The following is a 144,179-nucleotide window of genomic DNA, read 5'->3' as shown; positions in this document are numbered from 1 at the left end:
TCACTATGCACTTGGTTGTACATAAAGCAAGGCTTTAATCGACTTGTAACAAAACATGGAGGTCTAGTTAGTAGTCACTAGCTTCCTGTTTCCAGATTGTCTCTGGCCAAGTTGGGCCCATGCCCGAGTATTTATACTCCTTGGACGGCGCCCTCAGCTGGCTGTTCAGTAGTACATCCTGAGTTACTTCTTGTGGAAGTTGCGATTTATGACATTCTTCCTCCCTAAAAGGTTTGGAAGTCCAGTCTTCCTTTAATGGACTAGGCGGACCAAAAATAGCTGTAGTCATTTAGCTTTCTGTTTGTGACCGGAAGGCATGTCTCCCCGGATCGTGTCCTTGTCCCTGGGTCGCTTGACCTGTACCGGTAAGTCGGTAGAGTACGCGTCGTCTTGATCGTCCTGTGGAGGCCTGGGAATATCATGACTCTGGGTGTGGGTCTCCACTGGCGCAGAGCTGGCCTCATCCTGGGTCATAGCCAGAGATTGTCCGGCGCCCTGATTTCGGGTGGCCATCCTACGGGGAGCGATCGGCTCACTGAGTTGATCCGGTTGCACTGCCGGCAGATCCCTCGATGTTCCAGGTAGGGCGTCATCTTCATAGGGGTGCGGAGTGTTGACATCATCGTCGTGGGATCCTTCATCATTCAGGCCCGTGTGACTGGTTGGGCAGGGAGCCAGATCTCTGAGTGAGACGGTGGACTCCCAGCCATCGGGGTACTGCACGTGCGCATACGTGGGGTTTACCTCCGTTAACTCCACCTTGTCAATGAGAGGGTCGTTCTTGGCAGACCGGACGAACCTCCAGAGTAGCACAGGGCCTGGATCCACCAACCATGATGGTAGAGATGTCCCATGTGTAGAGCGACGCCGCAACTTGAAGAATCGCTCATGAGGTGTGACATTAGTGGATGTGGAGAGAAGAGACCTGATAGAGTGTAACACATTGTGGAGCACAGTTTCCCACTGCTGGTCTGGCAGGTTGCCTGACCTCAGTGCCAGACGGACAGCATTCTAAATGATGGCATTGTATCGTTCAACCTGCCCGTTGCCAATTGGGTGATATGGTGTCGTCTTACTCGAGGCGATTATCCATTGGGAGAGATAACTTTTAAGTTCACTCAACATAAAGGAGGGACCCCAATCCATGTGGATAAAATTGGCTGTCCCGCAAAGGGAAAGACCTGATCGAGGCATTTAATTACCGTAGAGGTAAGCATATTAGGACAGGGGAAGGCAAAGGGAAAGTGTGAATGCTCGTCTATCATCGTAACTAGGTAGGTGTTCCGCGTCGATGAAGGCAATGGCTCTTTAAAGTCTATGCTGAGCTTCTGCATAGGCTGCATTGCATGTATGAGTATGTCATCTGATGAGCGGAAGAATTGTGGTTTCAGTTCTGCACAAATCCTACAGGAGGAGCATGTTTTCTTTATGTCCTCCGTTGAGAATGGTAGATTTTTGGAGCGCACAAATTGCAACAGGATGGCATAAGTCCATATGCTGATCCGCCAGAGTCGACATTGACATTGAAGAGCAAAATGCCCGTGTGAAGGTATCTGGGGCCACATTCTGTTTGCCGGGTCGGTAACGGATAGTATATCCAAAGGCGGCCAGCTCCATCCTCCAGAGTTGAATTTTATTATTTTTGATTTTTGTGCGCTTCCGGTTATCCAACATGAAGGCCACGGAGCGCTGGTCAGTTATGAGCATAAAATGACGCCGAGCAAGAAAATGACTCCATTGGCGTACAGACTCGATGATGGCTGTAGCCTCCTTCTCGACGGGGGGGTAATGGAGCTCGCTACCCTGCAAGGTTCTGGATAGGAATGCCACGGGTCGACCACCTTGATTCAAGGTAGCCGAGATCGCCACCTCCGATGCATCGCATTCTAGCACAAAAGGAAGGTTTTCGTCAATGGAGCGAAGCGTGGCTTTTTCCAGCTGTCTTTTGAGGAAGTTGAAGGCAGAAATAGCCGTTGCTTCCAATGGAAAAGACTTCGCATGAAGCAGGGGCTGTATTTCATCAGACAAGTGAGGTATCCACTTTGCGTAATAAGCAAACATGCCAAGTGCCCGACGAAGAGAGCCGAGATTTGTAGGGGGAGGGAGCTCCTGAAGTGGACGAAGTCGCTCTGGGTCCAATTTAATAACACCTTTGCCCACCCAGTAGCCGAGAATGTTCACTGATGGCACCGATTTCATCGATTTGGATTCATTTAATGTTAAGTGGCGACGACGGAGAACGTCAAAAAATCTCTGAAGATTGGCGTCATGCTCCTTTTGATCATGGCTGTCAATAGTGATATTGTCTAAATACGGAAAGTTATCCGTCAAGTTCTCTTGCCGGACTAAGCCATCCATTGCCCGTTGGAAGATGGCCACCCCATTGGTGACCCCAAATGGAAGGCGACGAAACTGATAAAGCCGACAATTGGCCTCAAAGGCCGTATACTTTTTGTCAGAGCCTTTCAGCAGTACCTGATGGTACGTGCTCTTTAAATCGAAGGTTGAAAATACCTTGTATTTGGCAAGGTTGTTGACCATGTCATCTATGCGTGGTAGCGGGTAGGCATTCAGATCGGTATATTGATTAATAGTCTGCGAATAATCAATACACAGACGTTTCTTATGTTGTTTTAAAGGGTTTTTCACAATGACGACTTGAGCCCGCCAGGGAGATGAACACGGCTCGATAATACCGTCAGCTAAAAGGCGAGAGATTTCTGCCTCGATAAATGCTCAGTCGTCTTGGCTAAAGCGCCGCGATTTCGTGGCTATGGGTTTACATCGGGGGGAGAGATTGGCAAACAGGGAGGGCTCACCGAGTAAGGCCACCGAGAGCGCACAAAACGGCACCTTAGAAATGGTAAGCTCCGGCTTCGACCCTCCAAACTCAAAAGTGAGTCTTTTGTGCTGCTTCTGGAAGTCCTGCCCCAGAAGCACATCACAACATAAGTTTTCGAGTACTCCGAGTCGGGTGGAGGGATACGTGCGACCATTGAGGATGAGATTGACAAGACAGAAGCCAGAAGAATTGGTGGTCAGAGTCGTCAGAGCCATTGCAATCTCCCTGTCCGAGGGGAAAATGAGCAGTTTTAACCTGCTGACAGCCCACTTACTAATGAAGCTGTCAGAGCTGCAGGAGTCGATTAGTGCGCTTAGAGTGTGCCCATTTACTGAAACCTTCGTGGCTGCATGGGACAAACTCTGGGGAAAAACAGCTGTGATGGGAGGAGGGGTAATTTTTCCTTCGGCAGCTGTAGCCTTAGTAGTGGTTCTTAGTGGAGGAGCAGCTCCATAGATAGCAGCTGTGAAGCTAACAGGAGCTCTTGACTGGTATACTTTAGAGGAGCGGCCTTTCTTGTTAGCAGAGGCCCGTGACTGGCATACCTTGGAAAAGTGTCCTTTCTTGCTGCAATGATTGCAGGTTGCATTACGAGCCTGGCAAAATTTTCTCTAATGGAACGTACCTCCACAAAAGAAACACTTTCTTCCTGATTGCCAGGATGGTGCTAGGGCGGGGTCGTCATCAGCAAAGGCCTCTAGGGTAGGGTCGTCATCCGTTAGAGTAGAGTCATCATCAGTGGAGGCATCCACCCAAGACCTATCGAAAGACTTATTAAAAGTGATAGCTGCCGCCCGTGCACGTGGTGGGAGATAAGTGTCTGCATTCTTCTTGGCCAAGTCCAGGGAACACGCCTGGTCATAAGCAGCCCGTAAATTGAGGGTTTTATTTTCCAGCAGGCGCTGACGTATAAAAGGGGACGCAATCCCATTAATAGAGGAATCGCGGATTCGTTCCTCTTGATACTGTTCAGCTGTAACCGCTTTAAGGTTACAATCTTTGCTGAGCCTGCGAAGTTTCTGGAGGAATTCATCGAGTGATTCCCCAGGCTGCTGCCGAATTGTGGCCAGTAGGTGTCGAGCAAAGATTTCATTCGGGGGCTTGACATATAGCTGCTGTAAAATTTGGATAGCAGCGTCGTAGTCTATACAGTCCTCAATATAATCATACACATGAGGGGATACGTAGTTAATAAGCATTCGTAACTTATTAGGGGCATCCGCCCTACATTCTTCAAGAAAGTTGCTAAAGGTACGAAACCAATGCTTCCATACCTTTGCTGCTGCAGGTGCATTCGGGTTCAGGTCGAGACGAGCGGGTCTAAGGAGTTTTTCCATGATGGATCAGTTTCTTGCCCAAGTCGCTTTCTGTGGTTCGAGTTGCAGCTGGTTGTTCCGAATCACCCAAGGCGTGGAGACGATAACAAGTCGATTAAATTGACGTAATAAAGACTCACTACGCACTTGGTTGTACATAAAGCAAGGCTTTAATCGACTTGTAACAAAACATGGAGGTCTAGTTAGTAGTCACTAGCTTCCTGTTTCCAGATTATCTCTGGCCAAGTTGGGCCCACGCCCGAGTACTTAAACTCCTCAGACGGCGCCCTCAGCTGGCCGTTCAGTAGTACTTCCTAAGTTACTTCTTGTAGAAGTTGCGATTTATGACAGAGACGAACTGAGGAGATGAACTCAGGGTAGGCTTCAAATCATCGGGCCTTCAGTCTCAGCCAACCTGCGACTATCTTTATGCAAACACTAACTGTCAGCCGAGGAAGAGGAACCATCATCCCTGCAAGGTAAAGTACCCAAACAGAGACTTTAGCTTTGGGGTACTTGAACCTGGACAACACCCTTGCAGCACCCGGAGACCACGTGATGACGGCAGGCTCCAGAGTGCACCAAGAGTGAACCCCGAACCCCACCGCTGTTTGAGTCCAGCAGACCCTTTTGATTGGTGAGCATAAATTCTGGCCCCTCATAGCTTAATCTAGTTAGGTATAGGGGGTGGGATAAGGATAAGGGGATTGTTAAGATAGTTGTTTTCCCTCGATGTGCCATGTGTTCCCCATTCCCTGTATAAGTATATAGTTATTTGTATTTGCCTGTAATTTTTATATACTGGTAACTTCTCATAAGACTGTTAATTTTCTGTTTAATAAAACCTTGAGTTTTGCTTACATCCAAACCACCTGTCTACTCGAGTCTTTTCTGTACCGCCGCCTGTAACTAAGTCCGGTGTCTAGAACCCAGGGGTGTGGGAGCGATTCGAACTGCTCATCAACAGTCAGTGGCATAACTGACTGGGCGTACGCGCCAAACAACACCACCACATGTCACCCCCTACAGAAATGGCGAGGGCGGCAGGACACCGGCAACAGGGTTGCGATACAGTAGACAGTGGTTCGGATGTCTAAACCATGATGGAGGATGTAAGATTTGCAAAATCTCTATATTTCCCCGAAGGTTGTTATTAATAAACGGGACCCTGCGTGGACATTTTAAATCAAAAAGGGTGCCCAAGATGGCGTCCGTGCCTTGTGGCAGAAAGCCTGTGAGATTTTAAAACTGGACTCTGCAACGCAGACAGTTTGTGGATCGAAACCAAAGCTGCAGTTTCTGTGAAGAGAGACTTTGTATTTTGAAACCAGACAGAACTTTGAATTATATATTAGACCGAATTGGAGACAGATCTAAATTCAGTTAGGCCTATAGTTAAGGCCATCAAGCAGTTTACATATATAATCGGAAACAGATTAAGAAAGCCATCGAGGCTGGACAGGCCCATCAAGGAACATTCATGACAAAACAAGTCAATTATCGGGCCGGTAGATCCGATTACCGGCCATCTAAAAAACTGTTAGTATAGATTGCTACCAATATTTAAAATAGCGCACCAAGATTAAGACAAAGAAATAACCTGATTTGGCGCGCAGATAAGGGTTTTCGAAAAGAGTATAATTGAAGGCCCCAGGTAGCAATCTCTCTCTTCTCTCTCTGCTCTGCTCGGCTCTTCTGCCCCTCGCCCTCATGGCTATCGCTCTTTTCCCGTCCCGCGCTTACCCCCTGGCCTTTGCCCGTGCCTTTTGCCACTCCATCTGGAAATCGCCCAGGCACTGCATCGGGCGGACATGGACAATTCAGGCCAGGCGAGGCGGGATGTGACGAGGGGAGGAGGGAAGATCAACTGAGGAAGACCAATGGAGGAAGACCAACTGAGGAAGACCAGCTGAGGAAGACCAACTGAGGAGACCAACTGAGGGTAGGCTTCGAATCATCGGGCCTTCAGTCTCAGCCAACCTGTGACTATCTGTCTCAACTGTCGGCCGAAGAAGAGGAATCATTCCTGCAAGGTAAAGTACCCAAACAGAGACTTTAACTTTGGGGTACTCGAACCTGGACAACGCCCTTGCAATGCCTGGAGACCACGTGACAATGGCAGGCTCCAGGGAGCACCAAGAGCGAACCCCGAACCCCACCGCCATTTTGAGTCCAACAAACCCTTTTGATTGGTGAGCATAAATTCTGGCCCCTCATAACTTAATCTAGTTAGGTATAGGGGTGGGATAAGGATAAGGGGATTGTTAAGATAGTTGTTTTCCCTCGATGTGCCGTGTGTTCACCATTCCCTGTATAAGTATAGTTATCTGTAACTGCCTGTAATTTTATATACTGGTAACTTCTCTTAAGACTATTAACTTTTCCTGTTTAATAAAATCCTGAGTTTTGCTTACATCCAAACCACCTGTCTACTCGAGTCTTTTCTGTATCGCTACTTGTACCTAAGTCCGGTGTTGAGAACCTCAGGGGTGTGGGAGCGATTCGAACCACTCACGGGCAATCAGAGGCATAACTGACTGGGCTCACGCGCCACCCCTTACAGAATGGTGACCGTGGCAGGACACCGGCAACAGGGTTGCGATACAGTAGACAATGGTTCGGATGAGCGAACCGTGATGGAGGAAAGGATTTCTGATTATGTGTTTAGCAAGGTGAATATCACTAAGAAGTGGATCACCACTCTGTTAAAGGCTGGGCATCCGGTAGATGCAGCAGCTAAGTGGACAGAGGGAAAGGAACACAAGAAGTCCTTAGAGAAGGCAGTTTGGCTGATGTGCTTTAAAAAGCAGGTCCAGCTTTTGGACAGGCTCGTTGCAGCACAGGCAGTCGAGTTAAGGGAGTCAGCCCTGGAGATCCAGGATAAGGCTCTCGCAGGGGAGAAGTTATTAGCAGCTTTGCAGGCTTTGAACCAAGAAAGAGTGCATTTATTGGGAGAACACAAGGCCCAGTTGGAATACCTACAGTGGCAAGTCACTGAGGCCAAGGGAAATGAGTTAAGGTTGCGGGAGAAAAACGCCTGCTTGGCAAGGCAGATTAGGGATCAGGAAGAGAAAGTACAGGAGGTAAAAGCCGCTTACAAGCTAGCGAGTGAACAGGGGTTTGAGGAGGCAGACCACGGCCCCTGTAGAGAGAGGATAGAAAATCTGAGCCAGGCCCTCCGGAAGGCAAAGGGCATGGTATGCCTCATAAGCCCAAAGGCAGGCCAGGCAGATTTTATGGGAAACGAGGGGAGGACAGTTCCAACATCACCGGTGGAGCCCAGGGATGACACGGTTGAGAGAGAGGAGATCTCACGGCCACCACCCGTAGCACCAAGTTTCAGTGAGGTTTGGCAGCAAGGGGGTGGTGGAACCGGGGGTGGAACCCAAAGTTGAGCCAGAGGTGGAGGCGGAGGTAGAGCAACCCCCGCCCGAGAGGCCGGAGTAGGACTGATGTGCCCAGCGCAGCATCGGAGGTTTGGCCCACCCGCTAATGGCGACATTGAGGGACCCCTCCAAAACCAGTTCGTGTTACCCTTTAACACACAACAGCTCAGGGTTATGGTCAACCATATCCCGAAGCTTTCCGCAAAGGGAGACCCTTCGATCAACTTCAGGGAAATAGAGCAGACCGCCAGCGTCAACGACTGCGATGACGCAGAGAAGGCCAAGATGCTGTTATTCTCCCTGGAGAGTAATCTCCTCCAATCCCTCTCTGACGAGTGTAAAAGGGGGCAGAGCGGGTACGACGAGCTTAGAGATGCGGTTCTAGAGACCATGGGGACGGATGAGGGAAGTCCTTTCTCCTGCGTGGCGAAGATGATCCAGTTTTCTGGGGAAACCCCGCAGGCTTTTGCGGACCGGCTGTGGCCGGTGTACCGGAAGGCTTGCCCGGGGACGCCGGGCCGGGCGTTCCTGAATGGGGATTCCCTGATGCATTGGCTCCATTGCCTGGTGGCGAACAGCCTGCCACAGGTCCGGGTCAAGGCAGAAGCCTGATTCAACCCAAAAGATCCCCAGACCACAGAACTCACGGTAATTAGGCAGCTCACTCTGGCTTACAAAAACGGTAGGGGAGCCGATGCACACCCACCCAAGGGGAAGGTGCATGAGATAAAACCCGGACCAGGTAGGAAAGAGTGGCACCAGGAAGGGAGTAACCCCCCAACACAAAGACGAATTGTTACGGGTGTGGAAAGGATGATCACTGGCGGAAGGAGTGCAAAAACCCTTGGAAGGATAACAAGGGAAAGCATCCCAAAGCCCCAGCCCAAAAGGCGGGGGTAGGGACCCCTTCCGCAGAGGTCGAGTCACTTTTGGACGCCATGAGGTCCTTACTGGCCAGGGGAGAGTAGCAGCCGCCACCAGTGCTCTCACCCCATCAGCCCCATCCAACCCACAGCCGTGACTAGAGCCAGCGCAGCCTGTTTATCTGTGTTCGCTCCGATATGATGAATGGAAAAGACCTCTTTTGGCGATGGAGGTGGAGAAGGTGACGAGGACCTATCTGTTAGACACGGGGGCATCATGCACCGTGGTCTACTCAGCTAACCCCATCGCCTCACCTCTCTCCAGCGGGGTCCCATACAGTCTATCGGGGTTCACGGGTAGGGAACAGGCGGGCTCGTTTTCCATGCCGCTCGCCATTCGGTTAGGACCACTCCGCTCCAAGTGGACGTGTGTCCTGATGAAATGGGATGTGGAGGGTGGAAGAGGGGTCCTTTATCGTATGTCATGGGATCCTAGTGGATTTGAGGAATCACTGCCTTTGGCGGGCAGGTAGAGTAAAGAACGGAGAAGTCGTAGTAATCCCGGGAAAAGAAGGGAAGGGGACCCTCTGCACCATGAAGCCCAAAGAGGATTATAAACTCGGGCTCATGGTCAGCAACACCCCACCAGAGTTCCAGGCATTTGTGCAGGCCCACCTGGCCACATTTGCCACTCACAAACACGACTGCGGGAGGGTCACAGGGTTTGAGGTCAGCGTTAGACGGGGACCCCATGGCCCGACCACAGAAACAGTATAAGTTCCCCAGGGAAGCAGAACCAGACATGGAAGCAGCCATGTCCTCATTAGTGCAGCAGGGAGTTCTGAGACCGATAGCTACCCACGTGAATTCTCCATTATGGCCAGTCAGAAAGCTGGACAATTCCTGGAGGGCCACGGTGGACTATCGGGTGCTCAATAGCAACATCCCAACCTGCGCACCCACAGTAGCAGCAGTTGCCGACCTCATCGGGAGTATTCCAGCATCTGCGACCACTTTCACGGTGCTGGATATTTCAAATGGGTTTTGGTCCATCCCTGTAAGGAGGGAGGATCAGTACAAGCTTGCCTTTACGTTTAAAAGGCAACAGTACACGTGGAACTGTTTGCCACAGGGCTTCCACAACAGTCCCAGCATTTTCCATCAGTGCATGGCTGACAGTTTGTAGGATTTTAGCCAGCCCAGACAGTTGGTTCAATATGTGGATGACCTGCTCCTGTTCACTGATTTGAAAGAGGAGCATGGCCCGCTATTGGCCGAACTGGTGGAGCTTTTAGGACAGAACGGTTTCAAGGTAAATCCCAAGAAAGCGCAGATCAGCCAGCAGGAGGTGAAATTCCTCGGTCTGACCGTGGGCGCTGGAGAAAGGGCCATAGATAAGGCTAGGAGGGAGGCGGTACAAGAACTACTGGTCCCTAACACAGTAACAGGTGTGAGGTCGTTCCTAGGGCTGACCAGTTACTGTAGAGACTTCATTGAGGACTATGCAGCCACCACAGCCCCTCTGCTCCAACTCCTACACAAGGGAGTGGAGTGGCTTTGGGATGAGGGCTGCCAGGCAGCATTTGTCAGGCTCAAGAAGGACTTGCAGACCGCGCCAGCTTTAGGGCCATAAATGGGGGGAAAGAGTTTTTCCTGGAGGTAGCAGCCAGCGCAGACAGACTCAGTGCTGTGCTGCTCCAAGAGCGGCACGGCCAGCTGCTGCCGGTGGCCTACTCCTCCAGGATACTCACAGATGTGGAAAGGAGCTATTCCAATTATGAGCGGCATCTTTTGGCCACTCATTGGGCTGTGAAAAGATCATTGATCTTCACAGGCACCTCTCCCATCACCCTCCTCACCCATCACACACCCACCCAGATGCTTCTGGATGGGAGGATCAAGGATGGGACAGTGAGCAGTGCCCGCATTGCCCTCTGGACCTTGCTCCTCTCACAGATGGATCTGAAGGTGAAGGGTCTCTGTGAGCCAAAGCTTGCAGCCAACATGGTATATCCTGGACAGCCCATCGGTATTCCATTGAAGGGGTTTGGGAAGTAAACATAGGTTTAGGGGCCAGGATACATCCTACAGGCCGCAAAATCTATGTAGACGGTTCCAGCACACTATTTGCTGGCGAGCGTCTCACGGGGTGTGGAGTTTATGACCCAGTGGCAAACGTTGCCCTGGTGATTAAGCTCCCCAGCACCATGAGCGCCCAGCAGGCTGAACTGTCCATGGTGGTGTACGTTGTTACACACCCCAAAATCTTCCCCGCCCCCTACACAATTTGCTCGGACAGCATGTTTACATGCAATTCATGTACGGAGTACCTGGCCATCTGGTCCCGCTGCGGATATACCTCCGCTGACTGGAGACCCCTCACAGTAAAGCCCCTGCTGGAAAAAATCCTGGCAGCAGTGAGGGAGGAATGGGAGGTTTTCATCCACAAGGTGAAGGCCCATTCCTCCACAGAACCCCGTGGCCAAGGCAACCAGCAGGCTGACTTGCTCGCCAAGGAGGGTGCCCGCACAGGCACTTTCTGGGACCCATTTGGGTCCAGACCCATGGTGGCTGTCAGAGGTAGGGACGGGACCTAAGGGAGTGTAGAGGTAGCGTTAGCCCTGGACCTTAAGACGGTCCAAGCCCAAGATCCCGTCCTCAAAGCAGTCCTCAGCGCTGTAGCTGAGCGAAAGGGTGTAGAAGGTCCGTACGGCACAGCGACCCTCTCCATTAAAGAGGGCATGCTGTTCCGGGAGGAACAGTGGGTTGTGCCACAGCAGCACCGGAGGGAATTCCTTCAACTGGCCCATGAGGGTCCAGGAGCGGGACACCCCGGGCCTGAGACCACCTGGCAACGGGTGGAACAGGCGGGATGGTGGCCGGGACTCAGGGACGATGTCCGCGAGTTCTGCGCAGGCTCTCTTGTGTGCGTTGCGAACAACCCTGACCCCCACAAAAGGTAGGTCCCTATGGGACAAGTCAGGAGGGTAGAGGGCCCACCGCCCAGGAAGGCTATAAGTACTGCCTAGTCCTGGTGGACGTGTTTACCAAGTGGGTAGAGGCTTTTCCCTGCAGAACTGCCACAGCTCTGGGTACTGCCAGGATCCTAGTCCGGGAAGTGGTCTCGAGGTGGGGACTGTCACAATTCGTGGAGCCCGACCAAGGGAGCCACTTCACCGGACAGGTGATGCAGAACACCCTGATGCTGCTAGGCATTGAGGGGAAATGGCACGTAGCCCACAACCCCCAGTTATCGGGGATTGTAGAACGCATGAATCGGACCCTGAAAGAAAGGATAAGAAAGGAAACGGTGGACTCGCCCCGTAAATGGGCCGAAGTCCTACCATTGGTTTTGATGGGGTTCCGGGCCAGCCAGTCTAAAAGCACGAGGTATTCCCCGTACGAGCTAATGACTGGCAGGGTTATGCGGATCCCCACCCATGTACTAGCCCTGGTGCTCACGGAGGGTCAGCTCAGGGAGGTAAATCGGGACAGGTGGGCCCGAAACCTCTTTGAGCACCTGAAGCAGGTCCATGAACAGACGGCTGGGAACATGGGAAGGCAGCATCAGAGTAACCGATTGCTGCTCGAACCGAGAAAGCACCATGAGTCGGAAATAGGAGATCAGGTTATGGTGAGGAATTATGCCCGAGTAGGTAGTTTGGAGCCATTATACATGGGGCCCTACAGTATTGTAGATAAAGCTAGCCCCATGGTATACGCCGTGAAGATGCCCCAGCGTACAAAATGGCTCCATATCAACCAGTGTAAGCTGTTTACTCCTGAAAGGGGAAAACAGCCAGTTGGGGAAAGGTCTGAGGGTAAAGATCCTCAGCCTGCAGCAGGCACGAGTTCACAGACTTCACAGGCAGGCGCTGTGGCTTGCTTGAAGGGAGGGACCATCCCGCCCATCGATTCGGACACTCCCCCACTCTTCTGGGATCCAGACGAGGGGGAGGGACCTGAGGGCGAAAACCCCGCCCCTAACCCAGGTGTAGAGAGGGAGGGACCTGAGGTCAAAAACCCCGCCCCGGACCCAGCCATGGGACCAGGGGGCGGAGACTCTCAGTTCGCAGCAGCAGGCTGTGAAAAGTTACCTGCCCTCAGCACAGGTTCGGGAGGGGTCAAGCCTGGGGGAGCAGCGGTTCGGGTTAAAGGCCCATCGCCCAATAAAGCCCCACCCACCAACGTACCAGAAGGTCCCCACGGACACCCCAGCCGAGAAAGCCATGGTCACCAGCCCTCCAGTTACCAAGGGCTGCCCCTCGAGTCAGGGAGAGGTCCAAGGACAAAGGTCCTCAGCCAGCAGCCACGGGCTGCGAGGGACCAACACTGAAGTATGGTGCAGTCACGCCGGGGGTAGCGGCGAGCCGCAGTCTGACCAGGGATTAACCTGGCCGACGGGCGGCGGATGTATATAGTTTTAGTTTAAGTTTTAGGTTAAGTAAAGTGTAATTATTTAGCTTAAGTTTGGGTGTTTTTGCTTTAAGTTAAATAAGGTGATGGGTAGTTTTAAGTTAAATAATCTGTTAAGAGTGTATATTTGGGTCGAGGTCGCGGGACCCGACCATGCTTCAGCAAGCCAGAGAATCTCTTGGGGATCGGGCTGCATGTTTTTACATCTTTTTGCAGAAAGACTTTCGGGATGGAAGGGATCGTGATCCTATTCGCCCTGATTGGGATGAGCACAGGGAGATGGGGTGACGTCCAAGACTCCCACATCTACGGGTGTTCGGGAGACAGAGCGTCCCTGGCGATCGATGGGAGCGGTGAACGGCATGCGGAGGAAACCGCCGTTTACTTCCACGAGGGAAGGTGGCCAGGATGGCTGGGGTCCAATTCGTCTCAGTACGCCAGCCAAACCGGATTCACGTACGGGGAGGCCTCCCTCCTGTGCTCCAGGTTACGAGTCGTTACCACGAGGGTCAGCATCACCGTTGGAAAGCGAATATGTTTGATGTGTAAAGGACACATTCCACTGGATAGGTGGTGGTGACTCAGAAAGTTGAGCAAGGACATGAGGAACCCTGAAGTCGAGTGGGAACGGTTGGGAAACAACACCCATCGGACGATTACCAGGACTCATGGAGGACTAAGCGTGTGTTGGGACAAGTGGTGGGAACCGGATCAAGGGATTTACATCTGTATGTGGGGATCAGAGAAGGTCTGCCCCGCAGGCATATCCATTGTTTTCCACCGGCAGTGGCAAGACGCCGGGGATGGGATGACGTGGGATAGCAGCCTGAAGGTGTGTGCAGTCCATACACCCAGATCCCGGTCAATGCCACTGAACTTGTGCCCCGCCCATGGCGCAGGTGGCGATGTTATCCAAGGAAGGTTGCCCCACCACCACCAAGGGACCAGGGAATGGGTTGGTACTAGTCCCCACCGATCAGATGCTGTACCAGGGGGTACACTACGTGGTAGCCTCCGTGATTTTAAATCTCACCGAGGTACATTTACCAGAGTGGTGCCCCAAAGAAACAGAGCAGTTATACCAGGCTCTATCAAAGGACATGTTCAAAAAAAATTTCGATTTTGATTTTGCCCACGTGGACAAGACCGAACTGTACACCACACACCGAGAATTTTTGGGTAATGCAGGGAGACAAAGAAGGGGAGTATGGAATGATGGTTTTACTGCGTTTAATACTGGGTCCTCTGTCATCAACAGCTTGGATGACATAGAGCTGCAGGCCCAGATAAACGGTTTAAAAACACAGTTAAAAAGGATATCACTGGATGAGAACAAGGTAGTGGGCTCAGAGTTGCATGAGGACCAGGCCATGACTGTCCATTTAAAAGATATCATAGCCGAGTTGGAAAAGCACGCAAAGACGGTAAATGCTCTCATAAGGGAGGACAGAAATGCTTCTGACCAGGCTGCGCAGAATGAGGTGTGCGTGTTATACGAGGCTTGGTTCTGGGCGAGGGCCGCAGAAATCTGGAGGATTTAAAACAGGGTTTCGTCCCTTCCTGGATTAGCAATAAGCAACTCGCAGCCCTCCACCCTTTTGAGAATGCATTGAGCCCGTGCCAACTCCGGCTAGCCTCCGAAGCCTATCCAGTCCCCGTGGATTGTGGGCGGTCCAACCACACGATCGTGGGAGTAGTAGTTAGAATGCCAGTCATGGGTAGGACAGCCCGACCCGCGCCAGTATACAGGGTGGAGAATATTGGAGTCATTCAAGGGGGTGCACACATTTGTTTCACTGCGGTCCCACGTTACGTCATTAAGTGGGAGCACGCTATGACAGGTACTGACCTCTCAGGGTGCCAGAGCCGGGGAGCACACATAATCCTGTGCCCCCAGCACTTGAATGCTTTTTCGAAACCGCAGTGTGGGTTCAGAGCTGCTGGCGCGAAGTCTATAAATTGCACCATGGAGGCAATGGCACAAGGCCATCTTCCCCCGCAGGTAGCATATATAGGAGGTGGGACATATTGGAGGAGAAATTGGGTGAGTAGCGCTGCCTGTTAGCGCCTAAAGAGGCAGTCAGTGGCTATAGCACCACTGGCTGCGTCTCCCGCGATATTCAGTAGGGGCGCTAATGGTGGCATTAGGCTTTTGCGCTGCGCCACCACCGATGACGTCATCGGTGTGCGCCGTGCCCCATTCATGCCCCGTTCGCGATATTTGGTAGCGAAAGCCGCAGTTGCGCCGCTCGCTACCCGTGCCCGGTTCACGGGGCCTTACTCTGCCGGCAGCAGCGCAAGTTAAGGTGGAGGTGCGGTGCGGCCGCTTTTTCAGCAGCCGCCTGCCAGCACCTCCGTCCCCGGCCTCCTAACGCCCCACCCCCCCCCCCCCGCGGCATTGCCGGCTGTTTCCCGAGAGCCCAGCACTTCTCCTTGGTGCCGGGCTCATTTGCCGGCACTCGCGATCGGGGATTGCGCTGTTGCAGGCACCTCCCCCTTAACAGTGGGAAGAAGGCCTGCAGTACCGCAGCGTGCCGTGCCGCAGCGTGTGGCGCTGCGGCACGTTGTGCTGCGATAATCAGTTTCAGTGCCCGAAGAGGGACGTGGAGCGCCTTGAGCCTCGCCCCTTGTCCCTCGAGCGGCACTGAAACTGAATTTCTGGCGATCGGAATTACTCCGATCGCTGCGCTAAATCCTGCACTCAGGCGACTTTTGCGCCACTTTGGCGCCCCAACCCAATTTCTAGGCCATTGTGTCACCACCGGTGAGTCCCACTACCAGCATGGACAGCATAGCTGGTGTCCGGTTAGTGACAGCAGTTTCTGTTTCAACCCCAAGGCAGAAGTTCAAGTGGCGCAGGAGCGAATTGACCCCATTCCTGAACCCTCCACTGTTCACCTCACTGTGAAGGAGAATTTTACAAATTTGCAAAAGTACGTAGCGCACTTTGGCTACGAAATTCCCCCTCTCCCTGAACACCTTACCAAAATACTCAAAGCCGTTATAGTTTCGCAGAAACATTTTTACACGCTCAAACAGAAAACAGTAGAGATAGGGACTAAGATATTGGATATTGTGACTCCACCATGGTGGGGCATTTTCAAAAACATAGAGGCCCCTTCGTGGATCAGACTGGCTTCCCACATTCTCATGGTTTGCCAGTTAGGGATAGTGTTGTATTTAGTTTGTATTCAGTGTAAGGGAAAAGGTCGGTAGTCAGAATTCCGAAACCAGAGGATCTGGAAGGAACACTATGTAAAGGTGGAGGGAGATACGCCGGTTTAAGTCTTTTTCTCTGTATTTTTGATTAAAGGATTGTTTCTTTGTGTTTGTTATTTTTAATAAAGGATTTCTTTTGTTCTTTTTGTGACGCGGTTTAATAAAAATATGTGTACCAAGTGGTGCAGGGGTGTTGGACCCCTCCATGCTTGGATGTGTGTGTAAAGTCTGTAATTTTACTCTCTGTATGCTGATGTACACTACATTTTCGCAGAATGGGAGGTGCATGTGTCGTGGGTATATTAGATAGCTAATTACAGGGGAAGTTTGACTATGGAGGGTCAGAAAAATTTTGCTCACCTTAAAAGTATGATACTCCAAGCAGGTTTAATATCACAGGGGGGAGTGTAAGATTTGCAAAATTTCTACATTTCCCCGAAGGTTGTTATTAATAAACGGGACACTGCGTGGACATTTTAAATCAAAAAGGGTACCCAAGTTCGCATCCGTGCCTCGTGGCAGAAAGCCTGTGAGAGGTGAATATCACTAAGAAGTGGATCACCACTCTGTTAAAGGCTGGGCATCGGGCAGATGCAGTAGCTAAGTGGACAGAGGGAAAGGAACACAAGAAGTCCTTAGAGAAGGCAGTTTGGCTGATGTGCTTTAAAAAGCAGGTCCAGCTTTTGGACAGGCTCATTGCAGCACAGGCAGTCGAGTTAAGGGAGTCAGCCCTGGAGATCCAGGATAAGGCTCTCGCAGGGGAGAAGTTATTAGTAGCTTTGCAGGCTTTGAACCAGGAAAGAGTGCATTTAGTGGGAGAACACAAGGCCCAGTTGGAATACCTACGGTGGCAAGTCACCGAGGCCAAGGGAAATGAGTTAAGGTTGTGGGAGAAGAATGCCTGCTTGGCAAGGCAGATTAGGGAACAGGAAGAGAAAGTACAGGAGGTAAAAGCCGCTTACAAGCTGGCGAGTGAACAGGGGTTTGAGGAGGCAGACCACGGCCCCTGTAGAGAGAGGATAGATAATCTGAACCGGGCCCTCCGGAAGGCAAAAGGCATGGTATGCCTCATAAGCCCAAAGGCAGGCCAGGCAGATTTTCTGGGGAACGAGGGGAGGACAGTTCCAACATCATCGGTAGTGCTTAGGGATGACCTGGTTGAGAGAGAGGCGACCTCACGGCCACCACCCATAGCGCCAGATTTCAGCGAGGTTTGGCAGCAAGGTGGGTGGAACCGGGGTTGGAACCCAAAGTGGAGCCAGAGGTGGAGGTGGAGGCGGAGGTGGAGCTAACCCGGCCCGAGAGGTCGGAGCCGGGACCGATGTGCCCAGCGCGGCATCGGAGTTTCGGCCCACCTGCCAATGGCGACAATGAGGGACCCTTCCAAAACCAGTTCGTGTTACCCTTTAACACCCAACAGCTCAGGGTTATGGTCAATCATATCCCGAAGCTTTCCGCAAAGGTAGACCCGTCGATCCACTTCAGGGAATTAGAGCAGACCGCCAGCGTCAACGACTGCGATGACGCTGATGTAAGGATTTTGCAATAATTTCAAAATTTCCTACAGTTCCGAAGATTGATTTTTGATTAAAGAATACCTGGCTAATATACCTTTAAAAATCCAGGGATCAAAATGGCCGTCAGACCTCGTGGCAGAAGACAAAAAGGACTTGAAAAGACAGCCTGTTGTGTCTGTGAAAAAGGAGAATCAAAGATGGCTGCCCAACCTCGTGGCCGAACACCGGCTGTGGACATATGAAAAAGGAGAATCAAAGATGGCTGACAAAGGATTTAGAAAAAATCCCAGCCCTGAAGCAATGGAGCAGTTAAACTGCCAATTAAGGCAGCAGTTCAGGGAGTTTCCCTCCCTGCAGGACAATCGATGTTTATTTACAAAAACTGCTGCTATGTTTACACAAAGGATTAACCACTTGAGACTGCAGTTTCAGTTTGACCACAGGACAATGACTTTTGTTTACACTAACTTTCAAAGCTGTTTACTCAGCAATTATAGAAAGACATGTTTTTTTTTTCAAACCAAGACAGCTCCATTCAAACTCAGTACGATGAATGGGAATACATTCACAAACCTATCACGATAAATGGGTAATTCATCCAAACCCACCACAGGCAATGGGGACAGTTTGGATCCCTTTTGTTCAGCCCAGATGCACCTGGGTTTGGGCGGAGAGGTTTCGGCCCCAATTGGGGTATAAGATAGCTTCTCAAGAAGCCATCTCTCTCTCTCTCTCTGCCGCCTCGCCTCCGTGCTCTGCCTACAGAAGCCTGCCTAAAGGAGTGGAATACCAGCAGTTTACTTTTAAATACTGGGGTATTTTCTACTTCGAGGCAGTGAAGATCATAGACCATAGGGGGCACGGAGCAGGCGTTTTCATTGGTGAGCATACCTTTTCTGGCCCATTACAAGGCAACTTTGAATAGGTATAGGGGTGGGAATTAAGGGGAATTTTGTTAGAACTGTAATTTTAGTCGATTTTCCCTCATTGTGTCCGTTCTCTCCTCCCCTATTTAAGTAACAGTGTTGCACTAGCAGAGAAGTGCTGTAGTGAACACTGAGTTCTGTATTATAAGTGCTGTATTTGAATAAAAGTGTTGCACTAAGCAGGGAAGTGCTGTAGTGAACATTAAGGCCTAGAAATTGGGTATAGCCCCGCTTGGGGCATTTGAATTGGTGCAGCGCAAAGTTTATAGCCAGACGCAACTTATCGCCACCTGGCGCGATATTGGGTTGCATCGCCCCTAAAGGTGATTGAGGCGCGAATTCAGGCATTACACGGGACTCCTAAGGTGCTAAACTTCCGGCACAACCCAATATCGGAGCGGACGGGTGCAGCACAGGTGCTCTCAATTACCGATGACCACGAGACTTCCAGGCGCCGGCCAGCTCTTAAAGGGGTGGGTCAGTCAGCTTCAGCATCCACACTCTGCACCTTACAGGCCTCAGAATCGGCGCAGGCCCTTCTCTGGCGCTAAAAACTTGGACCAGATGGAGAAGGTGAGACAGAGAGCAGACGCTTCACCAATGAGGCTCTGGAGCAATTGGTGGCTGCAGTGGAGCGCCGGCGAGATGTTCTCTACCCAGACAATGGCAGGAGGGCGAATCATAAGGACTACCAACGAGCTTGGAAGAATGTATGCCAGAGGGTCAACTCCAGCAGCATGGTGACCAGGAGCCCTGTCCAATGCAGAAAGAAATTCAACAACCTCACTCGGGTCGTGAGGGTGGGTGTTGTTTCTGCAAACTTCTGCATCCCTTCATTTGCACCTGACTTTATGGCTACAGGGTGGCCTGTGCCCCATTGGCCATCTGCCAGCAAGCACCCATGGCCCTTTCTGGGCACACACATGCACATTTGACTCAAGGCATCATGTAAGGGCTCTTGCACCATGGGGGGCATGAGATGATCACTCAGGGCATCATGTAAGGGCTCTTCCACCATGCGGGGCATGAGATGATCACTCAGGGCATCAGGTAACATAACTTCCCCTCCTTTCCCCTGCAGCCCAAGCTGGCGAGGGTTGGCAAAGACCAGCTTCGCACCGGTGGAGGACCTCCACAAGTGGTCACTCTCACGGATCTCGAGGAGAGAGTCCACCAGATTCTTGGAGGACGTCTGCGTGGTCCTGTAACCACTGCAGCTGCCGACCCCATTGTCAACAGCGATGGTAAGGTTATCACCTTTTACAACTGCCTCCTTCCACTTGTTCCCCCCGCCAGCATGCTTTCTCACTGTGGACCCATGTCATAGCCTTGCCGCAATCTGGCATCCCTTGCTGCCAAGCTGTCCTTTTGCTAAAGCCACTCTTCCACCTCCTTGCTTTCAGATGCTGCATCACCAGCTCGGGAGCCGGGCCCTCAAGCTGGCAGTGCCAGTGCCTCCAAAGGCTCAATGAGAGAAGTACTGTCCAACAGAAGGTCAGCAACTCTCTCCAGCAACGATCAGAATGGCCAGCCCAAATGGCTGCAGCTTTTATACTAGTGCTGTCCCCTTTAAATAGCGCCCCCAGAGTCCGAGAAGGGCCTGGGAACGCTCCATCCAACTGTCACTAATAGAGCCAGGCGGAAAGGTTGCGGGCGCTACCGAATATCCGGTCCGGGGCGCCAAAAAGGCGTTGCACACTGAAATGATGTCATGATCTGCCTGCGCCCGCGGGCGCGCGCAAAGAGTTACCGCCGGCGCTAAAAGGATACTCAATATGGGAGGTGGCGCTATATTCACTGCGCCCGTCTGAAAATTGGGTAACGCCCCAATTCTCGGGCTCTTGAGGTGCTAATCGCTGGCGCTACCAACCGAATTTCTAGGCCTAAGTGATTTGTAAGAAGTAAAGGCCTAGAAATTCAGTATAGCCATGTTTGGGGCGCCATAGCCGGGCGGCCGTTAAAGTTTGCGCCCAGCGCAACTTAGCGCCACCTTCGCCGATATTCAGTTGCATTGCCCCAAGAGGTTGCTGCTGCGCTAAAACAGGCGATGCACGACTATCATTAGGCGCCAAGCCGGCGGTCCGGGGCGATACCCCCGAGGGCGGGCGCAGCGCAGGTGCGGCGAGTTGCTGATTGAAGGCAGACACTCTGGCGCCGGTCAGCTCTTAAAGGGGGAGGGTGGATTTGTTTGGCTGCCACGCCCTGCATACTGCAGCCCTGAAGCAAGGCCTGACCACTGCTGCTTGATCTGTTCAACGCCCAGGAAAATGGAGAAGGCCAGGGAGAGAGCGCAGCGCTTCAGCGAGGGTGACCTCAGGGTGCTGGTTGGTGCAGTGGAGCGCAGGCACCATGTTCTGTTCCCTGAAGGTGGCAGGAGGCCGCTGCCCAGCGCCTATCGGAAAGCCTGGAGGGAGGTGTCAAACAGGGTGACCTCCAACAGCGTGGTTGCCAGGACTCCTGTACAATGCCGAAAAAAGTTCAACGACCTCACTCGGGTTGTCAGGGTGAGTACACTTTCCAGTGTCCTCCTCATCCCTGCATGTGCACCTCAGTTTATGGGCAAAGGGACCTGAAAGCCCTAATGCCCAGCCCTCATCCAGCAGCTATGGGACTGTCATGAAAATCACTTGCACATTCAGGACTTTACACACTGTCAGGGCTATTCCACCATGGGAGGCAGTGCAGACAAGATCAGGGCTTCACACTGTCAGGGCTAGTCCACCATGGGAGGCAGTGCAGACAAGATCAGGGCTTCACACTGTCAGGGCTAGTCCACCATGGGAGGCAGTGCAGACAAGATCAGGGCTTCACACTGTCAGGGCTAGCCCATCATGGGAGGCAGTGCAGACAAGATCAGGGCTTCACACTGTCAGGGCTAGTCCACCATGGGAGGCAGTGCAGACAAGATCAGGGCTTCACACTGTCAGGGCTAGTCCACCATGGGAAGCAGTGCAGACAAGATCAGGGCTTCACACTGTACTTAGAGGCCGTCCTTTCTCTTGCAGGGCAAGCTGGCGCACAACCGAAGGCAGCAGCGTCAGACCGGGGGAGGCCATCCTGACCTCAAACAGCTCTGCGACCTGGAGCAGCGTGTGAAGCGCATTATGTCAGGCCGGCTGATTGGCCCCGTCGCCAGTGGAGATGCCGACCCTGTTGTGGGCCCCAATGGTAAGGGCATCACCTTTTTGACCTCTCTCTTTCCACTTGCGCCTCAGAACAGCATCCTTTACCACTGTCGGACCAATGCAGTGCATAGCAGCACTCATGCCTCCCTCGCTGCCACCCTGTCCTCACTCTAAAGCAACTCTTGTGCCTCCCTGCTTTCAGATGGTGACTCGCCAGGTGAGGAGGCGGCCCCTCAAGCTGGCACTGTGTCCGAGTCAGACATAGAGGAGGAGGAAGAGGAAGCCAGACCATCAGGGACACCCTCAGCCGAGGCAGCCCATGGCCATGATGGTGACACGTCTTCCCTGGAGGGGAGCAGGGGGGAAGGTTCGGAGGATAGTGAAGCTCCGGGGACCAGCGGGCTGCAGCAACGCGGGAGGGGTGGGGAAGCTCGGCGGCCTTCTCGCTGGAGGGTGAGTGCGGCCTCCAGTCCTGCTACGGTGAGCGCAGAGGAGGTGCGGATCCTAGCGGAAATGGGCACCCAGGCTGAGCGCAGGCACACTGAGCTCATGGCTGCAGTGGCAAGGATACCTGACTCCATAGAGTCACTGCCAAGGAGTGTGCAGGAATTCGGGGCAGCACAGGCCAGGAGTCTGCAACAATTCAGTGCAGCACAGGCCAGGAGTCTGCAGGACTTTGTGGCAGCACAGGCTAGGAGTCAGCAGGACTTCGCTGCATCACAGGCCAGGAGTCAGCAGGACTTCGCTGCTTCACAGACGGCTTCTAGCCAAGTGCTCAGTCGTGCCGTGCATTCACTGGCTGGTGTCATGCAGACACAGACCAGGGCCACACGGGCACTAACTGCTGCCACCCTCGCTGGATCGGCCAGGCATCGCCAGGGCACTCGCCGTGCTGCAGCAGGCCAGCAGTCTGTGCTTCAGCAGATTGCTGCGCATGCTGCAGTGCTGGCCCGTGCGAGTGCCAATGTATCAGCCGACCAGGGAGTACCTGTGATCTGTCAGGTTGGCAGCATTCCTGCAGCCAAAACTGTCACTCCTCCATTGCAGCTGCCACCAGCCGCTGGACAGACTGCTGCCGCCCAAGCAGAGTTGGAGCAGTCAGCAGCCGGCCCCTCCAGGCCCAGAGCTGATCCAGGCCGACCCCCAAGGGCATCTGCCGTCTCACCATCTGACCCTCAGCAGCCTTCCCCCAGCCTTGCTGCAGCCACTGGGGTCCCATTGAGGAGGAGCTGCAGGGCGGGTAGGGGCCAGTCACGGATGCAAAACGCATCACCCTCGCAGGGGAAAAAGTAGAAGGTGTGGCCAAATGTTTTGTTTTACTTGTAAAGGCCGATACTGGTGTATTTGTTTTACTTGCAAAGGCCGAGACTGGTGTATTTGTTTTACTTGTAAAGGCCGAGACTGGTCTATTTGTGTTTTTGGAAAGGCCGAGACTGGTCTATTTGTTTTACTTGTAAAGGCCGAGACTGGTCTATTTGTGTTTTTGGAAAGGCCGAGACTGGTCTATTTGTGTTTTTGGAAAGGCCGAGACTGGTCTATTTGTGTTTTTGGAAAGGCCGAGACTGGTCTATTTGTGTTTTTGGAAAGGCCGAGACTGGTCTATTTGTTTTACTTGTAAAGGCCGAGACTGGTCTATTTGTGTTTTTGGAAAGGCCGAGACTGGTCTATTTGTGTTTTTGGAAAGGCCGAGACTGGTCTATTTGTGTTTTTGGAAAGGCCGAGACTGGTCTATTTGTGTTTTTGGAAAGGCCGAGACTGGTCTATTGGTTTTACATGTAAAGGCCGAGACTGGTCTATTTGTGTTTTTGGAAAGGCCGAGACTGGTCTATTTGTGTTTTTGGAAAGGCTGAGACTGGTCTATTTGTTTTACTTGTAAAGGCCGAGACTGGTCTATTTGTGTTTTTGGGGGGGGTTTCTCTCCATTAGTTTGTTATGTGGGAAGGGCACAGAGGTATCATAGTAATACATTTTCTTAAATCGCACTGTCCATGCTTTCTTTTGGAAGTCCTGGTTGCCCTGCTCGGCTGAGGGCTTGTGGAGCGGCTACATTCATCTTCTGCCATTGGCACAAGCCATTCCCTGAGAGGGGGCCTAGAACTGACGTGCAATAAGCCGCCGACGGGCGGCCCTTGCACATTCTGCCTCCCTCCTGTGCTGGTCCTCCTCCTCCTCCTCCTCCTCCTCCTCCTCCTCCTCTGGTGGTCCTCCAATGTCTGGTGGCAGTGGCTGAGTCCTGCGGATAGCCAGGTTGTGCAGCATGCAGCACACGACAACGAAATGGGAGACTCGCTCAGGCGAGTACTGTAGGGCTCCTCCGGAACGATCCAGACAGCGGAACCATTGCTTCAGGATGCCGATTGTTTGCTCAATGATGTTCCTGGTTGCTTGATGGCTGTCATTGTATCCCTCTTCAGCAGGGGTGCTGGGCGCACGGAGCGGGGTCATCAACCAGGTGTACAAAGGATAGCCTTTGTCCCCGAGAAGCCATCCTTGTGGGTGAGGCTGGGCCTCGAACATGTCTGCCACAGAAGTCTGGCGCAGGATGAAGGCATCGTGGCTGCTGCCTGGAAAGCGGGCATTGACAGCTAGGATGAGCTGCCTGTGGTCACACACCAACTGCACGTTGAGCAAATGGTAGCCCTTCCGGTTGCGGTAATCCTCGGCATTCTCTAGAGGTGCCCGCAAAGCCACATGCGTGCAGTCAATGGCGCCCTGCACCATGGGGAAGCCCGCTAATGCTGCAAAGCCCGTTGCACGCTGTTGCTGCTTGTCAACGGTCATGGAGAAGGAGATGAACTGTCGTCTCCTTCTGAAAAGGGCATTGGTCACCTGGCGGATGCAGCAATGTACCGCAAACTGGGAGATGTTGGAAATGTCCCCAGTAGCGGATTGGAAGGAGCCGGTGGCATAGAAGTTGAGAGACACCGTCACCTTCACTGCCACCAACAGAGACATCCTGCTCCTCAGCTGTGGCTGCAGATCTCCGCAAAGCAGGTGGCAGATCTCAGTGACCACCGCCCTTCTGAATCGCAGCCTCCGAACACACTGCTCCTCAGACATGTTCAGATATGAGAACTGCTGGCGGTATACCCTGGGTGGGTAAGGCCTCCTTTGCCGACGCCTGTTGCCCCTTCTCCGTCTGGCCATGACTGGCACTCTCTCACGGCGTCTCTGAGCCCTTTGAATGCAATGGAGAAGCCCAACGTTTCCACCCATTGCAGCCCCCATTATATGTTTCCAATCAATGCTATGGCTCTGAAGTTAAAGACAAGTGCAAAGCTGTGGCCTGAAGCCACAAGTACCTGTGTGAGTGTTGAGCCAAACCAGAAACCTCTCTACCTTTGTCTCTCTCCAAAGATCCATCTCTCACAAAGAAGGAGTGGTGCAAAATGGCTGCCATTTATACTGCAGGAGGAGTGCCCTTTAATTAGCGCCCCCCGCACCCCGCAGCGACTGGGAACCGTTCCCCTCTACCAGTCGCTAGGGGCGCCAGGCGCACAATAGGCCGGCGCCACTGAATTTCCGGTTTGGGGCGCACAAAGGGCGTTGCACCATGAAATGACGTCAGGATATGCGCGCGCAGCTGAGCGCGCGCAAAGGCTTTGCGCCGCCGCTAAATCTTAACTGAAGTTCGCGAGAGGTGCAGATCGCGCTGCGCCCGGGTGCTAGCCGCTTAGCACCCCACATCTCCTCCTCCTAAGGCGCTAGCGGCTGGCGCAAACCACTGAATTTCTAGGCCAAAGTGTTGTATTTGTGTAACAGTGTTGCGCTAAGCAGAAAGGTGCTTCAGTGGACACTAAGCAGCTATATTAAAGTGCTGTATTTAAGTAAAAGCCACTAAGCAGAGGTGCTGTAGTGAGCAAAGTGTACTGTATTAAAGGTGTGTTGCACTAGTTAAAGGTGCTGTATTTAAGTAAAGCCACAAAGCAAAAGAGTGCTGCAGTAAACGATAAGTGAACTGTGTTAAGCAAAAGTGCTGTACCAGGCATAGGTGTGTTGAATCGATTATTTTTAAGTTGTTTCTTTCTTTTGTTTCAATAAATACTGGTCTGTTTTGCACCCGAACCCCGAGTCACGTTTTTCTGTCTACATCGCTAGCGAATAAGTCCGGCGGTCAGGACCAGGAATTGGGGAGTGCTTCGAAACCGCACGGTGGTCCCTGGAGCAGCTCAGAGGCTTCTGACTGGCCAGAGACAATAACCATAACCCCTACCCCGCTTGTTTAATTCCTACAAAATGATGACCGTGGCAGGACCGTCGGCAACGGTGTGCGATGCGGCAGACAGTGGTTTGGGTCTGGAAAGAGCAGCAGTTATTGGGTTTCTTTTTATCCCACTGGTTTGTTTGTGGTTAGGTTCCCCCAGGCTTGGGGAAGTCACCCGCTGGCTTAGGGAAGCCAGAGCAGAGAGTTGGGATAGGGAAAGGGAGGCTGAAGAATACCAGGCCAGGGTAAAGCGCCTGGTGGTTCAGTTTAGTGAGGGCAAAAGCCACACAAGGCACGAGTCAGAGTACCTGAAGTGCCTAGTTGCAAAGGCCAAGAACAATGAGATGAGGGTGTGGGAGGAGAACACTCGCCTCATATACAAGAAATAAAAGAGCAGGAGGAAAAGGTTAGGAAGGTAAAGGCAGCATATAAGCTGGCCTGCGAGCAAGGGTTTGAGGAAGCAGATCATGGCCCCTGTAGAGCAGAGATAGAAAGCTTGAATATGGCTTTAAAAAGAGCAAAGGGGATGATATGTCTGATCAGCCCGAAGGCAGGTCAGTCGGATTTTACTGGCAGCCCAAGTAAAACCGTCCCACAGGCAACACCCAGGGAAAGGTTGGTCAGGGAATCAGAGGTCCCACGACCGCCACCCACAGCTCTGAGAAACAGGAGGGGTATCGAGATGCCCCAACCCAAGGGAAAAGTCCATGAGGTTAAACCTGGGAGCCAGAGTAAGAAAGAGTGGCACCAGGAGGGGAACCGTCCCTCCCAGGCTAGGTTAAATTGCTATGGGTGTGGGAAAGACAGTCACTGGAGAAAAGATTGTAAGAATCCCTGGAAGGATAGCAAGGGAAAGAATCTCACAGCCCCAGTCCAAAGGGTAGAGACAGGAATTTGCCCCACCTCAGTCGAGTCACTGCTGGAGGCAGTGCGGTCTCTTCTGACCAACCAGGGAAAAATAACAGCTACCACCGGTGCTGTAGTTCCCTCACCCCCTCTGCCGCCCCACTATGACTAGAGCCTGCACAGCCTGTCTACCTGTGTGATCTCCGGTATGACGGATGGAAGAGACCGCTTGTACAGATGGAGGTAGAGAGGGTTAAAGGGATCTATCTACTGGATACGGGAGCATCATGCACCGTGATCCATGCGGCTAATCCCACCACCTCACCTCTGTCTAGCAGGGTTCCATACGCCTTTTCGGGGTTCACCGGTAAGGAACAGGCGGGAGTATTTTCCAAGCCACTCTCAATCTGCCTGGGCATGATCCGAACCAAATGGACGTGCATCCTGGCAAGGTGGGAGGCGGAGGGAGGGAAAGGGATCCTAGGAGCCGACTTCCTGGTGGGCCGCGGGATCCTCGTGGATCTCCGCAATCATTGCCTGTGGGGAGCCAACACAGGGGAAGAGGGAAGCATAGTAATCATCCCCAGCAAGGAAGGGAAGGGGACCCTGTGTACGGTGAAGCCTAAAGAAGGTTACGACCTCGGGCTCATGGTCGATGGTGTCCCGGGGGAATTTCAGACAGTCGTGCAGGCTAATCTAGCTGCGTTTGCCACGCATAAACATGACTGTGGGAGGGTCACAGGGTTTGAGGTCAGAGTGGATGGGGACCCCATGGCCCAGCCCCAGAAGCAGTATAATTTCCCCAACGAAGCAGAACCCGACATGGAGGCAGCCATGTCCTCTTTGGTGCAGCAGGTAGTGTTGAGGCCCATAGCCACCCATGTTAACTCTCCGCTTTGGCCGGTCAGGAAACCGGACAATACCTGGAGAGCCATGGTGGACTATCGGGTGCTTAACAGCAATATCCCAGCCTGTGCATCCATGGTGGCAGCAGTTGCCGACCTGATAGGAAGTATTCCAGCATCCGCAACCATTTTCACGGTGCTGGATATTTCTAACGGGTTTTGGTCCATCCATTTAAGGAGGGAGGATCAGTACAAGTTTGCTTTTACCTTTAAGGGGAAACAATACACATGGAACTGCCTGCCACAAGGTTTTCATAACAACCCCAGCATCTTCCACCAGTGTATGGCAGATAGTTTAAAAGATTTCAACCAGCCCACACAGTTGGTTCAATACGTGGATTACCTGCTCCTGTTCACTGATTCAGGAGAGGAGCACGGACCACTATTAGCCGAACTGCTGGAGCTGCTTCGGAAAAGGGGTTTTAAGGTAAATCCCAAGAAAGTGCAGATCGGCCAGCAAATTCCTGGGTCTGTGTCCACGCTGGAGAAAGGGCCATAGATAAGGCTAGGAGGGAAGCGGTACAAGAGTTACCAGTCCCTAACACAGTCAGGGGTGTGAGGTCATTTCTAGGGCTAATGGGGTACTGCAGAGACTTCATTGAGGACTATGCAGCCACAGCAGCCCCTCTGCTCCGACTCCTACATAAGGGAATGGAGTAGCTGTGGGATGAGGGTTGCCAGGCAGTGTTTGTTAAACTCAAGGGAGACTTGCAGACTGCACCAGCTCTAGGGGCCATAGATGGGGGGAAAGAGTTCTTCTTGGAGGTAGCAGCCAGCGGGGATAGTCTCAGTGCTGTGCTGCTCCAGGAGCGGCACGGCAGGCTAAGGCCCGTGGTCTACTCCTCCAGAGTCCTCACGGATGTGGAGAGGAGCTACTCCAACTGTGAATGGCACCTTTGGGCCACACATTGGGCTGTGAAAAGATCTTTGATTTTCACAGGCACCTCTCCCATCACCCTCCTCACACACCACACATCCACTCAGATGCTTCTGGATGGGAGGATTAAAGATGGGACGGTGAGCAGTGCCCACATTGCACGTTGGACCCTCCTCCTCTCGCAGATGGATCTGAGGGTGAGGGGCCTTTGCGAGCCAAAGCTCGCGGCCAAAATGGTATATCCTGGAACAGCCCATCGGTGTTCCATAGAAAGGGTATGGGAGGTGAACATAGGTTTACGGGCCGGGATATATCCCTCAGGCCGTGAGATCTATGTAGACGGTTCCAGCATGGTGTCTGCTGGCAAACGACTCATGGGTTGTGTAGTCTATGACCCAACAGCAAACATTGCCTTGGCAATCAAGCTCCCCAACACCATGAGCGCCCAACAGGCTGAACTGTCTGCGGTGATGTACGTGGTTACCCACCCCGTAACCTTCCCTATTCCATACACGATTTGCTCTGACAGCATGTTCCCTTGCAACTCGTGTACGGAATACCTGGCCATCTGGTCCCGTCACGGATATACCTCCGCCGACGGGAAGCCCTTAACAGTAAAGCCCCTGCTGGAGAAAATCCTGGCAGCTGTGGGGGAGGGAGGCGAGGTCTTCATCCACAAAGTGAAGGCCCATTCCTCCACAGAACCCCGCAGCCAGGGTAACCAGCAAGCCGACATGCTGGCCAAGGAGGGTGCGCACACAGGCACTTTCTGGGACCCGTATGAGTCCGGGCCCGTGGCGGCAGTTAGAGACAGGGATGGGACCCAAGGGAGTTTAGGGGTAGCATTAGCCCCGGACCTTAAGACGACCCAAGCCCAGGACCCAGTCCTGAAAGTCGTCATGAGTGCAGTAATGGAGGGCGGGAAGTTAGAAGGCCTTTACAGCGCAGCCCCCCTCTCCATAAGGGAAGGCATGCTGTTCAGAGAGGAACAGTGGGTAGTACCTCAGCAACACCGGAGGGAGTTCCTTCAGCTGGCCCATGAGGGGCTGGGAGCGGGACACCCCGGGCCTGAGACCACCTGGCAACGGGTGGAACAGGCGGGATGGTGGCCAGGACTCCGGGAGGACGTCCGCGAGTTCTGTGCTAGCTGTCTCGTGTGTGCTGCAAATAACCCCGATCCCCACAGAAGGAAGGTGCCCATGGGACACGTTAGGAGGGTAGAAGGACCATGGCAGTCGGTCCAGTTCGACTACATCAGGCCCCTGCCCACTGCCCAGGGAGGCTACAAATACTGCCTCGTCCTGGTTGACATGTTTTCCAAATGGGTGGAAGCCTTCCCCTGTAAAACAGCCACAGCACTGGGGACTGCAAAGATCTTGGTACAGGAGGTGTTCTAGCGGTGGGGACTCCCCCAGTTTGTGGAGTCCGACCAGGGATGCCACTTCACCGGCCAGGTCATGCAGGACACCCTCATGCTGCTTGGTATTTAGGGAAGTGGCATGTAGCTCACAATCCTCAGTCCTCAGGGATTGTGCAGCACATGAACTGCACCATTAAGGAAAGGCTGAGGAAAGAGACAGTGGGGTCACCCCCAAAAATGGGCAGAAGCCCTGCCTCTAGTCCTCATGGGGATCCGGGCCAGCCAGTCCAAGAGTATAGGGTATTCCCCGCACGAACTCATGACCGGTAGGGTTATGAGGACCCCCACCCATGTCCTAGCCCCAGTCCTTACGGAAGGGCAGCTTCGAGAAATAGATCGGGATAAGTTCACCCGAGAACTCCTCCAGCACCTAAAACAAATTTATGGGCAGGCAGCAGGTAGTATGGGGAAGCAGCATCAGAATAACTTGTTGCTGCTTGAGCCCAACAAGAGCAATCAGTGGGAGATAGGGGACCAGGTCATGGTTAGGAACTACGCCCGGGTGGGGAATTTAGAGCCACTGTAAATGGGACCCTATAGTATAGTCGATAGTGCCAGCCCCATGGTCTATGTGATAAAATTGCCCCGGTGCACAAAATGGTTCCATGTGAATCAGTGCAAGTTGTTTAAGCCGGAGGCAAGGAAACAGGCAGCTGGGATTGTACCTGAGGTTAGAAATCCCCAGCCTGCAGTGAGTATGCACACACAGACTGCACACGCAGGCGCAGTCGGGTGTATAAAAGGAGAAGTCCGCCAGCACTTGGCCCGAGCGATTCCCCCTCTTTTGTGGGACTCCGGGGAGGAGCCTGAACCAGGTTTTAGACCTGAAGGGGAAGGCTCTCAGCCACCGGCAGCCGGTGGCAAGGGATTGCCTGTCCCCAGCCCAGGTTTGGGAAGGGAGGGACCCAAAGGAGGAGGTCCCCAGCCAGCAGGGAGTGTGACCCGAGCCAAGGGTCTGGTCACTGGGGTAGCCCCACCAGTAACACTCCCTAGGAGATCTCTTCGGGTACCCCAGCCCAAGAAAGTATGGTCACCCACTTTCCAGTGGAGCAGGGCGGTCTCCCGAGTCAGGGAGAGGCCAAAAGGCAGAGGTCCCCAACCAGCAGCCATAAGCTGCGAGGGACGTGAAGCTAGAATCAGTCCAGCCATGCCGCAGGGAGCTGCCTGTGGCAGCCCAACCAGGGATTAGGCTGGCTGCCCGGAGACGGGCGGCACTTGTATATAGCTTTGTTCAAGTGGTATGTATAAGGATTAAGGTAGAACGTGTTAATTTAAATTTTTATATTGCAATTCGGTAGTAATATTATTAGTGTATAAGTTTTAAGTATGGTACTGTTCTGGAATTGAATTGTGAATCGAGGTCACAGGACCTGATCACACCCCACCCACCCCCCCCCCCCACCCGCCGAGGCAGGGGACCTGGCGAGATTTTTTTTTAGTCTTTTTCAGAGTTCCGGAAGGCATAGAGGACCAGCGTGTCGATGAGTGCTCAAGGAAGGAGCACTCCCAGCCCGCGAAGGAAGGGGTCTGCAGGAGGTGGATGCCCACAACATTTAAACTGTCACTGGAAATTCAATTTAAGATTAAGACTGGAAATTCAATTTAAGACTGAATTTACAAAACTTGTTAAATATTTTACTGCTTGTTTGGAGTTAAGGGAACAAATTGCATATGCCTATGAATTGTTATGTTTGCATTGTGAAAATTTAAAATACATTTATGGCTGAAGAATAGTGCCATTTAATAAAGTACCAGGCAATTGCATTGTAATAAAAAAAAAGGGAAGCTCATTGTCTTCCATGTGTATTTTTAGCAGATATGTTGGCTGGGTGACAATCCCATTAAAGATGTTGTAACATGTTAAAATTATGTTACAAGTGCTGCAGGGGCATTGGACCCCCTCGATGCTTGACTTATTGTGAATATAAGTGGTGCAGGGGCATTGGGCCCCCTCCGTGTATTGATTATTTAATTAATCTTGTTTTCTGTCAATAGATGCCTACCGTACTGCGATTCTCCCTGGGCAGGGGAGATGGAGATGTCGGGGGATCGTAGATAGATTTAGATAAGAATAAGGGAAGGTTGTTTGTGCGGAGTCAGAAATTATTGCTCACCTTTGGCCAGGATACTACAAGCAAGTTTTAGTATCCAATGGGGGAATTTAAGGATTTTGCAATAATTTTGAAATTTCCTACAGTTCCGAAGATTGATTTTTGATTAAAGAATACTTGGGTAATATACCTTTAAAAATCCAGGGATCAAAATGGCCATCAGACCTCGTGGCAGAAGACAAAAAGGACTTGAAAAGACAGCCTGTTGTGTCTGTGAAAAAGGAGAATCAAAGATGGCTGCCCGACCTCGTGGCAGTACACAGGCTGTGGCCATATGAAAAAGGAGAATTAAAGATGGCTGACAAAGGATTTAGAAAAAATCCCAGCCCTGAAGCAATGGAGCAGTTAAACTGCCAATCAAGGCAGCAGTTCAGGGAGTTTCCCTCCCTGCAGGACAATCGATGTTTGTTTACAGACACTGCTACTATGTTTACACAAAGGATTAACCACTTGAGACTGCGGTTTCAGTTTGACCACAGGACAATGACTTTTGTTTACACTAACTTTCAAAGCTGCTTACACAGCAATTATATAAAGACATGTTTTTTTTTCAAACCAAGACAGCTCCATTCAAACTCAGTACGATGAATGGGAATACATTCACAAACCCATCACGATAAATGAGTAATTCATCCAAACCCATCACAGACAATGGGGACAGTTTGGATCCCTTTTGTTCAGCCCAGATGCACCTGGATTTGGGCGGGAAGGTTTCGGCCCCAATTGGGGTATAAGATAGCTTCTCAAGAAGCCATCTCTCTCTCTCTCTCTCTGCCGCCTCGCCTCCGTGCTCTGCCTACAGAAGAACCGCTCAGAGGCCTGCTTAAAGGAATGGAATACCAGCAGTTTACTTTTAAATACAGGGGTATTTTCTACTTCGGGGCAGTGAAGATCATAGACCACAGGGGGCACGGAGCAGGCATTTTCATTGGTGAGCATACCTTTTCTGGCCCATTTCAAGGCAACTTAGAATAGGTATAGGGGTGGGAATTAAGGGGAATTTTGTTAGCACTGTAATTTTAGTCGATTTTCCCTCATTGTGTCCATTCTCTCCTCCCCTATTTAAGAAACAGTGTTGCACTAGCAGAGAAGTGCTGTAGTGAATACTGAGTTCTGTATTAAAAGTACTGTAATTGAATAAAAGTGTTGCACTAAGCAGGGAAGTGCTGTAGTGAACATTAAGTGATTTGTAAGAAGTAAAGTGCTGTATTTGAGTAACAGTGTTGCGCTAAGCAGAAAGGTGCTTCAGTGGACACTAAGCAGCTGTATTAAAGTGCTGTATTTAAGTAAAAGCCACTGAGCAGAGGTGCTGTAGTGAGCAAAGTGTACTGTATTAAAGGTGTGTTGCACTAGTTAAAGGTGCTGTATTTAAGTAAAGCCACTAAGCATTAGAGTGCTGCAGTAAACGATAAGTGAACTGTGTTAAGCAAAAGTGCTGTACCAGGCATAGGTGTGTTGTATCGATTACTTTTAAGTTGTTTCTTTCTTTTGTTTCAATAAATACTGGTCTGTTTTGCACCCGAACCCCGAGTCACGTTTTTCTGTCTACATCGCTAACGAATAAGTCCGGCTTTCAAGACCAGAAATAGGGGAGTGCTTCGAAACCACACGGCGGTCCCTGGAGCAACTCAGAGGCTTATGACTGGCCAGAGACAATAACCATAACCCCAACCCTGCTTGTTTAATTCCTACACTGAGAAGGCCAAGATGCTGCTATTCTCCCTGGAGAGTAATCTCCTCCAATCCCTCTCTGACAAGTGTAAGAGGGGGCAGAGATGGTACGAGGAGTTTAGAGATGCGGTTCTGGAGGCCATGGGGATGGATGAGGGATGTCCTTTCTCCAACGTGGAGAAGACAATCCAGCTCCCTGGGGAAACCCCGCAGGCTTTTGCGGACCGGCTGTGGCCGGTATACCGGAAGGTTTGCCCGGGGACGCCAGACCGAGCGTTCCTGAACAGGGATTCCCTGGCCCATTGGCTCCGTTGCCTGGTGGCAAACAGCTTGCCACAGGTCCGGGCCAAGGCAGAAGCCTGGTTCGACCCCAAAGATCCTCAGACCACAGAACTCACGGTAATTAGGCAGCTCACTCTGGCTTACAAAAACGGCAGGGGAGCCGATGCACACCCACCCAAGGGGAAGGTGCATGAGGTAAAACCTGGACTGGGTAGGAAAGAGTGGCACCAGGAAGGGAGTAACCCCCCAACACAAAGACGAATTGTTACGGGTGTGGGAAGGATGGTCACTGGCGGAAGGAGTGCAAAAACCATTGGAAGGATAACAAGGGAAAGCATCCCACAGCCCCAGCCCAAATGGCGGAGCCAGGGGCCCTTCCGCAGAGGTCGAGTCACTTTTGGACGCCATGTGGTCCTTACTGACTGGCCAGGGGAGAGTAGCAGCCGCCACCGGTGCTCTCACCCCGTCAGCCCCATCCAGCCCACAGCCGTGACTAGAGCCAGCGCAGCCTGTTTATCTGTGTTCTCTCCGGTAGGATGAGTGGAAAAGAGCCCTTTTGGAGATGGAGGTGGAGAAGGTGACGAGGACCTATCTGTTAGACATGGGGGCATCATGCACCGTGGTCTACTCAGCTAACCCCATCGCCTCACCTCTCTCCAGCGGGCTCCCATACAGTCTATCGGGGTTCACGGGTAGGGAACAGGCCGGCTCATCTTCCATCCCGCTCGCCATTCGGATAGGACCGCTCCGCTCCAACTGGACGTGTGTCCTAATGAAATGGGGTGTGGAGGGTGGAAGAGGGGTCCTGGGGGCCAACTTTATCGTGGGTCATGGGATCCTAGTGGATTTGAGGAATCACTGCCTTTGGGGGGCAGGTAGAGTAAAGAACGGTGAGACCGTAGTAATCCCAGGAAAGGAAGGGAAGGGGACCCTCTGCACCATGAAGCCCAAAGAGGGTTATAACCTTGGGCTCATGGTCAGCAACACCCCACCAGAGTTCCAGGCATTTGTGCAGGCCCACCTGGCCACATTTGCCACTCACAAACACGACTGCGCGAGGGTCACAGGGTTTGATGTCAGCGTAGACGGGGACCCCATGGCCCGACCACAGAAACAGTATAACTTCCCCAGGGAAGCAGAGCTGGACATGGGCGCAGCCATGTCCTCATTAGTGCAGCAGGGAGTTCTGAGACCGATAGCTACCCATGTGAATTCTCCGTTATGGCCGGGCAGAAAGCCGGACAATTCCTGGAGAGCCACGGTGGACTATCGGGTGCTCAATATTAACATCCCAACCTGCGCACGCACAGTAGCAGCAGTTGCCGACCTCATCGGGAGTATTCCAGCATCCGCGACCACATTCACGGTGCTGGATATTTCAAATGGGTTTTGGTCCATCCCTGTAAGGAGGGAGGATCAGTGCAAGTTTGCCTTTACGTTTAAAGGGCAACAGTACACGTGGAAATGTTTGTCACAGGGCTTCCACAACAGCCCCAGTATTTTCCATCAGTGCATGGCCGACAGTTTGAAGGATTTTAGCCAGCCCAGACAGTTGGTTCAATATGTGGATGACCTGCTCCTGTTCACTGATTTGAAAGAGGAGCATGGCCCGCTATTGGCCGAACTGGTGGAGCTGCTAGGGCAGAAGAGTTTTAAGGTGAATCCCAAGAAGGCGCAGATCGGCCAGCAGGAGGTGAAATTCCTCGGTCTGACCGTGCACGCTGGAGAAAGGGTCATAGATAAGGCTAGGAGGGAGGCGGTACAAGAACTACCGGTCCCTAACAAAGTAACGGGTGTGAGGTCATTCCTAGGGCTAACCGGGTACTGTAGAGACTTTATTGAGGACTATGCAGCCGCCGCAGCCCCTCTGCTCTGACTCCTACACAAGGGAGTGGAGTGGCTTTGGGATGAGGGTTGCCAAGCAGCATTTGTCAGGCTCAAGAAGGACTTGCAGACCGCGCCAGCTTTAGGGCCATAGATGGGGGGAAAGAGTTTTTCCTGGAGGTAGCGGCCAGCGGCGACAGCCTGAGTGCTGTGCTGCTTCAAGAGCGGCACGGCCGGCTTCGGCCGGTGGTCTACTCCTCCACGATACTCACAGATGTGGAAAGGTGCTATTCCAATTATGAGCGGCATCTTTTGGCCACACATTGGGCTGTGAAAAGATCGCACAGGCGCAGCCAACATGGTATGTCCTGGAACAGCACATCGGTGTTCCATTGAAGGGGTTTGGGAAGTAAACATAGGTTTATGGGCCTGGAAAACATCCCACAGGCCGCGAAATCTACGTAGACGGTTCCAGCACGGTATCTGCAAGCGAGCGTCTCACGGGGTGTGGAGTTTACGACCCAGCGGCAAACATTGCCCTGGCGATTAAGCTCCCCAGCACCATGAGCGCCCAGCAGGCTGAACTGTCCGCGGTGGTGTACGTTGTTACACACCCCAAAATCTTCCCCTCCCCCTAAACGATTTGATTGGACAGCATGTTCACATGCAATTCCTGTACGGAGTACCTAGCCATCTGGTCCCGCCGCGGATACAACTCCGCTGACGGGAGACCACTCACAGTAAAACCCCTGCTGGAAAAGATCCTGGCAGCAGTGGGGGAGGAAGGGGAGGTTTTCATCCACAAGATGAAGGCCCATTCCTCCACAGAACCCCGCGGCCAAGGCAACCAGCAGGCTGAATTGCTCGCCAAGGAGGGTGCCCGCACAGGCACTTTCTGGGACCCATTTGGGTCCAGACCCATGGCGGCGGTCAGAGGTAGGGGCAGGGCCCAAGGGAGTGTAGGGGTAGCGTTAGCCCCGGACCTTAAGACGGTCCAAGCCCAAGACCCCGTCCTCAAAGCAATCATCAGCTTTGTAGCTGAGGGAAAGGGAGTAGAAGGTCCATACGGCACAGCGACCCTCTCCGTTAAAGAGGGCATGCTGTTCCAGGAGGAACAGTGGGTTCTGCCGCAGCAGCACTGGAGGGAATTCCTTCAACTGGCCCATGAGGGTTCAGGAGCGGGACACCCCGGGCCTGAGAGCACCTGGCAATGGCTGGAACAGGCGGGATGATGGCCAGGACTCAGGGACGATGTCCGCGAGTTTTGCGCAGGCTGTCTCGTGTGCGCTGCGAACAACCCTGACCCCCACAAAAGGAAGGGCCCTATGGGACACATCAGGAGGGTAGAGGGACCATGGCAGTCGATACAAGTCGACTACATCGGGCCCCTGCCCACCGCCCAGGGAGGCTATAAGTACTGCCTAGTCCTGGTGGACGTGTTTATCAAGTGGGTAGAGGTTTTTCCCTGCAGAACTGCCACGGCTCTGGGTACTGCCAGGATCCTGGTCCGGGAAGTGTTCTCGAGGTGGGGACTACCACAGTATGTGGAGTCCGACCAAGGGAGCCACTTCACCGGACAGGTGATGCAGAACACCCTGATGCTGCAAGGCATCGAAGGGAAATAGCACGTGGCCCACAACCCCCAGTCATCGGGGATTGTAGAATGCATGAATCGGACCCTCAAAGAAAGGTTAAGAAAGGAAACGGTGGACTCGCTCCGTAAGTGGGCCGAGGTCCTACCGTTGCTTTAGATGGGGATCCATGCCAGCCAGTCTAAAAGCACGGGGTATTCCCCATACAAGCTAATGACTGGCAGGGTTATGCGGACCTCCAGCCATGTACTAGCCCCGGTGCTCATGGAGGGTCAGCTCAGGGAGGTAAACTGGAACAGGTTTGCCCGAAACCTCTTTGAGCACTTGAAGCAGGTCCATGAGCAGGCGGCTGGGAACATGGGAAGGCAGCATCGGAGTAACCGATTGCTGCTCGAACCGAGAAAGCACCACGAATGGGAGGTAGGAGATCAGGTTATGGTAAGGAATTATGCCCGAATAGGTAATTTGGAGCCATTGTTCATGGGGCCCTACAGTATTGTAGATAAAGCCAGCCCCATGGTATACGCCATGAAGATGCCCCAGCGTACAAAATGGTTCCATATCAACCAGTGTAAGCTGTTTACACCTGAAAGGGGAAAACAGCCAGTTGGAGAAAGGTCTGAGGATAAAGATTCTCAGCCTGCAGCAGGAGCGAGTTCACAGACTTCACAGGCAGGCACTGTGGCTTGCTTGAAGGGAGGGACCATCCCGCCCATCGGTTGGGACACTCACCCACTCTTCTGGGATCCAGACGAGGGGGAGGGACCTGAGGGCAAAAGCCCCGCCCCTAACCCAGGTGTAGAGAGGGAGGGACCTGAGGTCGAAAACCCTGCCCCGGACCCAGCCATGGGACCTGGGGGCAGAGAGTCTCAGCTCGCAGCAGCAGGCTGCGAAAAGTTACCTGCCCCCAGCCCAGGTTCGGGAGGGGTCAAGCCTGGGGAACAGCGGTTCTGGTAAAGGGCCCATCAGCCAAGAAAGCCCCACCCATCAAAGCCCCTAGAAGGTCCCCACGGATGCCCCAGCCGAGAAAGCCATGGTCACCAGCCCTCCAGTTACCAAGGCCCGCCCCTCGAGCCAGGGAGAGGTCCAAGGACACAGGTCCTCAGCCAGCAGCCACGGGCTGCGAGGGACCACCATTGAAGGACGGTGCAGTCACGCCGGGGGTGGCGGTGAGCCGCAGTCTGACCAGGGGTTAGCCTGGCTGCCCGGAGACGGGCGGCGTATGTATATAGTTTTAGTTTAAGTAAAGTGTAATTATTTAGCTTAAGTTTGGGTGTTTTTTGTTGATTTAAGTTAAATAAGGTGATGGGTAGTTTTATGTAAGTAGTCTGTTAAGAGTGTATATTTGGGTCGAGATCACGGGACCCGACCATGCTTCACCAAGCCAGAGAATCTCTTGGGGACCTGGCTGAATGTTTTTACATCTTTTTGCAGAAAGACTTTCGGGATGGAAGGGATCGTGATCCTATTCGCCCTGATAGGGATGAGCGCAGAGAGACGGGGCAACATCCAAGACTCCCACATCTACGGGTGTTCGGGAGACGGAGCGCCCCTAGCGATCGATGGGAGCGGTGAACGGGATGCGGAGGAGACAGCCGTTTATTTCCACAAGGGAAGGTGGCCAGGATGGCTGGGGTCCAATTCGTCTCAGTACTCCAGCCAAACCGGATTCACGTACGGGGAGGCCTCCCTCCTGTGCCCCAGGGTACGAGTCGTTACCACGAGGGTCAGCGTCACCGTCGGAAAGCGAATATGTTTGACGTGTAAAGGACACATTCCACTGGATAGGTGGTGGTGGTTCAGAAAGTTGAGCAAGGACATGAGGAAGCCCGAAGTCGAGTGGGAACGGTTGGGAAACAACACCCACCGGATGATTACAGGGACTCATGGAGGACTAAGCGTGTGTTGGGACAAGTGGTGGGAACCGGACCAAGGGGTTTATATCTGTATGTGGGGGTCAGAGACGGTCTGCCCCGCAGGCATATCCATTATTTTCCACCGGCAGTGGCAAGACGCCGGGGATGGGATGAGGTGGGATACCAGCCTGAAGGCATGCGCAGTCCCATTCTCCCCGATCCCAGTCAACGCCACTGAGCTGGTAACCCGCCCCCGTAAGCCTCTGCCCACAGCGCAGGCAGCGAGGTTATCCAGGGAAAGTTGCCCCACCGCCACCAAGGGACCAGGGAATGGGTTGGTACTCGTCCCCATCGATCAGATGCTGTACCAGGGGGTACACTATGCGGTAGCCTCCGTGATTTTAAATCTCACCAAGGTACATTTACCGGAGTGGTGCCCTAAAGAAACAGAGCAGTTACACCAGGCCTTATTAAAGGACATGTTCAAGAAGTTTTGCGAGTTCGATTTTGCCCACGTGGACAAGACCGAACTGTACACCACACACCGAGAATTTTTGGGTAATGCAGGGAGGCAAAGAAGGGGAGCATGGAATGATGTTTTTACTGCGTTTAATACTGGGTCCTCTGTCATTAACAGCTTGGATGACATAGAGCTGCAGACCCAGATAAATGGTTTAAAAACAAAGTTAAAGAAAATATTACTGGATGAGAACAAGGTAGTGGGCTCCGAGTTGCATGAGGACCAGGCCAAGAAGGTCCATTTAAAGGAGATCATAGCGGAGTTGGAAAAGCACGCAAAGACGGTAAATGCTCTCATAAGGGAGGACAGAAATGCTTCTGACCAGGCTGTGCAGAATGAGGTGTGCGTGTTATACGGGGCTTGGTTACTGGGTGAGGGCTGCAGTAATCTGGAGGATTTAAAACAGGGTTTAGTCCCCTCCTGGATTAGCAACAAGCACCTCGCAGCCCTCCACCTTTTTGAGAATGCATTAAGCCCGTGCCAACTCTGGCTAGCTTCGGAAGCCTAACCAGTCCCCGTGGATTGTGGGCGGTCCAACCACACAATCATGGGAGTAGTAGTTAGGATGCTGGTCATGGATAGGACAGCCGGACCCGCACCGGTGTACAGGGTGGAGAACATTGGAGTCATTCAAGTGGGTGCACACATTCATTTCACAGCGGTCCCACCTTACGTCATAAAGTGGGAGCACGCTATGACAGGTACTGACCTCTCAGGGTGCCGGAGCCGGGGAGCACACATAATCCTGTGTCCCCAGCACTGGAATGCCTATTCAAAACTGCAGTGTGGGTTCAGAGCTGCTGGCGTGAAGCCTATAAATTGTACCATGGAGGCAATGGCACAAGGCCATGTTCCCCCACAGGTAGCATATATAGGAGGTGGGACATATTGGCCTAGAAATTCACTAGCCTTCGCGCCGCTTTTGAGGCGCTAGAGGGACTAGCGCCAGAGTTATGGCCAGTTTAAAAATTCCCTGGGGCCCTAAATCGGCGTTGCACCGGTATCGCTGCGCCGGCACCGATGACGTCATCGGTGTGCGCAGCGTCCCGGTTGCCGTGGTAACCCGCCCGAACTCCAAAATTGAGTTGCGGCCGCCTCGCCCATGGCAGCCGCAAGCAACGTTCTGGCAGAGGTGCCTTACTCCAGTTTGCGCCGGCGCATTAAAGGCCCCGCGGCGGCCGGCCACTTTCCCGCCGGCCGCCTGCCCGCAGCTCCCTCCCCGGACTTCTCCCCGCCCCCCCCCCCCGGAACAGATGCAAGCCCGGCACTTGTCCGAGGTGCCGGGCTCATTTTTAAGCTGATTTGCGCGGGCCGCGGCCGGGTGCAGGCAGCTCCTCCTTAACGGGAGGAGGAGGCCTGCACGTCCCCAGCCTGCCGCACCGCATCGGGTGCCGCAGCGCCGGAATTGCGGCGCGAAACGGCAGTTAGCGCCGATGTACCGCCGCAAAGACCCTTCAGTAGCGCCGGCAGCCGTTTGGGCGCGGCGCCACTGAATTTTTGGCGCGCGCAGGGGACTTAGCGCTGGCACTAACTTCCGGCGCTAAAGCCCTGGCTAAGCCAAAACCCAATTTCTAGGCCATTGTGTCACCACCGGCGCGTCCCACTACCAGCATGGACAGCATAGCTGGTGTCCGGTTAGTGACAGCAGTTTCTGTTTTATACCCAAGGCAGAAGTTCAAGTGGCCCAGGAGCGAATTGCCCCCATTCCTGAACCCTCCACTGTTCACCTCACTGTGAAGGAGAATTTTACAAATTTGCAAAAGTACGTAGCGCACTTTGGCTACGAAATGCCCCCTCTTCCTGAACACCTTATCAAAATACTCAAAGCCGTTATAGTTTTGCAGAAACATTTTTACACGCTAGAGCAGAAAACAGTAGAGATAGGGACTAAGATATTGGGTATTGTGATTCCACCCTGGTGGGACATTTTCAAAAACATAGAGGTCCCTTCGTGGATCAGACTGGCTTCCCACATTCTCGTGGTTTGTCAGTTAGGGATAGTGTTGTATTTAGTTTGTATTCAGTGTATGGGAAAAGGTCGGTGGTCAGAATTCCGAAACCAGAGGATCTGGAAGGAACACTATGTAAAGGTGGAGGGAGATACACGGTTTAAGTCTTTTTCCCTGTATTTTTGATTAAAGGATTGTTTCTTTGTCTTTGTTATTTTTAATAAAGGTTTTTCTTTTTTTTTGTGACGCGGTTTAATAAAGATATGTGTACCAAGTGGTGCAGGGGTGTTGGTCCCCCTCCATGCTTGGATGTGTGTAAAGTCTGTAATTTTATCCTATGTATGTTTATGTACACTACATTCTCGCGGAATGGGAAGTGCATGTGTCGTGGGTATATTAGATAGGTAATTACAGGGGAAGGTTGACTATGGAGAGTCAGAAAAATTTTGCTCACCTTAAAAGTATGATACTTCAAGCAAGTTTTAGTATCACGGGGGGAGTGTAAGATTTGCAAAATTTCTACATTTCCCCGAAGGTTATTATTAATAAAAGGGACCCTGCGTGGACATTTTAAATCAAAAGGGGTACCCAAGATGGCGTCCGTGCCTCGTGGTAGAAAGCCTGTGAGATTTTAAAACTTGGACTCTGCAGCACAGGCAGCTTGTGGAGAAATCGAAACCAAAGTTGCAGTTTCTGTGAAGAGAGACTTTGGCCTAGAAATTCAGTATAGCCACTTTTGGGGCGGAAAAGTCGGGCGGCCGGTAAAGTTTTCGCGCGGCGCAAAGTCGAGGCCACTTCGCCGATATTCAGCAGCTTCGCCCTAAGAGTTTGCTCGAGCGCTAAAACTGGCGTTACACAACTATCTTTAGGCGCAAAGCCGGCGGTGCTGAGCTAAACCGCCGAGGCCGGGCGCAGCGCAGGTGCGGTCATTTCTTGATTGACAGCAGACACCCTGGCGCCGGCCAGCTCTTAAAGGGGGAAGGGTCGAGTTCGTCTGCTGCCACGCCCTGGACACTGCAGCCCTCCAGCTAGGCCTAAACACTGCTGCTGAACAGAAATAGCGCCGGGAAAGATGCAGAAGGCCCGTGAACGAGCGCAGCGCTTCACTGGCCATGATTTGAGGGTGCTGGTTAGGGCTTTGGAGAGGAGACGCAAACTCTTGTTCCCGGACAGTGGCAAGAAGCCTGCCACCAGCGTCTACAGGAAAGCCTGGAGGGAGGTCGCCCACAGGGTCACATCCAACAGCGAGGTCCCCAGGACTGGTGTCCAATGCCGGAGAAGTTCAATGACCTCACAAGGATTGTCAGGGTGAGTCCCCTTTCCAGTGTCCTCCTCATCCTTGCATGTGCACCTCACATTATGGGCAAAGGGACCTAAAAGCCTTAATGGCCAGCCCTCATCCAGCAGCTATGGGACTGGCATGAACATCAATTGCACATTCTGCACTTTAAACACTGGCCAAGCTATTCGACCATGGGAGGCAGTGCACACCAGATATGGGCACCACACTGGCCAAGCTATTCGACCATGGGAGGCAGTGCACACAAGATCAGGGCACCACACTGGCCAAGCTATTCGACCATGGGAGGCAGTGCACACAAGATCAGGGCACCACACTGGCCAAGCTAATCGACCATGGGAGGCAGTGCACACAAGATCTGGGCACCACACTGGCCAATCTAATCGACCATGGGAGGCAGTGCACACAAGATCTGGGCACCACACTGGCCAAGCTATTCGACCATGGGAGGCAGTGCACACAAGATCTGGGCACCACACTCTACTTAGAGGCCATCCTTTCTCTTGCAGGCCAAGCTGGCACACAATCAGAAGAGCCGGACTGTGACCGGGGGAGGCGGTCCCCAGATCCAGCAGCTCAGTGACCTTGAAGACCGCGTGGGTAGCCTCATGGGTGCCCGGGTGATTGGTCCCGTTGCATCTGGAGATGCCGACCCTGTTCTGGGCACCAATGGTAAGGACATCACTTTTTGGACCTCTCTCGTCCCACTTGCGCTTCAGATCTACATCCTTTGCCACTGTCCGACTAATGCGCTGAATGCCACCACTCATGCCTCCCTCGCTGACGCCCTCTCCTCCCTCTAAAGCTACTCTTGTGCCTTCCTGCTTTCAGATGGTGAGGAGGAGGTCCCTGAAGCTGCCAGTGACAGCCCCTCGGAAGAGGAGGAGGAGGAGGAGGAAGAGGAAGGCGGCCCATCAGGGGAACCCTCAGCCGCGCCAGGGGATGCCAATGGAGGGGACACGTCTTCCCTGGAGGACAGCCAGGGGGAAGTGTCGCAGGGGAGTGTAGCTCCTGTGCCCAGTGGCATGCAGCAACGCGGGAAGGGTCGGGCAGCTCGGCGGCCTTCTTCCCAGAGGGGGGAAGGGTCGCAGGGGAGTGTAGTTGCTGGGCCCAGTGGCATCCAGCAACGCGGGAAGGGTCGGCCAGCTCAGTGGCCTTCTCCCCAGAGGGAGAGTCCGGCCTCCAGTCCGGAGACGGTCCTCGCCAAGGAGGTGCGCCTCCTCGATCAAATGTCCGTGGACTCGGATCGCCGGCACACCGAGTTCATGGGGGTTGTGGCACGGTTGCCTGAGGCCATCGAGTCCCTGGCTCATAGTGTGGCCGAATTCGGCGCCTCACAGGCCAGGAGTTTCGAGCAATTCGAAGCAGCACAGGCCGCGAGTCGGGCAGAATTCGGGGCAGAACAGTCCGCGAGTCGGTCCGATTTCGGGGCAGAACAGTCCGCGAGTCGCCAGGTGATCAGTGGTGCCGTGCAGTCACTGGCTGGTCTGATGCGGGCACAGACCAGGGCAGTACGGGCACTCACTGCTGCCACACTCGCTGTGTCAGCCAGGCATCGCCAGGGCACCCGCCGCGCTGCAGCAGCACAGCGGTCATTCCTTCAGCAGATTGCTGCGCATGCTGCAGTGCTGGCCCGGGCGAGTGCCAGTGTCTCAGGCGAGCAGCGAGTACCTGCCATCAGCCAGCTTGCCCCCATTCCTGCAGCCGCCACTGCCACTCCCCCAGTGGAGCTGCGACGAGCTGCTGGAGTGACTGCTGCTGCCCAGCCACAGCTGCAGCAGTCACCAGCCGGCCCCTCGAGGGCCAGAGCTCGTCTAGGCCGACCCCCAAGGGCATCTGCCGTCACGCCATGTGCCCCTCAGGAGCCTTCCCCCAGCCTTGCAGCAGCCACTGGGCACACTTTGAGGAGGAGCAGCAGGGCGGCCAGGGGCCGCAAAAGGCTGGTCAAGGAATCGCCCTCGCGGGCCACAAAGTAGAGGGTGTGGGCAAATGTGTTTTTATATGGGGATGGTTGTTTTTATATGGGGGTGGTTGTTTTGTTTATGGGGATGGTTGTTTTTGTAAGGCCGAGGATGAAGGCCATTTTTGTGGAAATGTTTTGTTATTCCTCCCCAGGTTGTGGGAGTGAGTCATGTGTGTGACTGTTTTTTGGGGGTGTTGTCTGTTTTTGGGTTTCATGTGGGAAGGGCCCTGAGTTTGTTCAATAAAGCATTTTATTTATTCAGCTTGTCCATGTTTGATGTTTGAAGTGGTTGTTGCCTTAACCGGCTGAGGGCTTGCGGAGCGGCTGCATTCAGGTCCCTCCATTGCCACAAGCCATTCCCTGACAGGGGGCCTAGAAGTGACGTTCAATAAGCCGCCGACGGGCGGCCCTTGGACCTTGTGCCTCCCTCCTGGGCTGGTACTCCTCCTCCTCCTCCTCCTCCTCCTCATGCTCCTCCTGCTCCTCCTCCTGAGGTGGTGCTCCAACGTGAGGTGGCAGTGCCTGAGTCCTGCGGATAGCCAGGTTGTGCAGCATGCAGCAGACGACCACGACCTGGGAGACTCTCTCCGGCGAATACTGCAGAGATCCTCCGGAACGATCCAGGCAGCGGAACCGTTGCTTGAGGACGCCAATCGTTTGTTCTATGATGTTCCTAGTGGCTTGATGGCTTTCGTTGTATGCCTCCTCAGCAGGGGTCCTGGGCGCACGGAGCGGGGTCATGAGCCAGGTACACAAAGGATAGCCTTTGTCCCCGATAAGCCATCCTCTTGGGGGAGGCTGTGCCTGGAACATGTCAGCCACAGTAGTCTGTCGCAGGATAAATGCATCGTGGCTGCTGCCTGGAAAGCGGGCATTGACAGCTAGGATGCGCTGCCTGTGGTCACACACCAGCTGTACATTGAGGGAATGGTAGCCCTTCCGGTTGCGGTAATCCTCGGCATTGTCGATAGGTGCCCGCAAAGCCACATGCGTGCAGTCAATGGCGCCCTGCACCATGGGGAAGCCCGCTGTTCTCGCAAATCCCACTGCACGCTGCTGCTGCTTCTCCAGGGTCATGGGGAAGGGGATGAATTGGTGTCTCCTTCTGAAAAGGGCATTGGTCACCTGGTGGATGCAGCAATGCACGGCGAACTGGGATATGTTAGCAATGTCCCCAACAGCGCCTTGGAAGGAGCCGCTTGCATAGAAGTTCAGAGCCACCGTGACCTTCACTTCCACCGACAGAGACATCCTGCACCTCAGCTGTGGACGCAGATCTCTGTGAAGCAGCTGGCAGATCTCTGCAACCACCTCCCTTCTGAAGTACAGCCTCCTAACACACTGCGCAGCAGACATGGTGAGATAGGACACCTGCTGGCGGTATTTCCTGAGTGGGTAAGGCCTAGGTTGCCGACGCCTGTTGCCCCCTCTGCGTCTAGGCATGGCTGCCCCCTCACACAGCGTCTGCGAGCCCTTCGCACATAATGCTGAAACTGAGGGTTGGCACCCCATGCAGCCCCCATAATATACTGGCAAACAATGACCTCACAATGAAGGCGAATTGCCAAGCTCTGGCCTGAAGCCAAAAATACCTCTCCTATGTTGGGCCAAAGCAGTAAGCTCTCTTCCTTGGTCTCTGTCCAGAAATCCGTTGCACAAGAGTGATTGCTGCAAAATGGCTGGCCTTTATAGTTCAGGGTAAGTGCCCTTTAATTTGCGCTCCCCGTGGCCCGCATGGCCTCTGCTGCGTTCCAGTTCACAGTTCTTAGGAGCGCCACGCCCACATTGGGCGGGCGCGACTGAAGTTCTGGATTGGGGCGCACAAAGGGCGTTGCACGAGGAAATTACGTCATAATCTGCACGCGCAGCTGAGCGCGCGCAAACACTTTGCGCCGGCGCTAAATGTCTACTGAAGTTGGGCGTAGGCGCAGATCGCGCTGCGCCCGGCCGCTAAGTGCCTAGCGCTCGAGATCTACTCCTCCTAAGGCGCTAATGGCTGGCGCACGCAACTGAATTTCTAGGCCTTTGTAGTTTGAAACCAGACAGGACTTTGAATTATGTATTAGATCAAATTGGAGACAGATCTAAACACAGTTAGGCCTATAGTTAAGGCCATCAAGCAGTTTACATAAATAATCAGCAACAGATTAAGGAAGCCATCGAGGCTGGACAAGCCCATCAAGGAATATTCATAACAAAACAAGTCAATTATCGGGCCATTGTAGATGCGATTACCGGCCACTTAAAAACAGTTAGTATAGATTGCTACCATTATTTAAAATAGCCCGCCAAGATTAAGACAAAGAACTAACCTGATTTGGCGCGCCGATAAGGGTTTTCGAAAGGAGTATAATTGAAGGCCCCAGGTAGCAATTGCTCACTCTCTGCTCTGCTCACTCTACTCTTCTCCTCCTCGCCCTCGTGGCTGTCGCTCTTTCCCCGTCCCGCGCTTACCCACTGGCCTTTTCCCGTGCCTTTTTCCATTCCATCTGGAAATCGCCCAGGCACTGCATCGGGCGGACATGGAGAATTCAGGCCAGGCGAGGCGGCACTCGACGAGGTGAGGAGGCAAGACAACTGAGGAAAACCAACTGAGGAAGACCAACTGAGGAGACCAACTGAGGAGACCAACTGAGGGTGGGTTTCGAATCATCGGGCCTTCAGTCTCAGCCAACCTGCGACTATCTTTATGCAAACTCAAACTGTCGGCCGAGGAAGAGGAACCATCATCCCTGCAAGGTAAAATACCCAAACAGAGACTTTACCTTTGGGGTACTCGAACCTGGACAACGCCCTTGCTGCACCCGGAGACCATGTGACGACGGCAGGCTCCAGAGAGCACCAAGAGCGAACCCCGAACCCCACCGCTGTTTTGAGTCCAGCAGACCATTTTGATTGGTGAGCATAAATTCTGGCCTCTCATAGCTTAATCTAGTTAGGTATAGGGGGTGGGATAAGGATAAGGGGATTGTTAAGATAGTTGTTTTCCCTCGATGTGCCGTGTGTTCCCCATTCCCTGTATAAGTATAGTTATTTGTATTTGCCTGTAATTTTTATATACTGGTAACTTCTCATAAGACTGTGTTAATTTTCTGTTTAATAAAATTTTGAGTTTTGCTTACATCCAAACCACCTGTCTACTCGAGTCTTTTCTGTATCGCCGCTTGTACCTAACTCCGGTGTCTAGAACCCAGGGGCGTGGGAGCGATTCGAACCGCTCATGAACAGTCAGCGGCATAACTGACTGGGCGTACGCGCCAAACAACACCACCACACACCACCCCCTACACCGGGCAGCAATGTTCTCGCGTAATGCTGTCGCTGGTTGATGGGTCGCTGCAGGATGTGCATTTTTGCCCTCCTCCTCCTCCTCATCTGAGGAGGGTATGTGAGGAGCCACTTGGTCCTCAGGAATCTGCAAGCCACGACGCTGTGCCATATTGTGAAGTGCACAGCTAACCACGCCGCTTCTGGAGACCCTGGCTGCTGAGTACTGCAGGGCTCCACCGGATCTATCCAGGCATCTGAAGCGCATCTTCAGCAAACCATTGGTTTGCTTGATTATGGTTCTGGTAGACATGTGGCTGGATTTGTAGCTCTCCTCAGCTTTGTTGGATGGGCTCCTCAACGGCGTCATTAGCCACGTCCTCAGGGGATAACCCTTGTCTCCAAGTAGCCATCCATTAAGTTGGTCTGGCGGACTGAATAGCGGAGGCACACTAGACTGGCGCAGTATGAAGGAGTCATGGCAACTGCCAGGGTACTTGGCACAAACATGCAAAATTTCCTTCTTGTGGTCACACACCAGCTGAATGTTAAGGGAGTGGAAACCCTTGCAGTTGATAAAAATACCTGGATTGTGATGGGGTGCCTTAAGGGCCACATGAGTGCAGTCAACGATGCCCTGCACCCTTGGAAAGCCTGCCAGATGAGCTAATCCAACCGCTCGCGCTGTGACACTTGCTCGATCCTTGGTGAAATGGATGTGATTGTGCGCGATGGCAAAGAGGGCATCGGTTACCTGTGTGATGCAAGTGTGTGCGGCCGCCTGGGAGATGCCGCTGATGTCTGCTGCTGATCCCTGCTGGAATGAGCCTGAGGCAAAAACTGGTGGACCCCGCCCCCCCCCACCTGGATCCCGACTCCGAGCAACTTTAACTCAGTCGTGTCTAATGGTCCCGACTCCGTCCCGCCTCCAACAGGCAGGATAGTTCATTAAGGCCCTTAACAAGCACTAAATAGCCTCTATAATCCTATTTTGAAAGGCCCTTGCAAATTTAACCCTTTTCCCACGCCTGGTGGGAAACACGATGGTGAAACCTGACGGGAGCACTATTGGATTGCTGATTATCAGCTGCAGGTCAAACATTAAAGAGGAGATTTGATCAGCCATATTTTGCAGGTGGCAGGACTTAGTGGTCTCAGGTCTGGGGGAACTTTTAGAAGGCATAACCACAGCTGTGGAAGTTTGGAGCCTGACATCCATCTCCACGGCCCATTGAAAATCCAGCCCTCGATCTTAGAGAAGCATAGACTTAGTGGGGACCTGATTGAGGTTTATGGGATAATGAAGGGAATAGATTGTGTTCCAGCTGACAGTTTATTTCAATTAAATAGGTTCAGGAGGACCAGGGGACACAAATTTAAGTTGTGTAAGGCTAGATCTAGGTTAGATGTCAGGAGGTGGTTCTTTTCCCAGAGAACAGTGGACCTCTGGAACAGGCTGTCATCTCGTGTGGTGGACGCGGACTCGCTGAATTCCTTCAAGAGAGAGCTGGATTTGTTTCTGGCTGGGGTGGAAATCACCTCTTAGAGAAGGTAGGCACTGCAGGGAATTCAGGGCCAGAGTGACCTCCTGGACTAGTTTCGTTCGCCTAGATGAGTTGGAGAGAAATTTCCCAGATTTTTTTTTCCCAAATTGTCCTGAGTTTTCTATTTTTTTTGCCTTTCTAGGAGATCACATGGTTTTGGGTGGGGTGGAGTGTATATATTGTGATACACAAGGTATTGCAATTGTGTGGGACAGGCTCGATGGACCAGATGGTCTTTACCTGTCCATCATTGTTCGTATGTTTGTAAAATATGGTAATAATCTACACCAGCAATTTTCATCCCTTTTCTGCCCATTATAATATTCTGCATTAAAGCACTTTGTGGTAAACCACTGTTTGTATTCCTGTTTGTCCTGTTTGTATTCCACTGTGTACATGCCTGGACATGCCTCGGCTGACTCCTCCCACAGGTCCTAGTATAAAGGTGACTGCTCCCCAGCCCTTTGTATCCTGGACCGGTCGACCACGCGAGGCAGACCTCCATTCTGTTATTAATAAAAGCCTTTAGTTACTCTTCTAACTCTCAGTCTTTTATGAGTAATTGATAGCGCATCAATTTTATTAACAACATTTTTATAATGGAGAAGATCCTCACACCAGCATGCCTGGACTTAGATCATCGGGAGGCGGACTCATCCACCAAGTTTACTCACTGGCTTAAGTGTTTCGAAAAATTCCTGACCGCCTCCGAAGCAATCAAATCGGACGAGGACAAACTGGATGTCCTGACCTCCAAATTGAACCACCGAGTGTACTCGGTCATCCAAGACGCGACCTCGTACGCGGACGCTATCAAGCTCCTCAAGGACCAGTACACGCGCCCAGTGAACGAAGTGTACGCCAGGCACCTCCTGGGGAGTCGTAAACAACAACCTGGGGAATCGACCGTGGAATACCTTCAGGCACTGTCTGTGCTTGGCCGGGCCTGTGGTTGTAAGGATGTAAAGGCTGCCGTGTACACAGAGGAACTTATCCGGGACGCTTTTGTAGCGGGCCACAGATCCAATTACACCCGACAGCGACTGTTGGAGCAGAGTAACCTCGACCTCAACAAGGCCTCTGAACTCGCACTATCGTTGGATGCAGCCTACCAGGGCATGGATGCCTACTCCTCTGCACCGTGGACGCCGCGGGGAATGACAGCCTGGGACACGGTAGGACCGCCTCATAGCACCGTGCCACCCCAGCCACACCCCAACAACGGCCCAACTACCGCAGCAGTGTCCCAAGGCCAGACAGCAGCGCCCCAAGGCCAGAAATGCTACTTCTGTGGCCAGGCAAAACACCCCAGAGCGCGCTGCCTGGCGAAAAACGCGATCTGCTCGGGCTGCGGGAAGAAGGGACACTACGCTAGCGTCTGCAGGGCCAAAGCCACCCCGAACCCCAGCAGCGCCGCGTGTGGGCCATGCGGGCCGCCATCTTGGACCTCCCCGGCCATGTGCGAATCACCGGTACAGCAGCCATTTTGGACGCCTCCAGCCACAAGGGGATCATGGACGCCGCCATCTTGGATGACAGCCGGGACGCAGCAGGCCCCCGACACCGCCTCATCTGATACCCGCAGCGACACACCGACCCCTACGCTGGCATCCGTTACACTGGACCAAGCGAGACCGCACCAACTGGCCAGTTCCACAATGGGCATTAAGGTAAATGGTCACGATACAATCTGCCTTTTTGACTCTGGGAGCACGGAGAGCTTCATCCACCCCGACATGGTGCGGCGTTGCTCTCTCCCAGTCCTGCTTGTGCAACAGCGGATTTCTATGGCCTCCGAGTCCCAGTCGGCGGACATCGGCGGCTACTGCGTGGTGACACTCGTAGTAGATGGGACCGTGTACGATCATTTTAAACTTCTGGTCCTGCCTGACCTCTGCGCTGCCGTCCTGCTGGGGTTAGATTTTCAGTGCCACCTTAAAAGTGTTACGATGGCGTACGGTGGACCCCTACCCCCACTCATAGTCCGCAGCCAGCAGCTTCCAAATTGCCCGCCACGCACCAGGTGCAACCTCTCCACACTCAGAGTCACCCCCCCACCACTGTTTGCTAACCTCACCCCCGACTGTAAGCCCATCGCCACAAAGAGCAGGCGATACAGTGCCGGGGACAGGGTTTTCATTAAAACCGAAGTGGAGCGGCTCCTGAAAGAAAGGATTATTGAGGGCAGCACCAGCCCCTGGTGAGCCCAGGTTGTGGTCGTTAAGACCGGCGAGAAGCAGCGCCTGGTCATCGACTACAGCCAGACAATAAATCGCTACACCCTGCTGGACGCCTACCCACTCCTCCGTATAGCTGATATGGTCAACCAGATCGCGCAGTACCGCGTCTTCTCGACCATTGACCTGAAATCAGCGTACCACCAGCTCCCCATCTGCCCTGAGGACCGCCAGTACACTGCCTTTGAGGCAAACGGCCGCCTCTATCACTTCCTTAGGGTTCCCTTTGGCGTCACCAACGGGGTCTCTGCCTTCCAAAGGGAGATGGACCGGATGGTAGATCAAAATGCGTTGCAGGCCACTTTCCCATATCTGGACAATGTGACCATCTGCGGCCGTGACTTGCAGGACCATGACGCAAACCTCGAAAAATTCCTCCGCACCGCCCAACTCCTAAACCTGACATATAACAAGGAGAAGTGCATATTCCACACAAACCGCCTCGCCATCCTTGGCTGTGTTGTGGAACACGGAGTCATCGGCCCCGACCCCGACCGGATGCGTCCCCTTATGGAACTTCCACTGCCCCACTGCCTCAAGGCCCTGAAGAGGTGCCTAGGGTTTTTCTCCTATTACGCCCAGTGGGTCCCCTACTATGCGGACAAGGCCCGTCCGCTGATCAAGTCCACCTCTTTTCCCTTGACGGCAGAGGCCCGCTTAGCCTTCCACCGTATCAAGGAGGACATTGCCAAAGCCACCATGCACGCAGTGGACGAATCCATCCCCTTCCAGGTGGAAAGCGACGCATCCGACTTTGCCCTGGCCGCTACCCTCAATCAGGCGGGGAGACCCGTGGCCTTCTTTTCACGAACCCTCCAGGGCCCGGAGACCAGACACTCCGCTGTTGAGAAGGAGGCCCAGGCGATTGTGGAGGCTGTGCGTCATTGGAGGCACTACCTGGCCGGAAAACGATTTACCCTGCTCACTGACCAGCGTTCAGTTGCTTTTATGTTTAACAACAAGCAGAGGGGCAAAATCAAAAATGACAAGATCTTGAGGTGGAGAATCGAACTTTCCACCTACAACTACGAGATCTTGTACCGGCCCGGGAAGCTAAATGAACCCCCGGATGCGCTATCACGTGGCACCTGCGCCAGCGCGCAGATCGATAGACTGCGGGCCCTCCACAATGACCTCTGCCACCCGGGGGTCACCAGGTTCTTCCACCTCATCAAGGCCCGCAACCTGCCTTACTCTATTGAGGAGGTCAGGACCATGACCAGGAACTGCCAAGTCTGCGCTGAGTGCAAACCGCACTTTTATAGACCAGACAGGGCTCACCTGATAAAAGCCACTCGCCCCTTCGAGCACCTGAGCGTTGATTTTAAAGGGCCTCTCCCCTCCTCCGACTGCAATGTGTACTTCCTTAATATTATTGATGAGTACTCCCGTTTCCCGTTCGCCTTCCCCTGCCCGGACATGACCAGTGCCACGGTCATTAAATGTCTGAACAACCTCTTCACCCTGTTCGGCTTCCCCAGCTGTATCCATAGCGACCGGGGCTCATCGTTTATGAGCGACGAACTCCGTCAGTACCTGCTAACTAGGGGTATTGCCACAAGCAGGACCACCAGTTACAACCCCCGGGGGAACGGACAGGTGGAAAGAGAAAATGCGACAGTTTGGAAGGCCGTCCTGCTAGCCTTAAAGTCTAGGGGCCTTCCAACCTCCCGCTGGCAGGATGTGCTCCCCGATGCGCTCCACTCTATTCGGTCACTGCTCTGCACTGCCACTAACGCCACCCCTCATGAGAAAATGTTTGTCTTCCCAAGGAAGTCCACATCGGGGACATCGCTACCGCCATGGCTGACGTCCCCAGGGCCGGTCCTACTGAGAAGACACGTGAGGACCCATAAAACGGACCCCCTGGTCGAGAGGGTCGACCTCCTCCACGCCAACCCCCAGTATGCTTACATCGCATACCCGGACGGGCGGGAGGACACAGTCTCCATAAGAGACCTTGCACCCTCGGGGGCCGCAGTAACCCACTACCCACTACCACCCCCCCCCACGATCCGATATCCAGCTCCAGCAGACGGCAGGCCTGGGCCCCGCGACCCGCTCGACATCTACGAGGACGACACGCCTGTGCCACAGCCTACGTTGGACTCGACGCCGGAAGCTTCACTACCCCTGCCGTCGCCACGCCGATCACAGTGGCAGACAAGACCTCCGGAGAGACTCCAATACACTAACTTTTAATACACTTCACCCCGCCGGACTCAATTTTAAACAAGGGGTGAATGTGGTAAACCACTGTTTGTATTCCTGTTTGTCCTGTTTGTATTCCACTGTGTACATGCCTGGACATGCCTCGGCTGACCCCTCCCACAAGTCCTAGTATAAAGGTGACTGCTCCCCAGCCCTTTGTATCCTGGACCGGTCGACCACGCGAGGCAGACCTCCATTCTGTTGTTAATAAAAGCCTTTAGTTACTCTTCTAACTCTCAGTCTTTTATGAGTAATTGATAGCGCATCACACTTGTACTAAAGTCTGCTGGAGCTGAACTCTAACTTTTTCATGTTATATTGTACACTATGTTACAGAACATTCATTGCAGATACCTCTAATTACAATGTGCAGACTACGGCACTACTGAGGACTGTGTTCTAATGATGGTGGAGTGTATATAATTGCATATTATGTAGAACAATAGTGTGAATTCCAGCTACATCTATCTCAGGTTATAATTTCTTAACAAAATAAATGTGGTCTAAGAGCAAAATGTTATTCATCCTTCAGTGAATTACTGTACAGAAAGAATGAAACAGAAAAGAAAACATCTAATCTCCACCAGACTACCGAAGTAGAAATGTGATTTTGAATTAAAGATTATGGTGTTCCGCACATATATAAATGCTATACTCATCAATGCACTGACACCTACATGGTGAATCAGTTGGACAAAGGCATTATAATGAATTGATGGATTAGAGGTAAAGTTAAGTTCAGATTTACCATAATTACTGGAAGGTGTTCTGATTGAAAGCCAAAAATGAAATAAACCCTATTCATGAATATAAAAAGCTAGGTAAAGATTATTAAAATTTATTTTCTAGATTTAATGAAAAAGCACAATCAAGGTGCATTTACACTGCAGCTAGTGGTCTGAGACTAGAAGCTGCAGTATCAGTACCTCAGTTATACTGCCTGGCACCAATTGAAATCCTCCTGCCAAGGAGAGCTTTCTGAGAAGGTGTTCTTATCAGTGTGTGTACAGCTTCCCTCCCAGCTGCTACATGTTAAATATTTTGAATGTGCAGTGGGCGTGTTGGTACTTCTATGCATTTAAATCAACTCTGGGCAGGTTTATACAATGCTCAGGAGAGGCAATCGACCTTGGCGTACTTTCCAAACTAGATTTGACAACATACTGGAGTTACACTCCATTCAGTATCAACCCAGGTGCTTTGATTTTTTTGCCTCTCCTAGGAGATTATTTGCCTGCGCTGGTGGTGGGAGGTGGGGGGATGGTGGTGGAGGGAAGAAGTGTTTAGCCATGCTGGTCCGGCCATCATGGTTTTGGGGCAAGCTTAACGGACGAGCTCATCATATCCTGCCCATCAATTTCATATGTTCGTATGAGACTGCCTCCTCCAAGGGTCTCACTGCTTCTCTCTAGTGTAACTTTAGCATCACAGCCAATGGAAATCGCTTCACAGTGATGCTCATATTGCAGTACAGAATCATTCTCAGATTCCAAGTTCCAATTTTAAATTGAATACCCAAAAGCTTGTAAACATAAAATAATCACTGAAACAACAGAATATGAAGAAAGGAATTCAACTGTATGTAATAACAAAATTAAGAAATCCTGAGTAGCATGAGATGAATTGTTAATAAACTATTTTAAACAGACCATGAGGATTCTACAACTGTTTTTAAATAAAACTACAACATTAATCAATGTCTTAGTGATAATTGATGATATAAGTAGTTCCAGAATAAGTGATTGAACAGCTTTTGCCATGCAGAAGGGGTTGGAGAATTACTCTGGAATAGTGTCTGTGCAAATGTGTTCATGAAGATTTCCTCTGGTCAGTATTTCTGGCAAAGCCATAAACATGTTCAAAACTAGCACATTTATGATTTCACTAGAAATATTGACCAGAGAAAATCCTCATGAATGTGTTTGCAAACTTCTGCACCTTATTCTTAAATTGCAATTAGTTAAAAAGTTCTATGTGCATGTCTAACCAATAGACATAATCATTTAGGACCCTTTGAAGGGATAATTACTATTCTTAGCCCCTATAGGGCTACCCCGGATAAGGTGTATTCCTCAGGCGTTCAATTTCAGCTAAAGTTTGAGGTAGCCGAATCCTAAAGATGCTTAATTGGGTCTAAAGGTCTGGACTATCTCTCCCTAAAGGAAAGGAACAACCTGAAAATGTTACTGTCCTCCAGATAGCACTTTTAATAAGTTTTAGCTAGACTGTAACATTCCGGATATTGTGAAGGTCCGGAAAACTCCCCCAGAATTCTGCAACTCCTCACCAAAGAGTGTACAGAGATTGAGTTCACAAGTTTGTTACAGAAGTCTTATGTGAGACAATTCTAAAAATATATAGATCAGTCATTTTAGAGTTACAAAACCTTCCAGAAAAGCAATTTGTGAATGCTTTCGGCAGTAAAACATAAATGCTTACCTGCAGTCACTTGTTTCATAAAATTCAGTGGATATTTACCCTGTATTTATATTCCTTTCAGTACTGTGTATTACTCAACACTCAAAGGCAAGTCAAGATGACACTGGTATAAGTGTTTGGGGATGTCACATTGGCACCAGTAGGGTTGTCCTTCTGAAACTGACCAACATTATTGGGCCAGTGTAGAAGGAGCTTTATCTTTCGTGTAACCCATGCAAGGTCTAACCGAGAAAAGCTTGATATTTACACAGGTGGAGTGGAAGAGTGTTCTATTCCCCAGCATTGCCATTTCTCAGCCTGATGAGGACAAAATTCTCAGCCAGCAGAGGAAATCTTCATCCAATCAGACTTGATTGGTAATACCCTAGAGTGAGTCATATGGCATCTTCTCAATTATGCAATTGTGTATCTTGAGCTTTTATGCACAAAATTAGAACCTTTTTTTCTCAACAAAGAAACTTATTGGGTCATATTTTGCTGCAGAAAACATGGTGAGACTAGCAGCACTCACCGTTATTAAAGTGTAAATCGGACAGCAACTTCCGGTGACTGGACATGCACAGTTAAATATTGCACTATACTGGTATCTCACCAAGAGACTCAGCATTGAAAAACATGGAACGGCATGAAGTTGGGGTACTTACGTGATAGATACCCAGTAAATTCGCCAGAAAAAGTTAGGGCTTGTCCATTCCAGTGTAAGTACATTTTTAGCGGCATGATAAGTCTTAATGAACACTAAACAACCTCGCTGGCACTGAAAATTAACTTTTACAAGTGTGGAGTCTCATTCCTTCAGATTTTAATTATTGTTGCAGATTTTAAAAATAAAACATTTTTAATAAAACTTTTTTTTTACTTTTTATTTCTGTCTCTTTTATCTCTCTCTCTCTTAATCCCATCTTTCTTTCCCTTGCTTTATTTTGCTTTCTGTACATAATTTGACATTGAATTAAATATTCTAACTGACAATTCCAGGTTCAGACTGTGCTGCTCATTAACAATTCTTCAATCTGATTGGTTAAGGAGATACAAGGTTGCTTTCACTGTTCACACAGGTTCCAGATGTCCAGTAAAGGATGCTGTGCCATTTTGGCTCTCTAAATTACAGCAAGTGCCAGTGCAAAATCCCACAGAAAGTCTGTGGGCAAGTGCAAGTGTAATGAATGGCGTTCGCCATTGAGAGCAAAATCCGGCCTCTTGTGAACAAAAGGAATAACAAGCTAGGGGGGAGAAATTCATTATAGCCCAGGATTGGGTGGTAACTTTTGAAAAGTTTGAGAATTAGTGCCAGGCGCTAATGCTTCAGACTGCATGCAGAATTCAGTCTCATTGCACAAAGGAAGGATTGGAGCGCTAAATCAAGCACTAATGGCCTAGTTCAGTGGCGTTAAACTTGAAGTGCTGACCAATATCAGGTGCAGTCTTATCACAAGTCATCATTGCCCCAGGCTCTTTCCAGTGCTTAAAAGGGTGGTTCATTGATGCTGCAGAACCTCATTCTCATCATTGCTGGTTGTGCAGTCGTCTCAGCCAGCAGCAGCAGGTCAATGAGAAGGAGCCGGACAACTCCTGGTTTCTTGGTTAACAGACAGGAAACAGAGAGTAGGAATAAATAGGTCTTTTTTGGAGTGGCAGGTGGTGACTGATGGGGTACCGCAGGGATCAATGCTTGGACCCCAGCTATTCACAATATATATCAATGATTTGGATGAGGGAATCAAATGTAATATTTCCAAGTTTGCTGATGACACAAAACTAGGAGGGATTGTGAATTGTGAAGAGGATGCAAAGAGGCTTTAAGATGATTTAGACAAGTTGAGTGAGTGGGCAAATATATGGCAGATGGAGTATAATGTGGATAAATGTCAAGTTATCCACTTCGGTAGGAAAAACAGAAAGGCAGAGTATTATTTAAATGGTGATAGATTGGGAGAATGTTGATATACAAAGGGACCTGGGTGTCCATGTACAGCAGTCATTGAAAGCAAACATGCAGGTGCAGCAAGCAGTTAGGAAGGCAAATGGTATGTTGGCCTTCATTGCAAGAGGATTTGAGTAAAGGAGCAAGGATGTCTTACTACAGTTATACAGGGCCTTGGTGAGACCACACCTGGCGTACTGTGTGCAGATTTGGTCTCCTTACCTAAGAAAGGATATACTTGCCATAGAGGGAGTGCAGCGAAGGTTCACCAGACTGATTCCTGGGATGGTAGGACTGTCGTATGAGGAGAGATTGGGTCGACTAGGCCTGTATTCACTAGAGTTTGGCTGGGGGTGTCCAGAACGAGGGGTCACTGTCTCAGGATACGGGGTAGGGCATTTAGGACTGAGATGAGAAGAAATTTCTTCACTCAGAGAGTGGTGAACCTGTGAAATTCTCTACCACAGAAGGCTGTGGAGGCCATGTCACTGAATATATTTAAGAAGGAGATAGATAGATTTCTAGACACAAAAGGCATCAAGGGGTATGGGGAGAGAGTGGGAATATGGCATTGAGATAGAGGATCAGCCATGACCATATTGAATGGCGGAACAGGCTCAAAGGGCTGAATAGCCTATTCCTGCTCCTATTTTTCTATGTTTCTATGTTTAACCCAGAGACCTGGACCAATGATCCAGAGACGTGAGTTCTAATCCCACCACAGCAGCTGGGGAATTTAAATTCAGTTAATTAAATAAATCTGGAATTAAAAAACTAGGAGGAGAAATTCCCTACCTTAGCACCGCCCATTACCGCGGCATTAAGTGAAGAAAGCGGCAGCCGCTGCTCTTTTGCCAATTAGTGGCGGGTCCCGCGGTGTCCACCATTTTTGATGTCCCGGTAGCGCTGCCATTCCGAAGTAGCACCATGAAAAAAACAATGGCGGAGTGGTGATGTCCAGTAACATAACCACTGTGCAACCACACGGCTTTCCTTATATCACTCTTGGACTTCACTGGGTTTCATTGGGTTGGGTTTCTCACAGGTGTTATCAGCCAAGCTTGAAGCGGGTATTCCTTGTCTACTAGAAGCCACCCCTTAAGTCTGCTTGCAGGTCCAAAATGGTCTGCTGCAGGATGAAACATCATGGCAGCTCCCTGGGAATCTGGCGCACACCTGCATAAACCTTTCCTTGTGGTTGCACACCAGCTGCACATTAATGGAATGGAAGCTCTTGCAGTTTACGAATAGTCTTGGTTGGTCTGGGGGTGCGCGGATTGTCATGTGTGTGCAGCCGATAATGCCCTGCACCTGTGGGAAGTCTTCCAGGCCCGCTCATTTTGACTGGCTTCATCACAGACAAAGTTGAAATAATTGCCTGCCCTGGCAAACACCCCATCAGTGACCTGCCTTATGCATTTGTATGCAGTCGACTGGGAGATCCTGGATATGTCTCCCGCAGTGCCCTGGAAGGATCCAGAGGCAAGATAGCTGAGGGTAGTGGATACTTTCACAGCCACTGGTAATGAGTGATCACCAGGTTCCAGCATGGCGCAAGTCTTTTTTTGGGAGGCTGCAGATGTCTGCCACCACCTAACGCAACAACCTCAGCCCCCAGAAGCATTGCTCTTCCATGAGGTCTAGGAAGCTGAGCATCTGCCTGTACACCCTGTTACGCGAGCTCGACCCCTCTGCTGCTCCCCTCTCTGCTGACCACCTGCAGGTCTCTCCCCAGCAGGCTGTTGCTGCTGCTGATGGTCATCTTGCTCCTCAAGCGAGGTCCAATCTAAGACAGCTAAGGCGCCACCCATCCTGATCTAAGACTGAAAACGTCTAAAAGTATAGAAAATAACCTCTCACCACAAGTACTGTGAACAAACTCTTTCCCAGTGGTAGGTCAGAAAGCAGCTGTGAGCACTGAGTATTTATTGCTGTATTTGTCTGGCTTTTAATAAGCCCCACGAATTACTGTTGTGTTCATGTCTTGGTTTCAATGGCAAGTTTCAGGAAGCTTGGGAAACGCATGGGTGCACCGTTAAATTTGACTGTTGGTAGAACTATCGCTACAATGGTGCTATTAATGTATTTAAATCGATAGCCCGCCTCTCCGGAAGGGGTTACGCGCAACCTGGCCAATGCGCCCCAAGTTAAACGCGGAAGTCGGCACATTTAAGCCGGCTTCCAGACATGAATGCATTTTCGGACACTTCAACCCCCTACCCGCACCTAAACCCATGATCTGCTCCACATTAATAGTCCCCCCAATGTTTCATGCCAATGACTTTTCGTCAGGCATTGCAAGTCAGAATTGTATGGTATGTTGGTGCTGTTCGAGATGTATGAGATTCTTTGTGAGACAAACCTATGTTCTGAGCATAGTAAAAATCTTTTGTGGCAAATTTATGCAAGCTGTAAATCACCCTGTCATTCTACATAAGTCATCATTGCCTTTTTCTATATACTTAGTATACAAAAGCACAGAACCATAGAAAGTCATCGGCCCCAAAAATCTGCAGGCCAGCGATTCCAGCATTTGCACCCATTGGGAACTTCTGCTGTTGACCCAAGTGAACTTTCCAGGGTCAGGGGAGGTTTCCACTAGGGCGCACTTCGGATGCCCATTATATAAACCAAGTTAGTGCATCCAGGCCTGTTGGGGCCTTCCCCCGATACAAGATATTGCCCCTCTCCCATCCTTTAGCGCCCCTAATTAGGTTCCAGGGCAAGACCTCATCCTGAACCCCCAGGTGATACCCCATCCACCACTGGGTCAGACAGTACACCTGTCTGCTATGCTTGCACCATCTATATGCTGGGTCCCTTTGAGGCCATGGGGTGCAGGAATTCCTGACTTAGGGAGTCCTTGTCTCCGCCCCCCTGCCCCCTTACAACAATGTTTTTGTAAGAGCGGGCAGAGGCTCCACCCACACAAAGCAATCCCAGAAATTTCACCGCTAGGGCAGGACCTGGCATATCTGGGTCTTGGACTACTTTCTGGTATATCAGCATATCCGGCCAAAACGCTAGCAGGAATAAGCCAGAAAAACAGAAAATATTTTATAAATGGTAAGTGTTGGACGTCCTGGAGAGATATATGTTGGACATCTTGGGGAGTTAAGGGTTAACAGTCAAACTTCATTTATCTTGGATTAACAGGATAAACAGGATGACTTTGAAGTGTTGTGAGGAGGAAGCATGGCTTGTCTTCTGATATGTAAAGTGCTTGTGTGAGGAAATAAGTGTTAGTAATAAAGTGTAACTCTAGGGGTAATAAAAGATAACAGTTGATAAGGCTTTTTCTTAAAAAGGTTTAGAGACTGCTGAGATAGTTCTGAGGTAAACAAACTGCAACTGTTTACATGACTAGTCTGTTTTCAAAGGGTTTGGGAATAGATACGTCATACAGTATTATTTATGCCATTTCCGTTTGATGTAGTCAAAATATATTGGTGTATAAAGGATCATGGATTTCAACAGTATGTCAGTGTGCTTGAAAGATACAGAAACTGGAAAAAGTCACTCTCTGTATACAGTTAAAGACCGATTACCTTTTACTGTGTATCAAAAATGTCTGTTTTGAATACTCCCTTGCGAAGCCTCGTGCTTGCTCAAAATGTGTTGTTGTGAACCAGAGGAGAAAGGTGGTTGACTGCCAACAGTGAGAAACTATTAAATGTTGGTGTTCAGAGAGATTTAGGTATCCTCGTACAGGAAAAACAGGGAGTTAGCCTACAGGTACAGCAAGCAATTAGGAAGGCAAATGGCATGTTGGCATTTATTGCAAGGGGGTTGGAGTACTGGAAGTAAGGTAAGAGTAAAGAAGTCTTGCTACAATTGCACAGGGCTTTGGTGAGACCACACCTGGAGTACTGTGCACAGTTTTGCTCTCCTTATCTATGGAAGGATATACTTGCCTTAGAGGCGGTATAACAAAGGTTCACTAGATTGATTCCTGGGATGAGAGGGCTGTCCTATGAAGAGAGATTGAGTAGATTGGGCCTATACTCTCTGGAGGTTAGAAGAATGAGAGGTGATCTCATTGAAACATGTAAGATTCTGAGGGGGATTGACAGGGTAGATGCTGAGAGCTTGTTTCCCCTGGCTCGAGTGTCTAGAACTAGGGGGCATAGGCTCAGGATAAGGGGTAGGCTATTTAAGACTGAGATGAGGAGGAATAGAAACATAGAAACATAGAAGATAGGAGCAGTAGGCCATTCGGCCCCTTCAGCCTGCTCCGCCATTTAATGAGATCATGGCTGAACATCCAAATTCAGTACCCTGTCCCTGCCTTCTCCCCATATCCCTTGATCACTTTAGCCTTAAGAAATATATCTAACTCCTTCTTGAATATATTTAATGAATTGGCCTCAACTGCCTTCTGTGGTACAGAATTCCACAGGTTAACCACTCTCTGGGTGAAGAAATTCCTCCTCATCTCAGTCCTAAATGGCTTACCCTTTATCCTTAGCCTGTGACCCCTGGTTCTGGACTCTCCTGCCATCAGGAACATCCTTCCTGCATCTAGTCTGTCTAGTCCTGTTAGAATTTTATAAGTTTCAATGAGATCCCCTCTAAATTCTTCTAAACTCCAGCAAATATAAGCCTAATTGACCCAATCTCTCTTCATACATCATTCCTGTCATCCTGTGAATTAAAGTGACAGGCCACTGGGAGCTCAGGGTCCCCCTTACGGACTGAACGGAGGTGTTCCGCAAAGCGATCACCCAATCTGCGTTTGGTCTCCCCAATGTAGAGGAGACCACATCGTGAGCAGCGAATACAGTATACTAAATTGCAAGAAGTACAAGTAAATTGTTGTTTCACCTGGAAGGGGTGTTTGGGGCCCTGGAAAGTGGGAAGGGGGGAGGTATAAGGGCATGTGTTGCATCTCCTGCGCTTGCACGGGAAGGTGCCAGGCGAAGTGGAAGGTGTGCTGGGGGTGTTAGAGGAGTGGACAAGGGTGTCGCGGAGGGAGCGGTCCCTTCGGAATGCTGAAAGGTGAGGTGAGGGGAAGATGCATTTGGTGGTGGGATCACGCTGGAGGTGGCAGAAATGGCGGAGGATGATCCGTTGAATGTGGAGGCTGGTGGGGTGAAAGGTGAGGACAAGGGGAACTCTATCGTGATTCCGGGAGGGAGGGGCAGGGGTGAGGGCAGAAGTACAGGAGATAGAACGGTGTCAAACACAGTAGAGGGGAATCCTTGGTTGAGGAAAAGGAAGACATGTCGGAAGCACTGGTATGGAAGGTGGCATCGTCAGACCAGATGCGGTGGTTATGGAGAAACTGGGAGAATGGAATAAAGTCCTTACAGGAGGCGGGGTGGGAGGAACCATTTGCCTTCTTAACCGCCTGCTGCACCTGCATGCTTACCTTCAGCGACTGGTGCACAAGGACACCTAGGACTCATCATTGCACTTCCCCTTCTCCCAATCTGTTGTGTCCGTGTATAATAAGACACAGACTGCAGGAGAACGGTACAACAGGTGTTTACTCAATGTGGCTCACAGTGGAACTGATCTGTACAGATTACTACTCAGTGCTATATACAGGTGTGGTCACTGCCGGTACTGCAGTATACATGAGCTATAAAAGGTAGTTCCCCCCTTAAAGGTATATACATTACAATTCCTCCCCTTTTAGATTAACAATACCATAATACTCATTTAACAATTAAATATCAAACTAAATACAATTAACACTTTTAACATGCAACATTAGCTGAAAATAGTCTATTTATATATTCAGTCTTTGGGGAGGCTTCCTGATCCTTTCTGGATAGCACCTTTCCTGAGTGTCTTGCTCTTGGTGCGGAGGCGATTCTGGCCCCCTGTCGTCGGTTGGTTCATCAGCTTCCGATGCTACTGTTTCTGGGGTAGATGCGACCTGTACGTCGGGTTCATCACCAGGTACGTATGGGCGAGGCATGGGGTTGACTTGTTCCTGTGACTCTAGGATCTGGTCAGCATGGCATCTCACGATGCTCTCCCCAACGTCCACTGTGTACATTAGTGGGCCCTGCCATGTGCATATCGTTCCTGGCTGCCATTTTTCTGTTCGGTATTCGCGGGCCAAGACTGGTTGCCCTACATTGAAGCTCCTTGTTGGCTTCTCATGGATGTGCTGGAATTGCTTACTCTCAACATCTCTTCGTACGTTTGGTCTGAGCAAATCCAGGCGAGATCTTAACCTTCGGTTAAAGAACATCATGGATGGGGCTTGGTTGGTGACTGCATGTGTCGCAATCCGGTAGGCGAACAGGAAATTGTCCACCTTGTGCTGCAGCGGAATGTTGTCATTGTACATAGCCTTTATTGCCTTCTTAAAGGTTTGTACGAACCTCTCAGCCAATCCATTTGTGGCTGGGTGATACGGGGCGGATGTGTAATGCCTTACCCCATTCTTTTTCAAGAACCTCTGGAACTCTTCGGACACAAACTGTGGTCCGTTGTCGGAGCAAATCTGTTCTGGCAAGCCATTCCTGGCAAAAATGGTCCGTAGGACTGTAATAGTTTTCTCCATGGTGGTGGAGGACATTTTGATGACCTCAGGCCATTTCAAGTGCGCATCCACGGCTATTAAAAACATTGAGTCCATGAATGGACCAGCAAAATCAATATGCACCCGTTGCCATGGAGATGAGGGCCACTCCCATGGGTGTAGAGGGGCCTGTGGTGGTGCATTTTGGACTTTCTGGCATCCTGAGCAACTCTTGGTCAGGCCCTCGATTTGTTTATCGATTCCCGGCCACCACACATAAGCCCTGGCTAGGCTTTTCATTTTTACCCCTCCCAGATGACCCTCATGAAGCTCATTGAGCAGTCTACCCCTTAACTTGGGTGGAATTGCCACTCGGGATCCACACATCAAGGTCCCCCGGCGCACTGACAGCTGTTCTCTCCTTGTCAAGAATGCTGGCAACAGTGAGTCACCATGTGCTGGCCATCCCTTCACCGTCAAATCATATACCTGAGACAGTGTCGGGTCATTTCGTGTTTCCTTTTCGAGACAAGCGTTAGTTACCGGTAGGTATTCAACTATAGTCGAATGGAATATTTCGACAGGATCCACTGCTGGTGCTTCCTCCGCAGTAGGCAGTGGCAGGCGTGATAGCCCATCAGCATTTCCATGCTGTTTCGTGCCCTTATATTCAATCTCATAGTGGTGCGCCCCTAGAAAAAGTGACCATCTTTGTAGTCGTTGCGCAGTCATCACCGGAACGCCCTTCTTCGGATTAAAAATGGAGACAAGAGGCTGGTGATCAGTCAGCAAGGTGAATTTCTGCCCGTGCAGATAGTGATTGAACTTTTTCACTTTGCACACTAGGCTGAGGGCCTCCCTCTCAACCTGGGCGTAGTTACGCTCGGCTGAGGTTAGTGATCGTGACGCAAAGGCTATTGGCCTCTCTGAGCCGTCCGAGAATTTGTGCGACAGCACCGCTCCAATGCCGTAGGGTGACGCATCACATGCCAACCGAATTTGTCATGCTGGGTTGTAATGGGCCAATACCTCTTTCGATGTGATTAGTGTTTTGCTCTTCTGGAAAGCTCGTCTACATTCGTCACTCCACTTCCATGGCACCCCAGTTTGCAGTAGGGTGTTCAGTGGGTGTAGTATTGTAGACAAATTTGGCAAGAACTTATGGTAGTAGTTTACCAGCCCGAGGAACGACCTCAGTTGTGACACATTTTCCGGCGCTGGAGCCTTGACTACTGCCTCAATCTTCTCTGGGGACTTAAGTAATCCCTCTTTATCAATAATGTGGCCACAATACGAGATCTGTTTTCTAAAAAACTCGCATTTGGGGCGGTTAGCTCGGAGCCCATATTCCTGCAATCTAGTGAGCACCTGCTCCAGGTTGGCAAGGTGATTACTGTCATTTTCGCCCGTGACCAGGATGTCGTCCAATTAACACTGGGTCCCTGGGATCCCTTGCAGGACTTGTTCCATTGCCCTCTGCCAAATAGCCGGAGCTGATGCTACCCCGAATACCAGCCGGTTGCATTGGTAGAGACCTTTATGGGTGTTGATTGTGAGGTATTTTTTTGATGCTTCTTCTACCTCCATTTGCAGCTACGCCTGGGCCAGATCAATCTTAGTGAAGCGTTTCCCTCCAGGTAGCGAGGCGAAAATATCTTCAATCCACGGAAGTGGATATTGTACGGTGTGAAGGACCGGGTTCACTGTTACCTTAAAGTCCCCACAGATGCGAACCTTCCTTGGATTGCCAGGCGTGCTGCTCAACGACTTTTTCATCACAGGGACGATGGGTGTAGCCCACTCGCTCCACTCTACCTTGGACAGTACACCTGAACGTTCCAGACTCCCCAGCTCTGCTTCGATGGCTGGGCAGATCGCATAACGTACCGGCCTGGCCTTAAAAAATTTTGGGCTTGCGTTTTCTTCAATTTTAATCGTCGCTGTCATGCCTTTTAGTGTTCCGAGTCCTTGCTGAAACACTTCTTTCACGTTAGTTAGGATCTTTGACAGTCGCCCAGGTTTGACGTCGTCATCCTTTTTGTCAGCCACAGTCAGTGCCTGTATGGAATGCCAATCCATTTGTATTTTCCGGATCCATTCACGTCCCAGTAATGGTGGTCCTCCATCTTGTAATACATACAGGTCTAGTTTTGGTGTTTCCTTACCGTTATATATATCACGGTCACCCTTATTTTTCCTTTGGGGTAGACTTTTTGCCCTGTGTACGTCTTCAAAATAATTTTTGTGTCTCTCAACGGTATGTGTGAGAATAGCCGCTCATAGTCCCGTCGGTTTATGACTGTTAGGGCTGATCTTGTGTCCAATTCCATCTTTACCTGGACTCCTGCTATCTTGAGAGTGACCCAAATGGTTCAGTGATCCTCCGTTGTGATCAAATTATGTAGTTTCAGAAAACTCAGTTCCCTGCTTTCGGAGTCGTTATCACTCTTTTGTTCGCCTGAACTATTCTCCGTCATCTTATGTACCTTCTTGTACTTTTCTTTGGTAGGTTTCTTATTGCTGGTTTTCTTTCCCGACCTGCAAACTCGTGCTATGTGTCCTACTTTTCCACACTGTCTGCACACTTTGTCTTTGAACCAGCAATCATTCTGGTCGTGTGTTGTTCTGCCGCAGCGATAGCACTTCTCTGTTCCATATGACATTTCGTTTGTGCCATATTCTTGCAGTCTCTGTCGTATCTCTGCAGCGCCCCGTGCTGCTGCTTCATATGATACCGCAATGCTGAAAGCCTTTTCCAGCGTAAGGTCCTTTTCAGATAAAAGCCGTTTCTGGGTTCCTTCACTTTGAAGCCCACACACAAACTTGTCTCTTAAGGTATCTGCCAGTCCCGCTCCAAACTGGCAGTGTTTCGATAGTTTGCGCAGTTCTGTTAAATAATCAGCATTGCTTTCATCCTTATGCTGGTTCCGTTTGTGAAACTTGAATCTTTCTGCTATCAGCAGCGGTGTGGGGTTTAAATGTTCCTGGAGTATCGTTACTCTGTCTTCAAAGCTCTTTTCCATTGGCTTCGTTGGGGTGACTAGATTTTGTAATAAACCATACGTCTGTGCACCCATTAAATTTAACAATACCGACGCTTTCTTGTCATCTGACACCTCATTTGCCTTGCAGTATACCTCTATTCGTTCGACATATGTAGTCCAATCTTCGACTTCATTGTCAAATGCGGTGATACTGCCACTCTTCGGCATTTTGGGTGTGGTTGAAAATGGCGTCCCCCAATGGCTTAAAATGGCGTCTCCCGCTCTTTCCTTCCTCCCCCGCTGCTGCCAACGCCACTCCCGGCGGTTCTCGTGGCAATGGCGGCGCCTCGCGGGTTTCTGCTTGTCTCTCTCTCCCTCTCTCTGACGCTGCTCGGCCCCTGAACACCGGCTGCACCCTGTGTGCTCTGCCCTCTCTCTCTCTCCCCCGTCGACGCTGCTCGGCCCTTTGCTGTGCCACTCGGTCGGGCTCTAGCCCGCCGCTGTCCGGGAAGGGTCTGCGCACTACCTGTTGCCAGCCCATTTCGCTGGACCACCTCGACTGGAAAGCCAAGCCTGGCTCTCAACAGCCTCCCCTGCAATTCTCGAGTCTCTGCTGGATGACTAGGCGGTTGCCCGTGGTCGACGCCCGAGTCTCTGGCCTTGACCTACAATCCACTGATCTCCAGGAACGAATCCCCGGGAGGTGATGCAGAGTTGCAGGTAGGTTCGAACTTGCCTTGTCGCCAATGTTGTGTCCGGGTATAATAAGACACAGACTGCGGAGAATGGTACAACAGGTGTTTACTCAACGTGGCTCACAGTGGAACTGATCTGTACAGATTACTACTCTGGGCTATATACAGGTGTGGTCACTGCCGGTACTGCAGTATGCATGAGCTGTAAAAGATAGTTCCCCACTTAAAGGTATATACATTACAACCATGATGCAGGGTGCCATCGACTGCACACAAGTGTCTTTCCGGGCGCTTGATCTATATGCTGAGATGTACCGCAACCACAAAAGATACCACTCGCTGAATATGCAGTTGGTGTGTAACCATGCTCAGCACATCATGATGGTGAATGCCTAGTGTCCTGGCATAAGAACATAAGAACATAAGAAATAGTAACAGGAATAGGCTACTTGGCCACTTGGCCCCTCGAGCCTGTTCCGCCATTCAATAAGATCATGGCTGATCTAGGGCTCAAAGCCACTTCCCAGCCCGTTCCCCATAACCTTTCACTCTCTTATCTTGCAAAAATTTCAAGCAGTCATGTTGCTTTTATTCTCCACCAGTCCACTGTTCACTCCATCTTTGAGCCACCAAGACAAATCAGAGTGTGGCTACTGGGCAACAAGGGTTATCCCTTGACCACCTGGCTCATGACTCCGCTCCGCAACCCAACTACACGTGGACAGCATGAATACAACTAAAGACATACTGCCACACAAAACATTATAGAGCAGACTATTGGCATCCTTAAACAATGGCTCCGCTGCCTGGACCGCTCTGGAGGAGCACTACATTACCCGCATGTCCTGATTCATCGTGGTCTGCTGTATCCTCCACAACCTGGCCCTCATGAGTGCTCAGCCCTTGCCGCAGGGATACGGGCACAAGCTCAAGAGCAGCAGGAGCATGAAGAGGAGGAAGAGGAGGAGGTGGAAGAGGAGGAAATGGAAGAGGTGGAGGAGGAAATGGAAGAGGTGGAGGAGGAGGAGGATGCGGAAGGAAGGAGGCGACCCTTTCTGACTGTCATATCCGGGATCGAATCATCCACCTGGAAGGCTGCTGACTTTCAGTGAGGGAGACTGCAAATGGCCTTATAGGATGACCTTGAGGAGCTCTGGGCCAAGTAAGCCCGGCTTCGGACTGCACCACCTCGGCATGGGCAGCAGCAGTCCGGGCTGTCTGGCTGACAGGCAAAAACAAGGACACTGGCAGAGTGGCAGTGGCGGGAAGATGAATGCTGTCATCCTGAGAGAGGACATCCTCCACGGATCCATTGCCACTCCCCAGGGGCAGCGCCTCAGCAATCCTAGTAATCTGCTGGAGTACACCCTGCAAGCCCCTTTCAACATTGGTAAACTCAGCCATGATGGCAGCAGTCTGTGTTTGCATGACTTCAGTCTGAGCTTCCAGTGTAGCACTCAGATGTTGGATGGCTTCTGCTTGTGCTGCAATGGAAACTGAGACTTTGTCCATCAGACGCGGTATGATGGTTGGCTCCACAAGTGTGTTAATGGATCTGCCCAGCCCTTCCACGCTGGAAAGGATGGGCTTCAAGCTCTGCCCAAAGCCCTGTGCAAGGCTGGAGCTGGACTCCTCCATGCTCCTTGACATTGCATTCAGGCTCTCTGACAGGCCTGCCAATGCACCAAGCATTTCATTATGCATGCCCATCAGCATTCTTCCATAGGCCATCCCATCACAGACATCACCTGAGTCCTGTGCAGCAAAACTTGTGTGCAACCTCGCCCTCCAGGGAGATGGCACCTGAGCTATCCTATCCCCCTGCCCTGACTGCAGGCCACACATGCCCGGTGTCTCACCATGGGCAGTTCCCACATCTAACCTATCCTCTAAAGTACGCAGAGTGTCAGTATCTGAGCTGGTGGCAAGGAGTGTGAAATCGAGTGATGTTGTTTCTTCTTGTTCTTCACTCTCCTCACCCTCTTCTTGTTCAACCACTGCCTGGAAAGGCTGGATTTCTTGGGTGTTTGAATTGACAAGGGTAGGGTTGTGGTGAGGGGGACAGGAAAGCAAGAGCTGCATGCTTACACCACGTGCAGATTGTAAATCAGAAGAGATTGTGGGATGAGGGGAAGTAGGATGTGAGAAGGAGGATAATGTATGAGGATACCGGCATCTTGTATTCTTTCAGCCCCGCTGCTGTCCATGGGTTCAGCCTTGCCTCTGCCAAGAATGGCCAGCACTGTCTCCTCCAAGTAGATGAGGAGATGCTGGCAAGCCTGCCCCTGCCAGTTAAGGTCTGCTGATATCGGTTATGCGCCATCTTTTCTTGCAAGAGAAAGGGAAGTGTGTCAATGAGTGTGGTGTAATGTGTTTGGGTGATCTGCCTGTCATGGTTGAACAGCTGACAGTGTGTTCAAGTTCTGAGATGTGGGTGTGTAGCTTGCAGCAGTGGTAAGTGTGTGCGGGTGAGGTGAAGCTATGAACGTGAGGTGTGAGTCATGTTTGGTAGAGATTGTTGGTAGGTGAGTGATGGGGTATGTTGCATTGAGCAGTGTGTAAGGCTACTGGTGCAGATGGTGGGATATGGCATTTGAAGATGAATTAATTGACCTTGACGCTCGTGTGAGGTCATTGAAGTTCTTCCTGCTCTGAGTCCAGGGCCCTGCGACTATACTGCTGGCATTGGCTACATCGGCTATCTGCTCCTACTGCAGTATTTACCTTGAGGGTCTCCTAGCCCCCTGTAGAAAGAGGACATCTCTCCTGGAGTTGAATTTCTGGACCAAGGCCTCCAGTGCTGCATCCAAGAAAGTAGGTGCACGCTCTCTCCCCTGTTAGAAACATAGAAACATAGAAGATAGAAGCAGGAGTAGGCCATTCGGCCCTTCGAGCCTGCTCCGCCATTCAATGAGATCATGGCTGATCATCCAAATTCAGTACCCTGTCCCTGCCTTCTCCCCATATCCCTTGATCCCTTTAGCCTTAAGAAATATATCCAACTCTTTCTTGCATATACTTAATGAACTGGCCTCCACCGCCATCTGTGACAGAGAATTCCACAGGTTCACCACTCCCTGGGTGAAGAAATTCCTCCTCATTTCAGTCCTAAATGTCCTACCCCTTATCCTTAGACTATGACCCCTGGTTCTGGACTCCCCGACCATCGGGAACATCCTTCCAGCATCTAGTCTGTCCAGGCCTGACAGGATTTTATAGGTTTCGATGAGATCCCCTCTCAATCTTCTAAACTCCAGTGAGTATAAGCCCAATCGACACAATCTCTCCTCATACGTCATTCCTGCCATCCCAGGTATCAGCCTGGTGAATCTTCGCTGCACTCCTTCCATGGCAAGAACATCCTTCCTCAGATAAGACGACCAAACTGCACACAATACTCAAGGTGCGGTCTCACCAAGGCCCTGTACAACTGTAGCAAGACATTCTTGTTTCTGTACTCGAACCCTCTTGCTACGAAGGCCAACATACCATTTGCCTTCTTAACCGCCTGCTGCACCTGCATGCTTACCTTCAGCGACTGGTGCACAAGAACACATAGGTCTCTTTGCACTTCCCCTTCTCCCAATCTATTGCCATTCAAATAATAATCTGCCTTCCTGTTTTTGCCACCAAAGTGGATAACCTCACATTTATCCACATTATAGTGCATTTGCCATGTTTCTGCCCAATCACCTAACCTGTCCAAATCGTACTGGAGTTTCATGACATTCTCCTCACAGCATACCATCCCACCCAGCTTTGTGTCGTCTGCAAATTTGGAGATATTACATCCAATTCCCTCGTCCAGATCATTAATATATATTGTGAACAAATGGAGTTCTAGGACCAGTCCATGCAGTACCCCGCTAGTCACAGCCTGCCACTCGGAAAACGACCCATTTATTCCAACTCTTTGCTTTCTGTCCGCCAACCAGTTCTCTATCCAAGTCAATACCTTGCCCCCAATCCCATGTGCCTTAATTTTGCACACTAATCTCTTATGCGGGACCTTATCGAAAGCCTTCTGAAAGTCCAAATACATCACATCCACTGGTTCTCCCTTATCTATTTTACCAGTTACATCCTCAAAAAATTCCAGTAGATTAGTCAAGCATGATTTACCTTTTGTAAATCCATGTTGACTTTGTCCGATCCTGTCACTGCTTTCCAAGTACTCTGCTATTACATCTTTTATAACGGACTCTAGCATTTTCCCCACTACCGGTGTCAGGCTTACTGGTCTATAATTCCCCGCTTTTTCTCTGCCACCTTTTTTGAATAGTGGGGTAACATTAGCTACCCTCCAATCCATGGGTACTGTCTATTGAGTTCTGGAAGATGACCAGCAATGCATCTACTATTTCTAGGGTCACTTCCTTAAGTACCCTGGGATGTAGATTATCAGGCCCTGGGGATTTATCGGCCTTCAGTCCCATCAATTTTCCTAACACCATTTCCCTACAAATACTGATTTCTTTCAGTTCCACCCTTTCATCAGACCCTATGTTCCCCGGTATTTCTGGGAGGTTATTTGTGTCCTCCTTTATGAAGACAGAACCAAAATATGTATTTAGTTGGTCTGCCATTTCTTTGTTCCCCATTATAAATTCCCCCGATCCTGACTGCAAGGGACCGACGCTTGACTTCACCAATCTTTTTCTCTTCACATATCTATAAAAGCTTTTACAGTCAGTTTTTATGTTCCCAGCAAGCTTACTCTCATATCCTATTTTCCCTTTCTTAATTAATCCCTTTGTCCTCCTTTTTTGAATCCTAAACTGCTCCCAATCCTCAGGATTATTGCTTTTTCTGGCCAATTTATATGTCCTCTCCTTGAATCTTATGCTATCCCTAATTTCCCTTGTTAGCCACGGTTGAGTCACCTTTTTTGTTTTATTTTTACGCCAAACTGGGATGAACAACTTCTGTAGATCATCCATTCGGTCTTTGAATGTTTGCCATTGCCTATCCACTGTCAACCCTTTGAGTGCCATTCCCCAATCAATTTTACCCAACTCGCTCCTCAGACCATCGTAGTTTCCTTTATTCAAATTGAGGACCCCAGTTTCTGAGTCAACTACTTCATTCTCCATCTTAATGAAGAATTCAATCATATTATGATCGCTCCGACCCAAGGGGCCTCATATAACAAGATTGCTAAGAAGAACTTTCTTCTCCAATGTCCTCCCACCCACTTCAATCACCTGTTGCAGGCAGATGGCACCCCACCCCCCATTTATGTGGTGCAGCCTGCCTTTAAGAGGTGTTGGCTAGCTTGAATTGGAGCTAGCCTCGCACGACCTTGGGTCCCCCGCTGAGCATTCAGTCACTCAGTAGCACGTTCAGCACTCAGCTGAATGCTATAATCATGTTAATTTGCAGGCAGCACAAATTTTACCTGCAGTCCTCCGAACGGGCGCAGATTGCTATTGCATCGCGATCCCTGCAACCGTTTTCAGGGAGTACCGAATTTCTACACCCAACTATTTAGCAAGGAAAAAAATGTCTAGCCTGAAGGAAAGGAAAGGAAGAAAAGGAATTACTTGCATTTAAAACACATAATTGCATTTCTCAGGCTGTCCCAAATGCTTCACAAACAATTAAACATTTTGAAGTGCAGCCATCATTGTGATGTTATTACACATCAAGTTCCCATGTGAAGGAATAAGCCATATAACCTATTCAGAAAAATACACGATCTTATGAAAGAATTCTGGCCTTATTAAAACATGACAAACTGGGTTTGGAAATTTAGAATACTAACTATGAAATAGCTATGAAAGCATTCTGACTATTGAGATAAGACAGTTGTTGACCCTGAATAAATATTGAAACAGAAGGTGAATGGCTCCGACAAGCTGACCTTTTGGGAACAAAACAATGGTTCACCCTGGATAAGGTAAACTTCATAAAGATGGCACATTAGATAAGGAACATCTGCCCTCGTAAAGATAACATAAAGTAAGGAACACCTGCCGTCACACAGTTTTTATATGGTAAACTCAGCACACCTGGAGATGAGACAAGGTTCTGTAATGTTACAAACTGATGTAGCAGTGGAGAATTGCAGAGGTCAGCAGAAAGATGACTCGGGATAATTAACTTGCATCAGCAGAAAACTTTAAAGGAGACACCACTGGAAAAGGGTATAAATATTGAACTCTCAAATGGGATAATAGACTCGCTTTAATCGGGCAAAGCGATTCTCGGCTTCAGAGGCAGCTCTGTAGTCTACCACTCTTTGTACCTCGGGGATCAAAGGTATTTGATATTGATGGATATCCTGTATAATGAACCTTTAAGAACTGTAATACTGTAGTGAAGTTAAGATTTAAAAGTAAGATTCTCTGTTAAAAAGATAGCATGTTTTCTCTTTTTAGAACTGTTAAAGTTGCAATTGACTGATTCACCAACTGTAACTTGCATGTCGGTTCTTTAGTAAATCTATATATTTTTAGAATTGCCTCACATAAGACTTCTGTATCAAAAACTCACAAACTCAATCTCTGTACACTCTTTGGTGTAGGGTTACAGAATTCTGAGGGAGTTTTCTGGACCCTCATAATATCCGGGATGTTACAGTCTAACTAAGCTTATTAAAAGCGCTATCTGGAGGATGGTAACATTTTCAGCTTGTTCCTTTCCTTTAGAAAAAGATAGCCCGGACCTTTAGACCCAATTAAACGACTTTAGGATTCGGCTACCTCAAACTTTAGTTAAAAGTGAACGTCTGAGAAATACGCCTGATCCGGGGTAGCCATAAAGGGGCTAGGACTAGTAAATATCCCTTCACCCACAAGCAGCAACTTAAGATGAATGACGAAAGTTAATCTGTTTTTGGGGATGTTAGTTGAAGCAGAACAAATTTACTAGGACACCAGGGGGGAAAAATTCAGTTGTTTGTGCCTCCCATTAGTGCCTTAAGAGGGCGCTAATGGGGTGCAAAGCAGTAGCACCCGGGCATGGCAATGTTTGCACCACTCGCGAAATTAACTAGACATTTTGCGGCGGTGCTAAACACGACCACCACGATCTCCTGCGCTGGCAGATCATGACGTCAGTCGAGTGCGCAACGCCCCGGTAGCGTCCCGGACCGGATATTGAGTGGCGCCCCCTGCCTTACCGCCTGCCGCTAGCAACGACAGGTTGAGGGGAGCGTTTTGCAGTCAGGAAGGGACTGGGGGAGCGCTATTTAAAGGTGACCACTTCCTGCCTTTTTCTGTTGGTGACATTTTTGCACCACGCATTCTGAAAAAGAGAGGGAGAGAGAGAGTCTTCTGGAGAGATTCAACACTGTGTGAAGGAGTTTTGCATACTGAGCAGCACTTTGCAGGTTCATTTTGATTTGCCCTTCCTTGTATCTATTTAGAAGAGACTGTGGTGGCTGCACTCTGAGCTCTTTCCCTGGGTCTCTCCATTGTTTTTTCCAGCAGATTTGATGTACAGGTCTCTCCAGGTCGAGATTCAAGGCTGCAATGAGCAGGATGTGGATGGAGAGCAAAATCAACCCTCCTCTTTAAGATAAGAACAGAAAAATGCTGGAGAAACTCAGCAGGTCAAGCAGCATCTGTGAAGAGAGAAACAGAATTAACGTTTCAGGTCGATGACCTTTCGTCAGAACTCCCCTTTAAGAACTGGTCAGAGCCAGTGTGTCTGTGTTCCATTGCTGACTGACATCACATGAGCTTCGCCAGCGCTCTGAGGTAGCGCCTCGCTCCTCGGCCTTTGCACCTTAAGACAGGTGTGAAGTGTTTGATTTAGCACTCCAATCACCTCCAGGGGCGATAAAAGCCAAGTTTGCTGTCGGAGGCGGTAATTAGCGCCAGGCGCTAAACTTTGCGCACGGCCGCTAATGGCGCCCCAAACGGGGCGATACTGAATTTTTCCCCCCAGGAGAGCTCTCTACTCTTCTTCTAATATATGGAATACTTGCAAATGGGCCCTCGATTCACTGTCTCATCCAAAGGATAGCACCTCTGACAATGCAGCACTCTCAGAAATGCAATGACATTTCTACATTTCACTCAATGCTTCTTTCGAGTATAGCTGCTAAGAGTAACAAGTGCAAAATCTCTCTGAATTTGTTCGAATCTCAGTGTAATGCATTTACTGTCACTAATTTGGCAGTTCATTGTCTTAAAGTTCTTATAGACAATATAAAGATTGTGTGGTGATGCTTGTAATCAGGAAAACTTTCACTAAGATTTGTGCTTTGGGATGCAATTCTAGGAGCCTTTTAATTGCCAAATTGTCCTACAGTTTACCTGACACCAGATTTTCGTTACACAATAAATAGCTTAACAAGGTCCAGTCCTAACTCCAATGAACAGATACCAGAAATGTTCTTAAAATGAGGCTGTTACTTGTTGCTGACAGGTAGGTCTCTGGGGAATTTGCATGGGAATTCCCATGAGATTTTTTTATTTGATCCATAAATAATCAAGCTGTTCAGGTTACCCGGGTTTGGTGTGTGAGTTATTATGTATATATAGTAGTCCATAAATAGATTATTTTAGATAAACATAAAGAAACAATCAAACAGAAAATTAAATATATTTTAAAATTTTGGATACGGCTAGAAGCTCATTTGGTAATACTCTTCTCGCTGAGTCGGAAAGTTGTGGATTCAAGTGTCAGTAGAGACTTCAAGCACATAATCTAGACTGACAATTCAGTTCAATACTGAGGGAATGCTGCATTGTTGGAGGTGCCATTTTATAGATGAGAAATTAACCTGAGGCCATGCCTGTTTGTTCAGGTGGATGTAAAATATCCCATAGCAATATTTGAAGAGCAGGTGGTTTTCCTGATATCCTGGTCAATATTCCTCAGTCAACCAGCTCTCCCAAAAATAGATTCAATCATTGAAGTCAATGGAAAGGAAGACTGGGTGGCGTGTATAACAGGTAGCCAATCCGCTACTGCCCATTCCACCCCCACCCAAGATAAAAGTTTCACCCCTTGAATGCATATTTGGTTACATAATAACAGTGACTACACTTCAAAGTAACTAATTGACTATGAAGCACTTTAGGATGTCCTAAGGATCTTTAATGCAAGCTCTTTCTTTAACATTATGCCCTCTCCATTGCAACTTCTCCAGCACTCTATTGTTACCTTAAGGCTTCATTTATGCAGATGGGCCTGATTGTGATGTGTATTCAGGTTGAGCTTTTTCCCTAAACATAGGGCCCACAACCCCTCAGGCCTACTTCCAATGTAAGAACTGGGATGTGCCTGCCTGTGACTTCGAGTGCTGATCCTGCCAGTTTGTGGGGTCTGGAGAAGTCACTTCATCTGAATAATTCAGGCAGTTACCTATGTCACTAGGGGTGCCTCTTGAGTGCTCACCTGCCCAAGGAGGCTGCAGAATGTGGCCAAGTGTGCCAGCCCTGGTAGTTGTCAGGGCTGCCCCAGAAAGATGCCCACAGTACCCCTTCAGCATCTTCTTACACAGGTGACCCTAAACAAGGCTCCATGGAAAATACAGTGGAAAGCCAAGACCTGGCATATCCAGGTCCCAGCCCAAATTGCAGCTAGGGTTGTCTTCCCTGCCAGATTTACCTGGAGTCTCCCGGAATTGACAATTGATCTCCCGGCTGTTACTGCCAGCTATGTGGGAGAAAAGTATTTTGTATGATCAGTTCACACCTGCACCTCTCCATTTCCCTGAGGAAATAGAGATTGCTCTCTGCAGTTTTCCAATGCTTCTCTCACTGCATTGAACATGTCCCCCCATCATAGGTGATCATCGGTGTTAACGCAACTTCCGGAATCATGGAATCATGGATGCTCACCAATGAGACGGGAAATATATTTCTGCATCACAATGCCTGATGGGACCTGGCAGAAGGCAAGGCACATACGGGAAGGATACATACCTGAGGAGGAGGTGCCAGTGTATGAGAGCAAGTATATGAAGTTTTTCAAAACCAACTTATCTGTACGGAAGTGTGGTAAGCAGCATAGCACCATATTTGATGCACGTAATGGGGTATGTTTCTAGCCTTGGAAATCACTTACTGATTGTTCCTTTTGTGCAGGTTAAATGTCAGTGGTTATTAGTGCTGAATCAAGTGTTACTCTTGTACAACACTTTAAAGTTGGTATAATAGCAAAATACTGTGGATGCTGGAAATCTGAAATAACAACAGAAAGTGCTGGAAACACTCAGCAAGTCAGGCAGCATTGAAGAGAGAGAAACAGTATCAATGTTTCGGAGCGAACCCTTCGTCAGAAATGGAAAAGGTTAGGGAGGAGAGATTTTTAAGCAGGGGCAGGGAGGAGGCAAGGAAAGAACAAAGGGAAGGTCTGTGATGGGATGGAAAGTAGGAGAAATTGAATGACAAAAGGGATGATAGTGCAAGGCAAAAGGAGAGGTAATGGGGCAAATGGTGGGCCATTGTGTTTACTTACTATATTCTCAAAGTAGCCTGACTTCACTTTTCAGTTTGGCATGTAACTTACACTCAGCCTTACAGCTGGTAAGTGCTAGTTTCAAACTCGCTGACTGCTCTTTGTCTCATCGACTGTGGGCTCTCAGTATGTTAGATGAAAACTCTACCCACCAAGCTGTCAATCAGTGGGCTCTAGCCAATCAAAGCTTTGCCCTCTTCTCCATTGGTGTCAGAAACAGTTGCCAATCATAGATGCTATCTCAGTTTGAGGCCTACCCTTTGAACTGTAACCTGGAGACTTGTGAACAACCCCTGCAGATTTTGGAACAAAGGCAGCAGCAATACACCTCTCATGATTTAATTTAACGAAATAGTCACTCATTGATATTAAATGAAGGTGTTCTCTATTAATGGCCAAAGATGCTTGTCAATGATGGTGACAATTCTGTGACAAAATTGACACCTGCAGCTTTCTGTGGCTGCAAACAAGACTCCGGAATGGTATGTTGCATCCCTGGTGCAAGGGTCAAGGATGTCTCGGAGCGGCTGCAGGGCATTCTGGAGGGGGAGGGTGAACAGCCAGTTGTCGTGGTGCATATAGGTACCAACGATATAAGTAAAAACTGGGACGAGATCCAAAAAGCTGAATATAGGGAGTTAGGAGGTAAATTAAAAAATAGGACCTCAAAGGCAGTAATCTCAGGATTGCTACCAGTGCCACATGCTAGTCAGATTAGAAATATAAGGATATTTCAGCTGAATACATGGCTAGAGGAATGGTGCAAGGGGGAGGGATTCAAATTCCTGGGACATTGGAACCGGTTCTGGGGGAGGTGGGACCAGTAAAAACTGGACGGTTTGCACCTGGACAGGACCGGGACTGGTGTCCTAGGGGGAGTGTTTGCTAGTGCTGTTGGGGAGGGTTTAAACTAAAATGGCAGGGGGTTGGGAACCTGTGCAGGGAGACAGAGGAAAGGGGAGCAAGGATAGAAGCAAAAGACAGGAAGGAGAAAAACAAAAGTGGCAGTTGTTGTATCCGTGTGTTAATGGAGACACGGAATGCAGGAGTTGGTTTAACAGGTGTTTATTGAACAAAGCCTGGAGGTGAACTAAAAGATACAAGACACTATACAGGTTTATATACCCGAGTGGTCACTACCAGTATTACAGTACACAGGGGCTCTTAAAGGTACATACACTACAATTCCTCCCCTTTTAGATAATTGGTACATAACATTTTAAGTAATCATTAATTAACATGTTTACAAGAACAATAATCTACACATTTGCTGCAGTTAATCAATTATAAGTCAGTCTCTCTGGAGGCTTCCTGACTCGGTCCGGATAACGCCTCGGTGGTGTAGTAGTTTTCGGTGGTGTAGTAGGTTCTTTTGGCAAGGTCGATCGGCTTGAATGCCAGTGTCGGGTTCATCTGGTTCCAGTATCACCGGATCGGAGATAGATACTATGGGTATCTCTGCTTCATCATCAGGCGTATAGAGTTGTGGTGTAGGTTGTCCCTTTTCGGATGACTCTATGATCTGGTCAGCATGGCGCCTTATTATACTTTCTCCAATGTCCACGGTATACATCAGCGGTCCTAGTCATGTGCAAATAGTTCCAGGCTGCCATTTCTCGGTACGGTAGTCCCGGGCCAAAACTTGTTGACCTATCTGGAAGGTTCTAGTTGGCCTTTCATTCATGCCTTGAAATTGCCAGTTCTCCACATCCCTTCTGATGTTTGGCTTGATCAAATCCAGCCGGCATCTTAGTCTTCTATTGAAAAACATCATGGCGGGAGTTTGGTTTGTAACCACATGTGTTGCATTCCTGTACGCAAATAAGAAGTTATCTACCTTATGTTGTAGATTTATGTCTTCATTACCCATGGCCTTTATGGCCTTCTTGAAGGTCTGGACAAACCTTTCAGCTAATCCATTGGTGGTGGGATGGTATGGGGCGGACGTGTAGTGCTTAACCCCATTGGTTTTTAAGAACTTCCTGAATTCTTCGGAAACAAATTGCGGTCCATTATCAGAACAGATCTGTTCAGGCAGCCCATTCCTGGCAAATATGGTCCTTAATACTGTGATGGTTTTTTCCGTGGTGGTGGAGGACATCTTTATTACCTCCAGCCACTTGGAGTGTGCATCAACCGCGATTAACAACATTGAGTCCATAAATGGACCAGCAAAGTTGATATGTACCCTTTGCCATGGAGATGAGGGCCACTCCCATCGATGTAGAGGGGCTTGTGGTGGGGCGTTTTGGACCTTCTGGCATCCTAGGCAGCTCTTGGTCATTTCTTCGATGTCTCCATCGATACCTGGCCACCACACAAACGCTCTGGCTAGGTTCTTCATTTTCACTCCACCCAGATGCCCCTCATGAAGCTCCTTTAGCACTTTATCCTGGAGTTTGGGTGGAATCACCATTCTGGATCCACACATCAAGGTTCCTCGGCACACTGACAGCTGTTCTCTTCTTTGCGAGAATGCTGGCAACAGTGGTTCGCCATGTGCTGGCCATCCCTTCACCGTTAAATCGTAGACTCGTGAGAGAGTCGGGTCATTTCTCGTTTCCTTTTCAATGGTAGAATTTGTTACTGGTAGACATTCCACTATGGTTGAGTGGAACATCTCCACTGGGTCCACTGTAGGTGCCTCTTCTACCGTTGGCAATGGTAGGCGCGATAAACCGTCAGCATTCCCATGCTGTTTTGATCCTTTGTATTCTATGACATATTGGTGTGCCCCTAGGAAAAGGGACCACCTCTGTAGCCTTTGCGCTGTCATAATGGGAACACCCTTTTTAGGGTTGAATATGGAGACGAGGGGTTGATGGTCAGTCAACAGGGTAAATTTTTGTCTGTGTAGGTAATGGTTGAATTTCTTCACTCCCCACACCAGGCTGAGTGCTTCCCTGTCGATCTGGGCATAGTTACGCTCAGCTGAGTTCAATGAGCGTGACGCAAAAGTTATCGGCTGCTCCGAGCCATCAGGGAATCTATGCGATAATACCGCTCCTATGCTCCAGTCTGATTGGCAGTGATGGGTTGTAATGAGCCAACACTTCCTTGGACGTGATCAAGCCTTTGCATTTATGGAAGGCACGTTTACAGTCTTCGCTCCATTTCCAAATTACTCCCGTTTGTAGCAGTGCGTTAAGAGGGTGCAGAACAGTTGACAAGTTCGGTAAAAATTTATGATAGTAATTTATCAATCCCAGGAACGACCTTAATTGTGAGACCTTTTCAGGTGCTGGGGCTTTTATGACCGCTTCAATTTTTTCAGGTGAGTTATGCAACCCTTCTTCGTTAATTATATGGCCACAATATGATATTTGTTTCTGGAAAAATTCGCATTGGGGCAATTTGCTCGTAGGCCCCATTCTCTCAGCCTAGTGAGCACCTGCTCCAAATTGGCAAGGTGCTCGTTGTCGTTTTCTCCTGTTACAAGGATGTCATCTAGGTAGCATTGTGTCCCCGGAATCCCTTGTAGGACTTGCTCCATAGCTCTTTGCAAGATAGCTGGAGCTGATGCTACTCCGAAAAACAGTCGATTGTACTGGTACAGGCCTTTGTGTGTGTTTATCGTGAGATACTTTTTAGAGGCCTCCCCAACCTCCATCTGTAGATATGCCTGTGCCAAGTCAATTTTGGTGAAACGTTTCCCTCCGGATAGAGAGGCGAAAATATCTTCTATCCTCGGAAGAGGATACTGTACCGTGTGAAGGACCAGGTTTACAGTGACCTTGAAGTCCCCACAGATGCGAATTTTTCTCTGTTTTTCAGATTTATCATTATTCAACATTTTCTTCATGACCGGGACGATGGGTGTTGCCCACTCGCTCCAATCTAGCTTGGATAACATGCCTGCCTTTTCCAAATTCTCCAGCTCTGCCTCGACTGCTGGACGAATTGCGTATGGCACCGGCCTTGCCTTAAAAAACTTGGGAATTGCCGCATCTTCCACTTTTATTGAGGCGGTGACGCCTTTCAAGGTTCCTAGTTCCTGTTGAAACACTTCTTTGGCGTTGGCCAAGATGTCTTTAAATCATTCAGGTATGACATCATCCTCATTTTTTTCTTACCGGTCACCGTCAGTGCCTGAATGGAGTGCCAGTCGAAGCGTATCTTCCTGATCCATTCACGTCCCAACAGCGGTGGACCACCATCTTGCAGAACATATAAATACAACTTCTGTATTTCCTTGCCGTTGTATACAACAGGCACCTTTATTTTCCCTCTAGGGTATACTTTCTGCCCCGTATATGTCTTCAAGATAATGGATGTGTCTTTCAAAGGTATATGCGGAAATAGCTGCTCGTAATCCCGTCGACTTATGATGGTCAGAGCTGATCCTGTATCTAGCTCCATTTTAACTGGAGACCCCGCTATCGTGAGAGTAACCCAAATGGTCTGGTAATCTTCTTTGGCAATTACATTATGTAATTTGAGACAGCTTAGTCTCTTGTTTCCGGAGTCGCTATTGCTCTTCTGGTCTTCGGAGCTACTGTCCGTCATCATTTGTACCTTTCTGTACTTTTCCTTATTGATTTTTTTTCTGTCAGTGGATTTTTTGTTTCCAGATCGGCATACACGTGCAATGTGTCCCATCTTTCCGCATTGCCTGCATGCTTTGTCCTTGAACCAGCAGTCGCTCTGGTCATGGGTGGATCTGCTGCAGCGATAACATCTCTCGAAACCCCGTGTCATTTCATGGGTGTCGAAGTCCTGTGGCTTTTGCTGTATCTCTGCAGCTCCTCTTGCTGCTGCTTCATATGATACAGCCACACTGAAAGCTTTGTCCAGTGTCAAATCTTTCTCAGAAAGTAGCCTTTTCTGTGTTCCTTCACTTAGGAGACCGCAGACGAATTTGTCTCGTAGAGAATCTGCCAGTCCTGCCCCGAATTGGCAGTGCTTTGACAGCTTTCTTAATTCGGTGAGGTAATCAGCGTTACTTTCATTCTTGTGCTGATTCCTCCTGAAGAATTTGAATCGTTCCGCTATCAGCAGCGGTGTTGGGTTTAAGTGCTCCTGTAGGGTATCAACAATCTCCTTAAAATTCTTGTCCATCGGTTTGGCTGGAGTGATTAAGTTTCGTAACAGCCTGTATGTCCTTGCGCCCATCAGATTTAGAAGTACCGATGCCTTTTTATCATCCTCTACTTTATTCGCTGTGCAATATACCTCCACTCTTTCCACATATGTGGTCCAATCCTCTATATCACTATCGAAAGCAGTAATATTGCCAGTCTTAGGCATCCTGAAAATCAAAAATGGCGCCTCCCGTACTTTCCTTTCTTCCTGCCGAGAAAAAAATGGCACCTCCCGCACTTTCCCGCTGCTGCTGCTGCTGACAACGCTGTTCTCCACGGTTTTTATTTACACAGATATTTTTAATAGTTGGAGACTCGTTCCCGCCGGACTCTCTGGGACTTTTCCCTCCCTCTGCTTGGTCCAAACGCCGACCTGCTTTGCAGCGCCGGCCGTCTCCCGAGTGCTCCACCCTCCGTCTCTGTTTGCTTCCACCTTCCGACTCGCTGCTCAGCCCCGCTGCAGAGCCAGCCGATCGAGCCCCAGCCCGCCGACCAGGAAGGATTAGTGCAGTACCTGCCACCAGCCCGGCTAGCTGGTGAAACCACAGGTTTTTTTTCCTTCGAACTTTGTCTGAGGAATCGATCTCCTTGAGATGCTGCCGAATTGCAGGTAAGTCCGTTTCCAATTCGTCGCCACTGTTGTATCCGTGTGTTAATGGAGACACGGAATGCAGGAGTTGGTTTAACACGTGTTTACTGAACAAAGTCTGGAGGTGAACTAAAAGATACAAGACACTATACAGGCTTATATACCCGAGTGGTCACTACCGGTATTACAGTACACAGGGGCTCTTAAAGGTACATACACTACAGCAGTCAGAGAAATCAAGAGTTTAAATCAAACATGGCCGCAGTAAATAATGATTCTAAAAGGTCTAAGAGTGTTAAAAAAGCATGCCTGAAGGCTTTGTGTCTTAATGCAAGGAGCATTCATAATAAGGTGGATGAATTAGCTGCGCAAATAAATGTAAACGGACATGATATATTTGGGATTACGGAGACATGGCTCCAGGGTGACCAAGGCTGGGAATTCAACATCCAGGGATATTCAATATTCAGGAAAGACAGGCAAAAAGGAAAAGGCGGTGAGGTAGCATTGCTAGTTAAAGAGGAGATTAACACAATAGTAAGGAAGGATATTAGCTCTGATGATGTGGAATCTGTATGGGTAGAGCTGAGAAATACCAAGGGGCCGAAAACATTAGTGGGAGTTGTATACAGACCCCCAAACAGTAATGCTGAGGTTGGGGGTGGCATTAAATGGGAAATTAGAGATGTGTGTAATAAGGGCACAGCAGTTATCATGGGTGACTTTAATCTACATATAGATTGGGCTAACCAAATTAGTAACATTACGGTGAAGGGGGAATTCCTGGAGTGTATACGGGATGGTTTCCTGGACCAATATGTCAAGGAACTAACTAGAGATCAGGCCACCTTAGACTGGGTATTATGTAATGAGAAAGGATTAATTAGCAATCTTGTTGTGCGAGGCACCTTGGGGCGGAGCAATCATAATATGGTAGAATTCTTCATTAAGATGGAGAGTGAAGTCGTTGACTCAGAGACTAGGGTCCTGAATTTAAATAAAGGAAACTACGATGGTATGAGGTGCGAGTTGCCTAGGATGAATTGGGGAACATTACTTAAAGGGTTGACGGTGGATAGTCAATGGCAAACATTTAAAGATTGCATGGGTGAACTACAAAATTTGTTCATCCCTGTCTGGCATGAAAATAAAACCAAGAAGGTGATGCAACCATGGCTAACAAGGGAAATTAGAGATAGCATAAGATCCAAGGAGAGGACATATAAATTGGCCAGAAAAGCAGCAAACCTGAGGATTGGGAGCAGTTTAGGATTCAGCAAAGGAGGACAAAGGGATTAATTAAGAAGGGGACAATAGAGTATGAGAGTAAGCTTGCAGGTAACATAAAAACTGACGGTAAAAGCTTCTATAGATATGTGAAGAGAAAAGGATTGGTGAAGTCAAGCGTAGGTCCCTTGCAGTCAGAATCAGGGGAATTTATAATGGGGAACAAAGAAATGGCAGACCAATTAAATACATACTTTGATTCTGTCTTCACAAAGGAGGACACAAATAACATTCCAGAGATGTCGGGGAACATAGGGTCTAATGAGAGGGAGGAACTGAATGAAATCAGTATTTGTAGGGAAATGGTGTTAGGGAAATTGACGGGATTGAAGGCCAATAAATCCCCAGGGCCTGATAATCTACATCCTAGGGTACTTAAGGAAGTGGCCCTAGAAATAGTAGATGCATTGCTGGTCATCTTCCAAAATTCTATGGACTCTGGAACAGTTCCCATGGATTGGAGGGTAGCTAATGTAACCCCACTATTCAACAAAGGTGGTAGAGAAAAAAATGGAATTATAGACCGGTAAGCCTGACATCGGTAGTGGGGAAAATGCTAGAGTCCATTATAAAAGATGTAATAGCAGAGCACTTGGAAAACACTGACAGGATCGGACAAAGTCAACATGAATTCACAAAAGATAAATCGTGCTTGACTAATCTACTGGAAATTTTTGAGGATGTATCTGGTAGAATAGATAAGGGAGAACCAGTGGATGTGGTGTATTTGGACTTTCAGAAGGCTTTCGATAAGGTCCCGTATAAGTGACTAGCGTGTAAAGTTAAAGCACATGGGATTGGGGGTAAGGTACTGTCTTGGATAGAAAACTGGTTGGCAGACAGGAAGCAAAGAGTTGGAATAAACGGGGCTTTTTCCGAGTGGCAGGCAGTGACTAGTGGGGTACCGCAGGGATCGGTGCTAGGACCCCAGCTATTCACAGTATATATTAATGATCTAGGTGCGGGAACTAGATGAAATATCTCCAAATTTGCAGATGACCGAAAGCTGGGTGGGCGTGTGTGCTGTGAGGAGGATGCCGAGAAACTCCAGTATGATTTAGACAGATTGGGTGATTGGGCAGATGCATGGCAGATGCAGTATAATGTGGATAAATGTGAGGTTATCCACTTTGGTGGCAAAAACAGAAAGGCAGATTATTATCTGAACGGCAATAGATTGGGAGAAGGGGAAGTGCAACGAGACCTGGGTGTCCTTGTGCACCAGTCACTGAAGGTAAGCATGCAGGTGCAGCAGGCGGTTAAGAGGGCAAATGGTATGTTGGCCTTCATAGCGAGAGGATTCGCATAAAGGAGCAAGGATGTCTTGCTGCAGTTGTACAGGGCCTTGGTGAGACCACACCTTGAGTATTGTGTGCAGCTTTGGTCGCCTTATCTGAGGAGGATTTTCTTGCCATGGAGGGAGTGCAGCGAAGATTCACCAGACTGATACCTGGGATGGCAGGAATGACGTATGAGGAGAGATTGGGTCGATTGGGCTTATATTCGCTGGAGTTTAGAAGAATGAGAGGGGCTCTCATTGAAACTTATAAAATTCTAACCGGACTAGACAGACTAGATGCAGGAAGGATGTTCCCGATGGCGGGGGAGTCCAGAACCAGAGGTCACAGTCTAAGGATAAGGGGTAAGCCAGTTAGGACAGAGATGAGGAGGAATTTTTTCACCTAGCGAGTGGTGAACCTGTGGAATTCTCTACCAGAAAAGGCAGTTGAGGCCAATTCATTAAATATATTCAAGAAGGAGTTCGATATATTTCTTAAGGCTAAAGTGATCAAGGGATATGGGGAGAAAGCAGGGACAGGGTACTGAATTTGGATGATCAGCTATGATCTCATTAAATGGCGGAGCAGGCTCGAGGGGCTGAATGGTCTACTGCTGCTCCTATCTTCTATGTTTCTTCTATGTTTCTATTGTTCCCAGTTTATGCATTTGCATATATGAAGAACACTACAGCCAGCATGTTTGGAACAGAACTGATGTGTTTGCTTTGAGAAATATGCTAGATGATATTGTTTTAACCCATCACATGCTGATTGTAGCAGTATAGAAATACAAGTTCTAAAATTCAACATGGGTTAAATTCCATTTTGCCAAACAATAGGCTGCTTCTTAAATTCATCAGAAAAAAAATATTCAAGATCTTTCCCTCAGCTAATTTTTGTTGCACCAGGCCCACAAACTGGCAGGATCAGCTCTAGAAGTCACAGGGAGGCACATCCCAGTTCTTACATCGGAAGTAGGCCTGAGGGTTTGTGGGCCCTATGGTTAGAGAAAAAGCTCAACCTGAATACACATCACAATCAGGACCATCTACATAAATGAAGCCGAATGGGAAAAAAATTATAGCCTTGTCAAGTTACCTTGGATGTGTCTTTTAGAATAAGAGGAAGGTTTCTAGGATTTGTGGGTGGCCAAATAATTCTGACAAAGTTGGATTGATCTGATAAGAAGTGTTTCATTTTCAGTTACTATGAAATGCTATTCTATCTGAGCTACAATTCAGCTTGAAGTGAATTGAAGGACAGAATGATTTCATTGACAATGAGCTGCGAGAGCTATTGATGCCCTAGTCATGCCATTAGCTTGGAGCCTTTCTCAGCACTGTGACTGGAATCTTAGGCCTAGATATTCAGTATCGCCACGTTTGGGGCGCTATAGTCGAGCATGCGCTAAATTTAGCGCCCGGCGCAAATTATCGCCACCTTCAGCGAAATTGACTTGCTTCGCCCCAAGAGGTTCTAGGTGTGCTAAATCAGGCGCTGCACGATTATCCTAAGGCGCTAAGCCGGAGAGGCGAGACGCTACCACCGAGGGCGGGTGCAGCGCAGGTGCAGCCAGTTAGCGATTGCAGGCAGACACGCTGGCGCCGGTCACCTCTTAAAGGGGGAGGGTCGATTTGGCTTGCAGCCACGCCCTGCACATTGGAGCCCTGATTCTCGGCCTGGACAGATCTGCTGCGACATTGTTACGCCTACGACCATGGAGAGGGCCAGGGAGCGAGCGCAGTGGTTCAGTGAGGGGGCGCTGAAGGTTCTGGTTGGCGCAGTGGAGCGCAGGCGAGCTATCCTCTTTCCGGACAGTGGCAGGAGGCCGCTGCCCAATGAATATCGAAAAGCTTGGAGGGAGGTAGCACACAGAGTGACCTCCAGCAGCATGGTACCTAGGACGCTGACGCAATGCAGGAAGAAGTTCAACAACCTCACTCGGTTTGTCAGGGTGAGTACCCTTTCCAGTATCCTCTTCATCCCTGCATGTGCACCTCACTTTTTGGCCAAAGGATCCTGAAAGCCCCAATGACCAGCCCTCATCCAACACCTATGGGCCTCTCATGAAACTCGCATGCACATTCACCACTTTACAAACTGTAAGGGCTATTCGACCATGGGAGGCAGTGCAGCCAAGATCAGGGCTTCACACTGTAAGGGCTATTCCACCATGGGAGGCAGTGCAGCCAAGATCAGGGCTTCACACTGTATTCAGAGCCCATCCTTTCTCTTGCAGGGCAAGCTGGCCCACAATAGGAGGCAGCAGCAATGGACTGGGGGAGGCCATCCTGAACTTAAAGACCTCAGCGATCTGGAGCAGCGAGTGGAACGGATTATGGCAGGCCAGCTGATTGGCCCCGTCGCCACTGGAGATGCCGACCCCGTTCTGGACAGTAATGGTAAGGTCATCACCTTTTTGACCTCTCTCTTTCCACTTGTGCCTCACACCAGCATCCTTTGCCACTATCGAACCAATGCAATGCATTGCAGCACTCATGCCTCCCTCGCTGCCGCCCTGTCCTCACGCTAAAGCAACTCTTGTACCTCCCTGCTTTCAGATGGTGACTCGCCAGGTGAGGAGGCAGGCCCTCAAGCTGCCACTGTGAGTGATTCGGAAGGCGAGGAGGAGGAAGAGGAAGCTGGAACATCAGTGCTACCTTCAGCCAAGGCAGCCCATGGCCAGAATGGGGACACATCTTCCCTGGAGGGGAGCAGGGGGAAGGGTCTGAGGAGAGTGAAGCTCCGGGGCCCAGCGGGCTGCAGCAATGCGGGGGGGGGGGTGTAGGGAAGCACAGTGGCCTTCTCCCCAGAGGGAGAGTCTGGCCTCCAGTCCTGCTACAGTGAGCGCAGAGGACGTGCGGCTCCTTGCTGAAATGGGCGCCCAGGCGGAGCACAGGCACACTGAGCTCATGGCTGCAGTGGCAAGGATGCCTGACTCCATAGATGTAAGAAGTCACACAACACCAGGTTATAGTCCAACAGCTTTATTTGAAGTCACAAGCTTTCGGAGCACTGCTCCTTCATCAGGTGAAGTGGAGAGATGCATAAAGACACAGCTTATATAGTCAGGGAATAATGTCAGATGTTTACAGGTAATCTTTCTAACTGCCATTTATCACACCTCGGCAGAGAGATAATCACAGCAATCAAAGGTGTGAATGGTGTCCAAACAGGTCAGTCAGGAAAACATTACATCAAAGAACAATGAGGTGGGGTCACAAGGGGTCAAATGTTGCAGATGCTGGGGTCTGTGTGAAAAACAAAGAAACAGACAAAAAGCATTTTTTTTGCTGGAAATCACAGCAGGTCCGGCCGCATCTGGCAAGGAGTCTGCAGGACTTCGGTGCAGCACAGGTGGCTTCCAGCCAAGTGCTTAGTCGTGCCATGCAATCACTGGCTGGTCTGATGCAGACACAGATCAGGGCCACATGAGCACTAACTGCTGCCACCCTTGCTGGATCGGGCAGGATTCACCGGGGCCCTCGCCACGCCGCAGCAGGCCAGCAGTCTGTGCTTCAGCAGATTGCTGTGCGTGCTTCAGTGCTGCCCCGTGCGAGTGCCAGTGCCTCGTCCGACCAGGGCGTGCCTGTGCTCTGTCAGGTTGGCAGCATTCCTGCTGCCAACACTGTCACTCCTCCACTGCAGCTGCCACCACCCGTAGGACAGACTGCTGCCGCCCAAGCAGAGTTGGAGCAGTCAGCAGCCGGGCCCTCCAGGCCCAGAGCTGGTCCAGGCCATCCCCCAAGGGCATCTGCCGACTCACTATATGACACTCAGCAGCCTTCCCCCAGCTTTGCTGCAGCCACTGGGGTCCCATTGCGGAGGAGCTGCAGTGTGGGAAGGGGCCAATCTCGCAAGCGAGGCAGATCACCCTCGCAAGCCAAAAAGTAGGAGGTGTGGCAAAATGCTGTGTTTTTTTGTGAAGGCCGAGGATCATGGTCATTTTTGTTTAACTCTTTTGTTCATTGCCTCCAGGTTGTGAGAGCCAGTTATGTGTCTGACTGTTTTTTGGGGGGGTTTATCTGTATTTGTTTGTCATGCGGGAAGGGCACAGAGTTTGTTAAATAAATAATTGTCTTTATTCAGATTGTGCATGTTTGCACTTTGAACTATTTGTTGCCTTGACCGGCTCAGGGTTTGCGGACCGGTTCCATTCATATTCTTTCAATGGCACAAGCCATTCCCTCAGAGGGGGCCTAGAACCGACTTGCAATAAGCCGCTGACGGATGGCCCTTGCACTTTGTGCCTCCCTCCCATCTTGGTGCTCCTCCTCCTCCTCCTCCTCTGGTGGTCCTCCAATGTCTGCTGGCAGTGGCTGAGTCCTGAGGATAGCCAGGTTGTGCAGCATGCAGCACACTACAACGAAATGGAAGACTCGCTCAGGCGAGTACTGAAGGGCTCCCCCGGAATGGTCCATATAGTGGAACCGTTGCTTTAGCACACCGATTGTGTTCTCAATGATGTTCCTGGTCGCTTGATGGCTGTCATTGTATCGCTCTTCAGCAGGGGTGCTGGGCGCACGGAGCGGGGTCATCAGCCAGGTGCACAAAGGATAGCCCTTGTCCCCGAGAAGCCAGCCTCCTGGGTGAGCTGGGGCTTCGAAAAGTTCTGCCACAGAAGTCTGGCGCAGGATGACGGCGTCGTGGCTGCTGCCTGGAAAGCGGGCATTGACAGCTAGTATCAGCTGTCTGTGGTCACACACCAACTGCACGTTCATCGAATGGAACCCCTTCTGGTTGTGGTAATCCTCGGCATTCTCTAGAGGCGCCCGCAAAGCCACATGCATACAGTCAATGGCGCCCTGGACCATGGGGAAGCCCGCTATTCTTGCAAGTCCCATTGCACGCTCCTGCTGCTTGTCCAGGGTCATGGGGTAGGAAATGTACTGACGTCTCCTTTTGAAGAGGGCATTCGTGACTTGGCGGATGCAGCAATGCACCGCGAACTGGGAGACATTGTCAATGTCCCCAGTAGCGGATTGGAAGGAGCCGGTGGCATAGAAGTTGAGAGCCACTGTCACCTTCATTGCCACCAACAGAGACGTCCTGCTCCTCAGCTGAGGCTGCAGATCTGTCTGAAGCAGGTGGCAGATCTCAGTGACCACCTCCCTTCTGAATCGAAGCTTCCGAAGACACTGCTCCTCAGACATCTGGCAGCATACCCTGGGAGGGTAAGGCCTCCTGTGCTGATGCCTGTTGGCCCTCCTCTGTCTGGCCATGATTGGCACTCTCTCTTGGCATCTCTGAGCCCTCTCAATGCAATGGAAAAACCCAATGTTTCCACCCATTGCAGCCCCCATTATATGTGGCCACTCAAGGCTATGGCACTGAAAAATCAATCCAACTGCAAAGCTCTGGCCTGAAGCCAGAAGTACCTGTGCGAGCACTGAGTCAAAGCAGAAAGCTCTCTCCCTTTGTCTCTCTGCAAATCTCTCTCTCTCTCACACAGAAGGAGTGGTCCAAAAATGGCTACCACTAAGAAGGCAGGAAGAGCCCCCTTTAAATAGCGCCCCCCCAGCCTCACAGCGACTGGGAACCATTCCACTCAACCAGTCGCTGGGAGCGCCAGGCGGAAAGAAGGGCGGCGCCACTGAAGTTCCGGTTTGGGGCGCACCAAGGGTGTTGCACCATGAAATGACATCAGGATCTGCGCGCGCAGCTGAACGGGCATTGCGGTTTTGTGCCGCCGCTAAATGTCCGCTCAATTTCGCGAGAGGCGCAGATCGCGCCGCACCCGGACGCTAGCCGCTTCGCGCCCCACTTATCGCCCTCTTAAGGCGCTAGCGGCTGGCGCTAACAACTGAATTTCTAGGCCTTAGAGTATTACCAGATGAGTGTAGCTCTTGATAATCCTCTAGTGATGTAGAAGCTAGATTCATTGGCAAAAAGTGCTGAGTGACATCAAAAACATCACCAAGCACAAATCAAAACCGGCCTGGCGCATTAGGGGTGAAATTAGTCAATGCCAGTAACACAAAATTAGCTTACAGCAAATCGGTAACCCATTTCACACCGTGCCCAATATTCTTTTACATTGACTTCAAATTGGGTATGGTGTAAAGGGGCTACCGATTGGCTATCAGCCTGTTTTGCACTACTCCTGCCGTCGACCAATTTCACCCCCATTATCTCCTGTATCTCCATTTAGCTGTGAGCATGATTAAGCTTCTGGAATTCCTCTAAATGCAACTATGTGGTGCACTCTACTAAATCACTGAGATTGAACCAGGAGATAATTTTTTGAAATCTGGCCCCTGTTCATGGCTTTCTGCCACAGATTAGCTAATATATCAGCAATAACTGTTTATCAGGGCTGATGCTGCAATCCTGTGCTCTTAGTGGGGAGCAGTGCTCACAGAGGGTGAATCATGGAAACTTATGGATACAGTCCATTGAAATGAATGGACAAAACAAATCACAGGCTGTGCACCAGTGATTTCCCACAATGAGCTCTCTGCAAGCACTGTTACCATTGTGAGCATGCAAGTGGCCCTAACATTTAATAGCTGATTCTTCTCTCACCTCTAGCTTCTAACCTCTCTTAACCTTTGTTGTTCTTATTTTGTTAGATATTATTATGATCAGTGCTCCTCTGAACCTTTGTCTCTTGTTCCTTCTACACTCCAAATATAGTGTCCGACTCGCTCTTCTTCCTTGTTACATCTCCATTGTGTTGAAATAAAGGCACATTGTAAAGTCTCCTAAATCATTCTTTCCCAGAGGCTCAAAACTCCAGACCTTCTTATCTTCCTTAGTTTTCCCTTCCTTCTACAATCTTCAGGTTATTAAAACCAAAGTTTTGTGTCACCTTTTCCTACTACTTGATTTGCCTCATCTTCTATTTTACTCTTTTTATCTTTATTGGTGTCGTGTCTATGAATCTTGGCCCTTTATCTTACTTTCTCAATTAAAAGAAACTGCATGGTACAACTGTAAGGTTCTCAAAATTCCCACATTCCCCCAAGGTTATTAATAAAAGGGGCCCTGTATGGACAATTTAAAAAGGGTACCCAAAAGATGGCGTCCGCACCTCGTGACCTAAAGCTTGGACTCTGTAGCAGAACAGGCAGTTTCGGGAAATCGAAACTTAAAATGCATTTCTGTGAAAAGGACTTTGTGTTTGAAAAGCCAGACAGCTAGGCAAACATTGAATATGCATTTTCATCAGATCAAAACAGATCAACCCAGTTAGGCCTGTAAGATTCGCAAAATTTGTGCATTTCCCTGAAGGTTATTATCGATAAAAGGAACCCTGCGTGGACATTTCTTTGAAATTAAAAAGGGTACCCAAGCTGGCATCCGTGCCTCATGGCAGAAAGCCTGCGGGTCTCCAAAATGGATTCTGCAGCCCAGGCAGTTTGAGGGAAATCGAAACTAAGGCTGCAGGTTTCCTGTGAAAAGAACTTTGTGATTTGGGACCAGGACAGACTGTGAATTTTGTATTAGGCTGAATCAGAGGCAGATCTGAATTCAATGAGGCCTACAGTTAAAGCCATCAAACAGTCTGCATACATAATCGGAAACAGATTAAACACATCCATCGAGGCTGGACAAGCCCATCAGGGACTTTCAGAACAATACGAGTCAATTATCGGGCCGATAGATGCAATTACCAGCCATCTAAAAACCCGTCAGTATAGATCGCTACCATTATTTTAACTAGCCCGCCAAAAATAAAACAAAGAACTAACCTGTTTTTGCGGGCAGATAAGGGTTTTCGACGAAGGTATAATTGAAGGCCCCCAGGTAGCAAGGGGTGTAGTCGTTGGAAGAAAAAGAAGACTGCTGCTCGGCTGCTGTCGGTATTGCCTCTCCCCGGTCCTTCGGCCCCTCGCCCTCGTGGCTGCCGCTCTTTCCCCCGTCCCGCACTTACCCCCTGGCCTTTGCCCGTGCCCTCTCCAACTCCATCTGGACTCGCCCCGACACCGGGTCGGGCGAACACGGGCAATTCAGGCCAGGCGAAGCGGGACACGACGAGGGGAGGAGGAAGAATGTTGCATCCGTGTATAATAAGACACAGACTGCGGAGAACGGTACAACAGGTGTTTACTCAACGTGGCTCACACTGCAACTGATCTGTGCAGATTACTACTCAGTGCTATATACAGGTGTGGTCACTGCCAGTACTGCAGTATACATGACCTGTAAAACATAGTTCCCCCCTTAAAGGTATATACATTACAATTCCTCCCCTTTTAGATTAACAGTACCATAACACTCATTTAACAATTAAATATCAAACTAATTACAATCAACACTCTTAACATGCAACATTAGCTGAAAATAGTCTATTTATATATTGATGCGCTATCAATTACTCATAAAAGACTGAGAGTTAAGAGAGTAACTAAAGGCTTTTATTAACAAAAGAATGAAGGTCTGCCTCAAGTGGTCGACCGGTCCAGAAATACAAAGGGCTGGGGAGCAGTCACCTTTATACTAGGACTTGTGGGAGGAGTCAGCCGAGGCATGTCCAGGCATGTACACAGTGGAATACAAACAGTGGTTTACCACATATATTCAGTCTTTGGGGAGGCTTCCTGATCCTTTCTGGATAGCGCCTTTCCCGAGTGTCTTGCTCTTGGTGCGGAGGCGATTCTGGCCCCCTGTCGTCGGTTGGTTCATCAGCTTCCGATGCTACTGTTTCTGGGGTAGATGCGACCTGTACGTTGGGTTCATCACCAGGTACATATGGGCGAGGCATGGGGTTGACTTGTTCCTGTGACTCGAGGATCTGGTCAGCATGGCATCTCACGATGCTCTCCCCAACATCCACTGTGTACATTAGTGGGCCCTGCCGTGTGCATATCGTTCCTGGCTGCCATTTTTCTGTTCGGTAGTCGCGGGCCAAGACTGGTTGCCCTACATAGAAGCTCCTTGTTGGCTTCTCATGGATGTGCTGGAATTGCTTACTCTCAACATCTCTTCGTACGTTTGGTCTGAGCAAATCCAGGCGAGATCTCAACCTTCAGTTAAAGAACATCATGGCTGGGGCCTGGTTGGTGACTGCATGTGTCGCATTCCGGTAGGCGAAAAGGAAATTGTCCACCTTGTGCTGCAGCAGAATGTTGTCATTGTACATAGCTTTTATTGCCTTCTTAAAGGTTTGTACGAACCTCTCAGCCAATCCATTTGTGGCTGGATGATACGGGGCGGATGTGTAATGCCTTACCCCATTCTTTTTCAAGAACCTCCGGAACTCTTCAGACACAAACTGTGGTCCGTTGTCAGAGCAAATCTGTTCTGGCAAGCCATTCCTGGCAAAAATGGTCCGTAGGACTGCAATAGTTTTCTCCGTGGTGGTGGAGGACATTTTGATGACCTCAGGCCATTTCGAGTGCGCATCCACGGCTATTACAAACATTGAGTCCATGAATTGGACCAGCAAAATCAATGTGCACCCGTTGCCATGGAGATGAGGGCCACTCCCATGGGTGTAGAGGGGCCTGTGGTGGTGCATTTTGGACTTTCTGGCATCCTGAGCAGCTCTTGGTCAGGTCCTCGATTTGTTTATCAATTCCCGGCCACCACACATAAGCCCTGGCTAGGCTTTTCATTTTTACCCCTCCCAGATGACCCTCATGAAGCTCATTGAGCACTGTAACCCTTAACTTGGTTGGAATTACCACTCGGGATCCACTCATCAAGGTCCCCCGGCACACTGACAGCTGTTCTCTCCTTGTCGAGAATGCTGGCAACAGTGAGTTGCCATGTGCTGGCCATCCCTTCACCGTCAAATCATATACCCGAGACAGTGTCGGGTCATTTCGGGTTTCCTTTTCGATACAAGCGTTAGTTACCGGTAGGTATTCAACTATAGTCGAATGGAATATTTCGACAGGATCCACTGCTGGTGCTTCCTCTGCAGTAGGCAGTGGCAGGCACGATAGCCCATCAGCATTTCCATGCTGTTTCGTGCCCTTATATTCAATCTCATGGTGGTGCGCCCGTAGAACAAGTGACCATCTTTGTAGTCGTTGCGCAGTCATCACCGGAACGCCCTTCTTCGGATTAAAAATGGGGACAAGAGGCTGGTGATCAGTCAGCAAGGTGAATTTCTGCCCGTGCAGATAGTGATTGAACTTTTTCACTCCCCACACTAGGCTGAGGGCCTCCCTGTCAATCTGGGTGTAGTTACGCTCGGCTGAGGTTAGTGATCATGACGCAAAGGCTATTGGCCTCTCCGAGCCGTCCGAGAATTTGTGCGACAGAACCGCTCCAATGCCGTAGGGTGACGCATCACATGCCAACCGAATTGGTAATGCTGGTATGTAATGGGCCAATACCTCTTTCGATGTGATTAGTGTTTAGCACTTCTGGAAAGCTCGTCTACATTCGTCACTCCACTTCCATGGCACCCCAGTTTGCAGTAGGGTGTTCAGTGGGTGTAATATTGCAGACAAATTTGGCAAGAACTTATGGTAGTAGTTTACCAGCCCGAGGAACGACCTCAGTTGTGACACATTTTCCGGTGCTGGAGACTTGACTACTGCCTCAATCTTCTCTGGGGACTTATGTAACCCCTCTTTATCGATAACGTGGCCACAATACGAGATCTGTTTTCTAAAAAACTCGCATTTGGGGCGGTTAGCTCGGAGCCCATATTCCTGCAATCTACTGAGCACCTGCTCCAGGTTGGCAAGGCGATCACTGTCATTTTCGCCCGTGACCAGGATGTCATCCAAATAACACTGGGTTCCTGTGATCCCTTGCAGGACTTGTTCCATTGCCCTCAGCCAAATAGCCGGAGCTGATGCTACCCCGAATACCAGCCGGTTGTATTGGTAGAGAACTTTATGGGTGTTGATTGTGAGGTATTTTTTTGATGCTTCATCTACCTCCATTTGCAGATACGCCTGGGCCAGACCAATCTTAGTGAAGCGTTTCCCTCCAGATAGCGAGGCGAAAATATCTTCAATCCGCGGAAGTGGATATTGTACGGTGTGAAGGACCAGGTTCACTGTTACCTTAAAGTCCCCACAGATGCGAACCTTCCTTGGTTCCCCAGGCATGCTGCTCAACGACTTTTTCATCACAGGGACGATGGGTGTAGCCCACTCGCTCCGGTCTACCCTGGACAGTACACCTGAATGTACCAAACTCTCCAGCTCTGCTTCGACGGCTGGGCAGTTCGCATAAGGCACCAGTCTGGCCTTAAAAAATTTTGGGCTTGCGTTTTCTTCAAATTTAATCATCGCTGTCATGCCTTTTAGTGTTCCGAGTCCTTGCTGGAACACTTCTTTCGCGTCAGTTAGGATCTTTGACGGTCGCCCAGGTGTGACGTCGTCGTCCTTTTTGTCAGCCACAGTCAGTGCCTGTATGGAATGCCAATACAGTTGTATTTTCCGGATCCATTCATGTCCCAGTAAAGGTGGTCCTCCATCTTGCAATACATACAGGTCTAGTTTTGGTGTTTCCTTACCGTTATATAAAACGGTCACCCTTATTTTTCCTTTGGTGTAGACTTTTTGCCCCGTGTACGTCTTCAAAATAATTTTTGTGTCTCTCAAGGGTATGTGTGAGAATAGCCGCTCATAGTCCCATCGGTTTATGACTGTTAGGGCTGATCCTGTGTCCAATTCCATCTTTACCTGGACTCCTGCTAACTTGAGAGTGACCCAAATGGTTCGGGGATCCTCCATTGTGATCACATTATGTAGTTTCAGACAACTCAGTTCCCTGCTTTCGGATTCGTTATCACTCTTTTGTTCGTCTGAACTATTCTCCGTCATCTTATGTACCTTCTTGTACTTTCCTTTGGTAGGTTTCTTATTGCTGGTTTTCTTTCCCGACCTGCAGACTCGTGTCCTACTTTTCCACACTGTCTGCACACTTTGTCTTTGAACCAGCAATCATTCTGGTCATGTGTTGTTCTGCTGCAGCAACAGCACTTCTCTGTTCCATATGACATTTTGTTTGTGCCATATTCTTGCGGTCTCTGTTGTATCTCTGCAGCGCCCCGTGCTGCTGCTTCATATGATACCGCAATGCTGAAAGCCTTTTCCAGCGTAAGGTCCTTTTCAGATAAAAGCCGTTTCTGGGTTCCTTCACTTTGAAGCCCACAAATTTGTCCCTTAAGGTATCTGCCAGTCCCACTCCAAACTGGCAGTGTTTCGATAGTTTGCGCAGTTCTGTTAAACAATCAGCATTGCTTTCATCCTTATGCTGGTTCCGTTTGTGAAACTTGAATCTTTCTGCTATCAGCAGCGGTGTGGGGTTTAAATGTTCCTTTAGTATCGTTACTGTGTCTTCAAAACTCTTTTCCATTGGCTTCGTTGGGGTTACTAGATTTCGTAATAAACCATACGTCTTTGCACCTATTAAATTTAACAATACCGACGCTTTCTTGTCATCTGACACCTCATTTGCCTTGCAGTACACCTCTATTCGTTCGACATATGTAGTCCAATCTTCGACTTCATTGTCAAATGCAGTGATACTGCCACTCTTCGGCATTTTGGGTGTGGTTTAAAATGGCGTCTCCCAATGGCTTAAAATGGCGTCTCCCGCGCTTTCCTTCCTCCCCCGCTGCTGCCAACGCTGCTCCTGGCGGTTCTCGTGGCAATGGCGGCGCGCTGTAGGTTTCGCGCGCTTCTCCTGTGCTGCTGCCAACGCCACTCTTGGCGGTCCTCGTGGCAATGGTGGCGTCTCACGGGTTTCTGCGCGTCTCTCTCTCCCTCTCTCCAACGCTGCTCGGCCCCTGAACACCGGCTGCGCCCTGTGCACTCTGCCCTCTCTCTCTCTCCCCCGTCGACGCTGCTCGGCCCTTTGCTGTGCCGCTCGGTCGGGCTCTAGCCCGCCGCTGTCCAGGAAGGGTCTGCGCACTACCTGTTGCCAGCCTGTTTCGCTGGACCACCTCGACTGGAAAGCCAAGCCTGGCTCTCGACAGCCTCCCCCACAATTCTCGAGTCTCTGCTGGATGACTGGGCGTTTGCCCATGGTCGACGCCCGAGTCTCCGTCCTTGACCTCCAATCCACTGATCTCCAGGAACGAATCCCCAGGAGGTGATGCAGAGTTGCAGGTAGGTTCGAACCTGCCTTGTCGCCAATGTTGCGTCCGTGTATAATAAGACACAGACTGCGGAGAACGGTACAACAGGTGTTTACTCAATGTGGCTCACACTGCAACTGATCTGTACAGATTACTACTCAGTGCTATATACAGGTGTGGTCACTGCCGGTACTGCAGTATACATGAGCTGTAAAACATAGTTCCCCTCTTAAAGGTATATACATTACAAAGACCACCCGGGGAAGGCCCACTGAGGGCAGGCTTCGAATTATCAGTCCTTCAGCCTCAGCCGACCTGTGAGTATCTTCAGGCAAACTCAAGCTGTCGGCGAAGAATCACCCCTGCAAGGTAAAGTACCCAAGCAGAGACTGTAACTTTGGGGTACTCGAACTTGGACAATGCCCTTGCAGCACCCGGAGCCCACGTGACGACGGCAGGCTCCAGAGAGCACAAACAGTGAACCCCAATACCCCACAACCGTTATCAGCAGATTTTGATTTGGTGAGCATGAATTCCTGGCCCCTCATAGCTTAATCTAGTTAGGCATTATAGGTGGGATAAGGGTTAAGGGATTTTGTTAATGTATGCTGTTCCCTCAATGTGCCGTGTGTTCCCCATTCCCATTTGAGTATATTCTTTTGATAAGCTTGTAACTACCTAGTGACTGTTTCCAGTATTTGTAATTTTTACTTCTGTTTTAATAAAATCTATCTTGGTTTTCTCACATCCAAACCAGTTGTCTACTCGTTTTTCTGTATCGCCGCCTGTACCTAAGTCCGGTGTCGAGAACCCAGGGGTGTGGGAGCGATTCGAACCACTCACAGGCAGCCAGGGGCATAACTGACTGGTCACATGCCACTCCCTACACAACAATAATAAGACCAGGGAACAATTTCAATAATATAATAACAAAGGAAAAAATCCAACAAGTTAGAAGGATCAGGAATCGTCATTTTCAATAAATATTTATCTAGATTTATTGGAAATAATAACCAAGAAGGAGAGTAAGATATTTTACATTTTATTCCCAAACAAATCACATAAAATCTTCCTTCTTCACAGCAGTAGGAAGATTTTATGACAAATAAAGTCACATAAGGAAGGGAAAGGAGGGGACAGAGATAGCTAAGAAACTCACTGGATCATTGAGGCATATGTACCATTCTTTCCACAGGATGAATGATAGACCATCTGTATCATAAGAAAATAGAGGCCCTTATTCTGCATTGTCAGATTGACAGCATTTCCATTTGTGAATAGTAGCCGAGGATACCAGCAATGGCATGAAATAATTGCTGTCCCTTTAGCTGTTTTTTCTCAATCTGTGGAATTAAATCAGTCTACCTATGTTCCAAAATAATGCATGTGTCAACTTTTGAACGCTGGTGGGTATAGTGCTTTGCCAAATCGTGGAAATATTACCTCCTGATGAGTATGGGCCTGTTGCATATCAACGGGTCAAGTTGTCCTTTACATGAATAAACCAAAGGTTGCAAGAGCTCCAAGATAAAAGCTTACTTCATTTGACAGAACATTTTAGAGAACTTTAATGTTTAAATTCCTTCTGTGCTGTCTTTCTTTAGGAATTTATGTTAGTTTTCCAGTTAATTCAGGGGTTTGAGTAATTTGGGTCGATTCCCATTGTGTGCCACCACGTAGTGGATATTTGGTGCCTAGCAAGTGCAGTAAAGCACAGTAAAGTGCAGTAAAGTAAACTGCTGTATAGCACAAGACCTGCAGCTCGACACATGGTCTGGGAAGTTATATTGTTGTCACGCTTCAGCCTTGGACACTATTTGTCTGTAAGTACTTGAGAATGTTATAGATGATTAGTGTACACTATATTTTGCAGAAAATGTTTAGTTTGTAACTTTTCTTTGTAATCAAACTTACACAGCTCGCCATGAAGTGCTCACTCTCTGTCTAGCTGGTTAACTTGTAGCTGTATTTTGATGCACTATGTACAGGGCTAATTTAAAGAGAATGCCTTTCAGTTTGCTAAATGTATATTCACAGTAAGCTGTGTTTCCACGTGTTTTGGTAAGTTACATGCCAAATCTACTGTGTTGCTCAGGCGTACCTAAATTTGTGTATGCATATCAGTTATGTGCTTGTATACTAATGTTTGCTTCCATTTCTGTATTGTATTTCAGTTTCACAATAAGAATCTTTCAGTAAAGTTTACAAGAAAAGTCAAGCCTTGTGATTTTTATGGGAAGATATCAAGTTGTTAGCTACCTGTCTAGCTCTGCATAGGAACATGCTGCAAGGGCAGAATATCTTCAGTTAAGTTTTATCTTGTTGGGGAGGGGAAGGAATTCCTAACCTATTAAAATTATTCTGGAAATGTATTGTCCCCTATTACATTGAATAATTCCTACTTGCTATAATGTTTTCAGGATAACATTGATTCCAAATACATAAAATAGAGAATTAGTTTCAATATACTAGCTAAGTCATCCTGGAATTTATAAGCAATAGAGATTAAGATATATAAAGAGAAAACATTTAATCATTTTTGCAAAGATTTGTGAACACCCGTTAGAAACTTTCAGCACAAAGCATTAAACCTTCTTTTTCACATACCAAGCCATCTAATAAGAATGAAAATTTGTCTTAAGTTGTATTTTGGCAAGCTGCTGTTTTCACCTGCCCCTGAGTTGAAAAGATTTGTTAGGTGGCAGTGATAGCCTCTTCATCATCTCCTTCAGGGCTCACATCCCACAGATGTGTTTCCCAAGGAACCCAACCTCATTAAGAAGGTCAGGTGAAAACAAGAGAATGGTTCTGCTGATCCCCTACTTATGTAAGAAATCACACAACACCAGGTTATAGTCCAACAGCTTTATTTGAAATCACAAGCTTTCGGAGCGCTGCTCCTTCTTCAGGTGAAGTGGAGAAATGCATAAAGACACAGCTTATATAGTCAGAGAATCATGTCAGATGTTTACAGGTAACCTTTCCAACTGCCATTTATCACACCTCGGCAGAGAGATAATCACAGCAGTCAAAGGTGTGAATGGTGTCCAAACAGGTCAGTCAGGGAAACATTACATCAAAGAACAATGAGGTGGGGTCACAAGGGGTCAAATATTGCAGATGCTGGGGTCTGTATGGAAAAACAAAAAAACAGACAAAAAACATTTTTTTTTTTTTGGCTGGAAATCACAGCAGGTCCGGCCGCATCTGTGTAGAGAGAACAAGCCAATGTCGACTCGAGTCTGGATGACCCTGCATCAGGTGGGGCTCCATGTAGCGTGACATGAACCCAAGATCTCGGTTAAGGCCGTCCTCATGGGTGCGGAACTTGGCTATCAGTTTCTGCTCGATGATTTTGCGTTGTCGTGTGTCTCGAAGGCCACCTTGGAGAATGCTTACCCGAAGATCGGAGGCTGAATGTCCTTGACTGCTGAAGTGTTCCCCGACTGGGAGGGAACACTCCTGCCTGGTGATTGTTGCGCGGTGTCCGTTCATCCGTTGTCGCAGTGTCTGCATGGTCTCGCCGATGTACCATGCTCCGGGGCATCCTTTCCTGCAACGTATGAGGTAGACAATGTTGGCCGAGTCACATGAGTATGTACCATGTACCTGGTGGGTGGTGTCCTCACGTGTGATGATGGTATCTGTGTTGATGATCTGGCGTGTCTTGCAGAGGTTGCTGTGGCAGGGTTGTGTGGTGTCGTGGTCGCTGTTCTCCTGGAAGCTGGGTAATTTGCTGCGAACGATGGTCTGTTTGAGGTTAGGCGGCTGTTTGAAAGCGAGTAGTGGAGGCATGGGGATGGCCTTAGCGAGGTGTTCGTCGTCATCGATGACATGTTGAAGGCTGCGAAGAACATGGCGTAGTTTCTCCGCTCCGGGGAAGTACTGGACGACGAAGGGTACTCTGTTGGTTGTGTCCCGTGTTTGTCTTCTGAGGAGGTCTATGCGATTTTTCGCTGTGGCCCGTCGGAACTGTCGATCGACGAGTCGAGCGTCATATCCCGTTCTTACAAGGGTGTCTTTCAGTGTCTGTAGGTGTCCATCGCGTTCCTCCTCGTCTGAGCAGATCCTGTGTATTCGCAGGGCTTGTCCATAGGGGATGGCTTCTTTAGCGTGGTTAGGGTGGCAGCTGGAGAAGTGAAGCATCGTGAGGTTGTCCGTGGGCTTGCGGTAGAGTGAAGTGCTGAGGTGTCCGTCTTTGATGGAGATTCGTGTGTCCAGGAATGAGACTGATTCTGAGGAGTAGTCCATGGTGAGTTTGATGGTGGGATGGAACTTGTTGATGTTATCGTGTAGTCTTTTCAGTGATTCTTCGCCGTGGGTCCATAGGAAGAAAATGTCGTGGATGTATCTGGTGTATAGCGTTGGTTGGAGATCCTGTGCAGCGAAGAAGTCTTGCTCGAACTTGTGCATGAAGATGTTTGCGTATTGGGGTGCGAATTTGGTCCCCATGGCTGTTCCGTGTGTTTGGGTAAAGAACTGGTTGTCGAAGGTGAAGACATTGTGGTCAAGGATGAAGCGGATGAGTTGTAGGATGGCATCTGGAGATTGGCTGTTGTTGGTGTTGAGTACTGAGGCTGTCGCAGCAATGCCGTCATCGTGGGGGATACTGGTGTAGAGTGCCGAGACGTCCATCGTGGCGAGGAGTGTTCCTGGTTCAACTGGTCTGTGGGTGCTGAGCTTCTGTAAGAAGTCTGTAGTGTCGCGACAGAAGCTGGGGGTTCCCTGTACGATGGGTTTCAGGATGCCCTCGACATATCCAGAGAGGTTCTCACACAGGGTTCCGTTGCCTGATGCGATAGGATGTCCAGGTGTGTTGGCTTTGTGTATCTTTGGGAGGCAGTAGAAGTCACCCACGCGGGGAGTACGTGGGATGAGAGCATGTAGGATGCTTTGAAGGTCTGGATCGAAGGTTTTGATCAGTCTGTTGAGTTGGTGGGTGTGTTCTTTGGTCGGATCTGCGGGTAACTGTCTGTAGTGTTCCTGGTTGTCCAGTTGTCGGTATACTTCTTTGCAATAGTCCGTTCTGTTCTGTATGACGATGGCACCTCCTTTGTCTGCTGGTTTGATGACGATGTTGCGGTTGGTCTTGAGAGTGTGGATGGCGTTGCGTTGTGCTCGGGTGACATTCTGGACTGTCTTGTGAGTGCGGCTGATGAATCTGGCATTGATGCATCTCCTGACAGCTTGAGCATACATGTCAAGCTTATGGCAGCGACCCTCCGGAGGGGTCCAATTTGACTCTTTCTTCTTCGGTCGCTGCACTGCAGATCCCTCTGTCTGCTGTTCCGGATCATTGATTGTCTCATTGGGTTCGCTGCTGACATCTTGGGATTTGTGGAAGAATTCCCAGAGCCTCATTCTCCTGATGAATTCCTCTGTGTCTGCCGCGAGACCGATGGGGTCCATTTTGGTGGTGGGGCAGAAATTGAGCCCTCGGCTGAGAACTTCAATTTCGTCTGGTTGAAGGGTGTGGTCGGACAGGTTGACGATGGATTTCCCTGTGGTTTCAACCGTGGTACCGGGGGAGGCTTGGTTGCTGCTGCTGGTGATGCCAAGTTTCTCAAGCTTCCTGTTCTTGGTGCGCATGTAGGTAGCGTAGTTCCGTTGCCTTGTTTGTTTGGCGGTGTCTCGTAGCTGGTCTGCTGCGTCCTGAGCACAGGCTGAGAACATGGACTCCATCTCGGTTTCGAGGTTGCGGCGTCTGCTGTAGAGCTGGTGTACGAGATGGTTGAGGAGTGTGCGAGAGGTACGACGGCAGAGTCTCTCAGCGTAGTCTGTGTTGTAGGTCGACTTGAGTGGGTTAGTGATCTGTAGTCCTTTCGGGATCTTGTCTGCTTTCTTGCATCTCTGTAGAAACTTGATGTCTGTGTCGATATGCGTGATCTTCTTGGAGATCCTCTCCACTTTGAGCCGGCAGTTTGTGGTGTCGATAGTAGCCATGGTGTGGAGATGCCGGAGTTGGACTGGGGTGGACAAATGTAAGAAATCACACAACACCAGGTTATAGTCCAACAGCTTTATTTGAAATCACAAGCTTTCGGAGCGCTGCTCCTTCTTCAGGTGAAGTGGAGAAATGCATAAAGACACAGCTTATATAGTCAGAGAATCATGTCAGATGTTTACAGGTAACCTTTCCAACTGCCATTTATCACACCTCGGCAGAGAGATAATCACAGCAGTCAAAGGTGTGAATGGTGTCCAAACAGGTCAGTCAGGGAAACATTACATCAAAGAACAATGAGGTGGGGTCACAAGGGGTCAAATATTGCAGATGCTGGGGTCTGTATGAAAAACAAAAAAACAGACAAAAAACATTTTTTTTTTTTTGGCTGGAAATCACAGCAGGTCCGGCCGCATCTGTGTAGAGAGAACAAGCCAATGTCGACTCGAGTCTGGATGACCCTGCATCAGGTGGGGTTACATGTAGCGTGACATGAACCCCTACTTGCCATAAATGATTCTCTGCAACTAGAAAAAAAGGTCAAATGTCCCATAGCTCTTGGAAGGAACAGTTGTTTCATATTGTGTTCTTTGAAAATGTAAAATTCATTTCAAGGGTCAATGGATGAAAGGAAAACACATGGGATATTCTTACCAGAGTTGCATAAATCCAGGGTTCTGTCCCCACCACTAACGTGGAATGAATCACCAGCAAAGATGAAAGAATGGTATGAGATCAATTGGAATATTCCACAGAGGATTGTCAGGCAGTGAGGACACTGCCATTCATCCTTACATTTCAAAAAGTTAATATTGCTTTCAGTGACTATGTTTAAATATGTATAAAGTACTCAATACAATCAGTGAGATCAGCCATAGTGAGGTTTTCTCAGTATGTTAATGCAAATACTTCCATAATTACTTTTTGCCTGCATTGATCTTTGCTATAACTTTTTTCTTTTCTCCTTTAATACATTAAAAAAGCTTAATTAGAACAAACAATTGTTTCAATTCAAACCACAGATATTGGAGCATTTCATCTTGCTTTCTGTTGATTATAAAATGTTTTTTTCTGTCATTTATTTGTTATGAAGTAAACTTAATTGAAATTACTCTTAACCAGTTACATACAAATTAAGTCTTGTGAAAACATCGTAATTTCCAAAATGCTTTCCAAATTTAGTGGCCTAGAAATTGAGTTTGCGCTGCGCCGGGGCTTAACGCCGGAAATTTAGCGCTGGTGCTAAGTCGCGCTGCGCGCGCCAAAAATTCAGTAGCACCACGCCCAAACGGCTGCCGGCGCTACTGAAGGCTGTTTGCGCCTGAAAACTGGTGCTACGCGCCGCATTGCGGCGCTATTCCGGCGCTGCGGCGCCCGATGCGGTGCGGCAGGCTCGGGAAGTGCAGGCCTCCTCCTTCAGTTAAGGAGGAGCTGCCTGCACCCGCCCGCTGGCAGGTTAAATCGCCACAAAAATGAGCCCGGCACCTCGGGGAAGTGCCGGGCTCGCAGCCGAGAAGCATCTGTTCCGCGGGGGGGGGGGTGGGGGAGTCCGGGGAGGGAGGTGCGGGCAGGCGGCCGGCGGGAAAGCGGCCGGCCGCCGCTCCACCTTTATGCGCCGGCGCAAAGTCGTGTAAGACTCTGTTGCCAGAGTCTTAGTTGCGGCTGCCACGGGCGAGGCGGCCGCAACTGAATTTCGGCGCTGGGGCCCGTCACCACGGCAACCGGGACGCTGCGCACACCGATGACGTCATCGGTGCCGGCGCAGCGCTACCGGTGTAACGCCGATGTTGGGCCCTAGTCAATTTCAAAACCGGCTGTAAGTCCAGCGCAATGCCCTCTAGCGCCGCAAAATGGGCGCTAAGCCCACTCAATTTCTAGGCCAGTATGTTTGTGTTTTAACAAGATAATAAAGAACATTTCAGAGCCTAAATAATAATGTTATTTGCTGTAGGCTGATTTTTAAAAAATTGTCCCAGAAATTTCACGCGGTGAGTTTTACCGCTTGTATGAGTAATAGTGAATGAGTGGTGACCCCTGATGGTCTGGAAAGGTATTTACACTATAATTTCCTGAGTGAGCTCACTTGCATATCCATTGAGCGGGACTGGTATAAAGCCTGACGAAAATGGGAGTAATATGTTGTGGTGCATGGAGTGCAGCCTTTAAAAAGGCAGTTCAGGTTGAAGATTGGAGCAGCAGGTAAATAAGGAACAGACTGCAGCTCTCGTAGTGATAGGAAAGGAAATAGTACCCTGCTCACCATCTCCCAGACCATGACAGCTTTGATGCAGGCTGCTGTCTCTCAGGGCTTTCAGGATCTGATAGCTGTCATTAAGTCAGTCATTCTGCTGATCTGTGGGGACACAGATGCACGACTCGGTGAAATGGTAAAGGTGGGTGTCTCTCAGGAAAGCAGCATATGCCAGGTCTCCAGCCTTCCCCTCAGGCCACAATACCAACTAAGTGACACCAAGTTACCCAGGAAGCAGCTCCAAAGATGAGACCAGCAGTGGTCCCTGCCAGGGTCCAGCTGCCATTGGAAGAGAGGCACCTTAGACCCATGACCCTTTTACAGAACATGAGCAGCCAACCAGCTCTTGTGATACTGAACCTCAGGTTGCAACAATGAGAAGCCCTAAAAGAGGTGAAAAAAAGGCATGTTTAGTCACCAGGGGAAGCACAGTGTTAAAAAAGAGTGGGCTGGCTTATGTTCACTTTGGACTTTGTTGTAATAAAATAGAATGTGCAGTTATCTCATGCTTTGATATTCACACGGGAATTAAAGCCACACAGGAAAAGGTGCACTTATTTGGTGCTGGCTTATTCAGTCAGGTGATGATTTTTGGCATGATCCTGAAAGACAATAGAGCATTGATGTATTGCCATGTTCTAGGATGGGTACTAGATTGAAGGTTTGGTCTCTTATTTGAAGGTGGGAAAAAAGGAGGCAAGGTGCCAGTGTCAAAAGTCAACTTTGTTAAAGAGAAGAAGATTTCAGTGATGGGATGTGCATGTAGCAGTCACTGAGTGTAGCTCATCGAGATGCATTCCTCCATGTAACTCTGCCTGCAAAGCAGTTATGTTCACCTCTCTAGCAATGTCTAACTCCAGATCTTTTTGCGTGGCAAAGTTGTACCGGGCACAGCAGGCAACAATGAAGTATGAGACACAAGCTGGAGAATACTGCAGCGCCCTTCCCAAACTGCCTGGGCAGTGAATGCAGCCCCTTATGTACCCAATGGTCCTCTGGATGACCATTCTTGTAGAGGTGTGTACCTTGTTGTAATGCTCCTCCACTTCTGTTTATTTTAATTTGTTTATGGGATGTGGGCGTCGCTGGCAAGGCCAGCATTTATTGCCCATCCTTAATTGCCCTCGAGAAGGTGGTGGTGAGCCACATTCTTGAACCGCTGCAGTCCGTGTGGTGAAGGTACTCCCACACTGCTGTTAGGGAGGGAGTTCCAGGATTTTGACCCAGCTATGATGAAGGATCGGCGATATATTTCTAAGTCAGAATGGTGTGTGACATGGAGGGGAACTTGGAGGTGGTGGTGGTCCCATGCACCTGCTGCCCTTGTCCTTCTAGGTGGAAGAGGTGGCGGGTTTGGGAGGTGCTGCCGAAGAAGCCTTGGCGAGTTGCTGCAGTGCATCTTGTAGATGGTACACACTGCAGCCATGGTACGCCGGTGATGGTGAGAGTGAATGTTTAAGGTGGTGGATGGGGTGCCAATCAAGCGGGCTGCTTTGTCCTGTATGGCGTCGAACTTCTTGAGTGTTGTTGGTGCTGCACTCATCCAGGCAAGTGGAGAGTATTCCATCACACTCCTTACTTGTGCCTTGTAGATGGTAGAAAGGCTTTGGGGAGTCAGGAGGTGAGACACTCGCCGCAGAATACCTAGCCTCTGACCTGCTCTTGTTGCCACAGTATTTATGTGGCTGGTCCAGTTAAGTTTTTGGTCAATGGTGACCCCCCAGGATGTTGATGGTGGAGGATTCAGCGATGGTAATGCCGTTGAATGTCAAGGGGCGGTGGTTAGACTCTCGCTTGTTGGAGATAGTCATTGCCTGGCACTTGTGTGGCGCTAATGTTACCTGTTCAAACCACTCTTCCTGGGATCATTATCCACAAAGGCAGGAGTTAGGCTTTATCACCCTCAAGCCATCCATTAACGTGATTTTCTTCTCTGAAGAGGGCAGAGAGGGCTGAATTTTAAAGGATGGATGCATCATAACAACTTTCTGCATATGTGTAGGATCCCTCGTACGTTGTTACACACAATCTGTACAATCAGGGAGAAGTTGAGGGGGTTTTCTGTTGGAGCTTGCAAACTAAAGTGGGTGCCATTGATTGCTCCCTGGAATATAGGAAGCCAGCAACCTGTAAAACTGAGTACATAGGCCTAGAAATTCATTGACGCCACTTTTGGGGCGCTAAAGTGGGGCGTCCGCTAAAGTTTGCGGCTGCCGCCAAATCGATGCCACTTCTCCGATATTCATTAGCTTCGCCCTAGGAGTTCGGGCGAGCGCTAAAACTGCTGCTGGATGCCTCTCTTTGGGCGCTAAGCCGGAGGTGGTGATCGATAGCGCCGAGGCCGGGCGCAGCGCAGGTGCGGCCATCTCGTGATTGACAGCAGACACCCTGGCGCCGGCCAGCTCTTAAGGGGGAAGGGTCGACTGTGTCTGCTGCCACGCGCTGGATAGTGGAGCCCTCCAGCTAGGCCTGAACACTGCTGCTGGACCCAAATAGCGCCTGAAGACATGGAGAAGGCCCGTGAACGTGCGCAGCGCTTCTCAGAGCGTGATCTGAGTGTGCTGATTGCTGCTGTGGAGAAGAGGCGCCATGTTTTGTACCCGGACAATGGCAAGAAGTTGACGGTCCGCGTCTACAGGAGAGCCTGGAGGCATGTCGCCACCAAGCTGTCAGCCAACAGCGACGTCCCCAGGAGCGGTGCCCAATGCCGCAAAAAGTTAAATGACCTCACACGCATTGTCAGGGTGAGTACCCTTTCCAGTGACCTCCTCATCCTTGCATGTGCACCTCACATTATGGGCAAAGGGACCTGAAAGCTCTAATGGCCAGCCTTCATCCAGCAGCTATGGGACAGGCATGAGCATCAATTGCACATTCTGCACTTAACACACTGGCCAAGCTATTCCACCATGGGAGGCATTGCACACCAGATCATGGCGACACACTGGCCAGGCTATTCCACCATGGGAGGCAGTGCACACCAGATCATGGCGACACACTGGCCAGGCTATTCCACCATGGGAGGCAGTGCACACCAGATCATGGCGACACACTGGCCAGGCTATTCCACCATGGGAGGCAGTGCACACCAGATCATGGCGACACACTGGCCAGGCTATTCCACCATGGGAGGCAGTGCACACCAGATCATGGCGACACACTGGCCAGTCTATTCCACCATGGGAGGCAGTGCACACCAGATCATGGCGACACACTGGCCAGGCTATTCCACCATGGGAGGCAGTGCACACCAGATCATGGCGACACACTGGCCAGGCTATTCCACCATGGGAGGCAGTGCACACCAGATCATGGCGACACACTGGCCAGGCTATTCCACCATGGGAGGCAGTGCACACCAGATCATGGCGACACACTGGCCAAGCTATTCCACCATGGGAAGCAGTGCACACAAGATCACGGCGACACACTGTACTTAGAGGCCATCCTTTCTCTTGCAGGCCAAGCTGGCGAATAATCGCAAGAGCCGGACAGCGACCGGGGGAGGCCAACCCCATATCCAGCCACTCACCGACCTGCAACATCACGTGGAGCGCCTCATGGGTGGCCGGGTGATTGGGCCCGTTGCATGTGGAGATGCCGACCCTGTTCTGGGCAGCAATGGTAAGGACATCACCTTTTGCACCTCTCTCGTCCCACTTGCGCATCAGATCTACATCCTTTGCCACTGTCCGACCAATGCGCTGAATGCCACCACTCATGCATCCCGCACTGATGCCCTCTCCTCACTCTAAAGCTACTCTTGTGCCTTCCTGCTTTCAGATGGTGAAGAGGAGGTCCCTGAACTTGCCAGTGACAGACCCTCCGAAGAGGAGCAGGAGGAGGAGCAAGAGGAAGGCGGCCCATCAGGGGAACCCTCAGCCGTGGCCACCCAGGCCAATGTAGGGGACACGTCTTCCCTGGAGGGCAGCGTGGCGGAAGTGTCGAAGGGGAGGGGAGCTCCTGGGACCTGCGTGCTGCAGAAAGGCGGGAGGGGGGTGGAAGCTCGGCGGCCTTCTCCCCAGAGGGGGGAAGCGTCGGAGGGGAGTCCAATTGCTGGGCCCAGCGGCCTCCAGCAACGCAGGAAGGGTCGGCCAGCTCGGCGGCCTTCTCCCCAGAGGGAGAGTCCGGCCTCCAGTCAGGAGATGCTCTTCGCCGAGGAGATGGAACGCCTCGAAGACTTGTCCGCGGACTCGGAGCGCCGGCACACGGAGCTCATGGCGGCAGTGGCACGGTTGCCTGAGTCCATCGATTCCCTCTCTCGGAGTGTGGCCGAGTTCGGGCCCTCAGAGGCCACCAGTCGGGCGGAATACCGGGCAGATCAGGCAGCGAGTCGGGCGGAATTCGGGGCAGCTCTGTCAGCGACTGGCCAGGTGATCAGTGGTGCCGTCCAGTCACTGGCTGCTCTGATGCGGTCAGTGAACAGGTCAACACGGGCACTCACTGCTGCCACACTCGCTGTGTCAGCCAGGCATCGCCAGGGCACTCGGCGCGCTGCAGCAGCACAGCGGTCTGTCCCTCGGCAGATTGGTGCGCATGCTGCAGTGCTGGCCCGGGCGAGTGCCAGTGTCTCAGGCAACCAGCGAGCGCCTGCCATCCGCCAGCTTGCCGCCATTCCTCCAGCCGCCACTGCCAGTCCCCCAGTGGAGCTGCCAGGAGCTGCTGCAGCGACTGATGCTGGCCAGCCACAGCTGCAGCAATCAACAGCCGCCCGCTCGACGGCCAGACCTCGACTAGGCCGACCCCCAAGGGCATCTGCCGTCACGACATGTGCCCCTCAGGAGCCTGCCCCCAGCCTTGCAGCAGCCAATGGCCTTACTTTGAGGCGGAGCAGCAGGGCGGGCAGGGGCCACCCAAAGATGGCCAAGGCATCGCCCTAGCGGGCCAAATAGTCGAATGTGTGGCCATTTGTGTTTGTTTCTTGAGGCCGAGAATTGGATGTTTGTTTTTTGAAGGCCGATGATGTGATGTTTGTTTTTGACGAAGGCCGAGAATGACGGCCATTTTAGTTGCCCTATTTTGTTAATCCTCTCCAGGTTGTGGGAGCGAGTAATGTGTTTGAGTGTTTTTTGGGGGTTTCGTCTGTTTTTGGTTTTCATGTGGGAAGGGCCCAGAGTTTGTACAATAAACCATTTTATTTATTCACATTGTCCATGTTTGATCTTTGAAGTGTTTGTTGCCATAACCGGCTGAGGGCTTGCGGAGCGGCTGCAATCATGTTCTATCATTGGCACAAGCCATTCCCTGACAGGGGGCCTAGAAGTGACGTTCAATAAGCCGCCGACGGGCGGCCCTTCGACCTTGTGCCTCCCTCCTGGGCTGGTACTCCTCGTCCTCGTCGTCCTCATGCTCCTCCTGCTCCTCCTCCTGAGGTGGTGGTCCAACGTGAGGTGGCAGTGCCTGAGTCCTGCGGATAGCCAGGTTGTGCAGCATGCAGCAAACGACGACGAATTGGGAGACTCGACCCTGCGAATACTGGAGGGCTCCCCCGGAGCGATCGAGACAGCGGAACCGTTGCTTGAGCATGCCGATTGTTTGTTCTATGAAGTTCCTTGTCGCTTGATGGCTCTCGTTGTATGCCTCTTCAGCAGGGGTCGTGGGCGCGCGGAGCAGGGTCATGAGCCAGGTACACAAAGGATAGCCTTTGTCCCCGATAAGCCATCCTCTTGGGGGAGGCTGTGCCTGGAACATGTCAGCCACAGTTGTCTGTCGCAGGATAAAGGCATCGTGGCTGCTGCCTGGAAAGCGGGCATTGACAGCTAGGATGCGCTGCCTGTGGTCACACACCAGCTGTACATTGAGGGAATGGTAGCCCTTCTGGTTGCGGTAATCCTCGGCATGCTCAAGAGGTGCCCGCAAAGCCACATGCGTGCAGTCAATGGCACCCTGCATCATGGGGAAGCCCGCTATTCTTGCAAACCCCACTGCACGCTGCTGCTGCTTGTCCAGGGTCATGGGGAAGGAGATGAATTGATGTCTCCTTCTGAAAAGGGCTTCAGTCACCTGGCGGATGCAGCAATGCACGGCGAACTGGGAGATGTTAGCGATATCCCCAGTAGCGGATTGGAAGGAGCCGGTGGCATAGAAGTTGAGAGCCACCGTCACCTTCACTGCCACCGACAGAGACGTCCTGCGCATCAGCTGTGGCTGCAGATCTCTCTGAAGCAGCCGGCAGATGTCTGCAACCACCTCCCTTCGGAATCGCAGCCTCCTAACACACATCGCGGCAGACATGGTCAGATAGGAGGTCTGCTGGCGGTATACCCTGCGTGGGTAAGGCCTCAGTTGGCGACGCCTGTTGCCCCCTCTGCGTCTAGCCAGGGCTGCCACTCTCTCACGGCGTCTGTAAGCCCTTCTGGCATAAGGCTGAAATTCAGCGTTGCCACCCAATGCAGCCCCCATTATATGCTGGCAAACACTGAGCTCTGAATGAAGGCAAAGATAATTGGTAAGCTCTGGCCTGAGCCAAAAATACCTGTCCAAGTGTTGGTCCAAACCAGTAAACTCTCCTCCTTGGTCTCTGTCCAAAAAACCGTTGCACAAGAGTGAATGCTGCAAAATGGCTGGCCTTTATACTGCTGGGTAAGTGCCCTTTAATTTGCGCTCCCCGCGGCCCGGCTGGGCTGTGTACCGTTCCACTTCACAGTCGCTCGGGCCGCCTGGCGCACAATGGGCCGGTGCGAGTGAAGTTCCAGTTCGGGGCGCACAAAAGGCGTTGCACTAGCAAATGACGTCATGATGTGCGCGCGCAGCAGGGCACGCGCTGAGACTTTGCGCCGGCGCTAAATGTGTACTGAAGTTGGGGCGAGGCGCAGATCGCGCTGCGCCCGGCCGCTAAGCGCCTAGCGCTCAAAATCTACTCCTCCTAAGGCGCTAACGGCTGCCGCGCCCAACTGAATTTCTAGGCCATAGAGTCATATATTCATAACGGCACAGAAGGAGGCCATTCAGCCCATCGAGTCCGTGCCGGCTCTCTGCAGAGCAATCCAGTCAGTCTCATTCCCCCGCTTTATCTCTGTAGCCCTGCAAGTTTATTTCCCTCAAGTGCCTATCCAGTCTCCCCTGTGGGGAGCAAGATGAAATGCTCCAATATTTGTTGTTTAAATTGAAACTATTGTTTGTTCTAATTAAGGTATTTTAATATATTAAAGGAGAAAAGAAAACATTGAGTGTGTCCACTTCCACCACTTCCAGGTCCTCACCACTCGCTGCGTAAGAAAGTTTTTCCTCACATCCCCCCTGTATCTCTTGCCCAAAACCTTAAACCTGTGTCCCCTAGTCCTTGGACCATCAACTAGTGGGAACAGCCTTTCCCCGTCTAATCTATCCAAACCCGTCATAATCTTGTACACCTCTATCAAATCACCCCTCAATCTCCTTTGCTCTAATGAAAACAAATCCAGCTTCTCCCACCTGTCCTTGTAGCTACGATCTCCCATCCCCGGAACCATTCTGGTAAATCTACTCTGTAACCTCTCAAGGGTCTTCACATCCTTCCTAAAGTGTGGTGACCAGAACTGGACGCAATACTCCAGTTGTGGCGTAACCAGCACTTTATGAAGATTCAGCATAACTTCGCTACTTTTGTACTCAATACCTCTATTTATGAAGCCCAAGATCCCATATGCTTTTGCTAACCACCCTCTCAATATGTCCTGCCACCTTCAGGGACCTATGCACATTAACTCCCAGGTCCCTCAGTCCCTGCACACTCTTTAAAACTGTGCCATTAAGTATATATTGCCTCTCCCTGTTCCTTCTGCCAAAATGCACCACCTCACACTTCTCTGTATTAAATTCCATCTGCCACTTGTCTGCCTATTCTGCTAGCCTTTCCACATCCTGTTGCAGTCAATTGGTATCATCCTCACTGTTTGCCACACCCCCAAGTTTGGTGCCATCGGCACATCCGTGCCCAAACTGCAGCCTGGCTGATATTGCAGAGAGTGTAGTTGTTACCGGCAATAAAATTCATGCTGGGCGAAGTGAGTCAAGGGAGGGCTTTAGTACATGCAAATTATTCCAACACAATCCAGCTGTATGATACATGACTGAGCTGCAAGATGAACACTTCTGTGAAACTGTATGTATCATCCATAGCAACTGCAGCATGCACCAGTACATCTACACACTACAGCCACAGCCAGAAGACTATTACTAGTGGGGCAGAGTTTCCGCGTTGGGCGTAATCAGCAATCCATGTACAATTTGAGCCCAAAATTGCACTAGTTTTGAGAAGTTCTTTTTTCTTGAGTTTCCGCTCAAACTCATTTGCATATTGACAAACGCATACTCTGCCATGAACCAGCGCAATCGGGCAGCGTTTCATAACATAATTTTTTTAATGTTGCTCTGAAATATATTTCTTGATATATTTAAGAGGGTTACTTGGTACAGTTTGATTAATACTGCTGAAAATGGGTTTACCACAAAAAATACACATTTTGAGCAGCGTGTCTAGTCCACCACCTGTGAGTAACCCAATTTTAAATAATTGAATATGACTTTAAAAAATGTATACAGAACCATTTGGCAATAGTAATCAAAACATAATAAGGTTTAAGATAAAGACTGAGAAGAGCAGAAGTAAGACAAAGATGAAAGTAATACATTGGAGAAAAGCTGATTTTAAGGGGATGAGAATGGAACTAAGGAAGGTAAACTGGAAAAATTTACTGACAAACAAAGAAATAGAACTGCAGTGTAAGCAATAGAGTCCAAGAGAAATATATCCCACTAAAAAGCAAGAGCAAACTAGCCAGCAATAACACACCATGGATGAATAAAGGCAAAATTGAAACTAAAGAAAAAGGCAGACACGAAGTACATAGACAACAAAGGAGAGGATGACAAAAGGAATACGAAATGGTTAGGAAAAAAGTCAAAAAAACCATTAGGAAGGCAAAGAGAAACTGAAATTAAATTATCAAGGAATATAAAAAGAAATAATAATGTATTCTACAGACACATAAAAATAACAAAAGCAAAATCAGGATAGGGATAGGGCCAATAAGGGATACATATAATAAACTCACAGGTAATGACAGCAAAATTGCAGAAATATTAAATAATTATTTTGCCTCAGTATTTACCACGGAGACTAACATGGTGGACAAGGCATTAGAAGAAGAGATCAAAAAGGATATAAAGACATTTAAGACAGAAAGGGGGGAGATAATTGATAAACTAATCTAACTTAGAGAGGATAAAACCCATGGTCTAGATGGATTGTATCTGCATATTAAAAGTAAGGGAAAAGATAGCAGAGGCACTATTACATAAATATAATAAAAATTGGTTAGAAAAGGAAATAGTGCTAGATGACTGGCAGACAGTTAATGTGATTCCTATATATAAAAAGGAAGAGAGAACAAGCTCAGGGAACTGTAGACCAATTAATTTAATGTCAGTGGTAGGAAATATAATGGGATCCTTAATCAAAGATGTATAGACAAACTTCTACGGACTAGTAACTGAAAATATAATGAAGAGTAGTCAGCATGGATTCCAAAAAGGAAGATCATGCTTGACCAACCTTAATGAATACTTTGAAGAGGTAACAGTAAAGGACTCGGGAATCGGAAGTACAATTTCAAAATTTTCGGATGACACCAAATTGGGGGGTTAATAGTGGAGAACTACGACAAAATACAGGAAGACATTAATAAACTTGCAGAATGGGCTTGTAATCGGCAAATGAACTTCAATATAGATAAGTGTGAGGTAATACATTTTGTACGAGAGCATACGAGAGCATGGGCCTCACACTAAACATCCGTAAGACAAAAGTTCTCTACCAACCTGCCCCCACCACACAGTACTGCTCCCCGATTATCAAAATCCATGACGAGGCCTTGGACAATGTGGACCACTTTCCATACCTTGGGAGCCTACTGTCAACAAGGGCAGACGTCGATGATGAAGTCCAACACCACCTTCAGTGTGCCAGTGCAGCCTTCGGTCACCTGAGGAAGAGAGTGTTTGAAGACCAGGACCTCAAACCCAGCACCAAGGTCATGGTCTACAGAGCAGTAGTGATACCCGCCATCCTGTATGCTTCAGAGACATGGACCATGTACAGCAGGCACCTCAAAGCACTGGAAAGGTATCACCAATGCTGCCTCCGCAAGTTCCTGCAAATCCATTGGCAGGATAGGCGCACCAACATCAGTGTTCTTGCTCAGGCCAACATCCCCAGCATTGAAGCATTGACCACGCTCGATCAGCTCCGATGGATGGGCCATATCGTCTGCATGCCCGCTACGAGACTCTCAAAGCAAGCGCTCTACTTGAAGCTCCGACATGGCAAGAGAGCACCAGGTGGGCAAAGGAAACACTTCAAGGACACCCTCAAAGCCTCCTTGAAAAAGTGCAACATCCCCACCGACACCTGGGAATCCCTGGCCCAAGACCGCACAAAGTGGAGGAGAAGCATCAGGGAAGGCGCTGAACATCTCGAGTCTCTTCGCTGGGAGCAAGCGGAAGCCAAGTGCAAACAGCAGGAGCGCACGTCAACCCAAGCACTCCACCCACCCATCCCTTCAACCACCGTCTGCCCCACCTGTGACAGAGACTGTAGGTCCCGCATTGGACTCACCAGTCACCTGAGAACTCATTTTTAGTGTGGAAGCAAGTCATCCTCGGTTCCGAGGGACTGCCTAAGAAGAAGAATACATTTTGGCAAGAAAAATAAGGAGGCCACATACTTCTTGGTAAATAAGTGTCTAAATGGGGTAGAGGAGCAGAGCGGGCTGGGAGTACAGATACACAGATCACTAAAAGTAGCGACGAAGGTTAATAAGGCCATAAAAAAGCCACACAAAGCACTGGGGTTTATTTCTAGAGAGATAGAATTGAAAAGCAGAGAAGTTATGTTAAACTTGTATAGAACCTTGGTTAGACCACATTTGGAGTACTGTGAACAGGTCTGGTCTCCATATTATAAAAAGGATATAGAGACATTGGAGAAGGTGCAAAAAAGATTTACTAGAATACCAGAACTGAGAGATTTTACCTATCAGGAAAGATTGAACAGACTGGGGCTCTTTTCCCTAAAAAAGAGAAGACTGAGGTGTGACCTGATAGAGGTCTTCGAGATTATGAAAGAGTTTAATAGGGTAGACGTTGAGAAGATATTTCCACTTGCGGGCGAGACCAGAACTACGACCATAAGTATAAGATAGTCATTAATAAATCCAAAAGGAGAAACGTCTTTACCCAGATAGTGGTTAGAATGTGGAACACGCTACCACAAGGAGTAGTTGAGGTGAATAATAAGGTGAAGAAGCTAGAAGGAGAAAGGAATTGAAGGATATGCTGATGAGGTTAGATGAAAAGGGGTGGGAGGAGACTTGTGTGGAGCATAAACACCAGCATGGACTTGTTATGCCGAATGGCCTGTTTCACGCTGTAAATACTTTGTCATTTGTTAGTTATATTGGTGTACAGTACTCAGTTTCTTAGTAAATTAAAAGAAAATTATATACAAAAGCTTTCAAAACTTGCCTATTAGTGTCCTAGCGCCTAAAAAAAAAAGCTTAATTTTAAGAGCCTCCTCGAAGGCCTGCAAATAAGTGCAATTAGCAGAAACTCGCAATGGTGATTAATTCGATCTGTGTTCGTGGCCAATTCTATGGGAGGGGCTGGCTTCTAGCACGACGTTTTCTAAACCAACGTAAAAGATTGCAGAAACTCAATTTGTGCTGGATATAATTTGCACTTAAAATGCGTGATGTTTTGTTTTTTGTGTTGGTTTTGCTGATTTTTTCATCCCGAGAATGAATCTATATGAGCAAAATTCCCTGCAAAGTCAGGTTATAAGTATGTAGCAACTTCAGGGGCATCTGTAGTGGAGCCCCAGTAGCACAGGTCCATTCCTGAGAGTATCACCTGTGAGTGTCCACACTGCTGCTATAGCTTGGGCTCCATCCGATCCTCTTGTATATTGGGATCTGATGGAGGTTCTGCATCTGAACGTTAAGTTGTCTGTTCTCTCCACAGATGCTGATTAACTGGATGAGTGTTTTCAGCATGTTTTGATTCTGTTAGAGACTTTCATGTCCTGCTTCAACATGCTGGGAGTTCGAATGGAGATAGCCATGAGTCAAGGCTTCAGGAGTCTCAGTGCTGCCCTTGGATTTGCTTCTATACCTGTGATCATACAAACAATGATGGACAAGAAAAGAGCCACTGGTGCATCCAGCCTGTCCCACACTACAGTGATGCTTTGTGCATCACAATATATACACTCCCCAGCCCACCCAAAAGCCCTGCAATCTCCTGGGAGAGGTGAAAAACCAGATAAAAACCCAGGCCAATAATCGGAGAAAAATCTGGAAAATTCCTCTCTGAGCCCCTTAGGAAATTGAACTAGTCCAGGAGACTCTGACCCTGATTTATGTCATGCAGTACCTACCTCTTGTGTGAGGCGATCTCTGCCTGAGCCAGAAACCGGTCCAGCTCATGTTTGAAATAATTCTGTGAATCAGCATCCATCGTATGAGCTGGCAGCCTGTTCCACAGATCCGCTATTCTCTGGGAAAAGAACCACCTTGTAACATTTAACCTCGTTCTGGCCTTACATAACTTGAGATTGTGACCCCTTGATCCTTCCTAACCTATTGAATGGAAACAAATTGTCTACATAAACACAATCTATTCCCTTCATCATCTTGTAAACGTTAATACACCACCACCAAGTCTATGCTTCTCTAAAGTGTACAGTCCCAACCTATCTTGGTAATAAAATGCCTCAAACTGGGAGTAGCCAACTGCAGGGACATAATTGGAGAAGGCATGGATGAGACTGCTGTCTGTCAAAGCAGTAGGTGTGGGGAAAGGACAGGAGAATGGGTCAAAGGGAATAGCTCCTTCAGACAGCTGGCGCAGCTGCAATGGACCAATGAAGGGATAATTACTAGTCCTAGCCCCTTTTGGGCTACCCTGGATCAGGTGTATTCCCCAGACATTCACCTTCAACTAAAGTTAGAGGTAGCTGAATCCTAAAGATGCTTAATTGGGTCCAAAGGTCCCGACTATCTCTCCCTAAAGGAAAGGAATGACCTGAAGATGTTACCATCCTCCAGATAGCACTTTTAATAAGTTTAGCTGGACTGTAAGCTTCCGGATATTATGAGGGTCCGGAAAACTCCCCAGAATTCTGCAACTCCTGACCAAGGAGCGTACAGAGATTCAGTTCACGAGTTTGATACAGAAGTACTATGTGAGACAATTCTAAAAATATATAGATTTATTAAAGAACCGACATGTAATTACAGTTGGTGATTCAGTCGCAACATTAACAATTCCAAATGCAAAAGCTTACAAATCTTATCATCAGAGATCCTTATTCTCAAATCTAAACTTTGTTACATTTTTACATTTCTTAGTCTATTCCAGGATATCCACCAAAATCAAATACCTTTGATCCCCAAGACTCAAAGAGTTGAAAACTTACAGAGACTGCCTCTGAAGCCTGAGAATCGCTTTGCCCCTTTCAGCAAATCTATCTTCCCATTTGAAAGTTCTATATTTGTACCCTTTTTTTCAATGGTATATCCTTTGAAGTTTTCTGCTGATATAAGCTAATTATCTCTAGTCCTTTTTCTCTTGACTCCTGCTATTCTTACAGTCAGTTCAGCTGTAGCATTAAGAATTATGGCCTAGAAATTCAGTGGGCTGTGCCACCAGTTAGCGCCCAAAGAGGGCACTTAGTGAATTTAGTGCCACTGGCCACGCCTCCCGCGAAATTTAGCGGGGCATTAATGGCAGCGTTAGCCTGTAGCGCTGCGCCGCCACCGATGATGTCATTGGTGTGCGCAGTGCCCCGCTACCACCCCGATCGTGATATTGGGTTGCGCCCCCTGCTGTAACACCGGTCGCAATCTGCGACCGGCTCAGGGGAGCCGACCTGCGGCGGTAGTGGCGCTAATTAAAGGGGAGGTGCGGGGCGGCCATTTTTTTTGCTGGCCGCCTGCCAGCACCTCCTCATGCCGCCGTCCCCGGCCTCCTGAGTCCCCCCCCCCCGGGCAGTGCCGGCTGTGTCCCAAGAGCCCGGCACCTCTCCTCGGTGCCGGGCTCTTTTGCCGGCACTCGCGATCTCTGATCGCGCTGGTGCAGGCCCCTCCCCTTTAAGAAGGGGAGGAAGGCCTGCAGTACCGCAGCGTGCCGTGCCGCAGCGTGTGGTGCTGCGGCAAGTTGCGCTGCGATATTCAGTTTCAGCGCCCCAAGAGGGACACGGGGCACCTCGAGCAGCGCCCCGCTTCCGTTTGGGGCGCTGAAACTGAATATCGCGCTGGCGCAATTGGCTCCATCTGGAGTGGTAATTCCGGCGCCCAGGCGAGCTTGGTGCCCCAAACGGGGCACCAGTGAATTTCTAGGCCTATGTCTCCTCCTTTAGGTGTTCAAAGCTTAATATAAAAACAATGTGACAGCAGTGGTTCTATTTGATGTCATTTTTATCAAGTTTTCCTGTTTGTATCTTTTCCTTTTAGAACACCTCAACTGGTTGCAACACAGACTTTGTGTCTCCTAGATGTTTCAAGTTCAGCACAAAAACAATGTGATGGCTGGTGCCTCCCATGTTTCATTTGATGTCAGGTGTTTCTTTTACTTGATGTCATTTTTACAAAGGCACATGTTTCTTTAATCTTTCTATGTTTCTTTCTGAAGTGTTGGTTTAAGACAATTTAACTGGGTATAGTATTGTGGCCTCCTTTTGTGGTATAAGACTATGTGCTATAAAATTTATGATTCTGTCTGCCAGAAAGTAGGCACGATGAGCCAACCACCACAGCAATGGACATGGCTGAGCCAGTTAAAGAGCTTTCTGAGAAAAACAACACAAGGAGGCACCAGGGCCCCTGAATCCAGCACAATAACTCCTTTCACTGGGGAATCACTTAGAAGTCGCTTCTGTAATGCCTTCTCTCCTTGTCATCCACCTCAGTTTCTGCCTCTTCTTCCTCCTCCTTCTCATATGCTAAATATAAGGGTATTCAAATTGGTACACCCATTTTATTAACTGGGTGATTGCAGAATAAATGAAACAGCTTCCCTTAGTGCTAGGAATAGTACTGCAGCCTTTACAGATACTTTCAGATGCAGTAAAAGTAAGGAGTGTGATGGAATACTCTCCACTTGCCTGGACGAGTGCAGCTCCAACAACACTCAAGAAGCTCGACACCATCCAAGACAAAGCAACCTACTTGATTGACACCCCTTCCAACACTTTAAACATTCTCTCCCTCCACCACCGGCGTACCGTGGCTGCAGTGTGTACCATCTACAAGATGCACTGCAGCAACTCGCTAAGGCTTCTTCGACAGCACCTCCCAAACCCGCGACCACTTCCACCTAGAAGGACAAGGGCAGCAGACACATGGGAACACCACCACCTCCAAGTTCCCCTCCAAGTCACACACCATCCTGACCTGGAAGTATATCGCCATTCCTTCATCGTCGCTCAGTCAAAATCCTGGAACTCCCTCCCTAACAGCACTGTGGGGGTAGCTTCACCACACAGACTGCAGCGGTTCAAGAAGATGGCTCACCACCACCTTCTCAAGAGTAATTAGGAATGGGCAATAAATGCTGGCCTGCCAGCGATGCCCAGATCCCATGAATGATTTTTAAAGTTTCAGCACTTATCAGAGTCTAGCAGCCTATCCCTTGAACACAGCTAGCACTCAAATGTCTGCCCAGGAAGCAGTAGTGCCAGGTTTATGGGGGAAAGCGGCACATGTGGCTGTTTGAGAAAATGAGTGTGCAATGACCTCTGAATTCATTTGTCTAGCTATTCCATTATGTCACCCTCTTCAGATGCCAAAGGCATAAAATTGTAGTTACTTTGACTGCCAGTTTGGCTGCAGAATTCACTGAAATTAATAGCACAGCTTGGCAGCTGCCCTCTTGCTGAACCCAAAATTGCAGAGACAGCTCTCTCTCATTCATTGCCAGATACCTATTCCTGGGGCTGTAAATATAGTTGATGACATACTGGTAATACTGCCAGTCTGCATCAGGTGCCATATAACATTGCTGGAATCCCCTCTTTGTTCTTCATCCTCTTCAAGTAAATCCAATGAAGATGGAGCTCTGAAAGCTATCCCCATAACTTGAAATGACATGGTAGGAAATATAAGTGAAGAATGCAGCTTTAAGGCAAGAACCTGGTCAACCTTTAATGCCCATCGAAATGAGTGAGATTAGCACAATGCATGTGCAGTGTAAGAAACCAGGAAAATCATATGCTAACCATTAACAATTATTTTGACTTGCAAATAGAATGAAGTTGTCAAACCACTGACAGACAACCAGTTCAGAGCAAAGGTAAAGTAATCGAGCTGACGAATTTGCAATTTTCTAACCACTGCTCACACCATCTAACTAGTGAAATCATCTTTGTTAGCAGGAATTTACAGCCTTATACTCTGATGCAACACTTAGACCAGGCTTTAACACTGTAAAGGTGTTTGAAGCTGAAAATGTAGGATCTTATTGCAACTACATTCACATTTGTCTTGTCACAAGAGAAGAAGTAAGACAGAGTGCTGCAATGCCAGAGGATGAGAAGAGACAGAGGCCCAGAAATTCGGGTCGGAGGCTTCCCGCGGGTGCAAACCTCCGACCTGCACTTACCTAGCGCACCGATCGTTGTGCTGTGGGCCCGTGTGGGATTCCAATCCTGGGCCTGCTCCAACTGCCGGCGCGCAGTACTTGCGTATCCCAGGGGCGCAGTTAGTTCGAAGCGTCCCCTGGGATCACGTGGGCCATGGAGAGCCAATCGTAGCAGGGAATCTCTATTCATAGATTTGACAGGAAGACCTGTCAAATTTATGAATAGAGTTCAGCCCCAAAACATAACTGCAACTTCAAATAATTTTTTTTTTTAAATCACATTTTTAAAATAACTATAAATTACATAAAATAACTATTTTAAACAATAATTTAAATTTTTGAAAAAATTAATTACAGTTTCTAACGGGGCTAAAAATAAACTTACCTTTCTTTAAAGTATTTAAAAATAATAAAGCTGTGGAAAAAAATGTTTTAATTTTACTTACTTCACTACTTGCCTTCTTAAAAGCAGGCCTTGCGACTACTTTTTAAAAGCGTAGCTGCTGGAGACTTACCCTCCCGGAGAAACTTGCAAAAAAAAACGGAAGTTCCAGGCGTACGCGCTGCCTCTCTGGCGCATGGTTGAGGGAGGGGCAAGACTGGCAGCTCAATATTCCAGGGTATAGAATCTTCAGGCAAGACAGAGGGGGGATAAAAGAGGAGGGGGTGTCGCAATATTAATTAAGGAGTCAATTACTACTGTAAAGAGGGATGATATATTAACAGGTTCCTCTAATGAGGCCATATGAGTAGAACTTAAAAACAAAAAGGGGCAAGCACTTTGCTGGGAGTGTACTATAGGCCCCCAAACAGTCAGGGGGAGATAGAGGAACAGATATGTAGGCAAATCTCAGAGAACTGTGCAAATAATAGGGTAATAATAGTGGGGGATTTCAACTTCCCCAATATTAACTGGGATAGTCAGAGTGTGAAAGGCTTAGAGGGTGCAGAATTCTTAAAGTGCATCCAGGAGAGCTTTTTGAGCCAGCATGCAGAAAGTCCTACAAGAGAGTGGGCGGTACTGGACCTAATTCTAGGGAATGTGGCCGGGCAAGTGGTAGAAGTGTTAGTAGGTGAGCACTTTGGTGACAGTGACCATAATTCGGTGAGATTTAAGGTAGTCATGGAAACGGACAGAGATGGACCAGAAATAAAGGTTCTAAATTGGGGGAAGGCCGATTTTAATATGATAAGGCAGGATCTGGCCAAAGTGGACTGGGATCAGCTACTTGTAGGAAAATCCACATCGGAGCAATGGGAGTCTTTCAGAAAGGAAATTGAGAGAGAACAATGGCAACATGTTCCCGTAAAGGTCAAGGGTGGGACCAACAAGCCCAGGGAACCTTGGATGTCAAGGGATATACGAGAATGGATTAGGTAAAAAAGGAGGGCTTTTGGCAGATACAAAGGACTAAAGACAGAGGAAGCCCTAGAGGAGTATAAAAAGTGCAGGGGGATACTTAAAAAAGAAATTAGGAGAGCGAGGAGGGGCCATGAAATAACACTGGCGAGCAAAATAAAGGAAAATCCTAAGCTGTTTTATAAGTATATTAAGGGCAAGAGGATAACTAGGGAAAGAGTAGGGCCCATTAGGGATCAAAGTGGCAATCTGTGTGTGGAGCCAGAAGATGTAGGTGGGGTTTTAAATGAATTTTTTACATCTGTGTTCACTATGGAGAAGGACGATGTAGACATAGGAATCGGGCAAGGGGACTGTGATATACTTGAACATATTAGCATCGAGAGGGAGGAGGTACTGGCAGTTTTAGCAGGCTTAAAAGTGGATAAATCCCCAGGCCCGAACGAGATGTATCCCAGGCTGCTGTGTGAGGCAAAGGAGGAGATTGCAGGGGCTCTGACACAAATTTTCAGAACCTCTCTGGCCACAGGAGATGTGCCAGAGGACTGGAGAACAACTAACATAGTACCATTATTCAAGAAGGGTAGTAGGGATAAACCAGGGAATTACAGGCCAGTGAGCCTAACATCAGTGGTAGGGAAATTATTGGAAAAAATTCTGAGGAACAGAATTAGTCTCCACTTGGAGAGGCAAGGATTAATCAGGGATAGTCAGCATGGCTTTGTCAAGGGAAGATCATGTCTGACTAATTTGATTGAATTTTTCGAGGCTTTCGATAAAGTCCCGCTTAGGAGACTGGTCAAGAAGGTACGATCCCATGGGATCCAGGGTGCCTTGGCACATTGGATCCAAAACTGGCTTAGTGGCAGAAGGCAGAGGGTGATGGTCGAAGGTTGTTTTTGGGACTGGAAGCCTGTGTCCAGTAGGGTACCACAGGGATCGGTGCTGGGTCCCTTGCTGTTTGTGGTCTACATTAATGATTTGGATGTGAATGTAAAAGGTATGATCAGTAAGTTCGCAGATGACACAAAAATTGGTGGGGTGGTAAATAGCGAGGAGGGTAGCCTTAGTCTGCAGGACGATATAGATGAGTTGGTCAGATGGGCGGAACAGTGGCAAATGGAATTTAACCCTGAAAAGTGTGAGGTGATGCATTTTGGAGGGACAAACAAGGCAAGGGAATACACAATGAATGGTAAGACCCTAGGAAAGACAGAGGATCAGAGGGACCTTGGTGTGCATGTACATATATCCCTGAAGGCAGCAGAACAGGTAGATAAGGTGGTTAAAAAGTCATATGGGATACTTGCCTTCATTAGCCGAGGCATAGAAAAAAGAGCAGGGAGGTTATGATGGAGCTGCACAAAACGCTGGTAAGGCCACAGCTGGAGTACTGTGTGCAGTTCTGGTCGCCACACTATAGGAAGGATGTGATTGCTTTGGAGAGGGTGCAGAGGAGATTCACCAGGATGTTACCTGGGCTGGAGCGCTTCAGCTATGAAGAAAGGCTGGACAGGCTGGGGTTGTTTTCCTTGGAGCAGAGAAGGCTGAGGGGGGACCTGATTGAGGTGTACAAAATTATGAGGGGCATAGATAGGGTAGATAGAAAGGAACTTTTTCCCTTAGTAGAGGGGTCAATAACAAAGGGACATAGATTCAAGGTAAGGGGCAGGAGGTTTAGAGGGGATTTGAGGAAGAACTTTTTCACCCAGAGGGTGGTTGGAATCTGGAACTCACTGCTTGAAAGGGTGGTAGAGGCAGGAACCCTCACAACATTCAAGAAGCATTTGGATGAGCACTTGAAATGCCATAGCATACAAGGCTACGGACCAAATGCTGGAAAATGGGATTTGATTAGACAGGGCCTGATGGCCGGCGCGGACGCGATGGGCCGAAGGGCCTCTTTCTGTGCTGTATAACTCTATGGCCTAGAAATTCAGTGCCCTTAGCACCGATTTTGCGGCGCTAGAGGGCCTAGCGCTGCAATTGGCGCCAGCGCCGAAATTGCCTGGGGCCCTTCCGCCGCGGTAGACCGGTAGCGCTGCGCCGGCACCGATGACGTCATCGGTGTGCGCAGCGTCCCGGTTGCCATGCCGACGGGCCCCAGCGCCAAAATTCAGTTGCGGCCGCCTCGCCCGTGGCAGCCGCAACTAAGACTCTGGCAACAGAGTCTTACATGACTTTGCGCCGGCGCATTAAAGGCACCGCGGCGGCCGGCCGCTTTCCCGCCGGCCGCCTGGCCGCAGCTCCCTCCCCGGACTTCCCCCCCCCCCCCGGAACAGAAGCAAGCCCGGCACCTGTCCGAGGTGCCGGGCTCATTTTTAAAAAGATTTTCGCGGGCCGCGGCCGGGTGCAGGCAGCTCCTCCTTAAGGGAAGGAGGAGGCCTGCACTTCCCGAACCTGCCGCACCGCAGCGGGCGCCGCAGCGCCGGAATAGCGCCGATATTCAGCGCGTAGCGCCAGTTTTCAGGCGCAAACAGCTCTCAGCAGCGCCGGCAGCCGTTTGGGCGCAGAATTGGTGAATTTTGGGCCCGACCAGCGCGACTTAGCTCCGGCACTAACTTCCGGCACTAAAGCCCTGGCTGCGCCAAAACTCAATTTCTAGGCCTATGACTCTATGGGCTAGATTTTCAGTTGCTTGCGCCAGCAGTTAGCGCCTTAAGAGAAGTGATTTCCGGGCGCTATGCGTGTAGCGCCCGGGCGCAGCGCAGTTTGCGCCCCGCCCCAAATTAAGTTGCCCGTTAGCGCCGGCGCAAAGTTTAGCGCCCGCCCGGATGCGCGCGCAGAAAATGACGTCACATCCTCGTGCAACGCCCTTTGGCCGCCCCGATTGCAAACTTCAGTCGGACCGCCCCATTGTGCGGCGGGCGGCCGGAGCGTTTGGAAAAAGGAACGCAACACAACCAGCGCGGGCCCCGGGGGGCGCTAATTAAAGGGAACGTCCTCTCCAGTATAAAGGCCATCCATTATTTCAGAAAACAGTCTTGTGCAACGCATTTCTGGAGACACAACAAGGAGGATAGCTAACTGGTTTCAAGCAGCAAGAGCCAGGTATTTTTGGACTCAGGCAACAGCGCTGCAAGTGGCCATTTGGAAATTAGAGTGTTTGCCAGGATTTGATGGGGGTTGCATGGGGTGCCAACGCGGAGCTGCAGCTCCATGTCCGTAGGGCTCGCAGACGTATTGTGAGAGGGGCAGCCCTGGCTAGAGGCAGAGGGGGCTACAGGCGTCGGCCACGTACGCCTTACCCAGTCAGGCTATACCGCCAGCAGCGCTCCTACCTAAACATGAGTGCCGCGCGATGTGTTAAAAGGCTCCGATTCCGGAAGGGGGTGATTGCAGAGATCTGCCACCTGCTTCGCCGAGATCTGCGGCCAAAGCTCAGGTGCAGGACGTCTCTGTCGGTGGAAGTGAAGGTGACAGTGGCATTGAACTTCTATGCCACCGGCTCCTTCCAATACGCTGCTGGGGACATAGCAAACATCTCCCAGTACGGCGCGCATCGCTGCATCCGCCAGGTGACCGAAGCACTGTTCAGAAGGAGACGCCAATTCATCTCCTTCCCCATGGCCCTGGAGAGCCAGCATCAGCGCGCATTGGGATTTTCCAGACTCGGGGAATTCCCCTTGGTGCAGGGCGCCATTGACTGTACGCATGTGGCTTTGCGGGCCCCTCTGGAGCATGGCGAGCAGTATCGCAACAGGAAGGGCTACCATTCTCTGAATGTGCAGCTGGTCTGTGACCACAAGCAGCGCATCATGGCAGTCAATGCCAGCTTCCCAGGCAGCAGCCACGATGCCTTTATCCTGCGGCAGAGTACTGTGCATGACATGTTCCAGGCACAGCCTCCCCCAAGAGGATGGCTACTCGGGGACAAAGGCTATCCTTTGTGCACCTGGCTCATGACCCCGCTCCGCGCGCCCAGGACCGCTGCTGAAGAGGCCTACAACGAGAGCCATCAAACCACCCGCAACATCATCGAGCTAACTATTGGGGTCCTCAAGCAGCGGTTCCGCTGCCTTGATCGCTCCGGAGGAGCTCTCCAGTATTCGCCGGACCGGGTCTCCCAATTTGTGGTGGTTTGCTGCATGCTACACAACCTGGCTATCCGCAGGACTCAGGCACTGCCACCTGACGTTGGACCAGCACCTCAGGAGGAGGAGCAGGAGGAGCATGAGGAGGAGGAGGAGGAGGAGGAGGAGGAGCAGGAGTACGTTCCCAGGAGGGAGCGACCAGGGCCAAGGGCCGCACGACGCCACCTTATTACACGGTACTTCTAAGCCCCCTGTCAGGGAATGGCCAGGGGCCATGAGGGAAGATGAATGCAGCCGCTCCGCAAGCCCTCAGCCGGCGAAGCCAACAAACACTAAGAAGAACAACCATGGAGACTGCATGAATAAAGATAATTTTTTATTAAACAAAAATGAAAAGCCCTTCCCACATGAATCCCCAAAAACAATAAACGGGCCCCACAAAAAGCCCAACAAACGACTCACTCCCACAAACTGGGGAGGAGCCACTCCACCTTTATTGAAACCGGGCCTCAACGTCGGCCTAACGCAAAAAAAAAGCCCTCCAAAAGCACAACCATGGGCAAAATAAAGATGGCCACCGCCATATTAAAGGAAAGCTGGCCACACCCTCTACTGAGTGGCCCGCGAGGGCGAGACCTTGGCCAGCATTTTGCCTCCCCTGCCCTGCCTGCTGCTCCTTCGCAAGCTCTGCCCAGTGGCTGCTGCGAGGCTGGGGGAAGGCGCCTGAGGCTCAGATGCCCTTCCGCCAGATGCCGCTGGGGGGCGGCCTACACGGCGTTTGGGCCTCGAGGGGCCGTCTCCTGAGTGGCGCGCCTGAGCCTGGCCACCATCAGCTGCAGCCGCTTGCCCTTGACGCCCCAGAGGGGGAATGGCGGCGACGGATGGTGCAATGTGGGCCAGCTGGCGTCTGGGATGCGCTGGCTGGTGCTGTGGCGCGGTGGCACTCGGCCGGGCCCGCACTGCAGGATCCGCAGCAATCAGCCGACGGCCGGCTTGCTGGGATGGTCCAGCGCGGCGCCTGCCCTGGCGATGCCTGCCTGAGACAGCGCGTGTGGCAGCAGTGAGTGGCCCTGTGGTCCTGGTGTGCGCGTGCATCACATCCGCCAGGGTCTTGACGGCATCAGTTAGCATGCGGCCAGTCGCGGCAGTTGCTGCCCCGAACTCGCGCACACTGGTCGCCAGCGACTCGATGGCCTCAGGCATGCGCCCCACCACGCTCATGAGCTCCGTGTGGCGCCGGTCCGAGTCGTCGGCCATCTGATCGAGCTTCCGCACCTCCTCCGAAGTGAAGGTGTCCGGACTGGAGTCGCGACTCTCCCGCTGGGGAGGAGGGGGCCGAACTAGGGGACCCTTGCCGCGTTGGTGACGGCGAGTGTGCCGAGCAGCAGCACTCCCCTCTGATCCTTCCCCCCTTTGGGGGGAAGGCCGCGGGCCACGCGCACGGCTGCTGGGTGGCTGGACGCCACTGGTCCCAGAAGCTGCATTGCCCTGCGACAGTTCCTCCAGGCACTCGTCCAGTGAGGAGGTGTCGAGCATTTCCTCCTCTCCTGCGGGACGTGACTGTTCCCCCGAAGGTCCGGCTTGCTCCTCCTCCTCCTCCTGGTTGGAGGTGCTGTCACTGGCAGCCTCAGGGTCCTGGTCGTCACCAGCTGAAAGCAGGAATGCACAAGAGTAGCTTCAGAGTGAGGAGACGGCGTCAGCGAGGGAGTTAGGACTGGTGGGATTCAGCGCATTGGTGGGACAGTGGCAAAGGAGGTAGCTCGGATGGGCCAGTGCGACGCGAGAGGGCCAAAAGGCGAGGTCCTTACCATTGCCGGGCAGTGGAGGGTCGGATACACCGCACGCTGTGGGGACAATCACACGTGCTCCCATGAGCACACACACGCGCTCCTCCAGCCGAGTGAGCTTCTGCAGCTTGGCGCGGCCACCCCTGGCACGGGCCTGGCGATTAAACGCTACTTTAGCCTGCAAGAGAAAGGACGGGCTGTAAGTGCGCAGTGAAGCCCTGATGTAGTGTGCACTGCCTCCCATGGTGGAATAGCTTGGACAGAGTGAAGCCCTGATGTAGTGAGCACTGCCTCCCATGGTGGAATAGCTTGGACAGAGTGAAGCCCTGATGTAGTGTGCACTGCCTCCCATGGTGGAATAGCTTGGACAGAGTGAAGCCCTGATGTAGTGTGCACTGCCTCCCATGGTGGAATAGCTTGGCCAAAGTGTAGAGTGCCGAATGGCCATTTGATGCTCATGACTGTCCCAATGCTGCTGGCTGAGGGCTGGCCAAAAGGACTTTCAGGTCCCTTTGCCCATCATGTCAGGTGTACATGCAAGAATGAGGAGGAGACTGGAAAGGCTACTCACCCTCACAATCCTGGTCAGATCGTTGTACTTCTTACGGCATTGTGTGTGGGTCCTGGGGGCCTCGCCGGTGAATGTCACCCTCTGGGCGATCTGCTTCCAGGCTTTGGTGTAGTCGTGGTGGGTTGGATTCCTCCCACTGTCTGGAAACAAGATCTTGCGCCTCACCTCCAGAGCTGTGAGCATGATGTCCAGATCACCCTCTGAGAAGCGCAGGGCACGCTGACGGGCCTTCTCTGGCGTTGCCATGACTCCCTGGGGCTGAGCAGTAGTGTTGAGGCCTCTTTGCAAGGCTGCAGTGTGCAGGGCGTGGCAGCAGACTAATTCGTCCCTTCCCCCTTTAAGAGCTGGTCGGCACCACGGGGTCTGCTGTCAGTGCAAAAATGACCGCACCCGTGCTGCGCCCCGCCTGGGCGCTATCCCTCTGGACCGCCGGCTTAGCGCCTAAAGAGAGTAGTGGAACGCCTCTTTTAGCGCTCCACCAACCTCTTAGGGCGAAGCCACTGAATTCCCGGCAACGGGGCGCTACTTTGGGGCGGGCGCTAACTTCGGGCGGGCGCTAAAGCTAGCGCCCCAAAACTGCCTAAACTGAAAATCTAGCCCTATGACTCTATGACACACGTTCGACCTGTGAGCCCCTTCCTTTAAGGGAATGGAAGTTCCTGTTTCCCGCGCATGCACAGTGCATGCACAAAACCGGCACTTTCGTTGGGCCTACGCGTGAGTACGCAGCGCGTACTCACCAGTGGGGACCCGAAGTTCTGGCCCATAATACCTTTCCATAAGCCCTTGCTATTGTTTCTTTTCACGCTACCACATTTGTAATTCTATTGAGATAGTTAAAAAGCCAATAATGTGAGTAGTCTATGAATATGACTCACACGGTGCCTTAGGAGCTTTAGCAAAGAAATAATTTCATGCAGAGCATTTGTGTGAGATACAAGGAGAGCTATAGTGGAGGGGGAGGTTCTGGTGATAATTGCATGGGAATTAACCCCATGGCGAATAATGGCAATAATGAACTTTTCATAAGCTGCTATTTTAATTTTTATGAACAATTAGATGAATAAATTGTCAACCTGAGCTAGACCAATCGGTGATTAGATTAAAATAAAAATGTAATATTAAAAATTAAATGTAACATAATTTCTAAAGTCAAAATATGAAATATACTAACGGTTAATGGGTATGGCAGTGTAGTTGCTTTGGCACTGGGATAGCCACTGTGTTGATGTGGTTGGTCCAGTTAAGCTTCTGGGCCTAGAAATTCAGTGGCCTGCGCCACCAGTTTGCGCCCAAAGAGGGCTTTTGCGCCACTGTCCAAACCTACCGCGATATTTAGCGGGGCGCTAATGGTGACGTTAGCCAGTAGCGCTGCGCCGCCACCGATGATGTCATCGGTGTACGCAGCGCCCCACTATCGCCCCGCTGGCCATATTTGGTCGCTGCCGCCTCCTCCGTGCCGGCCGCAAACAGCGACCGGTACACAGGGGCCTACCTGTGCCGGTAGTGGGGCGAGTTAAGGTGGAGGTGTGGCCGGCCGCTTTTTCGGCGGCCGCCTGCCCGCACCTCCGTCCCCGGCCTCCTACACCCACCCCCCCCGCGGCATTGCCGGCTGTTTCCAGAGAGCCCGGCACTTCTCCTTGGTGCCGGGCTCATTTGCCGGCACTCACGAGTGGGGATCGCGCTGTTGCAGGCACCTCCCCCTTAAGAATGAGAGGAAGGCCTGCAGTACAGCAGGCTGCCGTGCCGCAGCGGGTGGCGCTGCGGCACTTTGCACGCCGATATTCAGTTTCAGCGCCCCAAGCGGGGCGCCGAAACCCTTGTTTAGCGGCCGGCTTCCACTTGGGGCGCTGAAACTGAATATCCCGCTGGCGCAAGTGGCTCCGCGCGCAGCGGTAATTCCGGCGCCCAGGCGAGCTGGGCGCCCCAAACTGAATTTCTAGGCCCTGGTCTTTGGTGACCCACAGAATGTTGATGGTGGGGATGCAGCAATGGTGGTGCTGTTGAAAGTTATGGTAAAGTAGTTGAGCCTTTTCTTGTTAAAGATGATTATTGCATGGCACTCTTGTGGCACGATTTTACTGGCCACGTGTCAGCCCATGACTGGGCATTATCCAGGTTCTGCTATGGATCGACAAACCTCCTCCATTATTGGAGGGGTTGCGAATGAAGCCAAACACTCAAATCATCAGTGACCATCCCTGCCACTGAATTTACGAGGGTGGGAGTGTCAACTATAAAGCAGCTAAAGATGGTTGGGTCAAGAATGCTACCCTGAGGAATTCCTCCAGCAATGTTCTGGGGCTGTGATAATTGACCTCTGACAACCACAACCAGTTCTTGTGTGTCAGATATGACTCCAGCCACTGGAGGGTTTGTCCTAATGCCATCAATTTTGCTAAGGGTCTTTGGTGTCATACCCAAGCTGAATGCTTCCTTGATGTCCAGGGCAATTACTTTTACCTCTCTTTTGGCATTCAGCTTTTGCATCAATGTCTGTGTCAAGCTTATGATGAGGTCTGGAGCTGAGTGATTCTGGCAGAACCTGAACTGAACATCAGCGGACAGCTTATGGTGAGCAGAAATCGCTTGATAGCACTATTGTTTACTTTTATATCACATTGCTGATAATAGGGAGGAGGTTGATAGCACAGTCATTGGCCTGATTTGACTTTTATGGATAGGACATACCCAGGCAATTTTCCACATTGTCAGGTAAATGCCAGTGTCATAGCTGCACTGGGCTGCTTAGCTTGTAGGGGGTGGGGGGGTGGGGGCGGGGTGTGCGGCGGTGGGGGCAGCTAGTTCAGGCGCGCAGGCCTTCAGCACTACAGCCAGGATGTTGTCATTGTGGCGTATGTAACCTGTTCCACCTTAAGAGAACTACTTTAGGAGATGTACTACTTTCTCTTGGCTGCTGTATACTGTAATACCGGTGGTGACCACACCGGTATATAAACGTTGTGTAGGGATTTGCTGGGCAGTTCAGCCCTGACCTCCGAATAGTAAAGACCTGTTAAAAGTTATTCTTGTTGTCTGTGTCAGTGATTGATCCTAAACATAACTGGGACACACAGACTCAACAGTGGCGACGAGTCCGATCTTACCCTGCGGCAGTTTTACATCCAAGGCAGCTTCGTCCTCAGAACGGGCGTCGAGAAGAGGCATCCGCCCTCATCATCCTGCTGAGCACCATCGCACGGGAGGCATCGAGAACCCGGGTTAAAAAGAAAAAGAATTCTGACCACGAAGCCCTCCATCAGCGACAGGCAGTGATCATCCCTTCTACCACGGTGGTGGGTAAGCCGATCAGCGACACGAGCAGAAAGTCGGCCACGTTGGCTGTGGAGTAGGGGAGGGAAAACGGAGGAATAAGGGCGGAGAGCTCGACCACGGCCGGTAGAAAGGGCCGGGCTGCAATCGAGGCCGAGAGGCGCAGCGACTGGGGCAGCTTAAGGCTCGAGAGCCGCGGCGAACTCAAACGCAGCCGGTGTACAGGACCGGGCTACAAGCGGGGCTGCGAGGCAAAGCAGCGTCGGGGAGTTGAGAAGCTTAAGGCATGAGAGCCACGGAGAATGCAAACGCAGCCGGTGTAAAGCACCGGGCTGCAAGCGGGGCTGTGAGGCAAAGCAGCGTCGGGGAGTGAGAACCGCTGGGGAGGCGAGAACGGCAGCAGCAAGGCAATCGCCATTGCAGCCAGCGGGGGAAGAAGGCAAACGCGGGAAGCCGCCATTGTAGTCGGCGGGGGAAGAAGACGAGCGCGGGAAAAACCGCCAAGCGCGGAAAGCCGCCATTTTAGTAGGCGGGGGAAGAAGACAAGCGCGGGAAGCCGCCATTTTGAGAAAAGAAAAATTAAAAAAAAAAAAAAAATTGCAAGGATGCCTAAACATGGGAGTGTGGCGGTCCCAACGGTTCTCCTTTACATTGAGTTACATAATTCCCTTTAACTTATTTATGTATGTATAACTTACCTAACTGTATGTACTTAATTTACTTAATTGTATAACTTACCAGTTAGGGCTGTTGCCTCTTTAACTTACCTGTTGGGCCGTTGCCCCTTTAAAAGGTGACCTAACGCGCTGACGTCACGCATCACGTGACGCATGCGCGTCGGCCGCCGACCTAACGCGCTGACGTCACGCATCACTTGACGCATGCGCATTGGCCGCCGGCCCGATTCGGGCTTCCAAGACGGCCACCGGCACAGCCCAGCCTACCGTGACTTCGGCCGTATCGGCCTGCAACCGCGACTTTGGCCGCATCAGCCAGCAGACGGGAGTGAAGTGATCCTCCACTCCCGTGGCAAGTACCGCAGCCTTACAACCCTGGCCTCAAAGCCAGCTTTCGTACTGGGGAGATGTACGATGCAACGGCGCAGGTCACGTGACCGCCTAAGCGCACGTGAACGTGCTGACGTCATGACGCGATCACGTGATGTCGGGAATATAGAGCCGAGTGTGAGGAGATCATGAGGCTCCCCACACGCTCCTCACGGGACTGGGAACTCAGTCCTTGTGGAGTCCCCGCTGGGACAAGGTCTACAACATGGTGCTCCTGCAGTCAGCCATCTTACCTGCTATCTTACCTACCGTAAGACCTACAACATGGTGTTCCTGCAGTCAGCCACCTTACCTGCTACCTTACCTGCTGTAATTATCCTGTGATCTACAATATGGTGCTCTTGCAGTCAGCCATCTTACCTGCTACCTTACCTGCTGTATTATCCTGTTCTGGTAAATAAACAACTTATTTATAGTTCGTCGAAGCTAAACTTTTTTATATAGTGGCGATTTATACGAACCACTACAGGAGCATTAATACCTTTGATAGCGATATCGAAGATTGGACCACGTATGTAGAACGCATGGAAGTGTATTGTAAAGCAAATAAGGTACCAAATGATGAGAAAGCACTAACCTTATTAAGCTCAATGGGTGCGAAAACATACGGGCTATTGAAGCACCTTCTATCACCAAATAAACCGGCGGATCAGACTTTCACGAATATTGTTACTGTCCTGAAAGATCGTTTAAACCCCACGCCGCTGATGATAGCGGAACGATTTAAATTTTACAGAAGAACGCAGCTGAAAGACGAAAACAACGCTGAATTTTTAATTGAACTGCGTAAGCTATCAAAGTTCTGTCAGTTTGGAACAGGACTAGCAGATGCGCTGAGAGATAAATTTGTGTGTGGATTGTTAAAAGAAGGAACACAAAAGCGACTGCTTGAGGAGAATGAGCTTACGCTTGATAAAGCTGTCACTATTGCAGCATCGCACGAAGCCGCAGCGAGAGGCACTGCGGAAATGCAGCTACGGTCACCGGAACTCAGCACCAATCAAATGGTCTTGAGTACAGTAAAATGTTATCGTTGTGGAAAGACAATGCACGATCAGAACCAGTGCTGGTTCAAAAATCAGGAATGCAGAAAATGTGGCAGGCTTGGTCACATAGCTAAAGTATGCCGGTCAGGAAAGAAGACCAGCAACAAAAAGTCACCGCAGGAAAAGTACAGAAAGGTACACAAGGTGACAGAGAACAGTTTGAACGAACAGAAGTCAGGTTCAGACTCCAGCAGTAATGAACTGGGTAGTCTAAGAGTACACAATGTTGGTAAGGAAGCAGACCTCCAAACAATTTGGATCACACTTCAGATAGCAGGAGTCCAAGTGAAGATGGAATTGGACACTGGATCGGCATTGACGGTCATGAATAAGAAAGATTACAAAAGGTTATTCCCACATATTCCCCTACGGGATACGGAGATTGTATTGAAAACATACACGGGGCAAAGAGTATACCCCATCGGGAAGATAGAGGTAAAGGTGGTCCACAAGGGCAAAGAAAGCCGAGGAATGGACTTATATGTGCTACCTGAGGGAGGTCCACCACTACTGGGACGGGAGTGGATTAGGAAAATAAATATGGACTGGCATTCCTTAAAAGCACTAACGGTAGATTCCGGTACAAAAGATGTCAAACCTAAACGATTGTCCAGAATATTGGACGATGCTAAAGAGGTGTTCCAACAGGGACTGGGAACACTGAGAGGAATTACGGCAAACATCAAGGTTGAAGAACATGCAAACCCGAAATTTTTCAAAGGCAGACCGGTACCTTATACAATACGACCTGCTGTGGAAGCTGAGCTGGAAGGGCTAGAACATTCAGGAGTACTGTCTAAGGTAGACTGGAGTGAGTGGGCCATGCCCATTGTCCCCGTCATGAAGCGTTCATCGGGCAACAAGCCGGGGGAACCGGGGAAGGTTCGCATCTGTGGAGATTTCAAGATCACTGTTAATCTGGTGCTTCACATGGTGCAGTATCTGTTTCCGCGGATTGAGGATATCTTCGCTTCGTTGTCTGGCGGGAAACACTTCACCAAGATAGACCTGGTGCAGGCGTACTTACAGATGGAAGTTGAGGAAGAGTCACGCCAGTGTCTCACGATCAACACGCATAGAGGCTTGTACCGGTATAATAGACTGGTTTTTGGAGTGGCATCGGCTCCGGCAATTTGGCAGAGGGCCATGGAGCAGGTATTACAGGGAATTCCAGGTACACAATGTTACCTGGACGATATTCTGATTACAGGAGATGATGATGAGGAGCACCTTGCAAACTTGGAACTGATGCTCACCAGATTGAAAGAATATGGTCTTCGAGTTAATCACCAGAAATGTGAATTCTTTCAGAAGCGGATCTCGTACTGTGGTCATGTCATTGACCAGGAGGGGCTTCATAAGTCTCCTGACAAGATCGAAGCTGTTGTGAAGGCTCCCGCTCCGGATAATGTATCCCAATTGAGGTCGTTTCTAGGGTTGATTAACTATTACCATAAGTTTCTGCCAAATTTATCCACGGTGCTGCACCCGCTGAACGCTCTTTTGCAGAAGGGAGTACCGTGGAAGTGGAGCGAGGACTGTAAGAGGGCCTTTCGCGAAAGCAAGGCATTGATCACCTCAGAGGAAGTGTTGGCTCACTTCAACCCAACGCTGCCTATTCGTTTGGCTTGTGATGCTTCTCCATATGGTATTGGGGCAGTACTCTCACACAAGTTGCCAAATGGCCTGGAGAGGCCAGTTGCGTTCGCATCCAGATCATTGACCTCCGCTGAGCGCAACTATGCTCAGATAGATAGGGAGGCTCTCTGCCTTGTGTGGGGAGTAAAGAAGTTTAATCATTACCTGCAGGGCCAAAAGTTTACGCTTCTGACAGACCACCAGCCGTTGGTATCCATTTTTAACCCTAAGAAGGGTGTTTCGGTGATGACAGCACAGAGACTCCAGAGATGGTCCCATTTCCTAGGGGCACATCAATATCAGATCAAATTCAAAGGTACAAAGCAGCATGGTAATGCTGATGGGCTGTCGCGCCTGCCACTACCTACAGAGGAGGAGGCACCGACGGTTGACCCGGTGGAGTTATTTCACTCGACCATCATTGAATGTTTACCAGTCACCAATGCAAGTATTGAAAGAGAAACCAGGAACGACCCGACACTGTCCAGGGTCTACGAAGTGACAGTGAAGGGATGGCCAGCACATGGTGATCCACTGTTACCGGCATTCTCAGCAAGACGAGAACAGCTGTCCGTCTGTCAAGGAACATTGATGTATGGAACAAGGGTGATTATTCCTCCTAAGTTAAGAGAGAGAGTTCTAAAGGAACTGCATGAAGGTCATCTGGGGGGAGTCAAGATGAAAAGCCTTGCTAGGGCTTATGTGTGGTGGCCGGGTATCGACCAACAGATAGAGGAGCTGACGAAAAGCTGCTCAGGGTGCCAAAAAGTGCAAAATGCACCTCCGATTGCACCGCTGCATCCATGGGAATGGCCTTCAACCCCATGGCAACGTGTACATATTGACTTTGCTGGTCCTTTCATGGACTCCATGCTTTTAATTGCGGTGGACGCACATTCTAAATGGCCAGAAGTGATTAAGATGACTACCACTACCTCGGAAAAGACGATCGCGGTGTTAAGAACGATATTTGCAACAAATGGATTGCCAGAACAAATATGTTCAGACAACGGACCGCAGTTCGTGTCAGAAGAATTCCAGAGATTCATGAAGAAGAATGGGGTGAAACATTATACCTCTGCCCCATATCATCCGGCTACAAACGGGTTGGCCGAGAGATTTGTACAAACGTTCAAAAAAGCGATAAAGGCCATGAGCGAAGATCAGATTCCACTACAACACAAGGTGGACAAATTCCTACTGGCATATCGAAACGCCACCCATGCAGTGACAAACCAAAGTCCTGCCATGATGTTCTATAACAGGAGGTTGCGGTCCAGGTTGGACTTGTTAAAACCAAATGTGCGGAGGGAAGTTGAAAACAAACAGTTCCAGCATATAAATAACAAGACCACTCGGAGTTTCGAAATAGGACAACCAGTGTTAGCCCGGGATTATAAAAATGAGAAATGGCAATCTGGAACAATTCGGGCCAGACAAGGACCCCTGATGTACACGGTAGATGTTGGTGAAAATGTAATACGGCGTCATGCTGACCAACTGGTAGAATCGAGAACAAGGGTCGAGCCCATGGTTACGGCAGAGACAACCGTGGAAGAAGTTAGTGAACCTGAAGCATCTACCTCAGAAGTGAATGTACCTGATGATGATGTCCAATCCATAAGAGACCAACTAGATGAGTCACCCCAACAACGAGAATCAGAGACCCCTGAAAGGCGTTATCCAACTCGAATCAGGAGGCCTCCTCAGAGACTGAATCTTTGAACTGTTTTGCATGAAGTTGTATATATGTTATTATGTTATGTTAAATGGGGATATAACTGTTAAGCTAAAAAGGGAGGATTGTGGTGTATGTAACCTGTTCCACCTTAAGAGAACTACTTTAAGAGATGTACTACTTTCTCTTGGCTGCTGTATACTGTAATACCGGTGGTGACCACACCGGTATATAAGTGTTGTGTAAGGATTTGCTGGGCAGTTCAGCTCTGACCTCCGAATAGTAAAGACCTGTTAAAAGTTATTCTTGTTGTCTGTGTCAGTGATTGATCCTAAACATAACTGGGACACACAGACTCAACAGTCATGGTCATTGTTTTCACTGTGTCCAGAATACTCCTCTGCTGCATTTGATGGACGGTTGGTGGTTTCATGTGAGCGTAGTTGATCATACCCAGAAACTGAGGAAGCCAGCAATTACATAAAATTGTTCTTACCTCTCCAATTGTTTGTCTACTATTTGTGGAAATGGATGAGCTAGCAACCCTTCTGAATAGACACCTCTTGAATGCAGGTCGACATAGTGCCCAAGAAAATCCTCCCATCCTAGTGACTCAGTCCTAGAAAAAATTTAAGACTGTAGCAACTATAACAACCACATGCAGAGCAATTTAAGTCAACAAAGACATTATTAAGTTGTTTGCTACCATCTCACAAATTGGGTGGGCGGGCAGTTAAATTGCCTGTGGGACTTACCCACATAGGTCTTGATCGCTTCCCAAAGGTTCCGATTTTAACCTCCTCTTCTGATCAGCCATGAAGGACACCTGCCGGAAACTGGCAGGGTCTTTCTTTAAATATGCAGAGCCAGGGTCCGACTGATATTTTAACCAGAGGCCTAAGCACAGAAGCCACTGTGGCTTTCCAGCCAGGCCAACCTAGTTGGAAGAGGAGTCGGGCTAGAAGAGGCCCAAAAAATTAAGTTGAGTTACTTCTTTTAACTTTCCTTGTGGAGCCAGAAGGAGCAGGAAAGTTTAGGCCACCCTGCCCCGGGTTCTCCCCGCCTCCCCCAATCGTGAGGCTCTCACAAACCCATTCCTAGTGACTTAACGTAGTTCCCTGGACCATTCCTCCGGTCTGCAACAGCAGTCCCCTGCTGCCCGACACTCCGCTATTGCCTGCCAGCTGCAGTTTGCAGCAGATTTCGAGCGAGGACTGATCGGGGACATGCAGGTGAGGCCTGGGTGTTAAAATCTCCTGGGCCTCACGCCGCCAAGGTCAGGATGGTTTGTCACCTACTCGACCCCCACCTACCCAACTCCCACCCCGAGTTAAAATCGGGACTCAAATCATTCTTTGGAAAATGCAGCATGGATTCAATTATTAATGTCCGTTGCTTTTTTCCGCCATTGACAGAATTCACAACTGTCCTTTTAATCCCATGTAAGCAAAAGGCAAACACCAATCAAATACACCAATTTCAGAAAATTCTCCTCCCAACCCTCTCCCCTGTTTTTTTTTTCAGTACCATTCTTATCTAAAGGGATTGGATAATATGGTGAAGTAGTTGCAAATCTTTAAATTCATGGAACTTGGTTCAAATCCAGCCTAGAATGTTGGATACAAGTGTTCTCTGTCTGCTGACTGTAAAAGAAGTCATATGCTTCTCAAACCCAATCAATGGGAACAGTAATTGAAATCGTCATGGGATGTTTGCTAAAGATGACACAGAACATTGATTGACTGAGATGATTTATCCTATTACCTGCCAAGATCTGAACTGTACAGTGATAAACCTTACTTTTAGTCAAAACCTGGTATTTGTTTTGATAAATAAAGACAAATTGCATTATGTGATATTAATGTATGAAAATCTTAGCAATTCTGTTGCGTTTGCAAAGATAATCCAGAGACCGTCAGCAGAGTTCAGTTCATGTTGCTTTTATAATGGCTGCCACACACACACACTTCCAGGCACAAGCAATCGAATACCTATACACAATACAGTGATAACAGCACTATCAAACTCCATGTGCTCAGGCCAAGGCAATCGAGTACCTATCACCAATGTCAGACATAACATTTCCTCCCCGCTCACAGAATTTCAAACATGAAATGTAGTGACAAAGTCCTGTAGATGGCCAGGGCAAGAACGTGCACGAACAGGCCGAGGTGCGGACTGGTGAAGAGCAGGCCGAGGTGGGGACTGGTGAGGAGCAGGCTGAGGCACAACATCTGCTTGGGGGTTGGCTGGCTGAGTCACATGTGCATCCCGCCACTCTGGGGGTAAGGCTTGGGGGTTAGGTCCGTATAATCCCGCATCAGGGGGTGCTGGCACCTTCCGAAGGCGGCTGGCATGCAACCGAGAGCCGTCAGTGAGGCAGAAAGTGGCTGGTCCAAGTTGGCGGCTGATTTGGAGAGGGGAGGACCAGAATGACGCCATCTTATTATTGCGGTGAGGCCTGCGGACTCTGACCCAATCGGAGACTGAGATGTTGGGCGCCTTGGCCCTCTTCGACTGGTCGAAGCGGAGTTTCATCTTCTCCTGCTGTCTAGCG

Source organism: Somniosus microcephalus, chromosome 7 (assembly GCF_052327205.1).
Source record: "Somniosus microcephalus isolate GS21.2 chromosome 7, FLI_Smic_1.0, whole genome shotgun sequence".
Lineage (NCBI taxonomy): Eukaryota > Metazoa > Chordata > Chondrichthyes > Squaliformes > Somniosidae > Somniosus > Somniosus microcephalus.
The sequence above is the reverse complement of the archived record's forward strand: the minus strand, read 5'-3'. Positions refer to the sequence as shown.